Genomic DNA, 117,994 nt, shown 5'->3' on the forward strand with positions numbered 1-117,994 from the left:
TTATTCGTCTAAAGTCTTTCTTCGTGTTAAAACAAATATAGTGCTCGCTAATTGATTTGCCACGTCGTTAATAACAATCTTCTATAAACATAATCTGCTTTAACATCTGTGTATATTTATTATGAGTGTCTAAATTCTTTTATTATATAAAAATACCTTAGTCGAATAATTCTTTCCCAAGCTTTATTAGAATATAAAAATCCTTTACAATATAGCAGGTATTTTTAGAATTTTTGTTTTATTAATTTCTTAGATTTATTAAAGGATAGTTCAGAGATATTACACTAGAGTCGTATCTTACTATCGTTCATAGATGCAAACGAAAGAGCTACTAATTTTCTGAAGTCCCGGGAAATGTATAAAAAGATTATCTTTATTTCTAGTTATTCCAGCTTATAAACGCCTACTGCAAGGCATAGTCCTCTCCCGAAGATATCTATAGGAATATACCATAATCGACACGCTTGGAAGGTGGATGGGGGGTCGCAGTGTGGTATTGTGGTGCTCTGCTGCCCATCCTCTGGAGAGTTGTTTGTGAGTAGTGATAATGCTAAATAATTAATGCACAAGTGTAAATTATATAATATTGTATACCAAGAATCGAACCTGAGACCTACAATTGCATGTCTCAGTCCTCAACCATGGGCTTATTTTGTTATATGCATTGACGTTATTACACAGATATACTATAATATTTATCGTCTTTATACTATAGTAACATTTTCATCGCGAAATTGCCATCTAAGAGTGTTGGTGTTGATTTGATTTGATTTGAGCGCTAATGTTGTTGTTTGTTATATGTTTAACAGATCTAGCGACTTGACTTTGAATCTAACGGGAAAGCTATAAATGCTAACGCGAAAATTACGTTTAACAGTTATAAAAATATTAAAATCTTTACTTAATATAAATTATCAAATTTTACTACATACATTCAATGAAGGTGAGTGGCAGTGGGCAGAGAACAAGCACTCAGAACAGAACAGCTTCCTTAGTATGAACCGTGTACGGGTAAGCGCAACTTAGGACGTTTAATCTCAAGGTGAGAGACGTTGTCAACGGAAGACACTATATACAGTCTGCGTCCAATGGGTCTAATCAGTAGTCTATGATGAAGTCCTATATTCAGCGGTGAACGTCCATGGCTAAAAAGATGATAATATTGATGACATCACTATTTAGTAAAAAATGTAAACCTTATGTACTTATAAGCTAAATTTCATGAGACCATATTCAAAAGTTAAAAAGGAAAATAAATATGTGATTGCATTATAAAACTAGAAAGTAAAAATAACTAACATTGAAGAAAGTAATTATTTTTTGTACAATTAATGTTTACGATAGACCTAGTTCTTATCCGTTATCAATGTGCAGTTTTGTACTTATGAATTAAAAAATGAATTTATTATTTTAAAATCACAATTATTACATTTACCTTATAATTGTTATTATCTAGGTTAAATACTAATTTTGTTTAAGAGAAAAACCTTGCCAATAATTTATGTGTACTATCAAACGTAACAAAATTTTGTTCTGAAAATTATACATTTCAAATAATAAACCGTATTTTAAATGTAATAAAGTATATTATTGTTATTAAAAATTAAATTCCACAATAATATACAGTCCTTAAGCACGTGTCGTGTTTATTGTAAATTTAATCCTATAGTTAGATTAAAAAATGACATAGAAAACAGGTGTGACGGTCGACTGGTTCCTAATCAGCGGTGTTAAACGAAAATCTTCATCGCGATGTGTTTTTTAACCCACTTTTAAATCGTGTTATATATACTGGTTCTATAAATTGTCATAAAATTGAATACAACATTCTGATATTTATTTAAAATTGCCATACTGACGTTTTATTTTTACAATAAACTTTATTTTTTAATGTACGAGTCAATAAATTAAATTAATAAAAATAGATTTATTTATTTCAAATATTAAAATATAGTAACATAAATAAGATATTTGCAAACAAAGGTTTTTATTTAACGGCGAATGAAGTAAAAAATATTTATTAATTAGGTAATACCCATTTAAAAGAACTATTAAAAATAATTTGACATTAAAATGGACATCTGTTTAGTTTTGGGTCAAGAATTTATTTCACGTGAAGCGCATACCGAGGCCGACAAATACAGCTGTGTAAAAAAAGAATTCGAGTTTAGCGTGCTCGAGTTATTTTACTTAAGAAAGTGTTTTTACTTTTGCGTTACTCTGCTATTTTCACCGATTTGTCTAAACTTATCTCAATGCGGTCATGAGAACATCTTTGTTATTCACGCCGCTACTCCGATGTGCATATTAGGTGTTTAAACTTGCATAGGTATTCTCTGACTAGACAGTTCATTTATATAGAAGTGATATAACCTGTTTAATTTTTGAGTTTGAATTTATATAAATTTTTTTTATAACTTACATACACATTACATATATGTTCACAGTCAAAATTTTATGTTTGAGTGTTCATCGTTATCATTATTTCAAACGAAGGATGTCCACAGCTGCACAGAGGCCTCCCTCATAGTCTTCCTTTTTTTACACTGCGTTTGCCAGTTCGTAGTCTCCACTTCAAAACCTTAAAGCCACTGCAGTTATCAGTTCTATTCACCATGTCGCCAATTCATCGGTCTCTGGCGCTTACTTTCGTTTGTATTTATTATCATTCTAGATTTTATTTCATTTTCACATATATCGATAGTCACTGCATCGGGACTATTACACTTTAACCTTTTATTATAAATACAGAAAATATGTACAAGTCAAAACTTTACAATATAATGTTTAAGAAAATATACTAATTTGAAAGGTTTTCGGCGGTACATCATCTATTTAATAACTGAATCAATTGCTGGCCTTTGTTTAATAAAAGATCATTGACAACTTTTTCACGATTAATAAGATTTATATATATTTTTAGTATCAATAGACGTGAAAAGAAAGATCCTTAGAATTTGAAAACTATACTTGTGTTAAAGTATAGAAAAAAAATGAAAAAAGTTGAGTTTAGTATATTCAAGTGCCGAGTCTATTCATTGCTAAACCATCAGTTGCCATTCGAGTATGGAATCTTCCTTCGAATCTAAATTAGCTTGCACCTGAGGAATCACAATCAATGCCTTTTTGTGGTAGACCTAAAGCAAACAGAGCACGTACCTGACTGCCGCACACTTTCTTAACATTCCTTCAAACCTTTCTTTTCATGGCTACCTCGTCTGTGCAAGGTCCGCAATAATTGACAATTGACGCAATTATTTTTAATGTAGAATATTTAAAAAGTTATTTATTTAAAATATTAAGGTCAATGAACTTGACCATCTTTCTAAAATAGTTAAATTTCTTTTGAATACTGCGCTATAAACCTACTTGTTATATGAAACGTTATAATGTATGTACATGGGAGGGGCAAATCAAAATCGGTGAAAATGTGCTACATTTATATCAGTGATTTAATATAAGCGGCGACGAAATATTCGTTCGTTTTTTTTATGTTTATGCAAATCTTATTTTTAGCAATCTTCTTCGTATAACAGTAATAACGTTTGAAATGCATAATGAATACTTAGTAACGCTAAATCAATCTTGATGTTTATTACCTGAATGCATCTTATATAAATTGAGATCAATACAATGTCATCTCTAGGATTTTAGTACACTCCGTGAATACTAAATTTTACGTACAAATCATGTTTTCCGTCATTTCCTTTAAATATTTCCTACCTGTATATATTTAAATAACTGGTGGTTTTTCTTTATTCATTTATGTATTCATTATTAACTTGAATTTATATAGGTTTAGCAGATATCTTAAAATAAATTTGTACCAAAGGTTCATTACAGCTTATAGAAATAAATATTTTTAAACAGCATATCATAAAAATTTACATGTCTATTCTGTAGAAGTTTTTATTAAAATTTCTGGCCATTACACAAATAATATAGATACTATTATTAGCAAACAGGAGCATAATTAATATAAAACTGATAAAATTTAAACAAAATTCAAATAAAATGAAAGTTATGATGATGAAAGTAATAACTGTCTTTATTTTATTATTACCGTTTGCATACACAATGTATCATATTTAATATTTTGAGTAAAATATTTAAATTTTTAACACACGATTCTATTAATTTTAATAATAAATTTTACTAAAAATTTATATTATGGAAGTTAATTTCCATTTCAATATATTTATATACATTATTTAGATAGATCTGATTCAATTTATGTTACTTCTTGTATCAAAAATATTTATTATAAACTATGGTTTATTAATAGTTCTTCATTTTCGTAGCAATATTAAAAAAAATTGCGCATTGAAAAATAAAAGTCGTTAAAAGCGCACAAAACTGATATACGAAGCGTGTAATTGACATCTGCGCATACGAGATTTACACTCTTAACTGGCAGCCATTTTTTATAATTAACTGCGAATGTGGGCGGGCGCTTCTCGCTGTTCTTACTTAAGCGACTTTCTTTAACTCTAGTTAAACCTGCTGTTATTTATTTATTTCCAAACCTCTTTTTAAGTTCCGGAAACTGATTTTTTACGCGGAATTCACGATGAATAATTAGTGTTAGAAAAAAAAGTTAATTTCGTTTCCGTTGCAATGTCTATCTGACTGAATTCCTTTTTAATTCATGGTATCCTCTTGGAATCATCATCGTTATCAGCTGGTTGAAAATGACCTGCATCCAGTGTTTTTCAACTACCCAAAAAGGTCGTCGTCCACCTTGTGAGCAAACATCCTACACTGCTTTAACTAGTCCGTGGTCCTCCAGAACCTTAGAGCCTAAGTGGTCATCTGGAATAAATTACCGTAACATAAGGATATTGCCCTGCTTTGGTATTAACCATTTTTTCTGTAATTTCTTAAACCTTGCCTGGATCGTTTACAATTTTTATAATTTTACCTCGAAATAATATAAAACAATTTCATGACCTACTTAAATAACTAAGTTTATAACCAAATATTTTAGTGTCTATCCATTAATATGTATTATCAACAAGTACTTATTTTTATTACACTTTTACTAGTACGTAAACATGCAGAGATTACTATGTATGCAGCAATATCTAATATATAAAATTTCCATGTCACAATGTTAGTTACCGTACTCCTCCGAAACGGCTTGACCGATTTTTACCAAATTTTATATGCGTATTCAGTAGGTCTGAGAATTGGCTACTATCTTTTTTCCATACCCCTAAGTGATAATAAGGGTTGTTCACCCTAAATTTTTTTTTAAATTTTTGACGAAATTTTTTGTTATTATTGTTTTATGATACAACATATAAAAATACATGCAATTCTAAATGTTCACCCCTCTACGAGCAATCCCTATTTTTTATTTGTTAATTAAAAACTTTAATTTTTTTTTGCAAAACAACGTTTGCGGGATCAGCTAGTATTTTATAAAACATACATTACACACACAACAAAAAAGGCAAAAAAACACACTCGGCAGCATATGCTAAGTCAGCGTCTTATTGGTCGACACATTGTTGCTAATTGTAAAAGTCATATATCTCCTAATTTAATTTATTACTATGTTACATGTATTGTTATAAGACTAATAACTATTGTTTTGATCAAATAAAGATATAATTCATTCATTCTTCTTTTGTACTGTTTGCTATTTGTGTTTGCTTATAATTGGTTATTCAAGTCTTTCGAAATCAATGTCATATTTATATACAACTAAATTGTGATAACTGTAAGTGGACCTAATTTAGTTTCATAAAATCAATAAAATAAGTGTCGAATTTTGTTAAATTCTACTTATAATTATTCTGGTTAGGAGTTGATAACATGTAAATTCATAATGAACTTAGTAAATGTACTTGTCACATAGGAAGAACCGGCATCTAACTTTAACAAATTACTGTTTCATAGTATGCAATCATTTAATAATATTGTAAATAAATAAAAAATAAAAAAATGGTCTTCACCACTTCGGCAGAGGTTTCTAATATGTGCCAAACAAACAACTGCAGTTTTTTTAAGAGCGAAATGAATTTCTTGTTTTATAAGATTGTTGTTCCGTTAAGGTTTTTGCGAAATTATATTTATAAATAAATAATATGACGCTATGAAAAGTAATTATAAATGGTTAACTAGTATTGTACCTTGTAGTCTTTATTCAATCTAATACCAATTTGCAATGACAGTGTGTTAAATTACAGATGTAAAGCCTTATTTATTAAGTTATATATAGGAAAAGATTGTTCTTTATATTTGCACTCAGCAAAAGCACATTGATTCGGACATGGGAGACAACAATATATATCTTTCTACACTATGCCCTCGTCAATATAAAATGAATTGTATATTACTTTTTTACAAGTCTTATGAGGTATAACTTTCTCACGGTCGGAATTTCTATGTGAAGTTAAGCGTTGTCGTGATAAATCTGTGCGGTTTGAAGGAAGAGTATGAAATTATTAATTATATTATTTTGTAGGTGTCTGTTCTAGATTTAACTCATATAAATCATTTATATTACTTTTACTTTTGATACTATACGTTATCGACAGACAAATTGACCTCATTTTAAATGTTTAGTACAATTAATGTCAGCTTTAAGAGTATTTCATATAGTGTATTAAAATAAATATTTCTAATTTGGTAATATTGCGTGTGACGTCACGACTCACGCCGAGGTTCCCGAAGGAGCCCTCGAGCTAGAATAGGCGAGGTGCACCATCCAAAAAAAAACAAAAATTGTTTATTTTAATAATATCACTAAATGAGTTATTAAAGTATTTATTTTTAGGAATCTATTAGGATCAGTACGGACCCGGCGGAGCATTAAAGCAGTCTTTTTATGAGAAGTTGCATGAAAGCCTCTCGTGTAGATTTGAGCGAACATAACTGTCTCACAGTAGTGTCGGAGTAGACATCAAGATCCTAAAACTATTAGGTATAATTTTTCCACGAACTGCATATATAAATGACTTGATAAAAGGCTTTGAACAGCGTTACTTGACAACGCGAAAATTTGTCCAAAACTAATGTTACATCGGATTTCGAATACTCTACGCTCTTTTTCAAAATGTGCATGATTTATAAGATCATCGGTAACATAATACGTGAGATATTATATTTAAAAATAAATAAATGTTGATGAGCGCTATCATTTAGTGCAATGGACGGTGACACGAGACACCTAGAACGAGCTTTTCTTAATGTTATATGTATTCAATATTATGTTATAAAATAACGTATTATTTTTTTTTAATTGCCAATAGTATTTAATTTCGTTCCAATATTTGAATGCACGAAGTAAAATATTATACTGTCATTCTCCTCATTATTTTTAAACTTATCAGACATACTTCATAACAAATTAATAAATTACTAAACAAGAAGTTTTTTACTGTATACAATGATATTTTAAATTTTTTCCCTGCGATGTATAAAAGTAAAATCTTAAGTAAGTGAACAAATTTGTAAATACGCGAAGCATTAGCTAAAAGCGGTGTCAATAAAATCACACTTGTGCTTTCTACACACACGAACTCTACCAGTTTTGCTCAGTTTGTTTTAATTTCTATCGACAAACGCGTAGGATGTAGACCCACTTCTTCTCTCTTCTGTTTGCCGGTTACGTATGATGACGGTTTACGGATATCCTCTAATTTTATTTACAAGTCTGAGTTAGGTTAAAAATAACTTCTTAGGCTATACACACAAAATCAATAATATTAGGATGTGCAAAGGTGGATCATACTTCGTAGGTTTTGGTATATAACTAAAGATAATCGTGATTTAAATGTAATACTTGTTATGTAAAGGGGTACTAAACATTTTATTTTGTAATCAAATTATAATAATAAATGTAATAAATACATACATAGACTACATCCTTTGTGAGGGACGGTTTTCTCCTCAGGTCACTTTTCTTTTACATGATTAAATACCTTAATTAATGCTTGCTTCTCTGAGAGAATCATGGGACCTTTTTACGTGCGTTTCTTCTTAAGTGATGGAAAAGAGAGAAACAAACTGTCTCGGCCCGCACTTGAGTACTTATACTTGTCTTAAGATCACTAATTTTCATATAAAACGACACATAGTTATTAAAGGAACCAAATTGATTAAAAACCTGGAAATTAACAATGAAATTGAATTAGATTTATGAAAACAAAAATGTACGTACAAAAGACAACATTTCTCGTAAACCGCCATGGCCTCGGGTTAGCCCGCAAAACATTGAAACAATTGTCGACCTAAATGAGAATTTATTCTCCGCTGTAATATTACATTACTTAATTACGTCCCATAACATTCTTAGTGGTTTTCATTAAAGGTTTATGGTAATTTAGATTTTAAATTTAGACATTTTAATCTTGTTGATATTCAGTTTAATCTTAGTAGTCTTCCGTAGTGTATTAATTATAAAAATATAATAAACACCTCTAATATCTATTAAAATTTTAAATGAGGCTTTTTAGTTATTATATAAAATAAAAGATACAAGGTGACAACTAGAATTTTTGTTTACGTTTCGGTTTAAAATGTTTTTAATCTTCGTGATGAGTAATAAGAAGAACCTATTAAATAACAAACACTAATGAAACCAGCATGAGTACCTTTTAAAGAATGCATCTCGACTATTATCATAGTAGAAGTAAAAAGTAAGAGCATTTCTGTGTATGACTCAAAGAGTCTAGACTTCGGTAGACTGCAATGACCTTTCTAAGACTAGAGAGTGAAAGGCCAAAGTGCACAGATATCTGAGAAAACTGATTCTACGTGAGCATTAACTTAAGAAATCCAATGTCACGACTGTTCAGATCCAAAAGAGGCTTCAAGAAATTTACCTAAACAACACGAATTTCGCTACCATGACAACTTCGTGAAATTATAAACGCTAGAATAATAAACGACTCCAAACTTCTTACAGAACATCCTATTGCAAGATAACAGTTTGCACAAGACCAACCCTCGTGGAAATGGGTAGTCTATAAAATGCGATATATATTTATTGTTGCCATATGTTAAAAATGTTAAAATCAGTAGTAGCCCAGCGGTGGAGGAGTGAGACTTTCGATCGTAGGTCAAATTCACACTTTGTTTCCAAAAGTTTCCTGGGGGTAGGCAGCAACCTACTCTGCGTTGGCGATTATGGTATGTTCCCCTATAGATATCTTTGGATGAGGCCTAAACCTTGCAGTGTATGAGCTGAAACGACGACATGCTAAAGATATTATATAATAATCATAGTCTTTATAGTCAAACTATTGCAGTTTGTCAAGAATGTATATATATATATTTAATAATCGACTCGACAGAATTAAATATACAGAAGCCACATCCAAAGTCTGAGTGTACAAATGTTATAAATTTTATGAATAATAAAATACGGTGGAAGTCAGAAATAAAACATATTTATGTTGAGACTTTTTTAATTAGTTATTTTTAATTTATTCTATGTTAATTACTAGATTAATTAAGAATTTAATTTGGAGAGCATGCAATAAATTTAACAGTGTCTGTAAGCAAAACTGCATAGCTCGTCTGACGACTACCGATCCTTTCACGCGGAGATTTTTGTGCCATCATTTTTCAAACAAGGTCTGTTACTAAACAATCCGAAATTTTCTCTTTTCTTTTCGTTGAAAATTGCGAAAAGTCATTTGGTTTTCGACTACTTCGTTGACATAATTGATATTAGACTTTAGTCTGCGTTCCACGATACCTAAGATAGAAATAGTGGACGAAGAATAATAAAGTCGAAAATAACTTTTTTTCCAGAGGATTACAACCTTTAGCAATGACAATTACACTGCGAAATTCGTGGGCTAAAATAGCAGTGGATAATTGAAACATTTATTGCTTACATTAGGAAGTGCATTAATTAAAAGATTTAGAAAATTATAAAATTATAGATAGATAAAATGATTATAATTTAAACTTAAACTACGCTCCATTACAAGTAAATAGCCCCATCGAAACTACGCACGACGCTATCATGTTCTGTAGTGGTACCAAACGGCAATCTCTTGCGCATTCGTGAAAAGCTTTCGATAACTTTCATTTTTATCGCATTACAATTTAGGCCGTTGCTAGATAATTGATGATATGATAGTTAATCATTGTAATTATTTAAACTCAATTTAAAAAATAAAGTGGTTATATGATTTGGATGAGATGTTTTTAAGAGAAAGTGTATCATTCGATGAACACTATCAACCGGTTACGGCGTGGTATTCATGTCAAAATTTATTATTTAACATATTTTATTTTATATATAAACGATTAATCAACATTGAAACACATCGTCTCTGTCTTCGTAGATCTAATTTATCTTTTAAAATTATATACTGTTTTTGTTTCATCAAAAATTCAATCTCTATTTAATTTCATCTTCTTTTCAGCCGATAGACGCCCACTGCAAGACATAGTCTTCTCCAAAGATCGGCACAATGAACGGTCTTACGTTGCCCACATCAAGCGACTTTCCGCGACCTTAATTATGTCCTCGGTCCATCTAGTGGGAGTTTACCCACGCCGCTTGTATTAGCTTGTGATCTCTTCTTGAGAAACTTTCAGCCCCCACGACCATCGTTTGCACGAGCGATTTGCCCCGCCTATTGCCACTTGAAACGAGCAATTCTTCGAGTTACTTGGTTGGTCTTAATTCTTCTATGGATCTCGTTATTTCTGATTCGATCTCGCAGAAAAACACCAAGCATAGCCCTCTATTACTCTCTGGGTGATCTTGACCACGTTTCGAATCCTTATCATCACTGGCAACAAGAATTAGTCAAATACCTTTGTCTTCAGATATTGCGGTATTTTGGACAAGATGTTTTACTTTGTTATGTGTTAACTGAGAACGACTTAACTTCATTTCTTTCATCTTTTAATTAAGTTTAATAAATAAATATATAGCTATAACTCTAGAAGATTCTAATTAAAAAAATTACAATTATCCGTACGGATTACATTTCGACGTCAGAAAAAAATAGCAATGGCATTCGTTGAGTATTTGTGATATTCATCTTTGAAATCCATGTTTTTCACATGGCAAATTGTAGACTGCCTGTGACCGTGTTGGAAAAACATCAACAATTTATTCACGTTCCAGAAAACAGTACTAACAATTCTATTTAAAAATGTACAATTCATGTATTCGATTGGTTCAAATTGATTATTTATGGCAAGACATTAGTCGGGTCAGCTAGTAACTTACTAAAGTTGTGCAAGGTGTTAAAGTGATTTGTTATTCGCATTACATTTTTAATGAAGGAGTTTGAATCATAAAATTTTCTAGAGCAATTAGCCTGTGCTTATAATCTCGCGATAAGTTTTACATAAATGTCGTTTTTCATTGACTATATCGACCTTTAATACGAAAAACAAATAGTTAGATATAATGATAAATAATAAACGATAGAAAAAGACGGTCCGAAAATACATATGAAAGCTCTTCCAATAATTATCTACCAGTCTATCTTTATTCATCCAGTAATTTATTTCACCGTAATGAATTCTTTTTGTTTATTTCTTTCTGCGTCTTGAAGAACTATAAATATAAAGTTTAACCCTGGTTCTTACTTCTTACCTAAGCGGTATTCAATCGTGTTTTAGTATCCGCTAATGCAAATTTTTAAAACTCTGAACTATATTAAAACGTTTCTTACTTTCGGGTGTGGCTGCATATTTTGGTCTACATACATTCAAACCTAATCAGTCACAATCCAGAATGCTAATCTTCAAAGCTACACGGCACGACTCTTGAATACGGATAAATAAAATCGAATTGATGGAGAAAAATGTGTGTCAGTGTGTTGGACGCACGTTGTCCGGCATGGGCGGGTACATGCGTATAAGTAGGGGGACCTACTCTGGACAGCAATATGAGACAAGACATTTTAAGAAAGAACATAATTTCGGTAAAATTATTTTGATTATTGTAGAGGGTTTTTGGCAATATCTCTATTTTACGAAAAGTATTAGCAATGCCGCACATTACACAGCAACTAACACTAAGAATTAGTAACTACGAATTTCGAGTTATATAACAATTCGTTCGCAAACAAAAGTTGGGTTGGTTTAATTCTGTTTGTAAAAGCTCAATACAAGGGAAAAAAGGGTTAAAATATTAATAGTAAATATAAAAATATTATGGTAAGATAATGGAAGTTTAATAAGTATAAATAAAGACATCATTAATTTTTTTATAACTTTTTTATTTTTAATACTATTTATGTCATTGTTAGGCATTATGCCTAGATTGTGCTAGTACATGATAGAAAATATTAATTATAAAATTGACATCTGCGAGGTGATGGTAGATATCCGTCTCTTATAATTCTAGGTTTTTAATTAGCATACCTTATGATTTTATATAATAACAATTTGAATAATTTTAAATTAAACAAATGTATGTTAATTCAAATACTCTAAATGATTATTAAATTGTTGATCGCAGGTTAAAGATTACAAAAAAAATTACTTATTATAGATAAATAGAGTCAAGTCGATATTTGGAATCTTATTCAAAAAGGTTTTCTTTCATGAAATGGAAAAGAATTTTTTGAATATTTCTCTCAACGATTTGTATGCAACGAATCTCGTCTAAAAGTCTCCCGTTCATCGCTCTTTGTTACGGTTTTGGACGAGTATGCGCATGGAATAATTAAAAACGAATTTTCTTTAATCGTAAAATCACACTTTTCGCTATAATTCCCGTCTAGTTTAACACAAGAATGGTCAACCTAAAAACCTAATGAACCAGCGAACGATTTAATGGAGTTAAAAATATAGTTATATCTTTCTTTATATTTAAATTTAGTATAATAATTCATCGAAGTTCGTTATAGCAGTGAATTAAGATTCGCAGATTTACCTACTAATTAAAAATGTATCAACTATGGGTTGGATCGAACACGTGTAAATGATATATGTGACTAGCTAAATGAAAAACGAATTAACGCGAAAGTTATTTTTATAAACTAATGCCATCAAACCGAGAAGTCCGCATTTCAATCTATTTGTTCTGTCTAATGTTTCGAACACGTGTAATTGAATCTTTTTTTTAATTTGATCGTAGCATTAGACTTGCGGTATCGATGTCGGAGTCAAGCTGTCAAACAGTGGTGCCCAGATGTCTTGCCGAGTTTCCATTTTCACATATGTCACTATCTATAGCTAATTAATTCAATACATTAATGTAGGATTAAGATTAGTATTATACGAGTGAATTTAAATGTTACGTAGTAGTCACCGCTTTCAACTTATACAAGTGATACGTAATTTTTCGGCATTACATGGATTAACCGTGTGCATAGCGAGAAGGGATTGTAATAAATTGTGATTCCAAAGTAGAGAATAATTACGATAATACAAATAGTGATTTGCTTTGAATGAACGCCTATATAGTTTAATATTCGCCAGAATACCCATCGCAGTTTCCAGAAACTAATAAATACAATAAGTATTATAAGAATTATATCAACATCTAAAGTTTTAAGAGTCTTTATCTCAGAATAACGCGTAGGTGATATTAAGAACATTGAATGAAGGTGACGACAGTTCCAACTATGAGTCCGAAGAAGACCCACAACCTTTAATTTTGACTCTCCAATGAGCACCATGTGAACATACACCAATTATATTATAAACTATATTGCGTCTTCAGGTACCAAAAAGAATGCTCAAATAAGTAAAATAAACAAACGTGTACGTCGCGGTCACAGATAGCGAAAGCTCTTATTGACATATTGGAAAGTAGCCACTGTTTGTTATATTATTTTAAAAAAGTTCTCTCTATAACCTTAGCAATAAGGTTCAAGATCGTGACGAAATTTATTTAAACCTCTAAACGTAGGCGGTTCCGCTCGTATACTGGACATATTTAGGTTGAGTGTTCGACAACATTCTTGGACGATAAATTTTCATTGGGTGCATCATAGATGTCGAACTAATTATTTTATTTCAACTAAAATTAAGATGCAAAACTACATTTCTCTTTGACGAATGTTTGAGATATCGATGAATTTGATGTTTCGAGACGTTAAAATGCATGTTTGAATAAATTATAGCGCGAATTATAATAAATAGCGAGGTTTTGCAATGTTAATCCTAAATTAGTTTGTCAATATAATCTAGTGGAGATATCTTTCAGTATTTTTATATTTAAATTAATAATTTAAAGCGCTTTTCACAATTTGTTAAGCAGTCAAACGGAACAGAATTTATAAATCTATTTTTAAATGTTAATTTATTTTTTAGACAATCTCTTACTCTACATTTTTTGGAAATGGTCATCGAATTTATCCGTCTCAATCAAAGATCATTTCATCTGTGACGTAATTTCCGGGAATGTAAATGCTCAAACTAATTTATTGGTAAATTATATTTGTATATTCACTGCGTTAACTAATACATAAAAGTCAAAATTTAAACCATTTTTCCTTTTTTTAAATTCATAATTCTTTTGAAACATATATTCCATGTAATGGCATTATAACAAACTAAAATAGTACAAAAAAGTTTTTTTCCGACCGAATTTATTATTTAAGGTTACATCTAATATATAAAATTCTCGTGTCACGGTATTCGAACTTGAACTCCTCCGAAACGGCTTGACCGATTTTTACCAAATTTTACATGCGTATTCAGTATGTCTGAGAATCGGCTACTATCTATTTTCCATACCCCTAAGTGATAAGGGTGGTCCACCCCTAAATTTTATTATTAATTTTTTTGACAATTTTTTTGGTTTTTATTTTATTATGATACAGCATACAAAAATACATACAAACCTAAATTTTCACCCCTCTACGATCAACCCTTATCTTACATTTGTTAATTAAAAACTTTAATTTTTTTGCAAAACAACGTATGCGGGATCAGCTAGTATTATATATAATTAGCCAATAGGTCAAACTAATAACCCATTGAGTGATTCTAAAAAATCATTAACTTTATAAATTGTTACAAACTTAAAAAGTATATTCGTGAAGCCTAATTTCCTTCTTTATATTAAATACATTTTTTAATACTTTGTATTATGTATTATATACAATGATTATAAACGATGTTACGTTATTTTAAAATATATCGTTTAACATTATTATAATCAAAAACAGAGTAGTTTATGAATATTTAATTTTCTTTTAAGTAAAAAAATTTCTGCATAAGGTGGTAGGATAAATGGCGGAGTCTCCTAGAAATATTTGTATCGTATCCGGGCCGATTGGCACGCGACATGCTCGCTCGTACTAAAATACATTCGACGGAATATGGTGCGTATTTTAAAAAAAAATATATAAATATAGCAATTTTCATTTATTCCCCAACATTTATATTAAAATAAATGAAAAATTAAAATTTGATTTCTTGATATTTATTTTGCTTATGCACAAATGCAACGTTGAATAATAATTCTTATAAAATTCCATATATTTGTAACTAAGTCCACAATAAGGTTAAAAATTATATTTAATACTTACTGGGATGTTCCGACATGGTGAATAAAGCAATATATACTCGTATATATATATATATATATATATGTATATATATATAGAAATATACATGTAGAAATAGAATAATAATAAATGCGCTATTTACAGTACACTCCCTTGTAATGTCTCTGGATTATCATAAAATATACTTTAAAAGTTCAATAAACAATAGTCGTACAATACAATCACAGTGTAAAAACATGTTTACGGGTATATCGCTTGGGAGTAAATTGCTCAATTTACTGTATTAAGAATATTGTAAGAGAATCAAAGCGCTGGCGCATAATTCAGGGCGCATTTGAAATCCTTATCTCTATTAACCCTCATCTCTTGAAGCCTCTACGTATATAAGTGATCATATAAATTATGCTAAGTGGATAATAATAAGTAATAAAGAATAGTTATTATAAATGAGGTTAAGGTTTGGCGCATAGCTTCCTAACCCAAACTTCCAATCCGCGAAAACTAAATTTTATAAAGACAAACAGTGAAACGGGAACAAAATAAAATATTTGTTTCAGACGTAAAGTTGCTCAATAAGTAAAGCATACACCTTGTACTATCTAACAAACCACCAGTTGGCTCTATAAGGTTGGATGAAAAGTTTTAGTAATAACGAACGACCGTTGCTCAAATCACAATAAAGCACAAAAACACGTACACATACACGAAAAATATTTATAAACTTTTGAAGTAAATAATAAACTAAAACATACAGTTACTTGATAAAGAAAAACTTTTATTTTTCGTATAATAAATTTTGATATGAATAAAGATATTATATAGAATTCCGTCACATGAGAGCTGTCCATAGCTACCTCTTCATTGTGCCGCCTAAGCTTTTGATATTTGTGCTTTAGATCTAAAGTATGTTTATAAGACTGATAATGTAATTGTTTCACGTCAAAAGTAAATACTACGAAGGTACTTACAATAGTGTAAAAATGAGATTCACAAGAAACACTTTATTTTTAAGTTAAAGAAGTGTACAATTTTACAGTTTTGGCTTTAACCGTATTTGTTGTGTAATAAGTTAATCATTTTAACGGGATAAAACAACGCACATTTATCAAGCGGACGTATAATAGCGGTACGTCCATGCGTCGTACGTTTTACGATCAGAGGCGACAAGACAACAGCCCACTTGCGTGCGCATCCTACTGGCGACCTTGCCGACCGACATGCCTCACCGGCGTTTCTCTTCCTATTTAAATAAATAAAAAGCATTGCGGAAATTTCTTTAATAACATTAATTGTAATATTATTTGCGACTAATTTAAATTATACTTGTCCTCCTCCGCTTCTTTGGCGTAGCTCGCTATACATATTGTGGTTGAAATTTCATGAAATTCATTCTCGGTTACTCTTAACATAGTAAAAAAATATTCTGGGCAAGTTTTATACGGATACGGGCAGCGCATCAAAACCGATCATTGTTGTGATCTGTGGGGGGAGCCCTATACCTTGAAGTGTTTAATTTTAATTTTTCTAGTATAATCAGTAATTACATTAATATGCTTATGACTCATATTTATGCGCATATTTTTACTGTCTATCTGCTTTTACTTTCCTGTTTTAGCCGCTAGTATGTACCTTTTCATTAATAATAATTTCGTACTGTTAACGGTCAAAAAATTTATAAGGGGGAATAACAAAATGTAGGTCATCAGTTGATGCCATCTATAACGATGTAAAACGTATTTTATTAAAATGAGCAGATGTGTATTCAATATGGCTTCATATATTTACTACTGTAATTGCTTATAATCTCTTCTGTTATGAGATAGCTCCGAATCAGTTATGTGACAATATTACTAAAATACACGAAAAGTTATGTAGTAATTTAAAATTAACATAAGAGAAATTCTATATAAATTAAAAATATGACCAAAATTATGAATTTTAATAGAAATACCGGTTTCTACATAATTAATTGAGCAGTGGCAAAACACTGAGACTTGCGATTATAGGTTGCGAGTTCGGTTCCCAGGATGCAATCTTATATAATTCACACTTTGTGCAAAAATTAAATAAGATTGCCACTGCTCACAAAACAAGTTCTCAGAGGATAGATAGCAGCGTCCTCTGCATACCATAATATGTACTACACTGCGATCACCGTAACGATTATGATAAAACTCCCTATGTTGCTTATGCTTTGCAGTGAACATCTATCGGCTGAATCGACAACGACATAATTAATATAAATTGTTTATGGGTTTGAAAGCATTACAGAGGTAAATGTTTAGCATGTTTGCTTCACTTAATGTAGATTATAAACTATACGTATTTCATAGTTTTAGATTGAATAAAAAAGTAAGTAAGAAAAAGCGTTTTTAAAATTCAAATTACTACATACATAAAATTAATGATTGTTTACTATCTGTTCTTGCAAACTTCGTAGTGCTATAAATTACGCCGTATTCCGAAAAAAAAAATTAACTTTATACAGGTTGATTGTAATTTAGCGTATAAGCTTTAAAAGTTTGTGCTGACTAACGAGCTATTTATCGTACCTTTTATACCTATAACCAATACTTACCTTGTAATTATCAAACAACTTTGTAATAATTACCTTGTATAATAAGCTCATATTTTAAATTATTTTCAATGAGCGCATATGTAAAAGTTTGAGTTTTTACGAGAATTTGTGTGCTGACATTTAGCACAATCGCCCGTAATTTCACCTCATCAGTGATCTTATTTCTTGACCTTTCAAATCTTTAGTTTTATTTAATCCCTTGGTAATATACGTTCATATCCGGTAATGCTCTGTTATTCTCGATTTAAAGGTCAACAAAATGAAAATTATAGTTAAAATTTTATGGATGATATATTTTTAAATTGTGTTTATAATTATTATTCACTTTCATCACTTTATTTATTTGTTTTTATATACTACAATGCCAAAGGAATTGTTATCGCTGAAGAGAATATCTTAAAATTAATTTGGGCATTGCAGAAATAAATTTACTAACATTAATTTACTAAAAAATAAACATGACTTTTAAAAAACAGGTATTCATTTAAAAACAAAGTATGCTAACAGTACTCAACTATAATGTAATGAAAAATGTAATAAATAATACACGGTTAAAACCATTAAATTATTATTTCCGTTAGCTTGTCAAATAACAAAATTATTGTCGAACCCTCGCTTTGAATGAGTAACAGTTTTTGTTCACCCTAATAACCTGATACTATGGACTTAAAAATATATGACATACATATGAGCTTATAACACACAATGTCGTCGATACACAAACATGAATTTTTGTTTAATTTCAATACGTATCCTTTAGTTAATAAAAACATAAAAACCTCTTAGTGTGAATGTTAATATTGTTACAATCGTATTGTCCTTATAAAAATCATTTCAACGGAACTAATCATAAAAAGAGTTTTGGTGGTTTTGGTAGTACAGAATTCAGAAAATCTTTCTACTTAACTTAGACACGAGTGTAGTTGCTGTGTTGCGAGCTTAAAAAGCACTAAAGACGACCATTGAAATAGTTTAAGTTCTCTGTTCCGACTATCATAACCTTATCTCCAAAGGGAAAGGTGTCTAGTATATAGAAGCTTTCTTCTCTTTACAAAAAAGAGGTCATATATATATTTGTAGCAAAACTTATTAAGAACTGTAATACACTATAAATATTAAATAAGTTTCTAAAAGCAATATATTAATTGATCCAGTATTATAGAAAATATTTTGTCGTATTACATATACAAAAACAATATTTATGTTTACTTATTATAAACTAATATAAATCTTTACATTAACCTGTATGATATAAACATCAACAATAGTACCATATATTTTTAGCATCAAATATTCGCAGACGATTTTAGAAAGCCAAAAGGATTGTCGGTCGCTCCAATCAAGTTAGTTAACTTATTATTATATTCGATAACGTTTAATTCATAACTTATGCCGAGCCTTTTTAACAACTTAAAATACCGTTAATTAAAAATTATTTTAATATTTTTTGCATTGAAATTACTATTCATTTTAATGTTTAATAGCTAATGCCTATCGACCTGTAAATTTATATGCTAAATATTCAAAGTTAACTTTCGGACGTGTTATTCGTGGTTTTTGAGCTCGAATGCTTTCGGAAAGAAATTATATTAAAACGTATAACTGACTAAGGTACTTAAATCTATAATTACTCCATCTATCTCTACTTTACTACTCTACCTTGCATCATTGTCCTCATTGCTAGGGTTGTGATCCTCTGGACAAGGTATTTTATATTACTAATTTGATGTTTGTTACGCTGCCGCTATCTTGGGCATCGAAGAACGCAGCATCAAGGTTGGTGTAAAGTGGCAAGCGAATTTTGTTGGTTCAACTACGTTTTGGGCATATGTCCAATTTTTTCCCATTATTTTTTTTGTAACATATTCATAAATATAAAAAGGAGCAGTTTTTCACAGGAAACGCCATAACACGAGAACAACTGTTGTGATTTCATTCATATGTTTTGAAACTTTGTCAGATGTGTCCGAATACTTCGTAGAGATTTTATGAATAAAATTAATTAGATGGTGGAACATAAATTTAAAAATTCAGTAAATATTACGATTGACAGTTTGATTTGCTCTTCGCGCGCTAGAGAGTTCACACGTTGCAAATTATTAGTCTCATTTACTAGCTGCATCAGTTCATATTTATTGATAATAAAATTAAATTAGTTGTTTTACTTTTAATCAACAATTAAAATCACTTTGAAATACATGAAATTATTTTGTCTATAGCAATGCATGAAATGACTTGTAAAAGTACGAAGTGTGCCGGGACAATTATTTTTAAATAATGTTTAACGATTTACTATTACGATAATATAAATATGTTATTGTAAGTTAGAGTCGGCATCAAAATTATATTTAATCGTTAAGATTTGATCTATTGATGTTTTTAGTAAGATGGTCAGTTGATACCGTCACCGCTGACAATGATTGCAACAGACACTGCGCGCAGATGGAGCGATGATTGCAGAGAAAGAGACGCGGCCTTTTCAACTGAAAAAAAGTTATAATTAATCATACACAGAGTGTTCGGTTATAGATGTAAAAGCTTTAAGGTAGTGAATGTAAAGCTCATTTCTAAGCAAAAAGCTTAAAACATTTTACAATTAATTCAATAATATTTATATGAAATACGAAAAAAAAGACTTATGGTAAAACTAAGTATGCAGGGAAAACATGGGCTATTCGTTGATAGCTTGTACAGCATCATCGAAGTCATGCCTCATAGATCAGTAAGTTAAAATGACTCATGCAGACAGTAAATATGTCGTTTCACGATTGATCAGAATCAAGGTTTCAATACACATCGGAATTTCTAGAGACGACTCGGGGTAACCTTCAAAGATGACCTCTCGCCCAGCGTGGTTCATTCATCACATGTGTGGCCTTTAATTCACCCGACTCAATCAGTTCGGAAATTTGGTATGTATGTAGGCAGACTTTCTCCGGGTGAAACGAGTATGGGAGAGGGGGGCACGACCTTGTTAGAGGGAGGCTGGCACCTGCGGCGTATCCACTTGTCACTCTCCGATCGGCGCGCGCGCACCGCCGCCACCGATTTACGAACGCGTATCCGGGCACGTGCGTTCGATTTACGAATTTTGCGATTACAATCCGTCATTCGTGGACCATTTTAGTGAGAACTGTGAGTGTGTGGACTTTATTCTCTTTACTGGTTCGGGAAAATTGGACGGTACGTATCCATGAGACTTAATTATTTTAATTAAATTAATTACTTCATTAAACTGTTAAAAAATTTGTATTTTATATTATTATCTACATCTTTCCGTGTTTAAAAACGTTATTTTTATATTTACATAATGTTACGGTTAGTTATGTTATATATAACTCTAAGCTTTTATTTATGTTTTTCATTTCTTCCCAAGTTTATAGTAAAATGTTATTAATATTATCATTTATTAATTTTGTTTCCCTTCAACCCCTAAAATTCGTGATCTTAGACCATATTGACTTTAATTGAATTTATCTTTAACATTTTTATAACTAATATTTATTAATATGAGTATAGAGAGTTTAAAAGTGTGTGACACGTTAGGAAAGCTTGATTTGAATAAGATGTGTGTCAGCAGTGATAATCGCATTAGCAGTTCACGGTCAGACGCAAGTCGCATCTATGCCGTGGCGAGTATTCGTTTAACATTTTAATTCATCTAATTAACATTTGGTTCAAGAAATACTGAAATATTCATAAATACATTATTTCCTTCAAACTGATCTTTACTTATGTTTATTATAGTAAATTAAATATGGCATTAATATAATATTTTTATGCGTATATACGAGTATACTGGAAGATTGGTTATTGGAGTAAACGCCTTAAAGGGGTTTGTAACGTAACAATAAGTGTAAGAAAAAAGTTTTTTCACAAACTATTTTTTATTCTTTCTTCGTGTGGACTTTTTACTGCCTTCGAGAAGTTATTAAACTGACGCATTACAATAGAAATAAATAATTAATGTATCATATATCAAACTGATCATGTTATACAAAGAGATAAATAGATGTAAAAGCTTTAACCCTTAAATGCATAATGATGTAAAACTGCAACATACCACTTTAACGTAAACTACTTAAGAGTAAATGCAGTGTTGTATATCTGCAACAATTTTTTTTTTAAAAAGTAAGTATAAAAAATATTATATAGATATTATTTTCTATTTTCCCTGCATTTTAGTGTACTAATCTGCAAGATAAATATTTTTTTAAAAGTATAAATAAAAGTCATGCATTTAAGGGTTAAACCTTTTTGCTGACAAATGATTTATTTACATCTATTACAGCTATAACTATTCAATATATATGCATAAGTATCTCTAATATGGTTCAATAGAATTAGTTTTCCGAAATTTTGATGAGAACACTTATTTACAGTAAAATCCTTTTTATGTTCCGATAATATTAACTAAGTACTACATACAAAATGAGTACTAGGTTAGCGTAGTTTAATCAAGCAATAACTCAAACGAAAATACCGTACGTATGTTCTAAATTCAATGCAATCCAAGTCAGCTGAAGCGGTATAATTGCAGTAATCATCACAAATTAAATCATAACAATATATTTCGATATGTATCTCTATCCAATCTTAGTCATATTTTGTTGGCGTTTTTTCAACTATATTAAATCCATGCCCTACTTTCAAAGTCTTAATAATTCTACAATATTATTGTATAGTATATTATGGTTATATTTTAATGTTTTTAGACAGAAACAGAAAGTCCAAGTCGAGTCTATGATACGGAAAATGTTTTTTGCCAAATGATTTATAATAGTGCAATGTAAGCATCATTTGATTGTGTAAATCCTAAACTATTTTTTTATTGCTTACTTGCCCGTGTTTATCAATCACCTCGCTAAATGGAAAGCGACGATGTGGTCGAAGATGAAGCAAGCAGACTCAGTATTAACGTATTCTAACTGACATTGAAGAGACCTAGGCTATAATTGTAGGGAAATAAGGAAGCTAGCAGATCATTCCGTGCTCGGGCTGTGCGAATCAGAAACATAGAGTCGAAACCCTTGGTACGAGTTCAAGCAAACCAGTGTAAAGGTAATGGTGAACCGGCTTGCTCATTGTTCTATAGGATAACGGGGGTGATGGGATCAGGTTAGATTGATGAAGTTCCGTAGCGCATTCAGAAATTTCAGATTACAGATCTGCGAGCCCTGTGTCCGATGAAGCTGTAAAAGCCAAAACGGCTAACAGCGCGCATCGACAATCGAATATAGCCATTCCGAAAACCAATCCTATAAAAATTGACCGACTCTCTACCTGCTAACGATGTTCAAGGCTAAAAAAGTTTTTAAAAACTAACATACCGTAAAGGTTACTGCTTGTATAGAAAATAGGAGAGCTAAGAATTTAAAGTTCATAATAGAAACACTTTAAAAATATTTGTCTGCTATAAATAAGATACTATAGCTTTAAGTATACAATAAGAGGGATGTTAGAAGGTTTTTGCTTGCGCCTTTTAGCGCTTAGCCTATGTATACTATTTATGGCTCTTTGAGGCAAACAGTACAATCCGTTTATAATCAAGAAATGTAAATATAATTTTTAATATTCAAAGTATTTAAAGGAATTATTAAAAAAAATGTTTTATGTAATTTATGCCGTGAAAATCCATTTAAATAAACACCTTATTCTTAACACAGTACAGCACGACAAGACAGTAGTTACTATGTTGTGAGCGTGTGTGCGCTTTCACGTACCGTCCTCCTTTTGAATGTGCATCGGACTTTAGTTTGTTTGTTTACATACGTAAAAGGAGTACAACCTACAATCGCGCATCGTTATGACCAGTGTTATGTTAATTAAAATTGCATTCTATAATACACGTAACTTGGTCTATGCGTAATATTCAGTGACTGTTAAGGCAGTACTAATTTTGATACTAGAACTTTTGAATCATAACCAGATATAGAATACTCGTACTAAGAAATTAAAATGGGAGCTTCAATAAATTACGAATAGAAATGTTAATTAAATATTATATTTTCAATCAACCGGAGCGTAGGGTAAATTTTCAGTCTCACTCATCTAAACACATCCCGAAATATTTTCGACACAAAAGTGTTTTCCATAATAACCTAACGTTTAAACTTTAAGTGAATACGAATCGATCTCTTGTCATTAACTTCATATTTGACATGCGTCATTCAGGAAAGCAGTAGAACTTTACTTTCCACTAAACTTGACCATAGAAAAGGTAAGCATGTTTCTTTTGGTGATGAATAATGATTGTTTCCTTATTTGCATGAAGATTTTGCGAGTTTAATGAGATAATGCGTAGTTAGCTCATAGTATAACAAACCTAGTTTTTGCCGGGAAAATTTTTTAGCTACCTTATGTCGCATCTCGGATCGCTGAATACTATTTTATTACCCGATTATGAGGTCACTGAGATTTTAGACCTGGTGCAAGATTATGGCTTGGACTGTCATTTACTAAATAAGTTACGTCTAAAGCTTTTAACAACCGGGTTTTTGTTCTAAGTTTCCGTAGCTTTTGTGTACTATATATTTTTATGATAATCGATATATATAAAAAATAGTAGCCGTCATCTCTCACTCCAGTTATGGTCTCATGATTCTCTTTTTAATATTCCGCAATCCAGTACACGTCCGTATATGTTTACTATGATTTGCTTTACGTCTCTTTACTAACTTATTAACTTTAAATAACAAAGTTTCATATAAATAAATAAACAAGTTAGAAGCTGTTCCACAAATATATATAATTCTAATTGAAAAATACAATCGTGAGAAAATAGCGCTCAAATACATTGTGCTAACAGCTGTGATCAAATTAATCTCTTGAAACAGCCAAAAATTGATGACTCCTGTAATTCATTATTTATACAAATAACTATAGAAATTATCGAGTACGGCTAATGTTCGTTGTTTCAGGCCATAGATGCCCATTGTAAGGCATAGGCCTTGCTCAAAAAATGTATATGGGAGGATATACCATAATAGCCACGCTTGCAAGCGAGTTAGCGATCGCACTGTGGTGTTATGGTACGCAGACGCTGCTCTGCACATCTTCTGGAAACTTGATCAAGTGGCCTATGTTATTAATGTACAAAATGTGAATTATGTAAGATTGTAGCTTGGGAAACGAACCCGCTACAGGCGATCGCGAGTCTCACTCCTCTACCGCTGGCCTACCACTGCCCATTACTGAGTTATGTTACTCAAATGTTATTTTCTTATTTGTATTGTATTTTATTGAATTATTATTTTTAGTTTTTTCTTTGATGATTTTACATGTTTAGTATATTATTCGTAATTTCTCAAACATTATTTATTTGCCGACTTTTTATTATTTTTACATAAAACACGCTATATCTTCTTAGATTTGATGTACTATTAGTTTTGTTGCAGAACTATATATATATATATATATATATATATATATATATGTGTATATATATATGTTTAATTTATTTAGGTCATCCGTTTAATTTATATTTTTTATTAAATCAAATAATTTAATGAAATTTGAATACCAAAAAAGCCTATACCTTTCATGGTTAATGTTCATAGTTAGGAATAATGGACGGCTTTCAAGTCAGGTTGTTTTCTTAGCCTGTTCTGACGTTGCTCGTCATGTTTTTTATACGATAAATGATAGCGTAGCTTCCTTTACTGATCTTATTAGAAACGTTTATTTCGAGTCACCGATTTAACAACAAGTAAGCTGCAAATAGGTTTAACATATAGCCTAAAATTCAAATCAAGATTTTGAAACATGAAATAATTCATATAAATATAAAATTGATGCTATTTAATTATTATCATATTATCAATTCGACAAGGCAATGAAAACATTCCTACAGAATCGTTAAAGAGTATTACTAAATAGTCGATGTATTCGTTCCCTTTATTTATAGCTTGAAAAACTATTTTCTTTCTATATTTGTACTTATTCTAAGTCTAGTATTAAATAAACGTTAACTTAAATTATTTTATGATATATGTGTTATCTATTTCATTAGTTTTTTATTGGTTGTACATTATAAAATACATTTAGAAGTATATCGATATATTTAGTTCTTTCTCAGCGTTTTTTCAAATATATATTGAGGTTTCCTTTTCTTCGCTTCACTTTTTCTTATTGCTTTTTCTAATAAAATTAATAGTCTCCATTGTAGTAGATATTTGCACCGTGAACCTTGTTCTTTTAATATTAAAATAATGAAAATATATAAATTATGGGCATACCAATTTATGCAGCGGTGGTACAAAAGGGAGTTTTATCGCTCGAAACGATCTTTTCCAGATAATCTTTGGATCGAAATGATAAATATAGTGGAAAGGGCAGCTTAACGTATCGTAAAAGACATATCGCAGTCTATGATATATTATGTTTAATAATATACACACTATACAACGGTAACATATGGATTAGCACAAATAATTTACAGATACTATTTATAGGAAATAAATATTGCTTGAATTTTTTTATCAAACAAATAAGAATGAGAAACAAATGCCGGACAGTTTCATACTAATTGACTTTAGAGGAAGTGCTCTTGTTAAAAACTGGTAGTGATTTTGCGCGTCTTATTGCTACTGATAATACATTCCATTAGCTGACAGCGACAACGATACTCTAAAATAAAAAAGGATTCTCAGATTATCTGGACAACTAATCATGTAGGTCATGTTAAAGTAGGAATCTAAATTTTAGATACGAGGTAGTGAGAGGTTTTAACAATATACTATATAAAAGTAAATGTTTAAAGTCATATAAATTTTTTAGGGCAGAATATAAAAAATTGTACCGATGTATGCTCTATCTCTATTTATATACTCTTCATTGACTATTAACAGGATGTAAAAATAAATCTGATAAAATGACGAATTTTTCCAGACAGTCGTTTGAAATGTTTAAATATTATGAATGTTAAAAGTAGTTTTACATTATTAATCATCTTTGAAGGGGCTATTTATGATTTTATGTTCCCTGAAATTAGAAAGAAGGCCTTCACAAGTTCCAAGTCTTGCCGATGAGTTCCGCTTGTGGGTATGGTATAGCACTAGGTGTGTATGGAACGGCCACGGTTACGTGTTTCCCTCAAGGATTACAATACAAGACTTACCTGGGTATATGCTCAATACTTTAACGTAACGTGTATCTAATAGAATTTTATTTTCGCCGTTTGATTTACCTGATGATATTTGTTGATAATTGCTACCACACGTTCTGTAAAATTTGAAATTATATTTTTCTGGGTAATTATTCTATTGAAAGCGTTTAATAATTAGCGTGCCAGTGTAGATGTACGGATGATGCTAGGACGCATTCAAATCGGGTGACCATGTAAACAGGAAACGTCCGAGTCGGCGCGTGTGTCGGCATTCGTTTAATCACAGTTTAATCGTTGCGTTAATGGGTGAAACTTATCTCCGGCCGTGAACGCATCGGCCAGGAGTCCCCTCGTCCGTTTGTTTTTTTATTTTCATTTTCCGCACTTTCTCTTCTCTTTAGTTGAGATTAAAAGAACTGAGATCAATTAATAGAATGCCCGACAATTTCTCCTTTAATAAATTAAATTTATTTTTATCTTGTAAAATGAAAATAGTTTGAGCTACAACTTAAAAAGTTAAATCAGTGATTAACAAGAGATGATGATTACGTAAATATTAATATCTCATGTTTCATAAATAACTTTTACATTTAGTAAAAGTTGTTGGTTCACGTCGATCCATTTAAATTTCTTCGGTGTTCAAAATATCTTTTAACTTTTCTTTAATTTTAATTAACCCGTTCGCTGCTTAAAAACGTTTTAATTAACCATTTAAATACAAGTTTTATGAATTCGTCAAATTTGTATGTTTAAAAAATCTCTAGTTAACTCTCGTTAACTGTCAAAGTCTTCAACGAATTATTTTTTGTTAAACGCGATATAACTATTATAAATAGCCAGTACATGTATATTAGAAATAATCGAAGAAGGATAATATCTAGTTACTATTTTGTAATAGCAATGATCAGTCGCTAGAAATAAATTTACTGAACTCTAGATGTTGTTTTCAAATAAACTTACAGTTACATAATACGAAGCGCATGAATAACTTATTAATATAAACTATGTATAAAAATGTAATGTGTAAGTTTAATAATTACATTAAACAACCAAATGAATATGTTAAATGATGATGATGTAAAGGATCTATTCTCTTCCATGTATTAACTTAAAATTGAAGAGAATACATAGTTTCAATTAATAAATGGGTTATTTAAAAATGTAGCTTTATTAATTGAAAAAATCCATTTAACTATATTATTTTTGAATACTTATGTTTCAATAAAGAATTACTGCAACAGTTTTCACTACACGAAGAAAATAGGTCAAACGACGTATTTAGTTAATGATTATAAAACCTGTCAGGCTTTCTAGATTGATCACTTATCGGTACTGAGATTTCGATTCATAAAATTTTTAACCAATCTTTGTTGATTAAAATATTTAATTTATTTTCACTGTCTCCCATTTCAAGATATTTACATAACCAGTATTTTGTTGTGGCCTAACCTACATCTATTATGTGCAAAAATAGTCGCTGAGGTAATAAGTAAAAACATCTGCATATTGATTTTATTTTTATTATTATGCGATTGTAATTCACAGTGTATCTATTTATTGCACAGTTACACAATGGTAAACGTACCCACACATACAAACCCATATACCCAAGTGCGTTAAACATAGACATACTAAACATAATAACACTAATTACCGTCTAAAATTTCAAATGAAGAAATAGAGTTAAATTAATAATTTGTTCTTTTTTAAAAACGATTCACGAAAAAATATTATACGGTCTTAGTTATGGATGAATACTAGAATTAAGAGATGGCTCTTGGCTATTAGTTATTAAATTTATATAATATGTAAAATTATTATGAACATAGAATTTATTCTAAATTAAACTTTTATAAGTTTTATATTTGTTCCTTAGACTAGAAGTAATAAAAAGCGGTCAATCGAATCTTTGAAAAATATTCAAACATTAGATTGATAATATGATTTGTTCAGAAATTACAACAAATTTACTCCAATTTAATAAAGCAAGTTGTGTTCTGTACTTTAGTAATTGCACAAGTTTTTTTCACATGTATTCGAGTAATATAGTAAGAATGATCTATATTTCTAAATGTAAACCAAACAGAAGGATAATTATAAAACATGTATGATACGATAAATAAAATTGTCTTAGACTTCGTATGAGTCTACAAGGCGCAATGAAACATCAATAGTACATTGTATTGAGGTAAAAGTTGTGAGATATTATTGACAATTTACATCACTATCTTTTTGCAAATATACATAATTTGTTCATACGGAATAGTCAAACATTAGTAATATGCCTCGATAGTGTGTGGTGAAAGTTTATGGCAATAGTAAAATAAATAACGCTGGGCACTTTAGTAATGGTGTTAATGGCCCAATATTATGATGTGATTGACGATTTCTTATTTACTAATGAATGATATATTATTCAAATAACCTCACAATATCTGATAAAATCTCCACGGTGCTTAAAGAATATTTTTGGAAAGTTTTTCTAATAATATCGATATGTTAAATTGACTTACATATTTATCGTACATCTTCTGTATACATATGCATAATGAGACATTTGTTCTCATGTGAACTGATGTCGATGAAAGTACTGTGAAATCTCTTGTTAAACTTTTTGTGTTGCGACTTACAGTTAGTGAGAGCTATCTGGCACTGCCACTGAATACCAATCGTAATGAGCTTTTGTTAAGAAATCATCACGATCTTATCAATCTTTGCTCTTTGTCCAAATATTGAAAGCACGTGTATATTTAGTTATCCTTATCCTTATCAAAATCTATTTTGGGTCACTTATTTATGTATGTCCCGGAGAGAATTCTAGATAATCCCAAAAAAAAGAAATCTAATTTCACTTCCCTATAATAGCGGCCTTTAAATTTAATTACTAAGCTATGGAGGTTTAAATATCCCTGACCTAAGAACCCTAAAAAGTAATATTAGTAAATGAAAATTCAAACAGTCACGAGTGCTACTTAAAGTCTATTTAATGCAATAGCTTATTATTAATTTAAATTGGAAAGAAGGTTCGAAAATACCAGTACATATAAGGAAAAATGAGATGCAGTTCCTTGGTAAAGATGATGCTATAAAAGACAAAAAATCACAACGTTGGACTTTTCATTTATTCATATTCTTTTCATTTAGGATCAATTATAGTGATCGCTTATGTAAATAACAAGAAGAATTTCAAAAGAGCTTAACTGATCTGGAACCAAATTGAGTTCATTTATAATTGTATTAACTGAAATACATGGCTACGAAGATTAGAAATTTATTTTAATTTACAAGGGCCCGTAAATGTATGCTGGAATTTTAATGGTCATTTCAATAAACATCCTTAATTCATTACCTAACGAAATGTATTTTTAAACTTTATTATCTGTTAAAAAGTATTTATGCTGTAACTTTTTAAATTTATTGAATGATAATTCCGAGCCAATATATGATAATAGAGCGTGCGTTCATCCAACGACGTAGTGCTCTGTTGATAACCCTATTAAGAGAAATTGGGAAGCGTGATAGCAATTCGAATTGTCGTTTACTAACCTTAATTTTCAAATGTCTTTTTACTGCTAGCATTTTGTTATCATATCTTTCTTGGGTGTATTTCATTTTAATATTGTATATTTATGCAAACTATTAGTAGACTTTATTAAATAAATCAATTTCCCTTGCTTTAATTAACACTATGTAAAATTAATGAAATAGAACTTGATGTAAAAAATACACAGTTATAACCACTTAGCAGAGGAGTGAAAGGATTCACAGTAACTATTTTTAAATCAATCAAGAATTTAAAGTCAATAAAGTCTTTATAAAATCAACTCGAATCATGTCTCGCACTTGTACCCTACGGCGGTTACGTGATAGAAAGGTATTGAGATGTTTATGTCAAATAGGACAATAGATTGCTGTCAATTTTTTACATCATTTCATAAACACTGCTTTTTGTTAGCCGTAATTATATATAATTATAGTTGCTTAGGATGGTTAAGTTAAACACTTATGAACGCCAACACTTAATTATAATTGTTCATTAAGAGATGCATTACTTAGCCGTATGCTATATATAGCTATAGTTTGCATATATAAAGGAGAAAGCGCCCACGCTTGAAAACTATTTTGAAACCGTCTAATTGACACGTACAAACGATCTTTTGTTTGCATCATACCTTAATAGCCGGCACGCGTTCTCACAGTATTTACTTCGAAGCTTCGAATTTTCTACGAATTGTTGAACACGATAAAGGAGAAATTTAAAATAAGAACCCGTGGTAATTTTAAGCGTTCACACGAGAGTTACAAAGAGCATGCTCATTGAGGCATTCTACATTAATTTCTTTGTATTTAAAATTTAATTACAATTTGATATTAATTTCTCGTGCTCTCATAGCTTAGTAATCAAACCAGGGTTACTCTTTTATCTTAGATATAGCAAGTGAAGCGATACCAAATCCATGACTCGAATAGTGACAATAAATTTCCTATCAGAATTCAACTCGTTTTTATAGTATAATAACAATAGCTAACAATTTTTTTTGTTTATTTTCTCAACTATGTATTTAATGTAGGCCTCCTTGGTCCAGTTGTTGCTCGCCACCTACATTATGTCATCCCTACGTTGAATTTATCACCTTCTACGTGATCTTTTTAGTCCCATGGTCTCCATTCTAATAGTTCAGGCAATATAACTGTCCTAATTCTACTATGTTATAGGCTATGGTTTGTTTCTGAGCCCCATTACAGTCACAAGTACTAGCTTCTTCTTCATTGCTCTTTATGTCAGCCTCGGTTTAATTATAACTTCTGGAGTAGTAATCGAAGTTTCTGCTCCATGGATGGATGCAGGCATTAGTCATATCATTAGGCTTTTTCGTGGGAAAATTATATTATTGAGATTATATGAAAATGATTTACAAATTATAAAACTAACCGTTAATCGATAATATCAATATTAATTTAAACATTAAATAAAAATGTTGTGGATTTATCTTATACATGAATAAGATATAATACACGAAGCGATCGACCCACCGACGACCCTCATTGACCCCTCATCGACGTAATTTATTATAGAACAAGGGCCAGCTCCCACAATCGATAAACGTTATCTTTTAGTCGGCTAATAAACAAATAGTGATTAGAAATATAAAAATAACTAGAGGACATTTTAGCAAGTTTTTATTTTATGTTTATGTCTACGAAAAGATTGAAGTTATTAAATAAATAAAAACGAATATTACCAGAACTTTAAATAATTTAACGAAATAACCTTCATATGTATTAAATACGTATTCATAATATGTATATGTGCTTATACAAGTTTGTTCAATTTAGACTAGTGAAATATAGAATTTACAATAGAACATATTTTTAAAATTATTTAATAGACGGACAAATTTAAAAATTATTGTAAAAACGATTATGAATTATGTGGTTGCACACGCGACTACAAGGACTACTAGGATGTAAGTATAGCATATATGTTATGGTGGTGGCGATGACAGACCACTCGTGCGAATTTAGTTCCTCCTGAATGGCGAAAAAAATGAATGACCGGTATGATCGAGTTAATGTATATTATATATATACAGATACATGTATATATCCATATTTACATATACATACATATGTATATAGATGTATCTATAAGATTTACAGGTGTAGATAATTATATATGTACAAAATAAGACTGCAGTTAAATTAGGAGCCAATTAAGTGTTCACTTAGAGACAATTTAATATTGTGTACTATTAATTATATTTAGTAACTTATTTTAAAGTATAGTTTCTTGGCACATTATGTTAGTGTACAAGTGTGTGATACCGTACAACTCATAGATAGCAGTAATATGATAATATTTACGAATTAACACATATATATGAAGTGATGAAAAGCTTGAAACATTCGGACAGTATTGAAATATCATATTCTGCACGTACGTTGATACTATTATTGCCTTTCGTCAAGAAGACCTACAATTCTACCTAATAAATGTCGTTAAGTGATAATCGTTCCGACATCTCGCAGACGTCAACAAAAATCGATATCGACATTGACACCACGTGAAACATCGATACTTGGGCCGCTAATTAATCGCCAAGTGAAAGTTACCGACCGAGTGACCACAATACGGCCAAACTCGATGTTTCGATGGAACCGATTTTAGATCGATTCTACTTTCGTTTTTGACTGCTCTTACTCGCCATTCACTACAAGTGTTGATTGAAATAACGATTTATTTTGTATATTACAACTCTTGATATTTACATATTGTTACGGTTGAGCAGAATTAATGAAACCCGTTTAGCAGAGTATTCTGTTTCTAATTAAAGTTCACAAAATGATTTGGCAGCAAGATCCTATCGAGTGAATGACATACAGAGAATTTTAAGTTCAATGAGGTATAAATTAAAGCATATTATTAATGACATCATTCTGTTTGATTTTTACCGACAATTACTGTTCGAAGTGCTAGTTTAAGCTAGTTGTTCAAATAATTTTAATTACGTAAGTAATCTTTTATTTAGGTTTAACATTACAAACGTCATTTATATTGATTATGAGCGTGACACTTGTCATCTAAAATTTGAGATTGATAAAATCATCGCACTGACTTAGGTACGCTGTTTGAAGCGCAAACGAAGTAATTATTAGGTTGCAGGAAACATCTTCGATGACAGACAGGTTGTGATGGGATGACTTCTGTCGTGTCAAGTTCCCCCACCATGCCCTATCGAGACTGCGAGCTGCTTTACTTCAAGTAAACATACAGCCCTAAAACCGGCAATGAAACGCGCGTTTTTTCTAATCGCCGGAGATGACCCCGAGACGATGTGTGCCAGCAGGTCTGCGCATGTAGGTTTACGAGGCGGTCGCGCAAGTTCTCAGCGCTCTGGGTGCCGCCACATTGTCTCTCATTTAATTACGACGCCTTTAACTGTCTACGCTACGTGGAACATATACATTAACATGACATTTCTGAAAATCATATCTGCCTCTAATGTAAAAACATTTTGATAGGGCGCTTTTAGGTTATTTAGGTAAAATAAAATAATTCGTGAATTTTCTTTTTTATGTTTCTGTAAAGGAAGAAGGGAGGTTCTTATGAAGAGAAGTATTACAAAATTGTAAGAAATATATAGAGAACAAAATTATTATTTTCCCATAAAATCAAACAAAACAGAGTAAATCAAAACTACTATAATATTACTAATCGCGTACCTTAAAAAAAAAAATATATATATATATATTATATACATTATGACTAGAGTCTTGCCTTGCAATACGAAATAGGCCACCTATGTTTGTAATTAATCGTTGTTTATTATTAAAACACTAAATCAATAAATAAAGTTATCCTTTTTCAATGAGTTTTATTTATTTATATTTTCATTGTACTTCGAAAACTATAAATTTTATCAATACGAATTCTGTCAGTGCTCATGTGCAGTGCAGTATTTTGTATTCAAGAAAATGTTTCCTATTAAATAGACCAATGTATTAGCATTTCTTCTCATCTATGTACCTGGCTTTAAGAACTACTTACAAAAAAGTATTATGAAAAGCTAGTTAAAGATAAATAGTACCGATAAAGTTTCTTTCTTTTTGCTTTGTTAGATATTTGTCCATAATCATTTTTACAAAGTAATGAAGCATTCATTCCAGTCCAATCATCGACGATCAGTTTTACAGAATTCTTTTTTAAACCTCTTTGTTTATTTTCTATGTACCAAAGGGTTTCGAAAGTAACTTTCAATAAAAAAAATAACGTAAGTGGTGAGAGTTTATTGGTCGATTTATCTCCTACCTTATCTAGTGACTGATATAACAAAATAAAGGCTGTTTAATGGAGACATTTAATAATAAATATTCTGCAGACAGCAGCGTTTATACAGTTAAGGTAATAAATTTGTTGATTCAATCATCAAAAAAGCACTGAGCTTTACAAACTCCACTGAGTTTCCTGTTAGTTCTTCTCAGTGGGTGGCGCGTTTCGAACTAAACTTTATTTTAAGCTGACAAATATAGATGATTGTAACGATCTAATGCAATAAAGTTATTTTGAAAATATGAAATTACAAACACAGTTAAGAAATAAAAAAAAAACTTTATATAGGCGTAAGTTTCATTGTTGAAATCTTGTGATATATTATTTATCGATCGTGCCGATGGCTGATGGGACCAAAAGGCTCTCAAGGTCAAAGTCGCCGGATGCAAGCAGCGCAGGACAAGTCATCGTAGAGATCTTTAGCGGAGGCTTATGCCTTGTAGTGGGCGTCGAATGAAAAGAAGAAATGGTAGAATAGTATAAATAAATAATATCAACGCGTAAGTATAGACTTAACAAAAAAAATAGCATTCAGAGAGAGACAATAAACGTAATTAGAAATAAACAGAAAGATATACTATACTCTCTAGACATACGACAGAAGAAAGATTTTATTTAACTAAATGAAGCAGTTATATATTTTTAAAACATTAATAAAACCTTCAAGCACATAGTGAAATGGTAAAAATGATAATATATTTGTAGAAATGTTTTTTTTTTTAATTTTCAGAAATATTTGCGAATGAATATATATTCTTAAACCTTTACACTCGTATATACACCGTAAGACAATTCTGCTTATTTATTAAAACATTTTTTATAAATGAAGTCGTCCAATTAAAGCACGTACTCATCATTTCGATGATGCTCAGCGCGGTCGCGATAAGTTGACAGAGATGTATCGAAAGCCCTCTAAACATCCACCGTCGGAGAAAGTGTAAACAAATCTTGCGCTTTCGTTCGGACGTGCTTTTTTGTTTGCTTATCTTCTTTCTACATCGCAATGCCAGGTTAATACCTGTCATATTTATTTTCTATTGTAGTTTCTTTAATTTGTCAAACAGAAATTTATAAACCTGTAATAAATTATTAGACGTTTCCTTTATTATATTCTGTTTACTACTTAGTTTTGTTACTTCGATTCATAAAACTAATATACAATAAAATATAGTTAATAGATATGTCCTAAATTATTATACCCTACTTATTCATTAATTATTTTATTGACTTCTCCACAACTATCTACATTTATGAGGACTGTAAAGTAAGTAAGCGATGTACATTTACATAAGCGAAACAATCTTATGGACTATTCCCACATCATTCATGTAGAACAACGCAGTTACTAAAAAAAAATTAGAAAGAAAATATAATTAGCTATTAAAGACTAAAGAAAAAATATCACAATTATTGCTATATACTTGATGTTAATACAACTGATTACTTTTTTATGTTTTAAATTACTTAAAATAAAATAAAAATAGGCACAAACCAAAATATTTCTAATTTCTTTGCATTATTCAATTTATTAAGTTTGTTTAGGTGACGTTATATATTTACAATTCCTAAAGAAATGTGGTGGTGATTTGATCCGAACCACACTGGATATCCCAGAAGCTAAAGCAAGAGATACCGCAGAAGATCTGAACAGATGACGTAAAGAGAGGTCGACAAATAAACGAGAAACGCTGCTATCCTATCTAGCAAGGGTTAGTACACAATAAGGAAAAAATGCATTTCGAATATTAAATTTTAAAATGACAGTTAAAGAGATTAAAATTGATTTCGTAGTCTCGGTCTTAGTGATTACGTATTTTTTTAATTTGCATACAGGACGAAGTTGACCTGAATGTAGGTGCGAGCGTCGTACTCATTGTCGTAGATACTTTTACTTTCGCAGGCGGTCTGCGCGTGCGCCGGGCGTCGCCCTCGAGATGTAGTGTGCAGATTGTGCTACGGACCGGCTAGTCATTGGTATTGTCTGCTCGCAGTCTAGACTTCGAATTGACGGCTTACGCGATACCTATTCATTAGATCACACGAGATCGTCACAATACATCTCACATTTTTATCATGACGTAAAATCCATCGATATTACAAAATCATGGAAGTTTAATTCCATTAAAAGTACTAAATAATTCTTTTTTTTCTTTGATCTGTTAAAAATTCATATTGTATGATAATTTTTGGTATTTTAATTAGGATCGAAGTCGGTCAATTTTCAGGGTGATCACTTTGTGCATGATGATTGGAAATAGATTAAACTTTATCGCTAATGGCAGACAGACGCGATATACATCCACCTTTAAAGTTTTTATACATATAATTAATGACTATGTATTATTCATGTATTGATCTCTTCTGAAATTACAGCGAGAGTACGTTTGGCTTGAAATATTGAAATAGCATGTCGTCAATAGAAGAGTAGATAGAATTGAATGTTCCTAAAACATAAAACACGTACGTATGTGTATATAAAAATTAATTCCTTTCTTTTTGGTCTTTACAATTATTTTTTTAATACTGTAGGAGAATAATAAAAATTTCTCAGAAAACTGTATTTTTTTATAAAGTATAATGATTATTGTAACTTTGCTCATTAAAACATTTTAGGTAACACCAATAAGTCATGTGCTCAAAATATGCCATATCTAATAGTAGGCAATTAAAAAAGTATGTAAATTACATGTATATCCATGTAGACGACACGTCTTTGTTTTTACCTTTTTTGGTCTTGACCTTAGTAGCGATCGTCTTCCCAATAAATGACAGATCATTTGACTATATATAAATTAAAATTGGTATAAAAGAATAACCAGAGTACTTTCATTGTATCCATTCTGCGGTTTTATTCGACGAAACGGTAAAAAAAACCGAAGAAAGAAAGAAACTAAACAGCGTACATTTAAATTCAAATAAAAATGAAAAATGGACATAATATGAGTGATAATTTCTCAATTATTTCATCGAGTTATTTCCAATCGAGGTAGCTAAGCACATTTGTAATACGTTAAATTAAGCTTACGTTGTTAAGGGACTACCTAATCGAGGTCAAGAGCGAACGGCTCACTTTCACTGAGCCGCATCTGCTCTGCGCGTCAGCTTTTGTTGTAACTTAATGAACCACGGTACAGCGTCACTTTCAAGGACGCAGTCAAAGCCTTTCGTAATTACTAAAATAATGTTACGCTGCTTCGAAAGGCGGTTGCGTCATCAATGTAATCTATTTTAATTTAAAAATAAAGAGGACTTAAAGTTATCCTTTTTATTTTGTTTAATATATGACACCAAAAAATTATTCTGGCCAAGCCTACCTATTGCACCTATAGGTTTACTTTTTAACTGTACCTGCCTTTAATCCATGCTGTGGTGAAATTTCATAAAATCCATTCTTAGCTAAACTCTTCTTGACGAAAGTAATATTCCTACCTAATTTCAAGACTCTAAGCCTTATGGTCCTGGAGATATCGTAATAAATATCAGAGGACTAAGGACTTACAAACAAACATTATTTATGCTTTGTTTACTTTTAAGGATAAAGTTCTGTTTTAATACAGGTTGATTTAAAAATAGTTTGGAATATGAATTTCATTGTCACGCTTTGCAGAAAAATCGACTATGTTTTCCATTACAGATTATCAAACAGCCGAGGCTATATGGAAAAAAATTTCGTATTATTATTGAAGCATAAAAAAGATTGTTATGGCAAAAAAAATATTTTTCGCGGAAGAAAGTGAAAATTATACGTTTCATATTTAAAACACAGAGTCAATTTTCATTGTTTCTTCATGACAAAAATTTACGACGGTAAAAACCAAAAAAAGTTATATATTTAAGTTATTTTATTATATAAACGTTTACCGTTAAATTTTATTATAAAAATTTAATCACATTATTAATGTCTTACAATGCACGAAGTATACAATTTATTTTGGTAAGTAATCGTTGTTTAATATTAACACAATAAGACATGTACTGACCGCTTTAAAATAAATATATTTTGAATGGAACTGCGTTGGGTCATTAACCTTTGATAGTACGAAGTCTATCGTGGCAGCTAGTTGTAAATAAATTAACATACTTGAAATATTTGAAAGTTTAACCCTGTGTTCATGTACATTTAGAGTCACCTGTGTCAAAGGCGTGCGATTAAACAATGGCCCGTGCTGTCTGACCGAACATTTTACGAGTTTATTGTCGTTCAAAAAACTTCCATGTGGCTGACATCAAGAGTTCCGACACCACACCCGATACTTTCTCCCGATGATCCCACGCCCCACTTGCCCCGAAATGCCCCAACCCGTTCGGAGGGAACGCCCAAAATATTTGGTGATTAAAGCCGACTGGTGTGGTCGTGGCTTTACTTTCGACTTTTAAACTTCAACCAATTAAGCCTGGCAGGTTGCCCCCGATGTGATGGCGGCGCGCCTTTTGTTTTTGAACGTTCATTTTCACATCGGGCACGTGTTAAACAGGATTTTATCCGTGTTATTTTACATACGTTAATGTTTTTGATTTTGATCAAGAGTAAATCATGTCGACAGTCTGATTTACAGTGCAGCAAAATATCTCGTAACACTTTCAAAAAAAATTTTACTATTCTGTTATTTTATAATTTTTTCCATTATATTTAGAGAAATTATGAACAATATGGAACTTAATGAATTATTTCAATGTCATTAGTACCTTTGTCACTGAGTAAATAAAAAAGTTTTTTCATCTTTAATATAAAACAGATTTTTCTTCAATTTTCAATAATTGAAAACTTATAAAATATTTAAGAAGTTTCTCCGTAAACTTCACAAATAATTGTTTGTAATAAGGTGAGAATACGACCTTTTGACCAGAAATTTCTAACTGAAAGTGCTTCATTATTCACTTACAATTCCCTATTTCACATACACTCGCTCTACGTTTAATTGCTGCATAAATAATAATCACACGAGAACTATTTTCGAATTTATTTTATCAGACAAAATATATCCGGATAATGGTTACAATATATTTAATTATTCGTATTATTTTTCACTTTGAAACATTCATAGTGATTACTTGTGTATCTCATTTTTATCGACACTAGGAACAAATTCAGCTTGTTTGTTATAGCATACTTTAAGTTCAAGATATCAGCGAGAAGGAATTTCTTTTTGTGATATTTTTCACAAATTTTTTGAATAAAGTAGTTCATGTAATCATTTTTTACCATCGTAGAATACACTGGTGAATATATGCCTCCCGATAGATTTCCTATATGACTGGTTGATTGCGGACGATCTTAACAAGTTCATTTGTCCACCTTGTGAATGTTGGTCCCGTGCTGCTCCTGCTGATCCGTGGTCTCCACCTCAGAACTATAAGCCTACTATACGCCATCAGCAGCCATTTATTTTATACGCTATGTAGCCTGACTAGTTAATTTATCTTACCAATCAGCCGGGCTATGTCGATTTTTTCGTCTACAGATTTCCTCACTCTTTATTTGACATCGTAGAGAACCCCAACAAAGCCTTCTTCATAGCTTTTTAAGCTATTGTAAATTGGGCGAGAAGATTAAAACAGTTAGAGCAATATATTCCCAAGGCTGTATTATTACTTAAACAATACCATAAATGTCACTGCGTATCATCACCGCATGATTTTATAGTTCGCGGACCACTATGTTTCCTCGAACTCATGTCGACTAAGGCTCTCAGGGTCGACTTCAACTACAACAACAACAACTCCACCTATGATACATTATACTCAAACAAAAATATGATGCATCAAAGTCAAGCAGCACACAGTTCACAAACCGCTTTGCCTCCGAATACCGCAGATTCCGACCCAGCCTCCGCGCACAGTGAGGGCGATCCGAAATAGGACCTGTATCCCACCTTCAATCGATTAGCAGTCTTCGCTTTCATATCGCATCGTACTTCCGTGCGTGCTTACCTGCGTAGTATACCTTCGCGCAAACGTCTTCGTTCAACTGGTGAAATCGAGCTGGTTCGTTAAGTTCGTGGATGCTTCGGTTCCGCGAACTCAATTCCGATGATGCTGCGAAATCCTCCGGAATAGCAAAATTAACATCAACAGATAGTATATATAAAAAGAAAGACTGCACGACTATTCTCAATTTAAATTACTTCAAGTCTTCAACTCTTTAATTCATTAAATATCCTTTATAGAAACATTTGAACTGTTCGAATCGTAAGTAGGTTTTTAATACTATACTGATTTGAAATGAGTATTCAATTTTTTTTCCTATCACTATATGATATTGTATGCTCTTAATTAGTCTAAAATATGTCAAATAAATGCTCTTGTTCTATTCATACTAGAAAGTGAGAATACGATTAAACCATTCACTTGATAATAAGTTATACGCCTACAAAAGCACGAAGAAACAGAGAAATTTTGATTACAATATCATAAAAACAATATGCTACGCATGTTATAGTAATAAACGTTTTAGAGTTCATTGCCTTGCGACATGAGATAGAACTATTCAAATTCCATATAATATCCCTTAAATTGAAATTTAGAAATTGCGGCGAAGCCATGATACATAGAGTATTTAATTAAGTGCACGAATATAACTAAACATTTTATTTTTAATAAAGTTTTTTTTTACGTTGTTTATTAGGTTGGCTCAAGGTTGCTAACTCCGACGCAAAATGAGCGCAGTGCCGCTTGGAAGACGTTCTTTATTATTTAATATACACTAGTTGGACTCGACTCACGCAGAATTATTATTTAAAAATAAGCATTTCATAAACATTGTATTATAAAATAAAAAAAGTGTTTATGGTAATTCCTTTAACGAACGACAGAGTAAACATGAAAATGAATTGAGAGTTCTCAGGATGTACAAGATTATGTTGGATTACATAGGATAATATTTTCTTGGGGGAATCTTCGTATCGATTAGAACCTCGGAGAAAACTACGACTCAATTTCGCAAGCATTGTATTATTAGTTATAGCTCTTGATCAACCATACGTGGTATACAAGACACAACATCAGCACCTTGAAGCTACGGTGCTTCCCTGTAGTTTTATTTTTAATGGCACCCGCTATTGGGGCCATCGACTACCTCTATCTTGTGCTGCTTTCCTGTAGTTTAGATAGGCGTTAAACGAACACAGCAAAGTTTTGAATGAAGATGCTAGATATCTTATATAAATATTCTGTTGTCCAATAAGGGAAAGGCCATATAAGATGTTTTCTAAACAAGAAACGCAGTCGTAAATTTTACATTACACATACTATGATACAACTTATGCTAAGCTGTTGTAAGCGTAACATTTACCATTTTATTTTCTTGTAACTTTTATTATTTTAAGAGCACGTTACAACATTTCTATTTCTGAACAATAAACTAATGTTAATAATCAATTTATCTTTCATAAAAAAGCCTTCTTGTACGATTTTTTTTGTTAGTCTATTTAAGAAAGCCATACTATTACCTGTTATTGTAGTAGTTAATTGATTTTTTAACTATTTAAAGTTATTCTCACATTTAGCTCAGTTAATTTATGCGATTGCGCCGTCACTCAAACTGCTCACGGTTATTACTGAACTGTGACATAACTAGACTAATCGCGTGTCAGAAAAGTAATAAGACCATGTCATTCATCTCCTCTGACTTCTCTTTGATTGTTGCTAAACGTCATTAATTTTTTTTTTAATTAGATATTCTACATCTTTATTTATAATAAGGGCATATGTATTCTGGTCAGTCAGGTAGCGCCGTATAATACTCTCCTATAATTATTGATGGAAGAAATAAAAATTAAATGTTTTTTTTTTTTATGAATTACTTTCACTGCAGTGGACATCTACTTATTGTGTTACTTTTGGTTTTTCTCACTTACAAGGTGGACTGCTGAATTTAGTTAAGTTCATCGGAAGAAGCTGAACGCACACCACTTCGAACCAGTTCTATTAGAAATGTATGGAAAGGTCTATGTCCTATGTCCGTGTATGTAATGAACATCCTACAGCTGAAATGTTGATGTTGATGATTCGATTAATATGACTTGCGTTTGATACATTGAAATATTTTTTCTTCTGCAGCACTTATAATAAATTAAAATAATTTCAGTTCAAATAATAAATTCACTTTTATTTTATTTATTTATTTATTAAACAGTTTATTGTACACAATAAAAACACTAAAGTAAGAATACAAATATAACTGACACAACAGGCACTACTTATTTCTAACCAGAAATTTTTTTATGATGTTATTCGATTTGTTTTTTTCTGTGCGTTGGCCTTCGGACTATGAAAACAATCGAGATAATTTAGTATTGAATTTGCTAAATGAAGGATTCCATAATAGCTCAGATGTTTTACGGTTACAAGTAACTTAAACAACGTGGTACCTTTGTATTTTAACTAAAGTAATTTAGATAGTAACATAGTAATAAGCAGAGATATATTTTATAAATTAATTATACAATAACTGACATCTACTTGAGGTGTTGGCTATGCTAGAGATTTTTCTTTGATATCGAATCAAATGAGGAGATACGTAGATAGAAGATAGAGTAGAAGGAAAGTAATCGAAATTGCCCGGCAATGACCTTGTTAAAGTCGCAGAACACTGGATGCAGTCCGCTGCCAAACAGTCTTCTTGGAAATATAGAGGAGAGGCCTATAGTTGAAATGATGTCTATAAATTGGAGTCAACCGATTTTACTGTATAGTTATTAACAAAAATATGGATGACATATTTTGTATTAGTGTGATTAAGAAAAAAAACGAGTGAGTAATCTTTGATTAATATTTAAAAATAAATTGAGTAAATTTACCTGAATATTTTTTTTCTTTGAACTGCGATAGACCAATAGCTTTTACAGTACTCTGTCGTGGTAGCTAGTTTGTAACAAGAGTCAACCGTAAGTTATATGATTGATTGTTAGATACCGATATGCACTGTTACCGAGATATTTGTTTCGTGGGTATGGGACCACAATATCTTTTGTCCCAAATGCGGAATAATTTCCCATAGCCGAGTAAATCTGGGCCACTGTGTATGGGGTACGTTCATTATGGGAATCTATTCTTTGTGTCAAATACAGTTAATTCGTTTTATGACGACTATTGTCTAAACTCGTGACACAGCATCTTATAAAACACACCTTTGTTCAGTTTTCCGTTTACCATTCTACGTAATCATATCAAAATTATACTTAACAATTATTATTATATCATATGTTTTCCACAAATATAAATAAATATATTTTACATAAAATTACAGGTGTCATAATTTGTTTACTATTATATTATTCAATATGAAAGGCTATAAACCTTCGAACCATATAGATTAGGCTTTTAGATTAGTACCAATTATAAATTAATTTGAATTTCATATTCCAATCGTTATTATAAAAAATAGATACAGTAGAATCATTGTTACATATGTTTATGACGTACTGGCAAACTCCTGAGTCATATTCTGGTCACTTCAAGTCTGTTCTCAAACATCCCGTCTCTCCTACCACCCACTACAGTAAAGAAAACGCATTGTGCAAATAAACATGCCGTACAGGGTATTAAACGTTTAAAATGACTGCCATTAGCCATTCGAAAGTTAACGACGTGTTACATTACTATATGTTCGATGACTTTTGAAATTTTAAGTGTTTTAGTCTATTAACAGTTATCTTTGTTTTAGATATATCTATTAGAAAAAAAACTAGTAGAAATTTCACAACGTAAAATTTTATGTGCTGTGTGTAAATAACCGAAATAAAGATGGTCTATTTTCTATGAATATTTTTTCGTAATTAATAGATTAAAGTGTTATAATATAATAAAAACCAATAATACACTATTAGTTAAAACATGGAAGTTTTGCGCAAAGGTGACTTAAATATATGTATAATGAACACCGTAAATAACTTCAGCGTATTATTTTTTTATTTGTACATAATTTTATACATAATATTTACATATAATTATAATGTTCCAAGGTGACAAGCTTAAATGATCATGAATACATATTAACATGAATGAAGCCCCATTTCTCTTAATGACGTCATAGCCGAATAAGGACTATTGCAAAATACTTTTTCCAACATTCTTATAAAAAAAAATACACCTTCGAATGCGGCGTCAATTTTCAATGTTAATAAATAAATCGCAAGGGCAGTGGTAGTGTTTGCTGCATCTTTCATGAAAGCACATGTTTTTCACATTGCCAATTGTTTGCCGCCTGTTCCCGTCCTGGATAAACACGGCTTTATTTATTTATTTACGCGTCAGAAATGAAACTAAGAATGTTATGGGCCTAAAAGCTTTACCATAAACGCAACGTTTTTTCTTATTTCAGTAATTGAGATTCGAACTGATTATTCATAGTTGAGACTAACAAATCTAATAATAAGAATCAATAATTTATTTTGTAAAACGTAGCTTTATTTCTCTTCGAATTATTTTTGTGTGTAATATAGCATAACATTTGTTACCTAAAGTAAGTTTTGTTTACCTACCGTTATAGACTTCCTTGAGTTAATAAATTTCTTTTTATAAGAACTACTACTATTACGAATGGTTCAGAGCCCTTCTTTATATGCTAATGGGTTGTAATAGTAAATTACTTTATGGAAAATGCAAATCTTTGGAATGATTTGTTCACCTTCAGGCTATTTTAATGTTTATTTAAAATGTAATTTCATATTATTTTAAATGTTAGTATAGTCCCGCTTAGTTTCTTTGGCTTATTCTTCTTTGGTGTGAGGCCGAGAGATCTTCGGAACAGGTCATAGATTCAACTTAACGTCAATAAAAGAAAATAAGTCATGTTTTAATCATCTTAAGTTGAATAAAAAATGTGTAAGATTTTTTTTTGTTATGTGTACTGCAATAAAATGTGTTTTAAATAATGTTTCTATTTTGTCCACAGTTCGCTATGCGGCAGAGACGAGCTTTGGCTGTAGCCATCCTTTTAATATTTCAAATGGTAAGGTTGACTTGTATTGTTTTGATCACTTGATTACCTTTCATCATCTTAAAAGTATTCGATTTTATTATAAAACAATATCATATAAGACTAATATAATCATAGATGGAATATTAAAAACCATATTTCATCTTTTCAACCATATGATGTCCACAGCTGGACATAGACCTCCCTGATAGATTTCCAATAGTAGTTGTGGAAAGCGGCTTGCAACGTAAGGCTGCGCTCAATTTTTGGAGACACTCTATGATGCGCATGACTGTGCGTGGTCTCCGCTCTTAACGCCTTAAGGCTCTAGCGGACATCTGTTCTGCACGCTATTTGTTCGCCCTTAGATGATTTTGCTTTGGAACAATGGATTACTAATAAAAAAAAAAGGAACTATTTTCATTCAGTATTTTGTCATCTCACTCCCCCAGTCGTATTCGTGATTTTTTTGATACAAAAGTTCTTTTCATGATAAGTTATCTGATATATATTAATAATAGATGATTAACTTAATTTTAATTACAGTAATAAATTAAGATTCTTCACATATGTAACAAACAAAATAAAGGACAACGGGAATCGAACATACTGAATATCGATTGTGTACTTGTATTTATTTCTTTTAATATCATTAATTTTATCTAAATGATAGCATGGTTATGGAACATACCCTAGGTTTTATAAGAACTGGAACTTAGAAATAGACATCGAAAAGTTACTAACCAAGACGTCTATTAATTATGTCTATGGGCTATATATAAAAATGTAATAATTAAAAAACATGTTTATTTTAATTCTTTTATAACATTATTGTATTTTATGCAACATATAACAGAAACAGGAACAGGTGATGTACAATTCGCCATGCTAAAACATACATAAAAAAAACACTCAACGACTGCTGGGAATATACATATTTTTTTAGGAAATTTTATTTAAAGAATTCATAATTTTAATGTCACCATTTTGCATATACATTTTCTCTGTAAAAGTAGTTGCAGTCAGTCCTTAGGCTTTTACAGCTTCATCTGAAATGAGTTCACGGAGCGGAAGAGTCCGTCAACTTAAACTTGACTATAAAAAAGGAATATGAAATAAATTAACACGTTATAATGCAAATAAATAATTGAAATAACATGAAAAATATATCTCTGATATCAGGAATAATGTCCGAATTATAAAAGTAGATTTTGTATATATAAAAAAAAATTAACGTTTCTGTAGCTAATTTGTCACGGCTTCTTCAGTAGATATATGAAACAATGCTTAAAGCGTCTTCGCTCGCACAAATAAAGTGGAACGGCGCTTACTACTTGAAAGTTAATGGTTTTTAATCGACATAGTCTTTACCGTTTATAGTACATCACTAGTGCCCGCCAAGAAATCTCGATATGTCTCGCTAATGTTTTCACAGATGAGTGTAAATTATAGTGATTCATTTAGTTACCGGTTTTTTTTTTATTTATGATTGATTTTGTGGTTGGAACTAAACGGTTTTTTAATGTTTTATTTGTATCAAAAACTAATAAAATTTTATTCTTAATTTAAATTTAGTCCACTGAAGTTTCATTGTTTTTAATAATGACTATTACAGTTATAAAGCTTTAATTTATATAAACGGTTTCAAAGATCGATAACAATAAAAGTTTACGAATGTTTTGTCAACACCACATATTTATATTTGCTATTTATGACGTTTCTATTATTTTATTTTTATCGATATTACTATAATAGTTATACTCAGAATAAAGAAAGAAAGTAATTATATACTAGAATTAGCGTAGTATATGTAAATTAAATTATTGCCACTGTTTTGCATGACACTATATTAAACAGCTGCATAAGCATGCTTAATTTCCATTTCATTTTAACTTCTTTTTCTTTTTTATTGTTCAAGCTATTATCTTGTCGATTTCGATTTCATAATTGAACGTTAAAATGTTTGTACAAATGCAATACTATTGAGGACATAGATGTTTTCTTTGGTAATTATAGAAATAGACAACTGAATTGTTACTACAGTGTATTGCGACAGAAACGCGAAATGACATTTTTAAACTTTTATGAATATAATAAAGATATTTAAAGATCTCTCAAAAAACATATGGTATCAGATTTGGCTGCGATTTTTTAGAAATCCCTAAAAACCTAAAAATGTTTGAAATAGAGGCTGAAATAGAGGAAAAATGACATGCAAAGAAGTAAATCTAATATTAAATGAGAGTAGTTGTAAATGTTTTATGCCAGAAAACATTGTTAAATCCTATTTATAAACGGGAAAAGATAACAGCTTGCTTTTCCAAAAAAAGTTATAAATCCAAACTAGTTAGAAACATATAATACATTTCATCATATAATATTTAGTTTTGCTTGACATCACGTATATCTCGAATATAAATTTTCGGTGAAAAAGTTATTAAAAATGGTACAAATGTGTGTCAAAATACCCTTTAAAATATGAGGAATCATTTTCAAACAATCTTTGACATCAGGCAATGGTTGTTTAAACAAATTTCAAATACTGCAGCAAGAACTGGCTTATCACCAATTAAATCGACTTCATCTAACAAGATGTTGTTTCAGGCTTTTGTTTCAGACTAGATTGTTAAACAGATTAGACTATAAAATTTATTCATATTTTGTATAACATACAGCTGCAGGACGTTCATTGCTACACATAGGCCTCCTGCGTAGATTTTTAATAGGTCTTGTATTCAATAACTAGAGAGAAAATTCGAAAACTGTGTTGAAATATATACGACCGAACTAATAAAAAATTACGACGCTAAATATGTTTCTGAAGTAGATGCAAGTATGAAGCAATTTATACTTTTCGATGGTTAGTGCAATATAAAGGTAAACATGTTAATCGATCAGTACTTACAGTTATCATCGCAAAAAAACAAACAGGGTGTGTCCGTAGGAAACAGAAAGAGATAGAATCTAATACGGTCAGCAAGTAAGTGCCCCAAACATGGAAACGGCGACCCAGTGCGCCGACGGACGTAGCTAGTTCCGTCAGCGTACACTATTTACCTGTTTAGCCTTTACTGTGGAAAGTAAGAAGGGTACCGCACTCGTCATGGCTTCAGTGTTACTCGATACATTGTAAACAACTCCAGTTTAAAGTTCTTTCCCTTTTTTAGTAAGAAAAGTGTCCTATTTCTTTCATTCATTTCAATACCTGTAACTGATACGTTAAAAATGTATAACTTTATTAACGTATCAGTTACATGATATTACTTATAAAAAGTTTAACAACGATATTTTTTTTTGTATTGAAATTATTAATATTGGTTTATAAAATAAAAGCTTCGGATAATAAATGGAATATATAAAGACACAAAAATTTACGAAAACCATTAAACAAAATATAAAAAATCCTATTATGTTGTTAAATAATTTTTATGTTTATAAAGCTTGGGAACGAATCGCTCTTGCGCTGTATATTACAATACAATATATTGTAAAAGTGATTACAAAGATGAAACGTCTGAGTTTAGCGTGGGCTTTTCTAACGATGCGTTTAAAACCTTCGTGGCTTAAAATTGAAGGGTGTCATTATAGTGAAGCTTAATTTGATTATATTTTTTTAAAATCAGGCTCTTCTGGCATTCGTCTCATGACTTACAAAAGTGCATATTGTACATAATATCCGATGTGAATAAAAATATGAATAAATGAATAACAAATATCGTGTAAATTATAGCGAATCCAGGGCACAAGATGTTCAAGAACAAGGCGGTATAAATTCTTTCGACCGATGGCGATTATAACAATAGACGGGTGTCGCCGTGAAGAGTAAAAGCCAGCTTTCCCGAGCGTCGGTCACATCGCGACCTACAGCGTCGACACACATCGGACAAGAAATCCTGCTCGCTATAGTAGCAGCTTTCGTTGACGTCAATTCTCTTCTGTAAAATAAAATAAAAAAATGATCGGTCGAAATTATTGACGTATACGCCACAAGATTAAAAAATAAATAAATTGTTACTGTCCAACGATAACTACATTCAAAGCCGTAAAAAATATTGACTTGAAACTCCGGGACTATTGATAATGCGGTACGCGTGAAAACACACCGATGAATCATTTTCCATATCTATGAAACTTAACAGCGACGTAAATTATGACAAACAAAAATATTAATCAAAACTAGTAAAACATACATCATATGATTCATCTCTCAATATTAAGTATCGCTCATCTGAAAAAATAAACACTCATCAGTTATTTTATTAATTTAAACCTTTAAAATCTTCTAGAATATTCTCGATTTTTATTTACGTCCAAAATACTCACCTTTTTTTCTTTTGTTTACCTCTAATTTTGTGTAGTATACTTATTTTGTTATCAATAATTGTGAAAAAATAATAAAAAATTCTATTTTAAATTTACAAATATTCGATATTATATTGACTACTTGTCTTTTAGGAGTGAGCAGATTTCTACACTTCCTGCCAATAACGTTGATCTGTGTATCTAGATATACTTTACGACGGCGTGAACTTTGATGGGTTCTTCCGGCAAAAAAATATTGCTTTATATATCTTTAAGATAATAACTTATCCATATTGTGAACTCTAAATTTAAAATAAAACGTAAAAAGGATAATGTCATCCATATTGAGCAAAAGAGTTGTAGAACTCAATAGCATATCGTGATACAACTAAATCATGATTCAAGGAAACGAGGAGAATTAATATAGTAAGACGCAGAAGTGATACATCCGTGGCGATTTAATGAAAGTAAAATTAGTTCGCTAAGATCAACGACCGCACGCTGACACACTGCACTTGAGTGGAGCACTCCCCGGCGCGATACGCGTGCGGTCCACGTTTCACTGCTGTAGTGTAATAAACGCAAAGTAAAGTAATCAACAGACGATCTTGGTAGCATCTTTTTACACGTATAATTAAATTTGAATGCATCGTGTTGTGCGATGGCAAATATGTATTCTTTTTTCAAAAAAAAAAAACGCGCTCTTAACTAGTGGATGATAATCTGAACGAATAACAATGGCGTGTATAAGAAATAAAAATATGATCTGATATATAAGACATCTTTTTCTCAAAATGTTTTTTATCGCAATTTCACTGGTTTTATATGTCATATTCGGTGAAAATGGATATTTTGAAAGCTCTGAACCGATTTCTATGATTTTTCTGTTCTTATCCAACAGTATGTTTTAACACTAAATTAATTTCGGTGCCAAAAAAAAACATTAACGTACCCGGTGGTTTTCCTCGAAACCTTGAAATAATTTTGATATTAATTTACAGATAATTGATACAAGGTATTATATACTGCTTATAGTCCGATGTGTCTTATAATTCCAAAATAAGGGTGACTTTAACCTATGGCTAATTCAGTTTTCAAATAAGAAATCTCAACCAAAATTTCAAGACGTTTTCTTTTTTGTTTAGTATTTAAACTCTTTTTTACTCATTTCTAGTATGCCGTGGGTAGCTTCACTACTTACAAACTTTATTACAGCTGCCTGTGTCCTTCTCCTTAATCGGCAAAATATGATTAAACGACACACACAAATGCAGAAGCTAGAAGCTAGACAGTTAAAAAATGTATTTAATGTAGAAATAGTATTTCATACCACAATAATAAAAAACAAACTTTAATCTGCTTGCTACCAACCAAATAATTCAAGGATTATTTTTAAGTTATTTATTTATCAATGTAATGTATAATAATGATATAATAAATATTATTATGTCAATGTAATAAAAATTAGTTTCACAATAGTGCATTTACCTTGATTTTAAATAGTATACTGCTAACCATAGTCCGTGATGTTTTACGTCCAATAACTGCCGACTTGGTCTGATACACAGAGAAGAATATTAACATACTTTTATGTTCAAACACCTTTACATGCGAAAATAGTTAACTACTTGAGTTTTATTAATCCTTTTTCAGTAATTATTTCCTTACTGAAAAAAGTTATTAGGATATTTTGGAAATAAAAACTAGTCAATATTCTTCTATATCAAAGAAGTTAAGATTTTCGCTTGAAAAATATTAGAATATAATTATAATAGAATTAGGATAGAATGTTATTTTGTGTAATTCGGAAAAAAACATATTTTTACAGGTAATACAAATTAGTTGGTTTTAAATTTTACTCGTATAAATTTGTATTACACACATGTGTATTATTTATATTTAATTACGCACAGGACTTAATGGAAATCTATGTGGAAGTGATGATTAATAATGATGATTGGTTTAAAGTGGTATATTTCGCAGAATATTACGTAAATTTTTTTCTTGTAAAACTGAAGTCGAAAAAATGAGAATAAGACACTCATTGTCGCACATAATTAATTTTATTGTTACAAAAATCTAACACTCAAGTTAGAGCTGTGTATATTTAATACGTATACACTTGTTTTAGTTTATTAAATTAAGTAATTAATAATACATTTTTAATACAATATTATTTAATATGTCAATAGATCACAGGTCTAGTAGTAAGGGAGAGAGAGTACAGGATTAAAATTAACTGCGCTAGCCCATTGTGAATTAATAATAATATAATGGCTTTATATATGCTTCCCTGTATTTATCGAATCCTTTCACTGCTTTATTGTTTTTTATTTCTCTCAACTTCATTTTATTAAAAAGTGCGCTTCAGTGTCTTACATTGAACGTATCTTCGATCACGAAGATCATCGTAGAATCGAGTTAGAAATACTCAATCATACTGTACAGTTTTCAGTAAGTCATGTACTGTACAAGCTGCTCGTTTCAGAAAGATTTACCCGTTTCGATAGGACGAATCAAATTTTTTTCGATTTTTAAAAGCATGCAATATTTACAGAATTTACTTATATTTACTTATTTTTCTCAGTCTGTAATTCTTTAAAGTTTTCCTTTTTCGTTTTATTCTTTTATTTAGCTGATAGACACCCACTGCAAGGCATATGCCTCCCACAAAGATCGCCACCAGTACCAGCCCTGCGCCGCTCGTATTTAGTAACTTCCCGTAACCTTAACTATGTCGTCGGTCTAGATCACGTAGGCCCCCACCTCGTCACGTCTACAGGCTGGTGTTCGCTAGTCGAGAAATTTTGGGCCCCAGCGGACATCGATTGCACGAGCGATTTGTCCCGCCCACTGTCACTTCAAACGAGCAACTCTTTTAGCTTCATCTGTTATCTTAGTTCTTCTGCGAATTTCCTCTGAATGTCTGATTCAATCTCGCAGCGAAACTCGAACATTGCCCTTTTCGTTGCTTTTTCGGTAACTCGGTGCTATTCGTCTTCAAACGCAATATTTTGGACGAGAACATGTTTTATTGTATTATAATATTTAGTGTATGTATTATTAATTAGGTTATACATTATCAATAAGTTTTACACTAACTATATTCTTTACGTATTTTACAACTCTTTTTGTCAAAAGTTCCATACATATAGTTAAAAAAAGTTCCATATAATAGTTCCATATATTATAGTTAAAGTTCCATATAATAGTTCCATATATTATAAAAATACAAATCAATTCAGTCCATGCAAAGATTTTCCAAGAAAATGCGGAACGCGATAAGGACTCCAATTATATTTTTATATTGTTATTGTAATGTTCTGTTTATAAGATTTATATTACTGTACAATAATAAATAAACAAATAATGTTTCAGACTTTTGGTCCTATGATTTGGTTACCACGCGATTTTTTCCATAATTTCAAAGTAATAGCGATGTTGTTATTCACTCTACTATAATTTTCCGCGATCGTATTTCAAATATCTTAATCATTACCACTGTATAGGTTAATGACTTTAGTCACAGACGATAACACCCTAGTTAACTTTAGAGATATCAATTACATCTACGTTACAATCAACCGTCTATTAGTTCATTTTCCCGTGATAAATGCTTTATTTCAAAATAATCGTTTTGGTTCTTCCGTAACATGTAATATGCGTAGTCCGTCGTTTGATTCGAATAGATTATAATCTAAAATAATTGTTGTAGACGCTCACGCTGGATTTCAAGCCCACTCATAAATTTTAATTGAAAAAAAAAGTCTACACATATTGAGTCGAGGCCGGCACTTTCTAATTTCTTACCTCGAGGCAAAATAAACAAGCTTTATAAAATCATTTACGATTCGATTAATAAAATACATTTGTACAAAATGTTTAACTGGCCAGTGTTGTCATGTAATTGTCTAAATATTAATAATTTTTATAAACTTTTGTTTCAAATCTAAGTCTTAGGACGTTCACTACTAGACATAGGTAAACCCCTAATATATCCAATGAGACCGCGTCCAGCATTTTCCGATGATTTTAACAAGGGCTTATTGATATCCAACGCTGTGCTTGCCGGTGCGTGGTCTAAGAACCATTAGGCGCCAGTGGTTTTCTGTTCTGCACACTATGTGACCTACCCATTGCTACATCAAATTGATATACCTCTAAATTTCAACACAATTAAAAAAAAATTAAGAATGGATGAACGAAAACGATCATTAAACTTGTATAAATCAGAACCAGTTAGCGACACGTGTAGAAACAAAAGCTGTCGAAACAGCCATCTCTTAAATCAAATAAAAACCAGAATCATTAACAACTTTCACATAGTTTTGTACAATCTTTATGAAAACGGATCCGAAAAGCCATCCAGCCAGAATGTGTGTGTGACCCAGAAAGTGTTGACATATAGAATTTGACACATGTTTTGGTTTACTAAAACCAAGCTAAAAGCGGTTAGTATGCCGTATTAAATAATAGAAGAAAAAACAACATTCTTAGGTTTGTGAAAACATACTAGGCAACATATTTGAGAATTTTGATTAATACGATCGAATTAAATAAAATCTTCAATAAATTGCGTTCAAAAAATAGGAAAAAAAACATTTAGGAGCAGAACGAAAGTAAATAAAATTTTCGTTTAAAATTTTGTTATTTGAAGTATTTTTTCTTTACTTCTAGAGCGCAGCTCGAAGTGATCAAGCACCCAACGATAACGGAGGCGGCGGCACAGGAGTGAACTCCGATTCGAACAATGTCGTTGAACCTTCGACCGATCAAATGGCCATGGAGTCTTCAGAACGGGAAACACCAAGCCACGCTTACAACGGCCCGCCGCCACCAGTACCACCTTCGCATAACAGGAGGCAAAACCCACCACATCTTCAGCCGCATCATTCATTAGGTAATAAAAGAATATTTTATTAATAGAACTATTAATCTTTTTAACAAATCTTCCATACATAAACCTGTTTTTTCTGTTTTTATATTCAGAGTGTGATAAATTGAAAAATTTTTATTTAAAATTGATGTTGCGATGGATGCTTAAGATAGAATAACATTTTATGGTTTCAGGGATGCCGAGAATACCAAACCATCATCAGATTCATTCCAAGCCCTTTGCTCTTGGACCGCCGGTGAATCATCTGAAGAATGATTTAGGTCCTGGATTCCGTGGACCACCTCCACCACAGGCGCCGCCGGCCGATGCACAGACCGCCGCAAGTGACAAAGTTTTTAGCGGAGCAGGAGATGTCTGGCCCGCACCGGCCCCAGATATGCCTAAAATAGTTTCACTTGATGTTAAATGCGAGAAAAATGCCATGCGAGTGTTTCTCAGTTTCGACAAACCTTTCTTTGGCATCGTTTTCTCAAAAGGACACTATTCGAATCATCAATGCGTACATCTACCTCCCAATTTGGGTAGAGCATCTGCATCATTTGAGATTGGCGCTCACGCATGTGGAACTGCAGGCAGTGGCGATCCGAGATACAGAACTGACGTCGCGGCTGCTGGAACCTACTTTGAAAATGTTATAGTTATTCAGTACGATCCCCAAGTACAAGAAGTTTGGGATCAGGCAAGAAAATTACGTTGTACTTGGCATGATCAATATGAAAAAGCTGTTACCTTTAGACCTTTCCCTGTCGATATGCTTGACGTAGTCCGGGCGGACTTTGCCGGAGATAATGTTGGTTGCTGGATGCAAATTCAAGTTGGAAAGGGACCATGGGCGTCAGAAGTATCCGGATTAGTTAAGATTGGACAGACAATGACCATGGTACTTGCTATTAAAGATGACGATGCTAAATTTGACATGTTAGTCCGTGACTGTGTGGCACATGACGGTCAACGTGCTCCAATACAACTTGTAGACAGAAGAGGTTGTGTAACGCGTCCAAAATTAATGTCCAGGTTTACAAAGATCAAGAATTTCGGAGCAAGCGCTTCAGTTCTTTCATACGCTCACTTCCAAGCATTTAAATTCCCCGATTCTATGGAAGTGCATTTCCAATGTACGATCCAGATTTGCAGATATAGATGCCCTGAACAGTGCTCTGATGGAGGTCAAAATTTAATAGGTCCACACGTAGAATACGGTCCTCCTCAAATTGACTCATATCCCGTTGGAGCAGAATTAAGAAGGAATGAAAGAAGAATAAGGAGGCAACGTCGTGCTACATCGCCGGAGAAAGAAGTCGGAGTTAATAGAGTTATACGTGTCGTATCGGCGGGTGACTTGAACTTAGATTCATCTGAAGAAAATACGCTACCTAAGATTGTGCCTACACCTGGTTTGGTTTGCATGACGACCCCTGGCTTTGCTGCTACTCTTGGAGCACTTCTCGCTACACTAATTTGTTCATGTGCTGTGTCTGCAATTTTATTCATGAAACTGCGTCCTATTAGTAGTCTTAAAAAGAAAACAGCTGCGATCACAACGACTTTAGCCCGTCCTCATCCTGCGACGGGTCCGCATGTAATTTCAAAGAGTCGGTTCTATTCGTAACAATACATATATAAATAAATTTGTAAATATTAGTGTGATGTGACTTAGTAGAACATGCTAACTTTTTTCTATCAAATCATTAGTGCTCCTGTGTGAATACAAACTTCGAGGAATTGTTTGCTGAAGTGAAATAATGTATTTGACTCAGACTATTTCTACACAAGACTTATAAAAAAAATCATAGTTATTTGAAACAAAATTTATAGATTTTTTATGTCGAATTATGCCATTACTATAATCATTTCTTAAAGTAAGGTCATTTCTAAATTTTCATCAAATACTTTAAAAATAATTGTTAATAAATATATCAATATACGTGATATATAGAATCATGATTAGTAAAATAATCTAGTAAAACAATAAATGAAAAAGAATGTTACTTTCGTAGATACATTTATTTAAATTTAGTAAAATACATATTTATCAAACAATAGATTAAAGAATTTAGTATGTATAATCTTCTGTTACCTCTTTTTGAATATCATTTGAAACAGGGGCAACGGAAAATCAAATACGTGGTATAACAGCATTTAGGTGAACCGCTAGAATTAATATAACTTGTCATTAGTATTAATATTATTTATTATAGTTTAGTGTCGATGTAGTCATTACTGCACTTAATTTTATCTTATTTCAAACCACCTGAGTACCTCCTCTTCTGTTTTTAAGTGTTTATTTATCTTATGATAGAGTTAATGGTGAATAATTATTATAATAATAAATGCTACATATAAAACGTTGACTTTATTAATAGCCTGATAAAGGATTATCAGTGTAATCCAAAATAATAATTATTTTTGTATGACTTTTCGCATGATATTTAGTTATTTTAATGAATGATGTGACCTTGACAAATCTGTATTATTATTTAATTTGAATTAAAAGGATTTAACTTAATTGAATATAATTTTATTGCATTTTTCTCGAATTTAGCTGTTACGTCAACATAGTTAACCTTCACGAAAGCAGAGTTTTATGTGAAATTGGGAATTACTAAAACAAAAAGCATTTTGGCTAGATTTTTATATTTTGGCTTTGACTTATAGATAGTTCCATTCGAAATCTATGGAGAAGGCCTATTTCCAGATGTCAGCTGAAATGATGGTAATTAATGAGTTTTCAACATTTTATTATACAATAAAATAATTAGTTAAGATAAGAAAATAAATAATTGATAGAAAGAATGCATTTATATATATTCTCTATTAATTAAATCGTCCTTGAGAAGGATTTTAGAAATAACTCTTGCTTTAAAAGTATTGTAAAGTAAACATAATAAATTGACGAGCTAAAAAGATGTGACTAAGAGAGAGGCCTACGGGGTTGCAAATTGCGCTATATTAATTTTATGAAACTCTGTTATTTAAATATTGTAATATACAGCAAAAATAAAAAAAAATCCATATTTGATCATAAAAACCTTTAAATAAAAACTCTTTTGTTATTACTACCAAAAGTAAATTAGCTAGCATTCTTTTATTAAATACTAATATTCAATTATTATTATTAGGCATTGATAAGACAAAGTGACAGTGGGCAGGTCAAAAATCACGCAAGACAGTTGGCCACTGGGATCTTAAAGATTTTTAATTGAGGCCACGCACCGGCAGGCGCAGTATTGAACGTATACCAATAAGGTGAACAAATAAATGTATTAAAGCCGTCGTAAGACGTTAAATGCAGACCGCTTCCAAAGGATTCTATTGGAAAAATATCCGGAAGGGACAAACAGCATCAGCTCAAGCATTGTTATACTCTATGGACATCCTAAGACTCAAATGACGATAATGATAATGAAAGAGGCATTACTATCTACATTTTCATTGCTGAACAAAATCGGTATAGTTTTTTAAATTGCCGATTTATTCATACTAAAAGTAATTATTTTGTACTATGTCCCTGCTATATATAAGCCTTAATTTTCGTTAATTGCATTCCAATACAAAAATATAAATTAATTTTATATATTTCGTTCTGTTCACTCAGAACTGTGGAAGTATTGCTGAAGTTTCCTCCGACACTTCTCATAGCGCCTTTGTTTTGAGAATTGGTAATGGCTAATGTTGGCCGAGTAATATCAACCGACTAAGTCGAGGTTCAAGCCTCTCGGGTATTCTTGAGTCGGAATCCTAAAAGGACATTATAGCCCAAGCGGGGGTTTCCTTGTGAGCTCGGTATTCTCAAAGTCGGGTGAAGTACGTAGCCGTCCGAGCCGAGGCTACCTAGGGAGCACTCGAACTTCTGTACCTCAAAATGAATATTAAATTAAACGCAATCTGGGCCTTGCCCTCTTGCACCCGCGAAATCAGCAAATGCCACTTGGGCAACAATAAATAGATAACAATTTTGTTTTTAAAAATGCTTCATGATACTTTTATATTTCTGATACATTTATTAATTACAATGGACTAACTTTTACTTTAGGTTATTTTATTTTGTATGTGATATTTAACAGAAACAAAATAAAATTATGATACCCTCAACAACGGTTTCATATTGAAGAAAAAATCTTGCTCTCCTATGTTGCTGTAACCTGCAGGGGCAACGATCATGTAAAGAGAACATAGAGTGCAGTAAATTGATTTGATTCTATTTTATAGGTAAAAGGGGTAAAAAGATTTAGAACTTTCAACATCATTTTTATTCCATTAAACAAATTAACAAGTCATCTCGCCCTTAACATATATCGTCACAATCATACAGAGAACATAAAACACACATAATTGTTTACAATAAATAAATGAGCTACCCAAAATATAAGAATAAAAGTTTACACTACACCAAAAGTACCACAACCGAAACAAACAAGAGCTAACGGGAAGTATACGATTTAAAAATAATTAGATAAATTAAAATTGCACTAATGAAAATGTATTCTCACAAAAATGTTTTATAACTTAAATATATTAGTTTAAAATAAATAGAAGTGTTTTTTGACGATCAAAATTAAATATACATATGGTTAATTTGATGAAGAATAATTTTACCGGTAAAATGATGTTCATAACAAGAAGTACTCGAAGACATTAAAACGGAATGCCGTCTATGTAAAATATTTTAAAACTTGAACCGGAGCAAATTGTCTACATCGATGACACTTCGTAGGCGAGGAATTCATTCGAATAAATAAAGTTAAAAGATGGCGAATAAAAACTTCGAGCTACCTATTTATTCCGAATATCCTCGCCCTTTCGTTCCTAATTTAATTACTTAAACAACTAATGTTACACTAATGATGCACCTAAACATGAACGCAGTACAATCAAAGATGTTGAGCAAAATTAGGAAACAATATAAATAATAAATGCAAATTAAATGCAAAACTTATTACAAAATCGAACGTATGTTTGATGTTATTAAGTAAATATTCATTGGTTTTTTTATTATATTACCCCTCTAAAATATTAATATTCCTTTACTAACTAAGTACTGCATCGCCGGGATACAACAAGTAAAATGGCGGTTTAAGTATAGAAGCAAAATTAATCTACACTATTTTACAGACATTCAAAATTAAAGTCTATATTGCAATACGATTTTATGTCTATATTAGACATTGATAAAAATACGTGATGTTTTGATAATAGAAAATAATAAATGTAAGAAATTATTGTCGTATTCATTTCTTAATCTTTTTCTTTTTAAAACAAAATAATTTATCTCCACAAATTATACCAGAAAATTACTTTATTACATAAAAATTTGAATTTCGATGTAAACAGGGATATTTATTATTTTAATGAAATAATTAATAATGTAACAAAGAATGTCAAAATTGTTAAAAACTATTCGTAACCTAATGGCATGACTCGACATTTCTTCTTACCGACTAAATATAAAGAACACGATACAATTTTAAGTTAGTTACTATAAAAATAAAGATGAACTCTGTACAATACTTATCATAACATGTTTTATATTCACAACAGTGAAAATCAGGTTACAAAGGACTTAGTCCGTAGCACGACATAGCACCATCGGTATTACTGAGGTGTTAAGAACTATTCGAAATTTAAATAAATAAAGATAATTCAATAATAAGCCAAACATATGCCATATCATAAGCAAATGATTTTTAAAGAAAAATAAACAACTGACCTTTCGTTTTCAAAATTAAGTATATAATAATCTTGCTCAGAAGTATTCGTAAGGTATAAATAATACAAGGAGCTGTTTAAGAACTTGGATGGAATATATAAAAACTAGCCGTATTTGCTAGAAACTAAGACAGTCTTAATAAGAATCACTTTGATGTTAGATCAGCCTTCGTGAGAATGGTGCGGATGAGGAGGGGAGCCTAAGAGTCTTAGAGCCATCCATGCTGCGAGAGAATGAGTTGCCGTCGCAGGTGAAACTGGTACTGGAGGTTCGGCGGCCATTCTTGAACGGAGCCGATGAAGCATCACTGCTGCAGCCAAAGCTGCTCCTGCTGCAGCCCCAGCAGTAGAAGCGAACAGAGCTCCGAAACTTACTGCTCCCATGCAAACACCATAAACAACCTGAAAAATCATAATTCCATATTCAATCAATGACATATTTAAATAAGTAAAAATTAAATAGGATAAGAATGGAAGAATTTCTTCACAAGAAAATTTCACACAATTCAACAAAACAACAAATGGATTTCTTGCAAACCAACTAACTACCCTGACCTGATTTGCAACATTAAAACAACATGTCCGTAACGTGGGTAACAATATATGGTCTCACTAATTTGAGTGAATGTGATTAAAACTTTGATGTTAAAATATTTTAATAAAAAACAAAGAAAATCAATAATTATTTCATTCGTTACATATAAGTGTTTTCATAATAACATAATGTAGTTTTTGCTAAAAATTGTCACTATATGTTAAATTTCATAATTTAGTAATCCGCATATAACTAGCGCTGAAAAGCATTTGCCATAACAAATTAAAACGCTGTGCCTTACATTAATAATATATAACACAAAATTATATTTCCTCTCTAGATATTTGTAAATTTATTATATCATAAGTTACCTCTTCACGAATTCTTCCACTGAACACCGTTACTGATTCTTTAGACGGACCAAATGCCAAATCTGCTTCAGAGACTACTTCGTAAATTCCTGATACACCGACATCTGCAGACCTCGCATCGCGTACGGTTCGACGTTTTCTCAAAGACCGGGGACCTGCGACGGCTGGACCGCGAGCTTTATTAGAAGCCATTGATTCTTTGTTCTGTTCCTTATTAACGTTCGTTACAAGATTTCGTGGTCCGTGAGGGAAATGTTCGTGTTCAGGTGTGCGGTCCTAAAAATAATAGATACATAATAAACATTTCAAACTAATTTCAAAGATTTTTTGTTTTAAATATAACACTCTTGTCAATTTATCTATACAATGTTTACTTACAGTAAACGGCTTTCTATTAAGTGATTCAAAAGCTTCTTCTAAAGATGAAATCTCATCAGATTCCGGTTCCATGACCGGAGCAGGAGCACGTTGAGGTAGTGGAGCTGGCGCGGGTACGACATCTCCAGACACTTCATCTCCAAAAGCTTCTTCTAGAGGAAGACGTTGATACTCTTCAGCGATACTCGTATCTGAACCCTCAGCCGTATTATCTCTACAAAATAACAAGCAACATTAGAATTTGTCACATTATACATGTCATATCGGTGTTAAAAAAATCTAAACAAATTTTTTTCTTGTGTATTCGAATATGAAAATTAAAGACGAGTTAAAGGTTATTCGCTGTAACATCAAATAAACATTCGCACGGAAAAGATAATTACTGGACAAAATTTGTAATGTCCCAAAAAGAAATATTGCGATTTCGCGCATACCACACATACATTTACTTTAAAGTATGCAACTTTTCATCTTTGTATAAACGAGAAGATGGTGTGTTTTCAGCTAGTGTAAATATGATAAGACTAATACAAACATAGACCATGATTGCACAGACTTATTAAGACTAGGGGTCACTCAGGCAAAACATGAACTAATGGCGGGCCGGCTGCCAGAAGTATAGGTAATTAATTTTTTTTTGTTTTATTCTGGAAAATCAGAAATTACAAATTAAAATGATTTCCAACATTTCCATCATAATAAAGCTGAACTGATTCAATAAATTAATAATACTTAAGGTACGTGAGTTTAATGTGTTCGTTTTCCTCCTTGCGTTGGTCTACGTTCGAAAGTAATCAGTGTAAGAATTAATTTTATTTAATTTACTTTGAGTTTATTTTAATTTTTTTTTTGCCGACATTCAATTGCAATATGCATTTGATGTGATTGAAGTTATGCTTCTAGCCGGTTTAAGCTTTGTGTAGCTTAATCGACATTCAGCCCGCAGAAACAGGAAGTCCGCAGACTAATACATAATACTAAAATAGACCTATCTATGCAGAAACCTTTGAAAACTCACGTGATCTCGTTGTGTTCTTGATGAGTGCGGTCATCCTTCCTGTCCAGGGCGCCGTGACGTTGCGGTGTCACTCCATCGAGCTGACAGTGATCCAGGCATCCGTGCCTGCATATCTCAACTTTGCATCTAATGTGAACGCTGAGCGCATCGGGGAATTTGAATGCGTGGAAAAAGGCATAAGTTATAACAGTAGCTCTCTCATCTGCTGCTTTAGCCTTGAAGAACCTGGAAAATATTTTTGATAATTTAATTTTATAAAATTGAAAATAATTTATTAATTAAAACAAGAAACAAGAATTTTATTATATATTTAACGTTGAAGTTTTTTTGTGGACTAAGGAAAGGAAACATTTCCTAAGTCGTGTTTAACATTCCATTGTCCAACACTTTCTACAAACGTGTCGAATAGAAGTTTTAACACTAGCCCAAGTGGAAAAGTATGTTATTTTATGTCAACACAGTTTTACTCTTTTTCTTCTCTGTATGTAAACACGTTTATAAGTTAACTAAATATATAAATTACGTCAATATTGGTATTAGGAACTATGCCTTAACTGAGGCATTTGCAACAGAATTTCATAAGGTAATTTATTTAGATTGATCGGCGATCGTTTTAACAATATTATAATCAAACATTAAATATGACGTCAAACATCGGACTCTCATCAAGAATGAATAAAGCTTTTCAACAATTTCATGTTAAAAACAATAACTATGTAAATACTATTGAAAATTTATTACTAACATACACAATATAAATACATAATAATAAAATACAATGTATGAAATCGAGATTTAAAGACGTAATAAAAATGAGATAAATTAAAAATCATTAACCAATTAATTAGTTTATTTATTTTATTCTTAGATTTTGGAACTTAATCGAACTTAAAGACTTACGGTTAATTAGCAAATTAATAATAATATTTAAAGAGGTATTAACTCGGATTTTATAGTAAATGAATGGCTAAAACGTTGTATTATTTGGTGGTGCGCACGTCGTAAACAGTACTAAGGTTCACTCTTTAACTATGTACCTATGACGAAAGCTATGAATAGATTTTATATATAATAACACTTAAGAAATTAAATCTTAAAAGTAAAAATTATAATTTTTTATTACCTTGTAATCATTTTTGGACGCAAAACACATCCGTATTCGTCAGACAGTTGAATTACATGGCCGGAACCATCCGAAGCCGCACATGACTTCACTCGCATATCAAATTCACCTGAAAACAAATTTTTTGTGTCAGACTTATAACTTTAGTCTTATATATAACATTGTCAGTCGCCCGATTCTCGAACTTAATGAACGGCTCTTTTCAGGCGGAACTTTCTTTCGTAACTGAGCTCTATTGGATAAAATAATATTCTTATCAAGTCCAGAGATAACGTAATGAATTAGTATATATGTAGAAATCTCTTTTATAAGAATAGATTACATTTATGGACATATTGAAGTATATGCTTACTGTGAAAAACACACATTACAAAGATCTCTATAACTAGACCTGCTTGTAAAAGTATGGCCACCGACTACAAATGTTTATGCGCAGGTACTCTAAAAATAGTTAGTCTTTTATGTTAGCTCATCTGTTTGTAATTCAAGCTTTCTCCACAGTTTCTTTGTACGATAATTACTTTATATAAAGTTGGTATTCAATGATCTAAGCTTTGATTATGACAAGTTATGAAACGTGGATTATCTGATGTTACTTCGGAACGTATTGGCAAACTTAAAGTCACTTAACTAGCCACTATACTCAGGAATCCTCTGAGAGTCCGAAACATTATTGAAGAGATCCGTAGACGCGAGTAACTGGCAAGTTAGTAGGCAGGACCTAGTTAAGTTTGTAGGAAAAAGCTCGATGTAGGCTGGTACCCACCGGTACTATTAGAATTCTATATTCATCAGTGGCCATCCTCCGGCTAAAAGGATAGTTATGAATATATCCATTAAAATATTTCCAAGCTCAAAGTGGAATTTAAAGTTTAATTTTCATTGCCTCTGTCTAACAACACTTGCAAATAATAAACGTAAAACCATCATGTGTTCACAGCTGGTTAAATGTTAAGTGAATACTAATTAAATAACGCAAGTAAGCCGCAAGCCGCCGTCTTGTCCAACCTACTCATACTCGTAGACGGAAATAAATGAGTAAATATTTCATAAATGCAAGCGATGTAAGCAGCCACAATACAGAAATAAACTCTCCGTGAGCATTCATTAAGTTCGCTTGTACTAAACAATGCTTACTTTGCAAGAATTTTGCTTAAAACTATTGTGTTTTATTACTTTAAACAACAATATTGTTTATACTAATAACATAATCTCAGTCATATAAACATACACGTTTAGAGATATATAGAAGAAAACCTTGTTTAAAGCCATTAGTTATAGGTTTAAAAGCTCGAAAGGTTGAATGTTTAGCTATTTATTGTCAATTAATGTGTTCAAAAAATCATTGGTTTTGGAAATAATAAATAACCCTAATGAATATATCCTAATAAAAAGTGTCTTCTAACTTCGGATTATTGCATATTAAAATTATTTGTTTTTTATTATCTGTCCATGCAGTCTTTGTAATGAGAGATTGATCACATTATACAGGTTGATTGGAAATTGGTGTAAAGGCTTCAAAAAGTTTTTAACCTATGTCAAAGCACTCCATGTAATTGTTATAATATTATTAACATTATATGAGCTGTTAGCTGACATGTTACCGAATTATGAATATAATAAGCCATCTGCAATTTGAAGAGATATTCGTCCCAAATATTAAATATTTATGTACGTTAAGAAAACAACAAAGAAAACCATTGACAATGCGGAACTTTATCTTTAGGTGTATAACCTAAAAACGTTTACGTGACGACTTCAAACAAGTTACAATGTTACATTATGGCAGGTTCAAAAGTGAAATGGTGACTAGAACTTACAACGGTGGTTTAGACGGACGTAAACGTCGTACAGGACCAACGAGGGCAGGAAATATTGCTGAAAGCGTCATAAATCTACGTCCAGTAACGATGAAATTTCTAATTTTTAGGATTCCTATATACAAATATTTAAAAATAAAGATAATACAATTAAAATAGTTACAATATTGTGACGTAAATATACACAACAAATTACTTTTTTTCGGTCTAGATTATCTATTGGTATTGTTGCCATTAACAGATGCCACGGGTATAATGAACAGAATACGGAGAAGGCTTAGCTTAAATCTGTATTACATAACGCTCGAGAGCCTCCTCGTAAATCTAGGTTCTAGTTCATGCATCACATGCAATATTACTTGAATGGGAATACAAAACACGTACACTAAAGAGAAAAGCTGGAATATTTATAACAGTATCAAAACACTCAATACTCGATATTGGCATTAAGTTGTAACTTAACTTTATTAACCTTATTAACTAAACCTTATTAAAACCTCTCTGAAGAACAAGCTGTGAAACACTTTTTACTTTACTATAAATACTTTTTACTATAATTCCGTCAATAAATTGGTACAATATACACGTCTTAATTTCATACAAAATTATTTCTCTCAATATAGTGTTCGATTCCGCAAAGTGATTTTCGAAAATTAATCTATATTTTTATTTTAAATAAAATAATATCATGTTTAATGAAAACAATGCCAGCTGAGCTATATTCTCAATATTTCGAAGCGGGTGTCAGTTTATTTATATTAATTATAACGGAGGTTCCTGAAAAATATTTGACAATATCTGTCCAAAACAGACTACGTATAGATAAAAGAATTGTAAGGTTAAACAAATAAGTAGTGTATTTTACAATAAAGATGAATATTTTTATTTCTCAAACTAATAGATTATTTATAGTAATATTTATAAAAATAACAAATAAATACCATATATATTTTAGTAATTCCTATAGCTTCAATTTATATTTCGTTTTCAAGTTTCATGAAGACATTCATCGTATATTTTTTAAATACACTTGCACTGCTGGCATATTACTATCACCCTTATTAAATGTAAATAATTTAATAGCTAATTTACATCCCTTTTTTTAAAGTAGTTATCTTCTAGAACGAAACTTTTTTTGATTTTCTTTTCAACCAACAATGACCGCGGCGTTTATGGGATAAAATAATTGTTCAACCGTTAATGTGAAGACAAAACTTTTTAACTAATACTTAATACCAGTTTTAATGAAAATTGAAGAAGCTTTTAGCAAGTTTTTTAAGTTTAAAATAAGTACAATGACTTCATAAACTCTTTAAGTTGAATAATCCCACGCTCATTCATTACATTATTAATTATATTTAGAGTGTAAATCATTGATCATCGTTATTAATGCTTGTGAACAGCGGCTGGACGTACGCCACGTCTAGTCCTTACCCGTGCCCGCACGGCGCGGGCCCGTTAAGCTAAGTCATTCGAACGTATTTGTCCAGTCTACTTTTTACTATTCTACGTACCGTTACACTGTTTACACACTATTATTACCCTGTTAGAGACGGTTTCGGAGATTTCGGAGCCTGTATATCGAGTTTATACGAGTAAACTTCGTGAATTTCAATTTGATTTTATAAAGTATATATACATACCTATGTACATTGTTAACATATTTATTTTTATAAAGAAATATGAGCGAGCAGTTACGTAACGCAGTTATTTCAATTTGATTTATCACTTTTGTATGTTTAGAAAAGAAAGTAAGTATGTATAGTAAATAATAGTACACAATGAAAACCATTTATTTCAAAATCTAAATTATTTTACTGGTAACAGCTAAAATGTTCTTATAAAATTTGTCGACAAACAATACACACAACATATAGTGAATGTTGTATGTATGAATGTTGATAACTTAGTATCTTTATGAAATTGCAAAACATTATATCAAAATCGTAAGTTTTTCTACGATTCGTTTAGTTTTTAATGCAGTTAAATTATAATTTCGATGCTTATATCCGTCGAATTTATTAAAATTATACTATATCTTTGGTATTTATACTTCGAGATGATAAAATAGAATTATTCATGTCTGTTAACAAATCAAATTTTCTAATCAAACATTTTGACCATGTATTTAATGACTAGACCCGCTAAAATTAAATAATAAAATGTAAGTATGTAGTTGTCAATATAAATTCACTACGTGTTATTCATTTTTATATTTATTTCTTTATTATTTTGGCAGTGTTAGCCAAGTTTTAGAGGACTGAGACATGCGATCGTAGGTCGCGGGTTCCATTCACGGGTAACAATCTTATATAATTCACACTTTGTGCATTAAGTATATAGGATTGCCACTGAACATAAACAAGTTTTCATAGAATGGGCAGCAGGGTCCTCTGTGTACTATAATAATACACTACGATTGCCAAATCCCTTTGGGGAAGTTATGCTTTACAGTGGGCGTCTATCGACGGTGACTAATATTTATCGAAATATAGTAGCGCAATTTCAAATTAATTAACTTGTTTATGTACAGTAAAATATCTGGCAGAAATATTAATTAAACGACGAAGTTTTTCCAGACAAACTATTGCATGGATTCAATTAAAGAAAATGGTATAAAATGTATATATTTTCTAACATTATTTTTAGATTTTTTATCGAAATTTTATTATTTTATATATTGTCTTATTTGTGAACAGTTAAATTAATAGAAAAAAGATGATTTCTTAATACAATTAAATACACACACCATATACACATACACTCACAACGCCAACGCACACACACGTACAAATACACACGTGCTCTAACCGTAACAAAAATGACAATTATTTTGTGTAATGTTTAAAATCTACAATATATAAACGTTGATTAATTTTAATTAAATAATTTCTGTAAGCATAAAACTATTTTTATATTAATTCGAATTCAGGAAGTCAGCATTAAATATGCTTAAAAGATGGCTCTAGCGAAACTAAGAACTTATGATTAGTGAAGATTATTATTAAAATGTGTTTTTATTATTATCATTATATGTATGTATTTTGTTTCTACCAAGAAGATAAAATCGAGGTATGATTGTTTAATGAAATATAAGATAGCCTTAATGTAGACAGTTAAATATTAACACCTACAGCGTATCTGTATTTTATTGGCTCCAATCAAGTCTAACGGTGTTCGTTACAATATATTATTGCAACAGAATCCGCCCGATGAACAACGTAAAATATCTAAATAGGCCTATACACGGTTACACAAAAAATTTACCGCTGCTTACGATTACCGTGCCAATAGTACAGACCATAACAGAAAAGAACTTTTCATATTTTTATTTTCAAAAAATGTACATTATAACCTTTTCAACATTATTACGTCACTATTTAATAACGAAAGTATTTTTTCCCTTAGTAATATTTTAAAATTAGAACATCTACATTCGACATCCTAAATATTTTTTTAAATTAATTACTGTCATCATATTACCGCACTAGGAATAATACACTCCATCGACTACACTGCCATCTTTCAGAAAAAAATTATAAATTGTACCATCTATAGTTGTCTCTTAAACTATATTATTAATATTTCTGTAGATTGGAATTAAATAGCTTAGTAAATGTATACGTGAGAACTGACAACTATACGTAGAATATAATCTTTAATTAAATAACACCTCATATTTCATACAGTACACTAATAACATTTTACATATCTTGTGGACAAACTCACAATCGCTCAACAATGTATGGAGAGGGCTATGCCCAAGATTTCTACAAGATCTAATCAGTTCATCTCTAGATACAAAAGTGACTACCATAGTGGCAATAGGCAAACTACATAGCACAGAAAACATGACTGCTAAAACCAAGGATCGGAAGGCGCAGTGTAGGGCGACGAGACAAACAGATGAAATTATTGAGATCGATGAAAAGCGCTGAATGCAGTCTTTTTCTTACCGGTCCTATTGGAATTCTATGGAGGAAGCCTATGTTCAACAGTGGACATCCTAAGAATGAAATGACGATGTTAAATATAATTATGTTTTAAAATTCATTAATGTTGTATTAGTTCTGTAATATTGCTACAATTGTAGTTGATTTAAAAGAGTACAATTAACTTTTATCACATTATTTTTAGTCTTGTAATATGCCGCCAAATGGTATATACTTAAGCTATGCACATATTATATAAAGCTCCCAAGGGAGTCCTCATATCGAGATGGGACCACGGCTTGGGCTAATATGCGAAATGCTCATACTGTTCCTACTCAAAGGTGCCCAATATGGTCGAATCTTTGTACATTAAGTTGCTATAATCGATTATACATAATGATGTATAATTTACAAAAATAATGGGCATCTTAAGAATTTAACTGACAAATTGATTGTAATCTGAGGACCCTAATCGCTAGTTAAGTTCGACAACCAACTAACCCTATGTTAACGAGCAATGAAAAATTTTATTTTGAGCGCACGATCCCAGCATGGGATTCATATTAAAAAGTAAGAAGACGCCGCCTTAATTATTTTAATAAAAAAGTATGTATATGATAACAAAATAAAAAAATAATCATGTTTAAATTAAAGTTTATATAAACCTGTGTATTATTCTCCACCCAGTGTCATAATCAACATGATGAATTGGTTCATCCTCGTCGAGCTTGCTTTATATATATAAAACCCTGCTTTATTTAATTTTTTAATTATATACACATCGGATGTTTGTGGATGCTTTTTTAATAATTAGTGCGCGGCTCAGTGTACCAAAGTTTATATCTGTAAGGATTTCTTGTTTATCATAAAGACATTAAATTAACAAATAAAATTATAAATCTGAAATACGTTTTATTTATTTACACTTTCTACTGCACTGCAACAGAATTACTTTTAATAGTACGAATTCTATCGGCGCTGCTAGTTATATAAGTTATGGAATAAGTTTTACGACAAGACCGTGGCCATTTTTGGGAGAGACCTATACCTTGTAGTGGGTGTCTATCGGCTGATACTATGATGATAAAAAATTTAAGTGTTTAATATAGAAGAGAAAATATGCCGCATTTATCTAAAACTGGTAACAATTTTATCACCAAAGAAAGCTCAGTAATATGCACTATATTCATTGTTTTATACAGCCACCAAAACAAAAACACATAGAGTTGCTAATTAAAGCAATACATTTTTCCCAAAAAGAGAGGTTGTCGTCGACTCTGCAAATACGAATCCTCAAGTTCTTTGGAGATGTCACCCGTAATGAGAACTCAATCGAACGTTTCGTGGTGCAAGGAAAATTGGAAAGCACGAGCTCTCATAGACACTCTACAACAAGATAGACAAAACTTATTAAAACTTTTAACTAACGTTCTTTATACTTTTACTGTTTCCATACGAGAACTGTCTGGAAGAAATTGCTTCGTGTGATAAGACCACCCATCGCGCTTTTTACTTCACTATTATGACACCGTATATGTATTACTCGGCATACTCAATAAAGAATGTTAAATGTAATTAAAACTGCCTCTAAAAACTCAATAATTGGAAGTTCTCACCCCGTCAAACACCTAGCTACATGGCGCAGTATAGCGAGAGCAGCGGGAGCACTAGGACAGAACGGACTATGACCACGACCACTCTGCAAAGACATTTAATGTATAAAAAAATAAAGGAAGTTTACCTCGATAGTCGTTGATCGCAACAACTAGAGTGAGGGTTGAGCCCAGTGGTACGATACCGGAAACAGGTGGCGCCCATGGACCCTTCCCTGCTTGTATCTCCATCCAACAATCAACGTTGTCTCCTAAAATTTAAATTGAAAATTAGTTTAACTATTCATTTAAACTTAATTTTAGTTACTATATTTCTGAAGGTATACGCTTCTAGAGTATGCTGTTTTATTAGTAAATCATCGAATTTTAAAATTTATTTTTAAGTTTAATAATACCATGTTTGAATTTTTATAATATCAAATACATACTGCAAATCGTTAATTCAAATGTTCATTTCTTTCTAAATAAAATTTATTTAAAAAGATTAAACATACAATAACATATAATGAAGGCTTTATTATATACTATTTCAGTTATAGATACTTTCAGTTTTTTTTTATGAAGCAGCCTTCAAAAATTAAAATAAACACACCTCTAAAATCTAATTGTACTACATCTAAATCCGCAATGACCATCGGAGGTTTCGATGCAGTTTTTTCGTAATCGTTGAACCATTCGCACCGAAGTCGTTTCGCCTCATCCCATACTTCCAATAGATCTTTGTCATACTGTACCACCACGGTATTCTCATAAAACTGTCCGTGAAGATCTGTAAAAGAAAAATAAATTATTTTACATTAAGTACTACAACTGGTTTTTGACAAACTTGAATAACTTAAGGTAATTTTTATTTAATTTATTTATTGCTAGTTTCACCCATTCACGCGTTGCTGTGCTATGCATTTAATTATTATTAAACCTTTCCGAGGATCTATCTAATAGAATATATATTTACCAAATTTTCACGGCGATTAGATGTATGGTTTTTGAATCTTTTGAGTACATACACAGACAGACATACATTAATTTTATTTATATATTGATTATTATTGTTACAATCTTAGAAGTTAGCACAAGAGACCATCCGGTTGTATATTTGTGCTAAGAAGTTGACATAAAAAAACGAAATAAAATAATTTAAAATGTATTTAAACTATACCATTGAATAAAAGAGGATAACTCCTTATTAGCAGTACTGCTATGACTATGAGTACATGCATTTAAGTTCGTCATTCCTTAGATTATTAAGTGGCAATACTTAGGTTCATGTAATGTTATTTGGCGTTTAATTATTTTGCAATCTAGTATGTAATTGTTAAATGTATATTTAAATAGTAAACTAATTTAATGTCTAATTACATTATTGTCAGAATAATAATTAATGTTTAAAATAAAAAAGTGTATTTTTAATCTGTATTTATTACTAGGGCTATACGCGGATGAACTCAAACAAAAAGTGGAAGTGGTCAGGAGAACGCGGATCGAAGGCAAGTCTGCCGGTGAGCGTTGTGCAAGCGATAATGATTCTTAAGAGCTTTCAATTGCCTTTCTTCCGATGCTGCTGTACATTAGGACGATATTAACACAAAACGATATAACTGCCTTTTAATTTTAATATTATTGATACTAACGACATAAAATATATTATAAGTAGTTGCTGTTCATAGCAAGGTTCGTGCGAAAACGTTACGGTGTTGCAAACAGAGTTTGTTCGGGAAGAGAATGCTTTAGAGTACTGGATTCAGGGATGGCGTCTGTGAGGCGGGCTATCATGGAAAAATGCGCCTTACACGCTTATGTTATGCGGTCCGGCCGGGTGGCGGTTCTCAGAAACAATGCTCGCTCTACGTTCGCGGAAAGAGCGGACCTCTCTGTCCGTTACATACACTAGCCATAGAGGACATAACTAGGAATCGGAACGAGAAAAACTCACTTTACTTTGTTGAAATGGGACCGACGAGTAACAGGCGCTAACCGAATGCGTTTTATAGAATTGTTATTGAGGACCTCTGTAATTGTGTGACAAATACTAATTTCGTTTAAACGGAATATTTTTATTCCATATTGTCGAAATATACCATTGTCAGTTACGTGGAAAAAAATATAACATTGAAATTTTTACTTCGTCACGCCATAAATTAAGTAGGACTTCAACGAAATCATTCATAATTTTTTATACGCTTCCTAATCCTTTGTTAAAGTTTTTTTTTTTGGGTGAAAGTATTATTTTCAGTGAAGCTTGCGTTTATAATATCCAATAAATCTTAAGGGCCGTGAGTTTTTGTGACATCAATCTTGAAAATTCAATTTATTTAACATAGCCAACTCTGTTGACCTTTTTTACTATATCCTAAATCAAGTATTACGTTATTGTTAGTGTATGTAAGGCATGATCGATTTTCATTTAAAAAAATGTAAATTATTAGATTTTTTTTATTAAGTATGTTATGTTAAAAAATATTTATATGTGTTATTACTTAGGAACGAACGAATGAAAAGAACGCTAATATTGTCAATATTCTTGCTCCGAAAAATTGTCGATTTGTGCAGCAGACCGGAATAGAATTGAGGCTTTGGAATATGGTGTTAGTAATTGATACTTTGAATGTACGGACAGCAAAACACATCAAGATGACTTCCCTCAACTAACTCAAATTTTAAAATATAGGCTGGATGCTCTACGATATGTTACCAAGTTATTAGTTATTTTGGCTATATCGGCTGCAGAATACTAGATAATTTTAACAAACTACTGCTGCTAAAGAAAGTAAAAGATTACGAAGAAGATCACCACCCGTTGGTCGGATCAAGTATAGTCGATAGCTAGACGCTCTATTACAACTGTTCTGTGAAAAATAGAGAATGAGATAGCTTGGCAACTTCATCGACTCTGTCAGCACGTTTCAAGATGGATACGACCTTTGTTAATGAAGAAACTGTTGAGAGAAGTTTTTTAATTTTATTAAACTCTGCTAACATACACGTATAATCACGAGAGGTTTTAGTTGGCAATAAAATTGACGACATAAATAATAATGGTATAAGTATATATTCAATTTAAAAACTAATTTGCACTACCTATAAATGTGACAAACGTTTGACAGCAACGATTTAAATTTGTTAATGATTTATAAATATTAATGTAAAAATGTATTAAAGATATGTGTGTAAAATATGAAGCTGTACATTTTTCTGAGTATGAAGTGAATGCATAGGTCATGGGAGGCAAACTTAAACAGGCCAGGTTATCTCTTTCAATAGATTAGTTGGTCACGAAACAACGTTAAGCCGTGAACGCTCACAGCATCGTAAAAGGTTTTAGCGTTCCACTGTCTTTATAAATAAGCAATACCATCATTTAACATATTTGACATTTGTGTAAATTAAACCAGATAGTAATTTATCATAGTCGTAAACATATTGACAAGTCCTCAATAACTTAAATAGCTTTACGTAGCTTTAACACTTAGCAAAGTTAGTGAAGATTTATTTGTCGTGCTTAAATGAACACAGAAATAATTAAATCCATAAAAAGTTAGCGAAATATTACAAAGAATTTTTTTTAGAGAATGTTACACTTTCAAACGTACAAATTGCCGGCGTTTATACCTTTTCCGTGTTGATGTATAACATTCAACTACAAATATATATATATATATATATATATATATATATATATATATATATTTACTAGACTCGACGACGATATCTCTGAAACGATAAGGCTTAGACTAGAAATTTGGTGGTAATACTTCTATTACCGTGTAGAGGTCAGCTAATACTAACGGATTTTACGGGATTTCACCCGCAACAGGGATTGAGAGGTGCTTTATTAAAATACATACATTAAAACTCTTATCATTATAAAATTTGTTCAGAATATTTTGGCCAATGTTTTAAAAATTATCAAGATGGATTTTATATCTAGTTTTTTTAATCACACCCACGGAAGGTGTGATAAAAGAGTAATAAGTGTGGGCCATACGAAGCGTACGACGGACAGCTGAAATCGTATAAAGAAGATAGTAGTTATTACAAAAGTCATATTATCCTCCTCCTTGATTCATTCTCATTATCTCGTGTCATGACTTGTGCTTTGATACTGATTGTTGCTACATGTTTGGCGTCGTACATTGTGTTTTCGAGTGTTACATGAATATTATCGAATCACTGTGTAAGGCTGCGTCCAGTTGCACTATTGCCTTCTACTTTTCCAGAGAATATCAGGTTCTCCAGACCTTTTCATTATTTTAGTAGAAACTCATATACATAACACGCTCATACATAGAACCAGACAATACGCAATGAAATCGGGGGGCCTGTTAATTTAAATTAGGAATATCACGAATATATGTATAAAAGAAAATGAACGTGAAGCGGAGACCACAGATCCGCACGTGAAGTGTAGAAAGTCTACTGTCAAGGTCGACAGACGACATTGTTATGGACGTCGCAAGACACTGTATAAAGGCCGTTTTCAGCCTGTCCTATTAAAATTTATGAATCGTGAATTGAAGATCTACATGCAATAGAGGATTTCGTATAGTTAAAATAATCATGTTAAAAAAGAGAAGAACAGATATAAAAGTTAACTGAAAATACATAGCGCCTAAATATAAATTCTGTAAAAACAGTCTGGCCGTGTAATTGCACCCTCAAAATGTGACGGATGCCGTCAAGTTTATAAAACGTATTTACCTTGCAGTAATGTAATAATGTAAAACCGTAATTGCGAGAAAAGACAATTTTATTGCAGTAACCGTTTAAAGAAATAATGTAAAAACAAGAAAACAGGGATGTCCGAGCAATAAATCTCATCAAATGATGTCCCAACGAAACGCGAAAGTCAACAAAAAAATCTTTGAACATTTTCGTGAATGACCGGACGGACGGTGCACGAGCGTACGTGCACTTTAATGAGGCCATAAAACAAATGACGCGGTTGTACAAGAGTAGAACCTTTTACGAAACACCGACTCCATATATCAATCGACTTTTTAGGAAGTCTCTCGCTTTAAAGCAACGAGGTATTTCTTCACTTCAATTCAATGTCTCTATTTAATGCGACTACGACGAACGTGTCGCTCCTTCGGTCTTCAAAACTTTCGAAGGATTAAACATCGCTTTCTCACAACAATTTATCGACAGAAGTTGATTGTATCATTTTAGAGCGGCAAAATTTCAATCTATACTCTAATGCATGCAAGATTTCTTAAGACAATGACATGTATCTTCTTAATATTTGGTTTTGTAAATGTTATAAAAGTGAATCAAAGGACTAGTCTGTTAGCGTGCAGATAAAATTAATTTCTGTGTAATTCAAGATGCACTGTACTATTTGTTTACTATTATTTATTTTTGTGTTATTTCTCTTATTTCAAAAGCTGTGGTTCCCACGACTGCCTTCGAAAAATCAACGCGCTAACGCTTACCGATCAACCCGAGGTTCGATTTTCTTGAACAGCCTTGAGCAAGGAATACTCAATGCAATTTAAGTGTCAACACAAGCCAAAGTCTCCTCCCTAGTAATTCCACCGAACTTCCGCCTAAGTAACTTCGGTGTTTGAGGTCTGGGCTCGGTAGTCAGGTACGTTTATTAAAGTCAATACCCGAAGATATTCAATTTTTGTTGGGAGCTATTTGCCTTTCTGACTTCTAAAGCTTTGTCGGACTCAGAGCTCGCCGCTCGAGCTTTCGGCATTCAAAAAAATCTAATCTTCAATTACCAAAATATTCTATAGTTTAAATACATGCATATTACAAGCTAGTCTTAATAATAATGTGCAGTTGTCGGATATCGACATTTTTTATTTTACACTTTATGGATTTGAAAGATCTATTATAAAATCTTTATGTGAAAATTAATCACTTAGATATCCGATTCAATCTTTAAACAACTTTATTTATTAATATGTGTAATATTCTATTTGATTGACATTACCTTTATTTAATTGCACTATGTATTGAATTATGTCAGTGTTTACAATTTTCATACCTGTATCATTTATTAGCGGATAATTTACTGGAACTAATAACACATTAGCTTCGAATTTACATTTCGGTATCCCAAATTTGTTAAAATAAATAAAAGAGCTGACAAGAAAAATCATTCGTCCTTTTGTGTATTTTATTTAAAATGTCCACGAACATTACTAGGAAATATCACAAGTGATGTCTCATTAAAATAATCAAATATGATACATTGATAGACACTTGGATATTTATAGCTTAAAATATATATATATATATATATATATATATATATATATATATATATATATATATATATATATATATATATATATATATATATATATATATATATATATATATATATATATATATATATATATATATATATATATATATATATATATATATATTTACAGAGGTATTATATTTAAAATTGTTAATAACAAATATATTTAAGTATCTTAAACTAAAATAAAAGGTGGTTTTCAATAAAACTCTCTAGATGTTCATTTTGCAATCAATTTTGTTGAAGGACCTTTCTCACGATATCCGCTTGACGGATTATATTTAAATTTCACGGTGATTAATTACAGTCATAAATAATTAAAAGTCAACATTTTCAGTAATTAATTTTAATTGAATTTGTGTGGTCCATAATAAGTTTTAGTATAAAATTGACAGATTTATGCATATAGAAAGAACCGATAACAGACTATAATAAACAGATTATTTATAACCTCTTCTAAAATTTGAATCATCTTATTATCAATTGGCCATAACTTTAACCACGTCCCATGATACCATATCGATAAAATGCGTTCCAAAATTTAAAACAACGATCCACGTTGCTTGGTAAGTTTGTTCATTATTCTGATCGCTATAACGAAGGATACAAGAGATAACATCAAACTATTAAACCTTTCTATAAACATTAGCCTGACTTCAAGAACTAAAAACTCTTTTTCCTCTAAACTTTGCCCGTGGGGGTTGGAACTTCTACGAGTATGCAAATGTTCGTCCGCACACTAAATTATGTTATTTGGCTTTCCAATGTGGTTAGGTAGAATTCTAACTCATACATATATAATATATAGTCAACTCCGTCCTACATATATATATACATATCGATTAATATACTTGTATATATATTTGTGTTACGAAATTGACATAAGAAAAAAACAAAGGAGGATAATTAAAAAATTATTTTATACATACATAATTATTTATATATATATACATCTATATATATACATATATATATATATAAATAAGTATGTATGTATGTATATGGAAACCTGGACACGAATGAAAGTTTTCGATGTAGCCCAGCGGTGTGGCAAATTGAAGTGGTAGTGGACAGAACACATAACGTTCAGAAAAGCCGCTGGAGCCTTAAAAGCCTGAAATGGAGACCATGGAAGGCACAGCTTTGGATGTCACACTTATAAGATGGAAAGATGACCTCGTTAAGATTGTTTGAAAACGATGGATGCACACCGCTTGCAACTTGTCCTATTTGAATTCTATAAGCGAGTTTAATCAGTTTTTTCCACAACGCTGTCATTGGTTAAAATAAATATATAAACATTATAGCTTAATTGCCACAACTCACATGCTACGCATTTGCAGATGTATTTATAGATTTCACACTAATAATTCGCGGTCAATTTTGGTAAATCAAAGCGTGGCGAGATTTGATTCATTAGTGGCCTTCATTAGAGCGGAACTGAATAATTTCAATAAATAAATAAATATAAAGTAACATAAGTAATTACAGTATATTTATTGTTTTTGTTCATGGATGAATCTCCGTAACCAAAAAAAAAACTTTTCTAAAATATATTATTACGTAATTGATAACGAACCTTTTACCAAACGGGAAGGCGAATCGGCAAAATATATTTTTTTGGATAAGATCATTATTTATTTATTTGTTTAAATATCGAGATCACTGAATCCAATTAAAAAATTCTGTTTTAAAAAATATTTGGACACAAAGTTTTTATTCATTAGAATTTTTATTCACGACCGGTTATGCACCTCCGTCATATGCCTCCCTATATTCTCTTTCGAATGGAAGATGTCTGCATCTAGCGTCTTCCAACGACATTAACAATGTCGTTTATTCACATTTTAGATTGATATCCTACGCTGTGCTTACTGATCCGTGGCCCCATGTCTAGAACCTTAGGGCACTAGCGGCCATCAGTTTTGTGCGTTATGAAGTCTGCCCACCGCCACTACAAATTACTTTTGTTCGTCAACGAATCTCACCATTCCTGGTTCGATATCGTAGATAAATCCGAATGTAGCCTTCTCCGTGACTCATTCAACGACTTTGCCAATGGAACCCAAAGTGAGAGATCACGTTTCAGTGGCATAAGTCAATGATAATAATAACTAAATTTAAATACATTGCTTCTTTCGAAATAATAATAAGTTAGTACAAAAAAGTATATTTTTATATATATTTGGTAATGCTGATTATGAATGTATGTTTAAAAAAAGTGCTTCGTTTATTTAAAATTCGTTTATAATAAATAAACCTCGAGACGGTAACAAAATGATAAATAAACTATATTAAAGATCGAGACAATGAGATAAGATTTTAATAAGCTGACAGAAATTAATAAAAAACGCTCACCGGGCTTCGTGCCGCATTTAGCGTATGCGATCCTAAACGAGAAGTAAGTCTGGCCCGTGGAAGGCGGCACGTACACGCATCGAGGATCGCCATGTTGTCCTGAAAAAACACAACATAACTAAGAGAACATACAAAGGTCACAATAACAATTTAACTACAATTATATAATATAATATGTAGACACGAAGTTTCGCAAATGCCTTTTTTTAATTCCTAGAATAAATGAACCACCCAATGTGCTGCTAAACTCAAAACTAGAGAACGGTTTGATAAAAATGGCTTAATTTCTTTTGATGTTTTCATTAAGAAACGAAACGAGTTATTAAAATATAAAAAAAATGCTTTAAATATATTTCACTGCATTTCTTTTGAAGGTATTTTATTTTCATTACTACCCATACATGTTAACTATCACCTTCAACATATTTTGATTGTGAAGGTTTGCATTACCCTATGCAACAAATTCTTTTGATATGGAACAAAACTAAACATAATAGAGGTTTATAAGACACAATACTATAAAGAGTTACAATGAAAATATAATCATATTGTTACTAAAGTAATTAAATACTCGCTGGGCACCAAATATAAAACGTATTTTGTTCATAATCATAGTAAGTTTATTTTTCCTATTGAACTGCGACAGGCGAACATCTTTTAGAAATATGATTTTTCTTGACACCGCTACTGTAATGATAATAATATAAATTGGAGGCCTAAAGATTCTGGGGTGGTGACCAAGGACTGGAAAGCCCAGCGCAGAACATCCACGCACGACGTGATCAGATTACCTAATTAAGGTCGTCGGAAGGTGCTGAAAGCTGGCCGCTTCCCAGTGGACCAGTAGGACCAGTGTCCTATTGGATATCTATATCTAAATGTCCAAAAGTGGACTGCTTAAATAACGAGAATGAATATATGTTTTTCTTTCACATCAAGTTTTGAATTATTTATTCAAAAGTTTAACTATCACATGGCATTTTGACAAAGTGTCGGTTTTAAATTCAAGGCTCCTTTTAAACATAGTTTAATCCTTGCGAACAACGCTCAAACAACTCTACAATAATTTAAAAAGGCTTTGTTACCAGTAATACTTGCTTGGATATACGTCACTTAGTAGGTAATATTAAAGATTTTTTTTGTAAAACTCACATTTGACAACATTCTGATTGATTTATATATTATTCTTAAGAAAACTAGCTCTATATCGCGTGTTGCGAATTGTTAAAACATAAATTTAATTAATTGCATCACTATACGAAAGTTGAAATTCTTTCGCATCCATTTTGATAATATAAACGTTAAAAAAAACTAAAATGTAAGCTAATTAACTGTTATTAACGGTTCTGAACTGAATAAATCTGGCCGCCTACTAATGCCTAGTTAAAAATTCACCTAGTTTTCATTAATTATAAGATATGTATATGGGGTCTTGAATAATTAAGAACATGGACGACATTTAAAAAAAATTCCAACTATAGTGTGAAAAAATTCCTTTAAAACATTAATTTTAAATAATTTTGTATTACGACATAATTGTATATTCATAAAGTCTGTTGCTTTAATATTTTTATTACTATACAACTAGCTGGCCCATAAGATGTTGTCTTGTCTTATTTTTTAATAAACAATCAATTTTAATCGTTTCAGCTCATAGACCACCACTGCAAGGTATAGGCCTTCTCCAAAGATATCTATGGAGGATACATTGTTATTTTTTAAGGACTTGCACAAATTATAATTAGAAACATAAAGCACTAGGTTTTCTTTAAGACAATCTTAGTTATTTTCTTAATCTAATCTTAAAATTGAAATGAAAAAGCATTAAAATATTTGACGTATCGTTTGAATTTATATCATCAACGATAACCATTAAGAAACTAATCATTTCACAAGAAGACCCTTCGAACGAAATAAAAAAACGACAAACAAAATCGAACCGACGAAGAAAGCCTCTCGGTGGAGAGATTGATGGGCATTCCTATTGTCTTGGCAACCGTCTCCTTTTTTATTTCACGTGGCATTAGCTAAAAAATAAAATTAATATAACAATCAAAATTATGTAAATCTTGACTACAGTATATGCTAAATTTTAAATTAAACAGTAACAAAAGGAAGTTATAATAGTTAACGAGTGGTAATTTGTACAAATAGCTAATAGATCGAGATGTGTACTCTTTGAAACGGTTTTATCTCATCTAGAACGCACACAGAATTGATAACTCGGCGCATATCGTTGTTAGTGAAACCTCAGCAATTACAAGTCACAATTAGTAGCGCTCTGAATACCGTCCGCGGTGCAGTCGCTTTGAGTCTGATGACTCTACATTCATGGATCTTATTTTACACGTTTGACGTCTTCAAATTAATTAAATAAATAATTATATGCGTATATAAACAGTGCTGATTATAACCTAAATTATAAAAAATATTCATATAATAAAATGAACTTTAATACCATTTATTATCGTTTTGTTTTAAAACTGAAGATACAAACTAATGTAACTAACGATACTGAATGTCAGATGACTGATATTCTGTCACAAATATTCAAAATTCTGTCACTGATATTGGGTCACAAGATGCAAAGAATTGATGAATGAAATTACATTAGTATGTATCTAATACGATCGCCCAAAGTAAGTCAAAAAATTTTCTGCTTATAATATAAACCGCCTTAATCACCTACCGTTGAAAAAAATAGCATATAAGGTATCAATTTTGGCATTTCATTAACAGTAATTACGTATATTAAAAGTGATTTTAAAATACCAAATAATGTTTTAGCGACGATTATTGCAAATGATGATACATTTTGATTTAAAACAATTTTTATAAGCCCAATAATGAAACTTATATACCCAAATACAGTAATCATAACATATTTCTATCCGGAATAATTACTACGTAATAATTCTAATACGAAGTAAATCTTGACTAGTTTTGGAATTGTTATCAACACATTTATCATTTAAAAAATGGTACAATTCATTCCTTATATTATCGGTCTCATAAAATATGACATATTTTATGTTGAAGAAATATTTTCCAATTTTATGTGTTAACTTTATGTGGCTGTACAATATAAAGAATACGATCATAAAAACATTTAAAAGTGTCCGCCATTGTAGCCATAATTCCAACTGCGTAAAAAATAATATTCGAAACGTACCTTAAAATTTTAAACTAAATTTAAAACTTAAAGCGTGTATATATATATATATATATATATACACACTAGCGTGTTATATATATATTATAATATACATACGTGTTATATATATATATTATAAAATACTTAAAGCGTGTATATATATATATATATATATATATTAAAATTTCCGTAATCTACTTATTTTACACAATAAACTTAGAAATTAATAACTCAACTTAAAAAAGGCATATTCATGTAATAATTTTATCATGCGAGAGTTATACATTACTATTAATATTACAATATTTCTAATAAAAACACACGGCGATTCCATGATATCAAAACTATTATTTAAAAATAGAACAAATAGGAAATCTAACTTAATTTAAAACAAAAATCTAAAGCGACCTCCTTAAACAAAACCTTTCTAACCTCTTTGGTGTTCACGATACAAGATATGTATAATCGGCGCAAATTGTTAGAAGATATTTAAAATGACTAACTATAAAACAACAGTACATTTATATATCACAATGCACTATCGCTTAGTTTGTTTTATTTCGGTCGTTTTAATTTGCCAGTATTATTATGAGTTTTAAATTATTTTAACATGTGAAGCTTTATTTTAAAATTAGTTATTACCAGTGTAAATTTATTATTTACGTAAGTTACTACAACGTACATCGTAATATGGCACTTTATGGAGGAAAATAAGCACCTTAAGGTAATTTGTGCGAAAAATGAAATATACGAGCCGCGGTGCAAATTATTTAGAATTACCTTTTGATGACACGATGCCCTCGAAGGGATGCGAAAATGTGAGGTGCACGTCCATATGATCCTTCCCGCACATCACTTCTAATGATTGGATGACAGGCATGCCCTCTGGCCTGTCCATTGGCCACAGCTCACCTGCGCGCACTCTCGTCTAAAATCAAATAAAAAATACATCAATTTATTTTTAATATTCTTTACACACACACTAGGATATATTTAAATAATTTAAAATAATAATAAACAAAAAAAGTACAGTGGTCGATCAAATCACACGAGGCAATCTCTTACCGATAACCTTAGTATGGAAAAAGTACAAGTATAAATAAAGGATAGTTAACATGTACAAAACATACATATATACAAACATACATAGATATACATACATATGTATTTGCTTATATACTTATAATAAATTAGATATAATGCATATTATACATATAATGATATAATAAATAAAAACATCAAACTGATTTGGATCGCACTTGCCACTTGCCTCAGAAAGAATAAAGAAACAGAGAAAGAATACGCAATGAATTAACGAATAAATAATCATAGGTCTAATAAATATAGTTCTTAACCATTTACTTAAAAATAGGTAGTGACTTAGCACGTTTTATGTTCAGTGGTGAATAATTCCGCAGTCGAAAGGCCTATGTTTTTTTTTATTAATAAAATCAATAAGAAAAATGGTGATGTGGTATGTATGATGGGAGGACGCTGCTACACATCCTCTGGAAACTTATTTATTTAGAATGGCAATCGCATATCATTAATACACAAAGTGTGAATTATATAAAATTGTATCTCGGGAATCGAATCCACGACCAACAGTCTCAGTCCTCTAGCACCGGGTCACCACTGTTCGATAAACACACCTTACACTCAACTATCTAAAATATTGAAATTTTCAATAAGATGATTTTGTGTTTCGATTTTTAAAGCAGCTATTATTATTAATTAAAAGATTTCTTGTCAGAAATGTAGACAAAAATGTATATTTGAGTTTTAAACTTTTAATTCCGAAACTACACGTTGTTCTCAATGTATTGCTATGTCGGCGTTTAATGTATTCTACCTGACGCACCGAAGACGTAACGACAGGTTTCTGCGAAGGAAACAGTGTAAACATAATAATCGGGTATTGAATAATGTCTGAGTACGCATGTATTGAAATTGGATGATTGGTATAACCGGGGTCATTTGTGAATGATACGAACCTTTAATAAAAAAACGTTAATAACTAATCTTTTTATATTCTTGGTATAATATCAATCTTATTATGTAATTTGTCGCGGCAATGACGGCAGACGGGGGAGCAAACTCGTTAACAAACCCTTTCGTTCTTAACTTTTAGTGAAGTTCGCGAATAAGATGAAGCAATTAAACAAAAAAACAAAGCAAAATTGCTGTTTAGAGTAAGAATAATATAGGACCATGAAAGGAAAAAGATATTTAAAAATGTCTGCGTAGCTAAATATTATAGATAAACCAAATTACGTTTTCCAACACTAGCTTCAATTGTAACGTAATTATATATATTACTAATGGATTTTTTTTCGCTTAAATTAAAACCTCTTTTAAGGTAATAAAACTTGAGCGCTCCCTGGGAAGTCTTGGGTCGGGCCACTACGTACAGTTTTACTAGATTGAAAGGGCATCCATTTTTTCAATCTAGTGAGATTTAAATCGATATTTAAAATTCTTATATATAGACAATGGAATTCAATATTAGGAATCGATTTTACTGAGGCTCCTTCCTCACACGCAGAGTGCCCAAGGATGCAAGTCGGAATGCTAAACGAGTAACGCCCCTACCACGCGATCCACTCTCGTAGGCTCTTGCGCAGTCATTCCATGAACATTTACCTAAATAACTAAGACCTTGGCGACCACCTAATACGAAAAAATAATCTACCCTAGCGTAAATCCCCGAGAGAGTCTTCGAGCTTAATTAACGAAAAGTTTAGCTATACGCCTTACATTGCTCTAAAACTTTATGAAGGTGTAAATGCCAAGGGCCAAAAGGAATTTGTTAATGACAAAAAAAAAACATAATTTCTTTTCGTGTGTATGTGATTTTTGTGAAAGTGATTATGAGAAAAAGTCGACTAAATTTATTGTATTATATTATAATATATATATATTATATTATAATATTTTTGGTACTATTTTTTTTGGTAATATATTACTTGATCAATATGTAGGTGATTATTTTTAATGTAGTTAATGTAAATTGTAAAAAGTAATTTAGCTTACTGTGAAACTGTATTAATTATGCGTAATTTATTTACTTATAATGTAAGTGAAGATGTTACACATTTTTCTGGACTTTATAAACCTAGCAACTCATTTGCGGGCAACTGGTTACTGTATTACACTGCTTTTCCATTTAATATCTCTAAACTATCACGTAATAAATTTAAGATGCTCATTAAAAAAAAAAAACTTTTAAAGAACATTTATAAAATTTGGGAATGAATTGTTCTACTACTGTTTTAAAGGTTTAAAACGGGCTTGTTTTTAGCTCTCTCTTTGCTTTAAATTGAAAGGATGTATGTATAGGAAAGCTCAATCTTATTGTAATTTTAATCAAGACTAATGACGTATATAGGGGATCTCTGTACACGATCCAAAATAAATAATTATATGAATACATGAAATAAATATTATTTTAACCAAAAAGAAAAATAACATAACGTATTGGTTAAAGGTTATAGCGTGTGATAGTTTTGCAACATCTTTGCGGTTGTTCTATAGCACAAAACGTTATGATGAATTGCAAGCAGACGTTCCTGGAACGGCGCAAGCGCATTTCGTTCCCACGCGCCATGAAAGAATTCGCAAAACGAGATGCACATACTTACAAGTATGTATTAACACATACGAACACTGATCGGAGAAGAGATATATGAATTTATAATTATTATGGGTACAGAAATATTTCTCTAAAAGATTGCTATAACACGTCTGTTAATAATATTAAACGTATAATTATAAAAAAATAATCGATGTAATAATTAAAACAATTCATCGAAATATATGTAAGCGTCGCCGCGTTTTAAAATCGCCTTATTGTTGAAAATTTATTATTGTAATGTAAACGTTTTTTATAAGAACCAGATAGTTAAGGGACGAACCAAGGGCACAGGAGAATTGTTGCGTTGATTTTTACAGAAGAGTCGGTATCATTAATGATGTCAGAGTTATTTTTTAACACAGTTAAGGTTATATTATATTAGTCGGTAGGATATTAGTCGTTTGCTTGTTACTACTTTATACGTTTTCGATGCATTATATTTTTACATTAAAATGTTATCTCAGCTAACACATAAGCTAAACAAAGTTAGAAATGCAACGTAAACATTTTTATACCTTAAATATAATTCACCTTTAATAGCATTATTTATATCTTTTGGTAATTTACAATAAATTACTTTATAATAACGTAGATATTGTCAGTCGTTTTAGCTCATATACACCCAAAGCAGGCACAAGCCTCCTTCAAAAATATCTAAGGGAGTATATACCATAATCTTTACGCTTAGCAGGCAGGTTGGTGAACGCAGTATGGTATTTTGATTCGCAGAGGATGCTGCTACTCCTTCTCTGCAAACTAGTTCAAAAGCAATGGCAATCCTATGTAATTAATGCACAAAGTGTGAATTATTTAAGATTTTATCTCGGAAATCGAACTCGCGATTTTCGATCGCAACTCTTATTTATGTAATACATAACATATTGAGTACTAATCTACAAATAAAAAAATTAAAAGGCGCGTGCTAATCTAATGTCTTGGATTAAAAATAAAAAAAAATATCCATTTATTATTAAGTTCGAAAATTTTTTAATGAAAATGTATGGTGATTTCAATAGGTATGATAAGTTATTTAAAATATAGGTCTACCTAATAAACCTAATATAATAAAGTTTATTTTTGTTTGTACAAAATTAGATAATTCATTTTTAATTTAGATTGTGGGCGGGTGAGCTCCTCTCATCAGTGCGTAAGAAAGTTGGCGAGAAGCTTGTTGGGTGTTCCAGTGATACTTTATTTCTCTCCCTTATTCTGAAATAATTATATAAGTAGGTTATATACCCAAATTTCTTACTATTATTATTTGCTATGATTTATACTCGATTGTTGCTGGATGATGTTAACCTTTCTGGCGTTTAAAGCTTCTTTGGTCTCAGAGCCCGCGAATCCGAAAATCGCCAACAAATAAAATTTTAAAAGAATATACATTAGATGCGACGCCTGACTTGACTTATCTTAGTTTATCTACTTTACTGAATAGAGAGCCTTTGTTATGCTTAGCTACTGCGCTCCAAGCTTAATGTAAACGCAGTCCAATTTTGTTTACCTCAAATATTTTATTATATATAGACAGATATACCATGACCTATGGAGAGGGATATGCCAGGGATTTCAGTGCGAGGAATCGAATCTTGAATCAGGTCCGTAGACGAACGAATATAATCCAACATAGCCCAAAGGATAGGCAAGTTAAAGTGAGAGATAGAAAGCAGTGTAATATCTCTATAGCAAAAACAAAACTACCCCAAATACAAAAATAAAAGTTGAGGGAAGGAAACAAAACTCACTTAGTTTAAGTTATGCATACAAATACATAAATATAATTGATCGGACTCAACATATACACTCCGTATGAACTTACATAATATACCTAATCGACTCGTCCGCACCATATTTGTTTGTCAACAGTCATTTTAATTTGAACTATTAATAATATGTACTTTGTAATTTTCTTATTGTTTCTTATGTTTTTATTACGTTATTAACAATATTTTGTAACTTAGAAGGACCTTAAAATAATTAAATATTGAAGATTATGATCCGCAACATTATTTAAAAATAAAACACATAATAAGTCGTTTTAAAACTAATATATGAAGGTTAAAATAAAAGTTAAAAAATGATTAAAGAATACTCCAACACTACACATTCACGATACATAGTATATATGAAAGCGTTTTAACTGTTATCAGGGCTTCGAAACGCTCTGATAATTTTAACTTAATTAGATACAATCAGATTTTAGAAACCACAGGTTACACTGTTAGGTCGTTGAATACAAGTAGAACATACGAAAATTACTTTTAATACAATTAAAAGCTATTGTCCATTAATTATCAATGTATACCATACCGTAAATAAAATAAAGTAATAGTACTTAAAATCTTTATACTACATTTATTAACTGAACAATTTGTTTTTTTTTAATATTTGCTTTACAACGCGGAATGTACTCAAATCTTACTAAATGATTAAATTACTTGATAAAAACTTGTGTATTTCTTGAAACATAGCTCTGATTGCAATATTAAATTTAAGCTCCTAATATTTTGGTCAAAACTATGATTCATTGAAAATATTAATAAACTAAATTTAACTATGTAAACCAAATCTGGAAAGAGAAACGTTGGTTTTTAATAGCATTAAATAATACTAATAGATAACCGACATGATAGAAACTCTATTAAAATATAAATTAAATTGTATTCAGGAATTAAAAAAATAAAAATAAACATTAACAAAAAAGTTGTATAAATTATCTAGTTTATATTTAAATAACTATAGTCAAAAAAATTCTTACATTTTGAACAGGAAATCGTGAACAAAACATAAATTTTAATTTATATTCAAAGATTTATTGGTAGTCTATGAATAAATTTGAAAGTACACTTATAGACAATGCATTTCTGTACGTAGATCAATTTAATCATTTTTAATATTTATCAACAATTTTAAGAGAGTAATGCGCGGCTATGAATATTCGAATGTGTTCTAAATAATTAACGCCACTTGAAAGTATATGAAATCGATTAGAAATCGCCTTTAATAACGGTTTCTCGATGCAAAGTAGCCACGTACTGTGTGCAGAAAACGACACGCGACTGCTCAAAATTCATTAAAAAAATTAATAAGAAAAAAAATAAAATTAGTATTACTTATCTAGAAAGAAATTGCAGTGCAGTTGCATACTACACTATTCTAAACTTATCAAACCATAAAAACTGTTGTAATGGGTTCTTCAGTCGCATGCTTTTAGTGACGCCGTCATTGTGCGGTGCTAATCACAGTTCTCTGCCATCTCTCCCCATCAGAAGTTTTTCGTATACAAAGGTTGAAGATAAATTACCAGAGTACCATAACTTGTATGGTTCATCGCAGAGCTGATCGCTCTGGGCCGTTCAAAATATTCTATACAACAAATCTAAATTAATTGCTGTCGTTGAGTACATGATTTCTGCAACATACATCTCCAACAACACGTTTCCAAGAAATTAATAATTTCGTTCTTTTTCTTTTACCGTCTACGGGTCTGCACCGTGGTACCACTGGAGACAATTAAAATTTTACAACGCGAATCTATTTGACTTTAGTAATGTCTGTCTTCAGCATCATCGGGAAGCTAAAATAGAAGACTGTTACCTTACACTTCTAGATTACGTGTTTGATTTCCAACAGGCCCTAAACTACATATATATATATGTATATATGTGTGTGTGTATATATATATATATATATATATAGTTTAAAACCCCTCTAAATTTAATTTATGATGTTATCAAATCATGACGCCTTGGAACCTTTATAGCATTATTAATTTGAAAGATGTTGTTAATAAATGGGAGTTCAATTTAATTTTAGTTTCTATCAAATTATTCCCTTCTGTCATTTCCATGGTGTACACGAGTTATCATTGTAAATGATTCAAAAATAATGTAAATGAATATATTATTACACAAAAATAATCACAGTAATTGATGACATTGTTATTTAAATCTGAAAATGATACAAAACTACACGCTTTACAGATTCCAGCGTAAAACACGGCGGCAAGTAAAGAACTGCTGGTTCATATTACACTAGTCTACATATCTATCTGCTATCATCTTGAATAATAACGGCCTGTGACAGTAACTTCTTTCAGAGAAGTTCTTTCTGAAAGTGGAACTCTATTTCTATAAGGTTTTTGTTTCAGCTATAGAAACATTATAAGGTCAATGCACACATAAACCGTTTTGTACAACATTCTACGTAACAACACATTTACGTTAATTACCTTGTGACATTAATAGGGACGTTTCATTTGCCTAGTAAGTTTACTGAACATTATGTTTACATTCGTAGTGTGTAGCTTATATCATAATAAACCATAATTTACTATTAAAAATAGATATGAGAATTAATATAATAAGTATTGTCTTATATAAAATATACTATCTCTTTGATCAGTGTTATAGTTGGAAGTTTGTGAAACATCTTTTAAAGATGTTAAAATTATTAGTGAATCATTCAAGCGACCCCTTCGTTGGTTCTCTATGAATTAAACATTTTATAAAATGTCCGTAAATAGTTCTCTACAAAGTGTGACGTGATCTTGAAATATCCTCACGTGCCATGAAGTTTAGTGCAAACTGTTTTAATGCAATGTCTTTTAAATATTTATATAGAAATTAATAACGAATGAATGATAGAATATATTTCTTACTTAGTTTATAACAGACTAACATACCTACATATAAAGCATACATATATACATAAATAACATACATGTAGAGTCAGTAGAGTTGTAACTAAATGAATATGTTTTTTTGTGAAAGTCTTCGGTGTAGTATGATATTTATATTTTTAAATTCGATAATATTAGTACCGTTTTGCATTAGAAATCAAATTAAAAATATGACAAATAGGGCTGTTTTTACTCGGGGTTGGGGGACCTATTTAGAAATTCGGCTCAGGCCTCCGAGAAGAGCCTCGGTTTAGACTGACAATACGCGAAGAAACTCAAGCAAGGTTACTATCATAAGAGTTAAAAGTCAGGTTATCATATGTGCAAGCAAAAGTTATGTTTCAAATTTACGTCATAACTAGGATTGTGGTTTTCATTATTTAGTCTCCACAATAGATTTATAAGGATTTAAAAAAAAAAAAAACTTTAGTGGATGGGGTTTGTGATTAACGATTATACTATTATAAACTGTACGTTTTCTTTTTTTTATTGTAAATGTAAATTTTTTTTACTGAAATCATACTTTTAATTTAATAATGTTTTAATTTTTAATCTACTATTTTCTAATAATCTTCTAGTTCGTAGGAGCTTCATTAGATTGATGAAAAGATGTCTTCGCATTTATTTAAATATATCTTGAATTTTCAAATAGATGCGAAGGTTATTTACATTAAAATATAGTACAGGTGCAAATTGTTCGATGCCTTGTTGCCATTGTCTAGGTGTTATATGTATATAAGCAGTAAGCAGTAGTCTCTTGATGAGGATACTGCTTAAAGGATTCACTCTTTTCGTGAACATATATTATACACATATATTATATATTTTATAAAATAATATGTCCAACTTATGAACAGAATCTCTCTTTTAGTGCGGTTAGACCGTGAATGAAAATTGTTCTTACAATTCCTATAGCAAGAGATAAACGGACAGATAGGACCACCGTGGCAATACACGCGTAGAAATTACAAATTGCAGTGTACACAAGAAAGTAAGCAGATCTAAAAGAAGCAGTTAGTTTAGCAGCACTAACGAATCATTTGGTGCGCGCAAGGCGCGTGCCGCGCGCCATTACGGTAATGACGCACTTGTATAGAAAATATACAGTAATCACGGCACAGCTGTGTTTCTATCATAGGCCGTTATTATCCGAGATAGTAGCAGGAAGATGTGTTATATATTAAGTGTAATTTGAACCGGCGTTTCACTTGTCACCGCGAGTGTGCGCTCAAAATCTGTAAAGCGTGTAATTTTATACTATTTGCCAATTTAAACAACAATGTTATTCATATCCGTGATTTACTATCATTTGTTTGAATCATACATTTAATTGTTCTTTCTAGACGATAATAAAGGCATCGGAAAAATATACTTTTAGTTTTTAACTTTCGAGTTCAGATTGTATTCTAAAATTGAGAATTGTATTAGAAACAATTGTCTGACAAAGGTGATTATCGATCACTCCAAGATATGCCATAGTCTCGATGTTTTGTGCTTTCAGTGCCTTTCTATTAACTTAAGCTATCATTGCATATACCAGCCTGTTTCGCAAAATTTGTAACTATATTCGAATTTAATCACAAAAATTGTTTGTTCTACATAGGATTGATCGCACCTAACGTTAAGTCTACAACCTATTCAGATAATTATTACTACTGACCTAAGAAAGGCAAACTAAACAAATTCAGCGAGACGAAATATTTATTTTTAAATCTAAAATTAAATATTTATTGAACATTGAAATAGCCTGGAGGCTAATGCATTATTCCCAAGGTGAGCTATTTTCTATGAAGGAATTAACAGTGTACATTCCAACATTTTTATGAGTTTTCTGAACATTAACTAGTGTCCCATTATAAAAGCATATACATGGGGCACAAAAGAATTACTAACTTCCGAGAGCTCGAGGCAATCTTATCTAATTCAGTTATGAAAATGTAACTTAGAATTTGCTGATTCTAATTGACAAAATCATTATTAAAATAAACTTCGCCAACACCTAAGGAATAGTCTTCAGATTTACGACACTCTTAAGTGTTATCTAGTAATTAAATATTCCCAGTTAGGGTCGTTAAAACCTATCTTATTTATATTTAATACCGCTTACACTGTCATTTTTAATATATCAATTTCTCTTTAGTATTTAATTTTATATCTACGCTGCTTAAACTTAATTACTGATTTGCCACATTTAATACTGTAAAATTTATCTTCACTTATGACCATATTAACACTTGAGCAATGGTTATCTTTTGGATTGAGACTTACGATCGATACGATTCGCAAGAAACAATCGTAATTAATTTAAACTTTGCGCATTAATTATGGGATTACTACCGCTTTAAAACAAGTTTCCAGAGGATGCGTACCGTAATACCACTACCAATCCGCGTGCCAAGTTCGGGTATTATGTCATGTGTCCCATAGATATCTTTGATGGAGGCCTATACCTTAGAATGGGACGTTTATGGAACATCGATCAATTTTCCTCACTCACTACTATAAGATTTGCCTTGACATAGCAAAATACTAACTAAAATATACAAGTATTTCGTTAATAATGAAACATTATATGTTATTAATATTTGTAGAATGAGCTATAAAATGTAAACGTCATAGGTTTCTAATATAATAAAAAATATTGTAATATCAGACTACGTGTGTCTATCAAAAGCTTCAAGTGATCGAGTGTGTTCTTATTACTTTGTACATCGATCGGGCAGTATGATGTAAATTAAACATGAATATATACAACAAAGCAATACATGTATTAGCGTAACTGTTGGAAGGTCTTCCAACAGTGAAGTTGGTTCATCTTTTTCTCCTTTTTCTTTTCAGCCAATGGAAGCTCTTACATTAACACAAACGCAGTACATAAGTTGATTAATTATAATTGTAGTGTAAAACTTTTAAAGGAATGAATAGGTTATTCATTTGTTATCAAATAATTTATGAAATACACTATGCAGAAATCAATGATGTTATTAATAATAAAAAATGTTCATAAAGTAAGAAAAAAAGAGTTTTCAAATTTCTATTACTAAGTATTATTATAAATTATTGTTTACTATCTTTCCATGTAGACATTGTACTGCAAGAAACAATTGACTTGTCGCATTTCAATATGGTTTCAGACAGATAACATTATATAGAATTATTGAAAATTGGTAAACAAACTTTGAATATACATTCACTTCTTTAAAACTTTTACATCTTTAACCAGCGTGTATAATTTGCAATGATTTGACAAACGGCGAAGCTTATAACAATGAAAAACATCGTTTGCCATGATAACGAAGCGCCAAGAAAGTTAACATCGTTTGTTAAACGCGGAATTAAAGCAATAAAAATATTTGCAAGTGTGTCTGATGAATTGCATAAAAGTAAAATGAAAGCGCGGTGTTTGTGTGAGTCACGGCTTTATGTCCGAGACGCATGTGGAGAAATTCGCGAAGAATGTGAATTTCTTCGGATGCTATTACTCAGATAGAAACACAAGATGACCTCTTTGTGCTGAACCTTGTGACTTTAAGTATGCCTTTTTGTCTTATAGTGTATTAAAGAGGCAACATTGTACGGTTTATAAGGAAACAAATGAAAACACGGGACCTGTCGATCGCAAATCTTTCGTTAGCATCTAACATCTACAGAGAATTCCTAACAGTGTATCTATAAAACATTTTATTCGCAGAGACAATAGTATCCATTAGTACTATTTTCATCCTCTCCTAACTTCACATTGTGTTTAGTGTAAAGCCTATAACATTGGCAGTCTAAGCAATAAGTAACGTTTTGTTGATGAAAAATAGGTTTAATCGAAACTCCAATGAGTAAATTCCTTTTAGGCGTCCCTTTCACTGGAGATCTTTGCCTGTTGACAACCATAGTATGAAAACAGATGAGGGACTACTAGATTGGTATATTGTACAAGATAGTTTATGATATATATATAATTTTATTTTACTTGTATCTAAGTAATAATACTAAATCATAAAGTAATAAACATATATTTTTACGTAACTTTACCAAATTTATGTGCCAATTGAAAATAGCTAACGAAACTTTATTTTTAAACGCGTAATTGATTATGTTTAATTATTATGTATTATTACTTAATTTGATCGCATTTATTTGCAACGCACTATCTCTGGGTGCAATCTATTTAGGAAATAAAACATATATACGTTGATTGCTTCTATGTGCTATAGATATAAGAAGGTGAATGTATTACTCATTTGTTATCAATTAAAGCATAGTATACTATGCAAAAAATAATATATTATTATGACTAAGTAAAAAAAATTGTTTTCAAAATTCGAATTACTTCTTGTTCTTGTCACCTTACTATGTACATTATAAGTTAATGTAACTTATTACAAAGTAATCGCGTTATACAGACTGATTAGAAATAGGTGTAAACTTTGAAGGACTTTTACAAAATAAAATCAATCACCTGTATAGCTAATAAATAGATTATCCAATAATGTAAGTTATAAAAACTAACTTAAATTCACGGTAAGCTTTTCTGTAATATCTAAATTCTTTTAAAAATAATGCGATAATTTAAAACTCTTTATGAATAAGTATTTATAAAGAGAGATACATTTTATAAAAGCTATTGAAGCACGAACATTTGTTATGACACACCTCGATGTTGCCAGTTAAACGACACGGGAATGAAACCAAAACTCGCCCAAAAACTTTCTTCGTGTTATGTAGACGAATGAGTCATAAAACGCGTTTCGCGTCGAGTCGCTGGGCCGGCCTCCTCGCCACCTGTGAGCGCATGTCGCGGCCGTGATCATACCAACAGCCTCCCGCGTCATTGATTCAATCGATAGGCCCCGAAAATAACAGTTACGTATTTTAAAACTACGCTTTGTATTTTAATTAAATAATATACAAGATGATCGGTTCTAGGTGCAAAAGATTTAAGCGATGGATGTATTACTAACTTATTTCAAAAATTGTAGATAACATTATGGTTATATAGCAAAACTTGCGTTTTTGAAATACAAATTAGCATATATTAAAATTGATTATTGTCCCCATCTGTTCCTAACTTATTGCCCTGTCATATTTTAATAGAATTTCTGAGGGATCACGTTATATAGAATGATTAGAAATAGGTGACAAATGAGCTATACAAACCCTTCAAAGCTTTCAAACATTTTGTATATACATAGTTTAGTTACAGTACTTAGACGTACTAGTAGAAGTTGTTATCCTCTCTAATTATGATAGAAAAAGATAAATCTTGTAACATATTTTATCAAGGAAATTATTGGAAATAGACGTACACCCTTTAAAGATTTTGCATCTGTGACCAATCAAACTGTACTACGCTTATACTAAAATTAAAAAAAAAAAACTTTATGTATCAATCATTAAAATTTAAAGCTGACGTCATTAATATTTGAGGTAGAAAAATAGTAAGTTTCCATTCGTTCAGCCCCACCTCTCATGCGAGATTTTGGGTAATATGTCGTCGGACGTCGTAACTACTCTAGCCGACTTGTAGAGTTCAATGCCACCGCACCAGGTGGTGTGATTCACAGATATAAATTGAATGGAAGGCGTATCATAATAGTTATAGGCTCGCTTTAAAACTAATCTAATATTACGACCCAATTTTTTTTTTCTATAACCATAAATTTATTTTAAACAATCAATTGATATTTAGTAGTGAAATCATTTATATAATTAACTTTATATCATTTAACATCGTAAATAATCTTTTTAGTTAACAAATTTTCATTTTATAACAATACAAAAGCATTAAGGAATGAAAAACATATTTTGAAATAACTATATATGTATATATCAAGTGTAGTATACATGTTACTACGTCGTTACATCGTTAGTACATTTGTCAAGTTTTTTTTACAATTGAAATTATTTTCATTAATTTTTTATTATATTGCCTATTCCATCTTCACCACCGCCTAAACTGGTAGTGAATGCTATCAGTATTGAGCTTACCGTTATACTTAGTATAAGAAGTCTATAAATAAAATACGGTAAATGATAAAATTCATTTACTCAAAATTCTAACTTCGAACAGAATGCTTCTTGATCGTCAACTTATTATTTTGTAATGTGTTTTATTTGACTTTGTGCAATACTTGTGGAGAAGCAGGATGAAACTCTAACTCATTACATATTATATAAATAAAATTACCAAAGGAAGTCATAAATTGAATATTTAACAATAATATTTTTGTCTTTATTTCATAATGGTTTCTAATCAAAGCATAAATTTCTCAAGCTATATTAATAAATATAACATGCACCGTAAATTAGCTATTATAAAAATTATCATTTCATTCCATTAATTAATTGATAAAAAAATATTCAAATGATTTAATAAATGAATTATTTGACGATGTATAACACATCTAGTTACACCTAAATCTGATTACTGGCATCATAAAGATAATAATAGTTCAAAATTGCCTTTGGGCTCTGCCGATAGACATGTCATTTTCTCACTACATTAATTGAATACAAAGGAGATAATTATTTCAATAAAAAATAGGAGTAGTGATTACTAAGGGATTTTTATTAGACACGAAATAAGATCAAGAGTCTAGAAAAGCTTAGAATTTGTTTAAAATTAAAATTGAATTTATATGATAACGTTAAAAGCATTTTTATCGAATAACTAATGATCAACCAATGTAAAAAAATTCGTCAGCTAACTAACGAAACAATTCTCACAGAGTAGTTGTGTAAAGCGGAACCATTAACGCGAGTATGCTAACAATAAGGTCACCAGCACACTTACTGTACTGCGTTTGTTATATTTGTGGGTACTTTTGTCGTTTTTTTAAATATTTTTTTCTTTATAATGAATTAAGGGCTATGATATCAGATTTAATTATAAACTTAGTGCGCTTTCTAATTTTTTTTACTACGTCAAAGGTTATGATAGCGATGTCGTAGATGTCCACTGCAAGTATCAGTCTTACCCAAAAGATATCTATGGGTGATATAGCACGATTGCCACGTTTGGCAAGCGGGTAGGCTTTATAATTATTGCATAATGTGTGAATTAATAATACTAATCTGCAATCTGTGAATTAATAATGCTAATACTGCACACAATGAATGTTTTGTAATAAAATTTGAAATTTGAAAATTTTCAAGTATATTACATATTTATCACAACTATTTATTAATAAGTATTAAACTTTATATATTTATAAAAACACATACATAGGCATGTAAGCACAAATTTGTGATTTAAAAGAAAATAAAATACTGATTATTTTATTTACGTATATAATCTATGGTCGCATAGGCAGTTCGACAAATTTCCTTAAAAATCGATTTCCAGGTGTGACGATGAACAGTGGTCACTATGCTCAGTTTAACCTATATTGATCGTATAGACAATAAATTAAATAGTTTAATAAATCAAATATATATGGATAAGCACACATTCCTGACTTAGTTCAAATAAAGTTACTTAACTGAAACCATTTATTCGAGACGAGCGATAAAAAAGAAAGCCGAATACGAAATGGTTTCTTCATAAAAAAAATCTAAATATATATATTATAATAATTTTTACACTTCATTCTCCAAAAATGTATAATTTGATAATTAAGAAACATTTTTCGAAAAACTATTTTAATCATTTCACTAAATTTTTAGACATTCTGTATAATTATTACATAATTAATAAATAAAAATAGCAGCACTTTGTCTGATCAAAAGTTTACCATATAATCATGTATATCGTCGTAAGTTCAACAAAAAAATAAACAGACCTCGTCTACTGTTCTAGCAATTTTAATTTTAATAATGACAATAAATAACTTTTGGTCGATACTAGAAGAATTTATGAGTTATGATGTGATATAACAGCCTCTCATTATATTCCTCTAAGCACGTGCTTCAACTTGTAATTCCGAAACAACTATTCCCATTTTCTTGTATTTATATCTCACCGCATACCTATTCTATGTTACGAGCGATAAATTATACGTTTGGTGTTGTTCGAAGCATCTTATCGACGATACGTTTTATGACCATAAAAAATTGATACACATCACATTTTCAGGTTAATTGAGCGAGATTATCCAAATTCTTTTCTCCTATTATAATTAATTATTAATAATGTAACAATCAATCTTATATCCCAAATACATATTTAAATAAATTACAACGTTATTTTACGTTAATTTTACAATAACTACGTTTCGAACAACGCCAGGGTACAACGTCCGGTGGATGTACAACCGTATTAAAGTCGTCAATGTACAGTTGATACAGGCCACTTTCAACTGATCCTATTAGAAATCTGTAGGGGAGTCTGAACAATGGCAGCCCATCGGTCCAGAAACTATGACTCATCATCCAGAACTGTGACTCACGATCGTGTATGGCTCGATGGTTCGATTTTGGAGATACAATATTAAATAATTTTCACTTTGTGCATTTAATCATCAAGGATTGTCACTGCTCACAAATAAGTTTCCAGCGGATAGGCAGCAGCGTCCTCAGTGTACCATAATACCACATTTTGCGATCGCCAACCCACCTTCTGAACGTTGTGACTATGGTATATCCCCCATAGATATCCTTGGGGGAAGCCTATGCTTTTCTGTGAGAGTCTATGCGCTGAAACGATGACGAGGGGTGAGTATGTCCAGCAGTGAACGTCCTGCGGCTGAAATGATGATGATGACTCAGACACTAGGAAAAATCATTTCCTATCTTCTATGTATCTATTATATATATTTGTGTAATCTATTCTTTTTTATTCCACTCACTACTTTTTTCTCTCTCTGACTGTATTTATAATAAATAATAGAAATCGCTATTAAATAAAATAAGTATTGTAATAATAATATCGGTATCGAAGAATAATGAAATATAAAACTGAATGTAAGACTGCAGTCTTACATTAAAGCGAAAAGCGAGCATGCGGAATTTCCACTTGCTTGCTCCATTGCACACCGCCACGGCTGCTAGTTCTAACCATTTTCTGTGTTTTCACGCAATTACACATTTAACACTTTCTTCTACCATACTAATAATTATTAACTTTAAAATATATAACATATTCGATTTAAAACGCGGGACCGCGGACCGGCATAAGATGGATATATGACCGTGTTAATGTCATCAGAAAACGCTATATCTTATTGGAAATCTATGAAGGAGTCCTATGTCTAGCCATGGACGTTTTGGGCCTGAAATGAATTATATTCGTTTCATCAAAATAGAGACGAAACATCTTAGCATTTCCTGGATTCTACGCTGGTGCCGCGTCCATCGCGTTGTAGGGAGTGGGGTGCATGTTAATAAGGCCTTCTAGCAATATTATAAATTAATAAAACATCTAAGTTTAAAGTACCCCTGCCGAAGGACGGTGCGAGCAGCTGAGATCGGCTTGTGCCGTTCACGCGCATAGCATATAAGGTTTATTGACGAGACTGAACAACGACTCGGACAATACCATTATATGATTTTTAAACTCACATTAATAATGATAATACTTATTTTCCCTTGTGTTGTTGTTGTGTGTGTAAAGATTAAAAAGCAAAGCAACATATATATATATATATATATATATATATATATATATATATATATATATAAAACATTAGTTACCAATATTAAATTTTGTCATTTTAATATATTATTAATTTTGTTTAAATAGAAATTATAAGTTTTGTTGTTCTAAATAAAAATAAATAAATTGTATACCTTTTTAATTAATTTAAGCACTGGTTTTAATAGTTATCACTAAGTGTCTACGATGTGTTTTGTGTTACCATTGTTGGTGTGTTCTAACTAGTAAATAAATCACGAATATAATGCCTACCATTAATACTACACAAAATATAGTTGTTCTATAAACTATGACATAAAATGAGTATTTATAGCATAGTGTTACAACTAAGTATACCAAAATGTATGTACTCGTAAATTATAATATTTATTACTAATGTGTAATAATAAATATTCATCCCACGCAGATATTTTACGGAGGTGCGTAAAATATTACTCCGACGTACTGTGTCCGCGCTCGTAATAATTAAAATTAAATGGCCGAACGATTAGATTCTATAGACACATATAAATGATTATCAAATACCCATTTACACATAAATAGATACATAACAAGTGAGAACAGGAGTAAGTAGAAAATAAAATTAATAATTTTTTTGTAAACACGATGTATTTCATATTAAAAAAATATCGTTTAGACTTTGTACAGCCAGAAGTTAATGACTTTCCAATAAAAAAAAATAATGTAAGTTATTTGAGAGTGATCATTTTACGCATCTGTTTAACGACATTTTAAATTTGCAGCGATTGAACTTTCAATCATGCAACAAATATTAGCAAACTATCAAACACGCTAAGTTTTATTTGTCATTAATTTTTTCCGAAAATTTCTAAGTTTCTGTATAATTTCTATTGCGTATTAAGAAACTTTAAAAAAGTCGAATGAAATTGATGAAGTCGTTCTCTAGTGATAATAGGAAATAAGGTTTTACCATTGCCAGATCGAAAAAGAGTGCTTGACGTGATGTTCAGCATTTAGATGACACATATTTTAAGAAATATAACCAGCATAATTTTTCTTTTTTGTTTTTAATGCGATTACTGTATTTGAATCCGAATCGTGCTACCGGACACCCTATTTATAGACGATACGTATATTTTCAGGCTTAATTTTATAACACAATTATAATAAAATAATAAATTGTCTAACAAGTTATACTATTTTTATGACAAAGTGGTTGTCCTTCATTTCCGCATAAACAACAGGGTTCAAATCTCTTATTAATGTCATAAGTTCTAAGATTAAAACACCTGTGAAGGCATTACCAAGGATATAAAGGGCCTGAATGCTCATCTTTTCTCAATTGATGTATGGTGCACAATATATAAATTCAATGTTTTCAGAAATAATAAAAAACTTAATGATAATATACTATTAAAATTTATTATTGTTTACTATCTGTTCTTGCAGAATTCATATTTCCACATATTATGGGCCTATAGCATTGAAATAAAAGAGATAATCTATGGTAAGACATAGGTGCAAAGGTTTTAAAAGTTTTTGCGGACAAACGAGCTATTTATTTAAAAGTCTTTACACATAAACAGTACCACTGTATACGTATGTACAATGATAAACAGAATACATCATCAATTGTCATTGTAGTATACAAAATACCGCAATGACAAGTAGTGATGATTTTCTAGTCTTTTGAAAACTGGCAGAGATTTAGCCATATTATCCTTATGTCCTTTATTTTGTGCTCTAGATACCATTTAAATTGAAACTGTACTTAATTATGTAGCCTCTGTGATACAAGTTTCGACTACGGTACGGTGCTTAGCTGTTTTAACAGTGTAGTTGCTTGTAAGCAGTTACCTACTTCCAAAAATACGTCGGACATAATTCACAGTTGTGTCCAATATTATATATGCAAGGGGAATGTTTAATGAGCACGAAACACGTTCCTCTGACAAAATTAGTAGGTTTCGCCCGCGGTCTCTCCGTGATATACAGATTTTATTGCCTAATAAGCGATAACCGTTTGACCGAGCGGCGAACTTTCATCTGCAACTCTGGTTATATCTAAAAATTGTAAAATCAGTTAATAAATTCTTTAACGAATCAATCTTTTTACAACATTAAAGAGTTTTAAACACGAGCTTCAATGTAGGTCATAGTTTAATGAATATGCAATTATATAAATTCATTATAGTACTAATAAACTCAGTTTGTATGTTATTCATTTAAAATTTCATTAACTTTCATCGCTATTTATAATTGTAGTTGGACATGTTCTTTTTTTATCGCTTAGAGTTTAAGTCAGCAGCCTATCCCATATATTTGAGTGATCTTGGTAAACACAAATTTTCTATGATTGTGCATATTACACTTGTAACATATGGCATATCTGCAACGTAGTCTCTTTCTTTGGGCCTCACTGGCAAAGTAAGAGTAACTCAACGAGCCCCAGAGAAGCCTATTCTCTAACCTTCTCTTGCAGATCTTATCTTGAACTAAGAGATCCATAGATGATCGAAGCTAATCGAAATAGTCCAGCGCATTAGTTAAAAGAATAGCGGGCAAGACAAAGCGTGCAAAACAGATGACCTCTTGGTTGTAAGGTCTCAAGTGGAGATCACGGTCCAGCAAGCGCAGCATAAGACATCCAACAAGAAGGTGTAGAGACGACCTAGTTAAGGGCGTAGCAAAGCGCTAGAGCAAAGGATCCTGTCGAAAATTTATAAAGTCTTCTGACGTCACAGATTATTAGAATTAAATTGCAATTCATGTTCGATTTGAACTCCTACCTTAATTATGGGTAGTGTTTTCGTGGAAGACGATGACATAGTTAAACAACGAATGACACGTTTAAACAAAGAGTGAAACAAAATACGCAAAAGCGAGCAGGAAGATTCATTGTATAACACTAAACGAGATTCTTGTAAGATTATAAAACACAGGCGATTGCATCTCGATCGAGACTTTAGATTTCAACTTGCAAATTTTTATTTCTGATCGTAAGAAAAGTGAAATTTCTGTACAGGTTTCATTGAAGAGCAGTTCTCGTTTAAGGAAAGTGCAATTAAACAATAATTTATATCTGTTTCGTAAAACGTTTTCAATGTACAATGTATACAACATATATATTGTATAAGTAAAATTAATAGCAAAGTACACATACACTTTTTAAAATTCGAACACAAATTCGCAATGCTTTAAATTATTTTAAAGAGTATGTATTAGTGTTAACATAGAAACGGTTCTATTATTTTTGTAACTTATAATAAAAATGTTTAAAAATCATCTTAAGTCAATTAGAATCAACACGTAACTAAAGACGAAATTATGTAAATATCGTATTATAAATTCCTTTAATTAAAGCCTATGCATACAAATAAGAACTGTTTAGAAGATTTGCAACGTGTACTATATAAATTGAAAAAAGCCTCTTACCAAAAGAAGAGTATTGTAATATTAACGAAATATTTTACATTAGGCAAGTACCTATTAACTCTGTAAATATATAGATTGAAAGAGAAAGAGAGAGAAGCGATATGACACATCAATAAGAAATAACGTGAATTAAACAGTACACCTGGCATTCCTTTCACTTAGAACCGCAAATTCACACGTTTATTGTATTTACGGGCAATTAAAACAAACCAACGTGAGCCCGATGCAAATACATTCAGCAAACCGGATTGATATTACTTTCGATGATTGAAACCGAGCCGAAGCAACGAGGAGTTATATTGTTGAAGTGTTCCAACCGTTAGCATTCCAAGACGGGGCGTCATAGTGATATCTGCATATTCATCAGAATCCATGGATACGTGAATCTGGCACCGTTAACTCTCCCCCATTCATCTCACGTAGAATCGTAAGTTCTGTTGTCTGGTAAAACAAGCGCCACAGATGTATTATTCATAGCGTATAGCCATCAAACGGTCGAGTCCAGGTTGTTTACCTACCCCGTCAAATACTAATCTTCGGCACGACCACTTACGACGGTAGTATTTACTGAAATGTATAAACCTGTAGTAGTACACTTAATGCAAATCTAAAAGTACTTACGTTTTACTTAATAATATATTACACAGATTGAATTCTAATGTGAAATTTTCTCAACACCTGTATACCTTAACTTTATATTTATATTTAGATATTTCAACCTGTTTACTGATTCATCACAATATCTCTGACACTATAAGGTTGAAAGACTTGAAATTTAAAAAAAAAATAATCAAACGGGGTTTAGTTATTGGAGTACGTTCATTAAAAATGCATATTTTAAAATTATAATTTTATAATGTATAAAGCTTGGCCAGAATGTTTTTTTTTTTGGCATATACCGATTTCTCTCTGTATCTTATGATACGTGAAACGTGCGATGGTGAACTAGTTAATATCTATATAGAAATGCAAGAAATATGTATTCATGTAAATTCTGTTGATCGGAACAAATAAATAAGAAAAAAAAACATAAGAAACGGGCTGTGGGTTGATATAGTTAGATATAAAACTTTATGTGAGAATAATAACAAATTCATTAATTCACACAAAAGGAATCAATACGACAAAAGAAATAAAATACAATCTTATTCCATTGCAATAATAAGACAGATGAGAACTTTTATAATGATAAAAGTGTTAAGATAACTGAAAAGAGCGTTAAAATAAAAACAATACAGTAATCATCATTTCAACCATTGCCAATTGGAACAATTGCTTACAGGAAACCACAAGAATACCAAACTGGGTCTCTCTATAATTAACCATAGATAATTAGGCCCAAGTACGTGACACGCACAATGGATCTCACGTGATGCCGGCTTCACACGACTTTCACGTCATTATATAGTGGCAGGACTTGGCGACAGGCGCCTGTCGGAACACTTCATAATATCGAATGGAATATATTACTATTATTGTCATAAACTGATGGTTGTTGGAGTCGAGTGGAATTTTCTCTAGTGGCGACTACGTGCCTATAGACATGGCCTAGGTACACCACACTAGGTGAAACGAAAACATAGATATAGCCGCGAAAACTCGTTAACGAAATATGGGTAACGAGCATCTGCAGTGAGCATCTACTGGCTGATAAGATGTTTATTAAAATTACTTACTGATACTTCTAAGACTACAGTTTATATGACTATTACATAATGTAGAATAGAGATAGAACAAGAAGAGAAAAAAACAATAAAGAAATAAATCAATAATAAAGAAATCTCGATGACAATGAAATTTAATTTGAAAGTATTTCACCGAGTTAATTTACCATTAATAAAATGTTTTGTTAATTGTAGTTATTTTTATTAAAAGGTTAAAACCTTTAACGAAAAAGCATAAAAATAAAGCTAACCATAGAAACGCAATGCTAATAATGGCTCTCAATGTAAATCAAAAAAATTATGAAGTCGTAAATAAAAAAAATCACTAAAAGGTTTGTCCGTGCGTATAAATTAAATTTACTCCTCCTTCGCGCATCATTGTCCTCACCGAGAGAAGAGTTCTTCTTGATTAATCTTCATCCTTATTTATGATGCGTCACCTATGTCATATCGTGGCGCTCAGCATGGCGATTGATAATAAGTGCCAAGCAGATTTAGTGCAACTAATCGAAGTACCAATTCTCCGAAATTCGGCTAATGGTACAAGAACCTCTCAGACGTTTGTCTTAGACTTTTTCAGTTACTATCAATTGACGTTTTGGCTGACCTCTCTGGCTAGACAAGCAGTATATTACAGGATTACCGAAAAAATCCTAGAGTAATGACGGAAAACCTGGTTTTAACACTGAAATCGCGCACAATGGACTTGTCGATGCGGAGTGCAATCTACAGTATTTGCAGCATCATTCTCTAGCATGCATCATATCTCCGACCCACGCCAACGTCTTCTTTAAAAATCTCTTATCCGCGTTTGAATAAGCGATCTTAAAACTTGGTACACGGCCTGCGCGAATATCTAACCTCTTCACTTCAAATGGGCTTTACACAGTCTGTAAAGCGGTTTATCGACTAAAGATGACGTGGGAGTCACAATTTTTTAGAGTTTTACAATTTACAGAAACCTCCTGGAAGATTATCCACCATCCACAATTTTAAGAAAGTACGCTGGGATAACAGGCGTGGCCTCCCATCAGGGTCACCAAATGTTTGATCATCATCATGGATCAGTCTCCAATGCAGTGTCCAATGTGTTAATCCTTGACAGTTCTCTTCGACTGCTATGTCGATGTCAAAAAAACTTTTTCATTTCGCGGTAATGGCGTCAATTAATGACGCTATACGTTTTAGCTAAGACCCATCGGCGCTTTGTAATCTCAAAACTGATAAAACTGTCAAATGGCCAAACGGTATATTTTATTAATTTTTAAAAACGACGTTTTAAAAATGACGAGTTTTGCGCAACAATTTACTTGAATTAAATTTTATAAAAATGAATAGATATATCAGTTAACATTTTCAAAATGCAGAAAAATAGAAACGAAAAAAAAAACTAGAAAACTCAATTAAATTCAATGATATTATTATAATTTAAAAAAGCACATTTACAATAGAATTCTTTTGAAAAGCAATACCTCAAATACAATTGTAACTTGCGCTGTGCGTTATTAACATTATTTCACTTTGTTTCTACTTGTACTGCAACCTCGTTATGTAGGATTACGTATTCTTATCCGTGCAGAAATCAATTTCAAACGAGACCCATTGTTAGTACGTAGATCGAGGATTGTGTGATTCCTTTTCTTATGCTTATAATTTTGTTCTGCGGTTTATTTGAAACTGCTCTAGTAGTATTTTCAACTACTAGAGATTTCGTATTTCATGTGTACTGGGTCTTTAATGTTTTATTACTTTTACCAGTTTATTTATTATATGAATTTATAAAATATTATAAATTGTCTTTTCCTCTTAATAAAAATTCTCAAGAAAATTCTGCATTCTCATTTTAGGATATCCCCTATAATTTCATATAGAACTCAAAAACATTATGTTTTACTAATGTTTTGTACCTTGGGTATTTACATTTTCCATTAAATAAAAGTTAAATTAAATATAAATATGCAGGTAAAAGGTTATAATATAGTATTCTATGTATGCGTAGGTGTAGTAATATATTTTAATATATATATATTTAGGTACGTCGTATGAAAGCGTTATTAACAGTATAAAGAGAACCAAAATAGAGAATATTAACCTTATTTTTATAATTTTTCTCTTATAATCTTTATTAAAGTAATAAATGAAGTCGTCTAAAGATACTGGATGCAAGTCGCTTCCAATCAGTCCAACTAAAAATTTATGGAAGAGGCTTCCAGTAGGAAACATTTTACAGCTAAAGTTCTCATGATGATGATAATGAGTTAATAAATTAAAATAACACTACAATTTAAAAAACGCGTCTAAAATGAAATACTTACTAAATGTTTAATATAAAACTGTCTGTGTTACATTGAAACCATTATTCAAATTTTATAAAATTACATCAATAAGAACTTTATAAAAATTTAGTTTTTCCATTCCATTCAACCAATGATATTAAAAATTATGATGCATTAGGCAGTAATACTTAAAAGTAACTCAAAATTTGAGAACCGGATACAATAGTGACATGTTTTAACAGGAAAGAGAGAAATAAAACGGTGGCCGAAATATAAAAACTGTTAAACTTGTTTTAAACGCCGAGCAATTTATGGCTCAACTCTAAACCTGAAAAATTACGTTTGCGAATTACATTGCTTTTACCACGCAGCATAAACTTATTTTATAATATTGTATTACAAAATGTAAGCTTGAACAATTTGTCAAACTGAATTGACACTATTTATTATTAATTTTAGTTTGACACATAGATATTTGAGATTAGTAACTCTCGATCAATTCTTAATTCTTATGAAACATTGTTTCAAAGCAACTAGTAAGCATAAATGTTAATGTTTCTGCGCAAAATTTGAGTTACAACAATTTTGTAATATGTAATGTAAAATAATCATAAATAGTAAATGAAGCCTTGCGTTAAAAAAAACACAAAATATGGATTTAAAAAGAAAAATCAGCAAAAAATTGATAATTGAAAAGTTAATTAAGAGCGAATAAAGCCTGAAAGTGATCGGGATGGGTGCGCTTCGAGTAGAACGGGTCAAGCCGATGCCGGACGGCGATGGATGCCTCGCAACAATCTAGCGTACTGTGCAAAGCCTATCCGTATGTTTTTACGGCGCGGTCTAGTTGGCAACGTGCAATATGTCTGCTATGTGTGCCAGCGGACGCGCGTGCGATGCGCTCAAATGGACCGGACGCAACCGACAACCGACTAGATGAGAAAGTCGTGAGCCTCTTGCACACCAGTTCATTTGAACACCAACTCGCTTAGCCGGGTTCTATTGCCGACCTCGACAAGGACGGTGCGATTCTGGTTACTTATTGTTCTAGATTGGCTTTTTGTTACTAAGCGGAGCTAACTTGACTTAGTTTTAAGAACTGCCTTTGAAACTTACGTTCCAACGATATTTCTTCTCTTATATTATATGTGAGTATTTTGTTAAGATACTTACAACTACGGAAGTAGGTTTAAAATAACAAAACAAAATAATTTACCATTGTAATTTATGCCATAACTAGAATTAAATTTAGAAAATGTTAATGAAAAATATCGTGATTTATTTCTATTTTTTATGTACTTAATGTTTCATGTACTTTGCAACATGAATACGAGAGCACTGAGATATTGGATCTCCATGTGCCGAAGTTATTGCGAGGTACCTTTAAACTTGCTACGAGTAGTAACGAGGTTATGATGTATTGAGTTTTTACCATTATTATGTTTGAATTTATATTTAAGTACATTTCCTTTGTGTACATTACTCCGAAACATTTGTGACTTTGTCATAAAAAAATATGTAATTGGATTGCATTTATAAGTTATTGAAATAAACAACGATGTGCAGTCGACGTGGTATAAAAATGGCGAGGAAAATATAATAGATTTTAATTCCAGGTAGAACAAAATCTTGATGACATGTTTTCAGCGGTTGTAACATCGGTTCATTTTCTGTATATTAGACATTATTTTATGCGAATTTCGTGGTTCCTGTCTTTTAACACAGTCTAAAAGCTAATGTCTTTGAAAGCGGTCATTAGTCATTTTGTATAAAATAAATTGTCTGATAAACTTTATTTCTAATATTCAATCTTTTTACAATATTCTTAACAGTTTTAATAATTTATTTAAATAACCCTAAAAGTTTTCATTATTATAAAATGAAGCTTTAAAAATGATCACATCTGAAAATAATTGTTTAATATTATGCTGTATAAACAATGCATGTTAATTAAAATCTATAAATATGTTATCATTATATCTGTGTTATTACATAAGCGTATGTAAATATTAAAATTTGAAATGTAACATCACTTTGTTAGTTATATTTTTAAAGACACTTATGACATTAAACAAATAATAACGTTTAGAATAAAACTGTTAAACTTGTCGCAGAGCTAATTAAAATACTTACATTAAGCAATGCCATCATTAACCAAATAACAGTCGTCCTTGAAATCTGAGATGCCACACGAGTCGCCATTTTGGACCTGTAAATTAACAACAACGTTATAAAAACCATAGAACTTTTTATCTTTGTTGATTTAAACGTACAGTTACAAACGAAACTTAAAAAGAAACATTAGAGATTTGTACTTTTTATAAAAAATATATTTTAAACTAATTATATAGTATTGACAAATTATCATTTAAAAAAGTAAATATTAAACTTTATTTTGGTATATGCAACATATTATATTAGGTCATTTAAATAATATGAAGTTAATTACAAGATATTATAAAAAGTACAGTTAACAACAATCATTTTCCAACATCTCTACCAATAATGGTATATTATTCTACAGACAAGAATGGTATATTATTCTATTATTACACAGACAATGTGATGCATTTTGGCAACCTAGCTCCTTAAGTAAAATAGTCATGGCACAGAGTTAGACTGCTGAAAGATATTGAACAAAGACTCATTATCATCTTCTTCATTTCCGCCTCAGGATGACTCCTCATGGACGCAGGCTTCTCTAAAAATTTGCAATAGGACCGATTGGAAGCCGCCGTTGTCCAGTGTTTTCTAAAGGCCTAAAACAGGATTGCCTGTTCACCCTGTGAGTCCTATGCAGCGCTTAGTCTTCACTTCCAAAACCATAACTTTTAATAGAGTAATCGTGTCTTATCTGTCATAGAAATGAAACTAATGTGGTTTCGAATTCAGGGAAAGCTTTGAATAGACGCACGAGGTGACATGTATGAAGACGCTGAGAGTGATCAAGCTTTCCCCCGAAACGTACTCTATAAGCTCTGCGGTCCACCCATAAAAACTCCCCCTGGTACATTTTTACATAGTTCTGTCTGGTATCCTCTCTCTCTCTCTCGAAGTTGTTTCCTACTTATGGACAATTTAAACTTAAATAATTGATGCCGCTTAGCATTACATTCCACAAAATACGATATATAAAAAAGCGAACGGCACGGATAGTTCACGCGAGACACAAGTGAATTTATAGAATTTACATAAGTGAAAATATCTGAATAAATATTCCACGTAAACTAGTTTGCAGAGGCGCCGCGTTAGGCGACCATTGCTTTCTCGAGACTAAAACGATTGCGGTCAATGTCACCATCATATAATTTCCCATGTTCTCGTGTTCTGGACGCTTTTTACGATAGATATCCCATATTACCGTACGCAATCATCTACTAGAAGAACTATTAAAAACAAGTTTAATACACTTAAATACAAATAAAAGCCATTGAAGAATATTCAAAATAAAAATCTTTTAAGAATTTAATTTTAGAACATTTTTCATATACAAACGAAATGTCATTTATTTAAACGAGATTCTAATTTAGTGATGTCCTACTGTGATTGACTTGTTTTTAAAATGAAATGTGATAAAAATTCTTCACCTTTGACAAAACATGTTTTTAATACGTGAGCATAGTTTCATAAATACTCGTTTAGTTTATTCAAATATTCAAAAAAAATCAAGATGTTCTAAAGTATTTCTTAAGTGTTAACGAAGAATTAACATCCGTGTATTGTACTTAGACTAATCACTGGCACTCGAGAATTTGACCCCATTCTTTACATGCAAATAGAGATGTGACAAACATTTTCGTTGGCCTCTTCTAAAACGTACTAATGAATACTTTCCAATCAATAATACTTTTTGAACAGTTTCCTACTTTAGATTTGACTTTTGTTTTACTAGTGAAATGGTTTTTTTTTGGCGTCGTCAAATATTTTTTGCCTGATGAACCGTTGTTGTTAAAATGTTTGCTTAAAACTTTTTTAACTTAAACCTTTGGAAATCTCGGCAAAGGCTTTTATTTGTTTTACCGGATATGATTTAAAATTGTAGCGATACGTAAATTAAAACAAAATATATTAGTTATATTCCTTTTATGTTGTTTGTTACAGCGTATGTAGTTATAATGATTAAAGATATTTTATTTATAAACGCAAATATGAAATTAAAAAAGAAATAAAAAATTTTCGAATTCAGATCTCAATTTTATTATGCTGTTCTCTTTGCTAATTTTAAGTATTTTTGTTTAGAAAGAATATGAGTTCACAACTGATACGATAACTAAAATAATAAAATTACTGGCACCGCTTATTCTATAAGTATATCAGCATTTTAGATAATAATAACGCTATTATTCATGTAACAACGTCATAGCCCATATAATGATGTGGTTCGACCAGTCACGTGTTTTATTAAAATTGAACATAAAGTAGTGTGATTATTACTTGTTTTCACTCAGTTATGATACGAATTTACTTTGTAATCAAATAATGTCACTAGTTTTGCTATGTAATTTTTATTCGTAAAGTTTTTATGAGAATTATTATAAGTTTAAATTTTTATGAGAATGTGTACTCGAGACGTGAAGGTCATTGACCGGATGACATATACGTTTTATATTTAAGACAGTAGTAAACAAAGAATTCAGGTAGCAAATCCGTAGTCCTTTGGATATTCTGACATATTACGTACGTCTGGTCAATTTTGTAAAATGATTAATAATTTTAATCATAAATAGATAGAAACGTTGTTGATTTATAGCACTGCTTAGTGTCAAAATTGACGGGGGAATTTTTTACCCACATAATCGGCCATCTTTAAAAAAAGAAACCTTATGGCATGAATACTCAAAACCAAAACGTACAAAGTTTTGTTTTAATTTTTTAACAGGTCGACTTTTAACCGTGTTCGTCTCCAACGTGTACTTCCTAGTCTATTTTTTTCACCCAGTTTACTATCTTCATCTACTTTTTAGTCTTAGATATCATTTCCTGACTCTCCTGTACCTTCTCCTCCTATTTATGATGATATGAGATAAAACATCTAAATATGAAATAAAATTGCCATTTTTCACAAACATATATACTCATACACACATACTCACATATAGATAGATGTATAGTGTGTGTGAGCATGTATGTGTGTGTATAGAATAAATTTTATAACAAAAAACAATGCGAATAAATACTTAATGCTCTCATTAAACACTTACTGCTCTTTTTATTTCAATTTGGATATACGGTAATATTTCTTTCAGCACGCAACACCCTCGATAGATGTAATGAGCCTGTCAAAATCAATCATTAAAGTTCCAGACGGACAAAATACGTACAGTGGTTTACATCGGTGGAATAATTATATAATAACAAGCTGTATAATTTACGTAGCGAACATTTGAGGCAAACCGCTCACTAAAAACTACTTTTAACTTTGACAGCCGCTCGTGGAGAGTAAAGTACGCCACGTTATTACGTGTCGCTGCAGTAGGACTCCCCTATTATAATGAATGGACTTCTGCGGTATTATAAGTGGACCTAATGCTGTAAATGCTGGTTTTAAATGTCGCCGGACATACTGTTAAACCTTCATACATTATTTCGCATTCACCGCTGTGTATAATAATTTTTGAAAGCTCTAATTTATACGACTGTGATTCAAAAGTGTTCAATTACATTTAATATATAAAACAAATTCGATACCAGAGCATAATGATTATTTAAACATTGGATTAACATTTTAATCTATAAACTACAGCATCAAAGAAATTGTTTTTTATCTTTTACTTTTATTTAACGGTGGTAGTTGTGTAATTCGCATTGTTTGCCGCATGCGCATTTATCAGCGGGCTGCCGGGCGGTGCACTTTGTTGCACGACTACGACTGCATGTGCAGAAGTGGCTTAATATTAGTACTTTTCTTACTTAAAAAAAATTGTTAAGCTTGACGGGAAACGCGGGTCGCAGGCCGCTACTTAGCAGTCCTATTGAAAATCCAAGGGGGAGAGAGGATCTTATGTCCAGCTGTGGGCATTCTATGGCTCTTATCATAATGGTTATACAGACAAAATATTTTTTTGGGCGAGGTATTACTGCTATATATTATAATCACAAATAATTAGTAAACTTACATGCTGCGGTGCAAGAAAAATCATTCGATGCGAAAGTGCATTATTAGACGTCGGAATGCGTTTCGAGATACGCACGCGCCAATGCATCTCGCTTCATTAGCTCTTAATGCGATGGCGATTCGATACCGCGGATAATTAAACATATTTAAATGATCCTTACACTTTAGAACTTCCAGTAAGGTACTTATATGATATTTAAAAGATTAAGTTTACTAAATTCCGCAAGCCGGAAAGTACATAAAAAACATTTTGTATTCAAAACTTTGAAATTTTTAATATTTGATTTCTTGACATTTTGGAACAAAGAATCATAAATACGCAGTTTATTCTGAAGATTGAAATTTATGCTATTTTGTTTAATTTTACATGTACAGTATTATACTTAATGACATTGAAAAGCGATGTAATTTTTTATAAAGAATATTTTGTTGATAGTTCATAGGATTCATTCAGTTTTTAGTTCTATTAAAACCACTTTTACACGCGGCGAGACGAATAGCAGTAACTACCACTTCATTTCATCAGTCCGCCATCAACGCTCATGACGACGGCGTTGCTCTTTTTTTGTTCTCCCTCCGCCCCCCCACCGCGCTTTCCCGACGCTCGGTACAGCGGCTTCAGTAGTACTAGACTATACAAGCAAATCTAACTTAACGTCATACTTAAGCAAACAACATTAAACGTCATAAAACAATTAAACTTATATGTAAAAAAATTAACCAGAAATTAAATTTTGATACCAGATAAAATATTGATCATCATCACCATATCAGCAAATAGACGCCCATAGCAAGGCATAGATGTCCACCAATGATCATTATGATAACCAGTCTTGGACTGCTCGCATCCAGCAATTTCCCAATACCTTAACTATGTCGTTGGTCCTCGTATGGGAGGCGACCCACGCTGCTTGCACCGGCTAGTGATCGCCGCTCGATAACCTTTCTGTCCCAACAGCTATAGGTTACACAATAGAAATACCTTACCCACTGCTACTTCGCAAAAATGTCAATTATGAACAATTATTTCGAATAATATTTGAAATAATATTACTGATTGTAACTAAAAACAAACTTGTTCTGTCATAAAACAGCTATAAACAATACAATAAAATACTACTTTAAATGATAATAATTTAATAGAAAATGTGCACGTAATCACATAGTAAAGGGGCAAACTGAAATCATCTCCTGGCGCCAGTGTAAATTACCCACTGCAAGATTGAACGGTGACCATTAAAATTTCCACTGTGAAGAATGTCACACAGAAAACTGCACTGCACATATATTGTTTATAGGGTTTTGTTTTGGTCGCGTAATATTTCATTTTCTTGTTTAAAATATAATTGAGCATGATTGTGTATTAATTAAAAAGTCATAAACCAGAATACAAAAGAAGTTTCGATAAACCACAATCAAAAGGTACACGCATTGATTAAATTTTTTTATCAAAGGATTTCCGGGGCAAAGAACCAACCTTATCCCAATGCGGCTTTCCTTTGTATGACCAAAGAGAGTTAAATATGCCGTAAGGAACAATCAGAATTTTTTCGGTCAAAATGATTTTCGTGATTTGACCAATATCATCAATTTATGATTATTTATCAGATATTTTTTTGGTTATACATAACTATTTTATAATAAATTAAATATTTGTTTTAAAAAATAAATATTTTGCATCTTACTTCATTATTATTTTAGTAATTTGAGGAGAGGTAATTATTTTGTACAAAATAAGTCGAGAAAAATATGCCGAAAAAATGTTTTTTTGTGTTTCTCTAATTGTGCCGGTGTATGTGTTTCTTGTTAAGACATACACCAGACAGTAAAAATTACGTACTTTTCATATTGCCCTCGTAACTTTTTAATGACATTTTTAATAAATACTATAAAATCAATTAATAATTGCAAAAATGTTTTAATAAAATATTAAGTATCCCTGATGTTTAATATTTTAAATGAATTTAGTAATAAATTCAGTAGTAGATTTTGATAAACACAACACCAATCGTGTTTTCTTCCCGAGGAGTTAATTAATTTTGTTATCGAAATTACGTTGCTTGTATATAGACACAACAACACTCGGGTGGGACTTTATGCAAATACATATAAGCGTAATTATACTCAGACGCCTAGATTAGAAATACATAAAAACATTATAATATGTATTTAAATAATTTGTTTGAAGTAAATATTACCAAACTAAAAAGTATTCGTTATAAAATCCATTTCTTTAGGTTCTCTATTAATAAAACGTTTTATAGTATCCGTAAATAATTCTCCACAAGTGTTATGTGACATTGTAGGTACGCGCCTTTCTTGATGTTATGTGCAAACTGTACTAATGTAACGACTTTTAAATATTTAAACAGAAGTCATTTATATAGCAGACTAACATACATATGTCAATAGATCTGCAATTATAAGAGCAGAAATTATTAAATTATACCCCAGAACCTGCTGTACCGAGTGTTAGGAAAACACACATATCTATATGACAAGATTCAGTAACTAAAAAAACATTCGATGTAGTTATAAAACCGTATCAATGACTAGGAAATCTACATTATTTTATTTCTCCAACTATGTATAAGGAATTAACCTTAAAAATAAACTTCGGAATTATGACTCAGTTTATTCTCACCTCGTCAGGTGGTCTTCCAGACGCGATAGTGTACTTAGGAACAGTGAATTGTTAATGGCAAAAATAACTTACAAGAACAGAGCAACTTTCTTAATTGAAAGATGATTTATAATTATCAACTTTCCCTTATTTCTTATAGGCTATGTCTTTGATGATAAATATATTAATAACTTACCAGCCAGTATATTTCCGACGGCTCGTGTTCTTCGTTCGCCAAACGGTCATTATCAAATTCACAGCACTGTCATAGATCTGAACGAAACACAATTGTCACCTTCTGTTTCTGGTGTTTGATATGCTGTTGTAACCAAACATATCCCTTTTATGTTACGCCACTACACTACACTGGCCTATGTGCAAGTCTTAGTGCCGGTTGCGGTTATCTGTAAAAACGAAAGTTGTTATTAATTTTTTAATCTACATTAATTGTATGAATACTAATATTAGTACATATAAGTGTCATCGAAACAGCTGCAACCTGCCTTAGGTTCAACCGTTCCGTTCCATCATTCCCATGTCAACGCTCTTTTTTCCTCAGCCCCCACTCGTCTCGCTTCCCTAAGGCGAGGTACAATGCTTCGGTAGCACAATAATGTATCTGAAGCCGCTGTAATTATAGTTAGGTTCTTAACAATTTGGAGTAA

At 31.2% G+C, this 117,994-nt stretch overlaps 2 protein-coding genes across 2 annotated transcripts; one reads left to right on the plus strand and one right to left on the minus strand.

Moving 5' to 3' along the window:
* Positions 1-54,897: 54,897 nt before the first annotated feature.
* Positions 54,898-56,748, plus strand: dy (dusky). The gene is made up of 2 exons (XM_068768737.1): positions 54,898-55,090; positions 55,261-56,748. Exons 1-2 carry the CDS (start codon positions 54,967-54,969, stop codon positions 56,694-56,696), a joined length of 1,560 nt encoding a protein of 519 aa, XP_068624838.1. The 5' UTR covers positions 54,898-54,966; the 3' UTR covers positions 56,697-56,748.
* Positions 56,749-60,837: 4,089 nt separating this feature from the next.
* On the minus strand, positions 60,838-117,727 carry m (miniature). The gene is made up of 11 exons (XM_068768514.1): positions 117,526-117,727; positions 110,725-110,800; positions 84,135-84,282; positions 80,201-80,299; positions 72,176-72,352; positions 71,712-71,834; positions 64,219-64,327; positions 63,096-63,320; positions 62,078-62,291; positions 61,700-61,975; positions 60,838-61,195 (listed from the first exon to the last, which is right to left on the minus strand). The coding sequence occupies exons 1-11, from the start codon at positions 117,573-117,575 to the stop codon at positions 60,956-60,958; spliced, it is 1,737 nt and encodes a 578-aa protein (XP_068624615.1). The 5' UTR covers positions 117,576-117,727; the 3' UTR covers positions 60,838-60,955.
* Between the last annotated feature and the right edge of the window lie 267 nt (positions 117,728-117,994).

This window comes from Battus philenor, unplaced genomic scaffold (genome assembly GCF_028537555.1).
Source record: "Battus philenor isolate CCGP_79_NKW_IND1 unplaced genomic scaffold, ilBatPhil1.0.hap1 SCAF_10, whole genome shotgun sequence".
NCBI lineage: Eukaryota > Metazoa > Arthropoda > Insecta > Lepidoptera > Papilionidae > Battus > Battus philenor.

What these genes read in the sequence shown, in the direction of transcription:
- dy (XM_068768737.1), top strand. Translation starts at nt 54,967, where the DNA reads ATGGCCATGGAGTCTTCAGAACGGGAAACACCAAGCCACGCTTACAAC. An exon ending in TCAGCCGCATCATTCATTAG is followed by an intron (nt 55,091 to 55,260) that starts GTAATAAAAGAA and finishes TTATGGTTTCAG; the next exon opens with GGATGCCGAGAATACCAAAC.
- m (XM_068768514.1), bottom strand. Translation starts at nt 117,575, where the DNA reads ATGACCGTTTGGCGAACGAAGAACACGAGCCGTCGGAAATATACTGGC. An exon ending in CGTCGGAAATATACTGGCTG is followed by an intron (nt 110,801 to 117,525) that starts GTAAGTTATTAA and finishes GTTAATTTACAG; the next exon opens with GTCCAAAATGGCGACTCGTG. An exon ending in TAATGATGGCATTGCTTAAT is followed by an intron (nt 84,283 to 110,724) that starts GTAAGTATTTTA and finishes ATTTGATTTTAG; the next exon opens with ACGAGAGTGCGCGCAGGTGA.